This window comes from Helianthus annuus, chromosome 14, assembly GCF_002127325.2.
Source record: "Helianthus annuus cultivar XRQ/B chromosome 14, HanXRQr2.0-SUNRISE, whole genome shotgun sequence".
Lineage (NCBI taxonomy): Eukaryota > Viridiplantae > Streptophyta > Magnoliopsida > Asterales > Asteraceae > Helianthus > Helianthus annuus.
In genome coordinates, this window is record NC_035446.2 from 29,587,594 (window position 1) to 29,731,772 (window position 144,179).

The 144,179-nt window shown below is 39.4% G+C and overlaps 5 protein-coding genes, 5 long non-coding RNA genes, 1 other non-coding gene and 1 pseudogene across 17 annotated transcripts; 10 read left to right on the top strand and 2 right to left on the bottom strand.

The window, feature by feature from the left end:
- The first annotated feature begins 17,100 nt into the window (after positions 1–17,100).
- LOC110906566 (uncharacterized mitochondrial protein AtMg00810-like) lies at positions 17,101–18,012 on the top strand. The gene has a single exon (XM_022151677.1). It carries the CDS (start codon positions 17,101–17,103, stop codon positions 18,010–18,012), a length of 912 nt encoding a protein of 303 aa, XP_022007369.1.
- Positions 18,013–19,958: 1,946 nt separating this feature from the next.
- LOC110906565 lies at positions 19,959–28,355 on the top strand (annotated as a pseudogene).
- Positions 28,356–28,487: 132 nt separating this feature from the next.
- Positions 28,488–29,342, top strand: LOC110905377. Its single transcript, XR_002573064.2, has 2 exons — positions 28,488–29,027; positions 29,117–29,342. It is a non-coding gene; the product is annotated as an uncharacterized LOC110905377 (long non-coding RNA).
- A 1,008-nt stretch (positions 29,343–30,350) lies between these two features.
- Positions 30,351–31,398, top strand: LOC110905376. The gene is made up of 2 exons (XR_002573063.2): positions 30,351–30,552; positions 31,074–31,398. It is a non-coding gene; the product is annotated as an uncharacterized LOC110905376 (long non-coding RNA).
- Positions 31,399–35,641: 4,243 nt separating this feature from the next.
- Positions 35,642–36,495, top strand: LOC110905375. Its single transcript, XR_002573061.2, has 2 exons — positions 35,642–35,843; positions 36,365–36,495. It is a non-coding gene; the product is annotated as an uncharacterized LOC110905375 (long non-coding RNA).
- A 2,670-nt stretch (positions 36,496–39,165) lies between these two features.
- Positions 39,166–40,544, top strand: LOC110905374 (nuclear receptor corepressor 1-like). The gene is made up of 4 exons (XM_022151172.2): positions 39,166–39,217; positions 39,476–39,550; positions 39,657–40,022; positions 40,111–40,544. The coding sequence occupies exons 1-4, from the start codon at positions 39,166–39,168 to the stop codon at positions 40,542–40,544; spliced, it is 927 nt and encodes a 308-aa protein (XP_022006864.2).
- An 11,839-nt stretch (positions 40,545–52,383) lies between these two features.
- Positions 52,384–53,359, top strand: LOC110908234 (nuclear receptor corepressor 1-like). Its single transcript, XM_022153152.2, has 2 exons — positions 52,384–52,632; positions 52,721–53,359. Exons 1-2 carry the CDS (start codon positions 52,428–52,430, stop codon positions 53,152–53,154), a joined length of 639 nt encoding a protein of 212 aa, XP_022008844.1. The 5' UTR covers positions 52,384–52,427; the 3' UTR covers positions 53,155–53,359.
- A 3,335-nt stretch (positions 53,360–56,694) lies between these two features.
- Positions 56,695–58,144, bottom strand: LOC118486423. The gene is made up of 3 exons (XM_035982857.1): positions 58,124–58,144; positions 57,229–57,384; positions 56,695–57,131 (listed from the first exon to the last, which is right to left on the bottom strand). The coding sequence occupies exons 2-3, from the start codon at positions 57,244–57,246 to the stop codon at positions 56,769–56,771; spliced, it is 381 nt and encodes a 126-aa protein (XP_035838750.1). The 5' UTR covers positions 57,247–57,384; positions 58,124–58,144; the 3' UTR covers positions 56,695–56,768.
- Positions 58,145–73,193: 15,049 nt separating this feature from the next.
- On the top strand, positions 73,194–75,140 carry LOC110905391. Of its 7 annotated transcripts, XR_002573077.2 has the most exons (7): positions 73,194–73,402; positions 73,498–73,527; positions 73,798–73,950; positions 74,034–74,108; positions 74,193–74,633; positions 74,707–74,832; positions 75,054–75,140. It is a non-coding gene; the product is annotated as an uncharacterized LOC110905391 (long non-coding RNA). The 7 variants fall into 7 exon arrangements; XR_004879036.1 differs by lacking the exon at positions 73,498–73,527; XR_004879039.1 differs by lacking the exons at positions 73,194–73,402; positions 73,498–73,527 and adding an exon at positions 73,586–73,604.
- A 128-nt stretch (positions 75,141–75,268) lies between these two features.
- On the top strand, positions 75,269–75,911 carry LOC118486424. The gene is made up of 3 exons (XR_004879040.1): positions 75,269–75,475; positions 75,564–75,624; positions 75,792–75,911. It is a non-coding gene; the product is annotated as an uncharacterized LOC118486424 (long non-coding RNA).
- A 16,119-nt stretch (positions 75,912–92,030) lies between these two features.
- Positions 92,031–92,847, top strand: LOC110906585 (serine/threonine-protein phosphatase 7 long form homolog). Its single transcript, XM_022151695.1, has 2 exons — positions 92,031–92,587; positions 92,685–92,847. The coding sequence occupies exons 1-2, from the start codon at positions 92,031–92,033 to the stop codon at positions 92,845–92,847; spliced, it is 720 nt and encodes a 239-aa protein (XP_022007387.1).
- Positions 92,848–107,554: 14,707 nt separating this feature from the next.
- LOC118486881 lies at positions 107,555–107,661 on the bottom strand. The gene has a single exon (XR_004880048.1). It is a non-coding gene; the product is annotated as a small nucleolar RNA R71 (small nucleolar RNA).
- Between the last annotated feature and the right edge of the window lie 36,518 nt (positions 107,662–144,179).

Sequence of the window (144,179 nt, forward strand, 5' to 3'; positions counted from 1 at the left end):
GATCAAGAGAGGCACTCCATGACGTGCAACGATTTCTCTCATGTATATTTCCGCAAGTTTACTAGTATTGTCCTTCTCTTTGATTGGCAAGAAGTGCGCGGACTTTGTTAGGCGGTCAACTATCACCCAAATAGTATCATGACCCCTGGGCGTCTTGGGCAGTTTCGTTATAAAGTCCATTGAAATTTGTTCCCATTTCCACTTGGGAATTTCGGGTTGTTGCAGAAGTCCCGAAGGTTTCTGGTATTCAGCTTTCACCTTGGCACACGTCAAGCACTTGCTAACATAAACAACAACGTCGCCCTTCATCCTGGGCCACCAATAATAATCCTTAAGATCCTGGTACATCTTATCCGCACCGGGATGAATAAAGTACCGTGATTTGTGTGCCTCGTCAAAAATAACTTTTCTCAACCCACCAAACAGAGGAACCCAAATCCTTTTCATAAAACATAACGTTCCTTCATTGTTTGGTACTAATTGCTTCCCCATCCCACGGAGGTATTCTTCTTCAAAGTTTCTTTCCTTAAGAGCTTCCTTCTGCGCGGCACGAATGCGCAGGGAAAGATCTGTCTGGATGATCATCTCCAAAGCCCTAACCCTTATGGGTTTGATCCTTTCTTTACGACTTAGGGCATCGGCGACCACATTTGCCTTCCCTGGATGGTACTTTATCTCGCAGTCGTAATCGTTCAACAATTCGACCCAACGTCTTTGTCTCATGTTCAGCTCTTTCTGGTTGAATATGTGTTGTAAACTCTTGTGGTCTGTGAAGATTGTACACTTCGTACCATATAGGTAGTGTCTCCAGATCTTTAATGCAAATATTATTGCGCCTAGTTCCAAATCATGCGTGGTATAGTTCCTTTCATGTACTTTCAACTGGCGTGAGGCGTAAGCTATAACTTTCTGGCGTTGCATCAACACGCAACCCAATCCTTGACGTGAGGCGTCACAGTATACCACGAAATCATCTGTACCTTCCGGTAGTGCTAAGATTGGCGCATTGCAGAGCTTATCCTTCAACAACTGAAATGCTTCCTCCTGTTTGATTCCCCAGTCAAACTTCTTATCCTTTTGCGTGAGGAGTGTCAGTGATTGAGCGATTTTTGAAAAATCCTCAATGAACCTTCGATAGTAACCAGCCAAGCCTAAGAATTGTCGAATCTCGGTTGGCGTCTTTGGAGTTTCCCAATTTTTGATTGCTTCAATCTTGGTAGGGTCCACATGAATCCCATCCTCATTCACCACATGTCCAAGGAATTGGACTTCACGTAGCCAAAACTCGCACTTCGAGAATTTGGCATACAACTGTTCCTTTTCCAGCAACTCCAGAATAGCTCTTAAGTGATGTTCGTGTTCAGCCTTTGTCTTTGAATAAATCAAAATATCGTCGATGAATACAATCACGAACTTATCTAGATACGGCTTGCAGACTCGGTTCATTAGGTCCATAAAAACAGCAGGCGCGTTGGTTAGCCCAAACGGCATAACTAGGAACTCGTAATGTCCGTAACGAGTTCTGAAGGTTGTTTTCGGGATACTCTCCTCTTGTATCCTTAACTGATGGTATCCAGATCAAAGATCGATCTTTGAGTAAAAGCTTGAACCTTGCAGTTGGTCAAATAGATCATCGATCCTTGGCAAAGGGTATCTATTCTTGATCGTCAGCTTATTCAACTCCCGGTAGTCGATACACATACGAAAACTACCGTCCTTCTTCTTGACAAACAGGACCGGAGCTCCCCAAGGTGAGAAGCTTGCTCGGATAAAACCTTTGTCAAGTAACTCCTGGAGTTGTGTCGACAATTCTTGCATCTCTGAAGGTGCAAGTCTATAAGGTGCCTTAGCCACAGACGCAGCGCCTGGAACTAAGTCAATACGGAACTCCACTTGCCTCTGGGGCGGCAATCCTGGCAAGTCTTCTGGAAAGACTTCAGGATATTCCCTCACGACGGGGATGTCTTCGATTTTCGGCTCAGCAGCTTTCTTATCTACAATGTGTGCCAGGAAGGCAGCACATCCCTTTTGTAAACACCTTCGCGCTTTCAAGCAGCTGATAATCCTCAAAGGCGTATCATGCTTTTCTCCATGAACCACAATTGTTTCACCATCTTCGATTGGGATGCGAACGACCTTTTCGTGACAAACAATTTCTGCCTTGTTACTGGATAACCAATCCATTCCTACTACTACGTCGAAGCTTCCCAGCTGGATTGGTAGTAGATCCAAAGCAAACTCACGCTCTCCTAACTCGATTACACAACCTTTGACAACTTCATTTGCTACTACTAGCTTTCCATTTGCCAATTCAATTGAGTAGGGGATATGTAGTTTACTAGCGGCTAGACCAAGCATATTCTTTAATTCTAACGATACGAAGCTATAATCGGCACCAGTATCAAATAAAACGGATGCAAAGCGTTGGTTTATAGGGAACGTACCAGTAACAACATTGGGATCCTGGCGCGCTTCCCTCGCTTCGATATTGAAAACCCTTCCCTGTGCTTGGTTCAATTCCGGGCAGTTCCTCTTAAAATGCCCAATGTCACCACAGTTAAAACAACCCATTCTTTGACCATTTCCTGCTCCATTCCCAGCTTGATTGTTGTTTTGGTTACGATTCACATTACCAGCTTGATTCGCATTGCTGCTTCGATTCCCGTTTCCTCCATTGTTCCCCGGTGGGCGATTCCCAATACCACCACGATTATTGTTTCTATTTCCAAATCCTCCTTGGTCTCCCCGGCCAGTACTAGCCCAGTAAGAATCCTTCAAGTGGCCTAGTCTTCCACAAGCTTCACATACTTTTGGCCCGCATCGGCCAGAATGATGACGCTGGCAGGAGTTACACTTGGGATGAGTACCCATATATCCCTTTCCTCTCCTTCCAGTACCAGTCATAGCTTGAACCAGTGCGCTTGGTTCTCCTTTCCTGCCATCACTACTTGTGCCTTGTTTGAAATTCGAGAATTTTCTTTTGTTATCCCCGGACGACTCTACATGAGTCTCCTTCTTCTTTTGCTCAACATCAGAAAACTTGTTTAGGCGGATAGCCTCCTCAGTGAGAGCTACGCTTAGATCGATCGCCTCGGTGATTGTTGCCGGTTTTGAGGTGGTCACCATACTAATGATTTGAGGAGCTAAACCCCAAATGAAGCGCTCGATCCGCTTGAATTCTGGCGTGACCATATAAGGTACCACCTGTGATAGGTCGTGAAACCTCTGAACATAATCCGCAATTTTCGGACCTTCCATTTTCAAATGCCAAAACTCAGTTTCTAACCTCTGGATCTCAGCGCGAGAGCAATACTTTTTGCGCATGAGCTCTTTCAGCTCGTTCCACGTCAATGCGTAGGCTGCGGCTTCACCAAGTGTTTGGACTTGTAAATTCCACCATGACAGGGCTCCGTCCAAGAATAGCCCAGAGATGTAGGTAACCTGCTGATCTGGAGCGCATTTGCTCATGCGGAGAACTGATTCTGTCTTTTCTGCCCAACGAACAAAAGCAACAGCACCTCCGGTGCCATCAAAGTTTACAGGTTTGCAGTCTAAGAACTGCTTGTAGGTGCACCCTGCACATACGTTACAATATATGAATGGTATTAGCAAACTTGCTATAGATATCCAATGTATCATGGTATGCCTTAATAACTTAGTATTACCATGAGGCGGATTGTTGTTGCCGATATTGCCAGAATTACTTCCGCTAGCTCCTCCTTGAGAGGCGGCGTATTGCGCGATGGCGGCAACAATGATTTGTTGAAGTTCTGCCTCGTTGGCAGGCATGCGTGGATCACGTTTCGGTGGCATCTTCTAAAAGATGGTTTACGCGAGTCAGGTCATGGTAGGTAAAGTGTGCGTATAAAACGATAGTAATAACACATAACTTCTCATGTTAAAATAAACCAAACACATAACTTCTCATGTTAAAATAAACCAAACACATAACATCTCATGTTATAATAAACCAAACACATAACATCTCATGTTATAAACAATCAATCACACAACATCCCATGTTATAAATATATCAATAAATCAGCCATGCATGTAATGAGAATACTGCGATTAAGCTTTTATATAACCAAGACCACGATTACAATGTTTACAAGTTCCACAAATGTAACATACATCCAAAAGGGACCAAGGGTCACAATGCCCTTGTCCGAAACGTCTAAACATATACAAATACCAAACATCAAAAGTCATAATCGGCAGGTGGTCTTCAAAAAGCTATGTAGCCGACTTAATCACCGTCTTCTCATCAAAAGTGGTGGTACCTGCATCAAACCAAAAGAGCCCTCATGCTGCTGCTGGTGGAGGAGGAAAATGAAAATAGAACAAACTGCGCATGAGGAGCCAATCCTCCTCCATGGCGTGGTGAGAACGCGACAGACACTCTATCTGCTGCTCCAAGACCTGGACACGACGCGTCAGCGCGTCATGCTGTAGCATGAATGAAACGAGGACATCCTCCGTAGAAGGCCCGTCATAATGGGGATGGTATGGATCTGTCGGCGGCATGATGGATGATGATGTCCAGAAAAAAGGCTCGCTGGGTGGAGTAAAAGGTGGTGCAGTGAACGGTGGAACAGGGGGAACAGCAGTATGGTGAGGGATCTGCGGTGCAAACTGATCCCCTCCGGTCAGAAAAGGTGCATGGCCAAAAGGCTGATGAGAGGGGCCCTCTCCAGGACGCGGCGGAGGGATCTCATGGAGAAATGTGATGGGCAGATCCGTGCGATGCGCATCAGCAATGTGTGTGGGGAACAAGGGTGTATCAAAAGGAGCTAAAGCTGGTGCAACCGGTACTACAAAAGGTGGAACATCATCATCGGCCTCTATCCACCCATTCCGGGTGTCTACATACTGAGGGTCGACATGAGCCGCAAAGAGTGCATGGTCGGGCTCTAGAGGCACCGGGCCAGGAAAAGGAGCAACAACATCAGGCTCAGCGGGTATATCAGCATGAATAGGTGGTGGAACAGAGGAAGCTACCGACTCAAGAGAATCAGGAATCGACGAATCAGAATGGGCCTCCTCATCAGGAATCTCAACTAACGGAAAAGCGACATCGTCTGCAATCTGGGCCCCGCCCTCATGGTGGTCCTCAGGGGGACCCTCGAATAGATCGAGGTCGTCATCGGACTCAACATCGTGTGGCAATTCCTCTGCAGGAAATGCAGCGAGTGGAACAGGAGCAGGGATCTCCACAAGAGGTAGATCCCCGGCAGGAACACCATCAGCATGAGGTATGTCATCCCCAAAATCGGGTATAGCAAAAGGCTGGAATGCATCCTCGTCAGTGCTGTCTGTATCTGATGTATGAACCTCTGAATCAGTGTACATCGGGTCGTCAGAGTCTACTGCCACTGGGTCTGAAACCCCGCTCGATGAAGACATAGTGCCTGTAATACCACCACAGATATGCACATATATGAATCATATAATCAAGTAAACACATTAGTCACCAATAAGCAATCAAATAGTTCTCCTAGTCCCACTAGCCTCCCAGCCTCCCAGACTGCTCTCCCTAGTCCCACTAGCCAATTTTCCCAGCCTCCCAGACTGACTCCCTAGTCCCACTAGACAATTTTCCCAGCCTCCCAGACTGACTCCCTAGTCCCACTAGACAACTACCTCGGTCTCCCAGACCGAGCCTTGGCCTCCCAGACCGAGCCTCAGCCTCCCAGACTGAGCCTAACAATAATAAATAAAACGTGCTCAACGTTTGAAAAATATTTTGGATCTGGACTTAAGTGGTATGCAGTGTAAAAATGTTTTCGTGAGAGCCCTAGTGATCATAGTCTAGACTCGAGAAAGAATCCTAGTTCGCTATGATCAGGGCTCTGATACCAAGCTGTCACACCCTGGCTTTGCGGAAGCGTGGTTAATTTTGGTGTGACTTCTTAATACCATAGCTTAATCATAACAAAGCTATATGAAATAAAAACCATGCAAGATCATCCATAGGCTTAAGTTGTAAAACAAAATTAACAGAACATTGTCTTGGAAACTACAACATGGTAACATAAGACATTGTTGTGAAAGACATAAACACCATCATGAAATAAACACAGTTTAAGAACTGTGACTCGTCCAGGAAAAAGTCACATCCCTTAAACTTGGATGACCTCGGAACCCATATGCAGCGGGAAAACTTAACATACCGCGCCAGATCTTTAGTTCCCTGAAATACATGTAAGTTGGAAAAATCAACAATAATGTTGAGCGAGTTCATGTGTAAGTGAGTAAGTAAAACCTTTGTATGTATAAAAACCCTGGTATGTAGCAAATAAGGAAAAAGAGATCACCAATGGTTTGCAAGGCCATTGATATGTGTGAAGTGCAAGTAGGAAGACTCAACCCTAGCGGATTTTGCGTTGGGCACAAAGTCACCCCAAGGTCCGTTCTGTTGGGCCTGGGGTTGGGCTCGCTACACCCAGATAGATCTACCGCTTACGTCCCTCGGTCCTACAATGAGGATTAATGGACTCCAGTTCCCGCCTACCCACTCACATGATCAAAGTAGTAACCCTCCTTACGCTAACCATACAATGTAAAAAGTACTCATAATCATAGTAACATGTATTTCACCCCCGCAGTTTAGAAAACTGAAAACAGTTAAGAGAAAAGGGGGACATGAACTCACTGTAATGCGTCCTCGATAACAGCAACTCAAACTTGGTCTGCAGCACGACAACCTACAACGTGCTAATATCTATTAGACGAACGGCCGTGCCTTAACTTAGAGTTTTAACGTTCTTGGGGAAATAGTTAGACAACTATTTCGTGTTTATATTTCTTGGTAACCTTATAAATAGATTCCTTCCCAAGGATGGGGTATTCGTACATGTATTATGTATTTGGTGACTTAAAGTATTGACAAAATATATTTACAAGTCTCATATCCAACACTTTAAAGTTTTATGTCAAAACTCATGGCGAGGTTTAATTCCGAGAAATAAAGTTAAACATACTTGTTAGAAAAATAATTTTTCTAAGTCTTGGCATTTTTAGAAAAATTCGCCAGGATTTCCCCTAGAAACGGGAGTGTTCGTGCTAATACGCACATCTCTTTTCTTTTTGAAATCAACCCATGATCATCAACAATCAACCCTTACGTTTTAACACGCAAAATGCTACCCTTGTCGTTTCAGTTTCAATATGTGAAAAACTGGACTGTTTTCGGACGAGTAAATAAAATACTTAACTTATTCCAAAAATTCCTAAATTTTTGCGGAACGTCCTAATCGACCCACAAATTATTGTGTAAAAATATCAGGGTCTAGTTCATTATCAATAATTTATAGAAAATCGTTTACCGAACTGTGATCAGATTTGTTACATTCTGATCACAGTTTACGGAAAAATTCGTCAAAAATTCCTCGTAAGTCCGTTAGACAAAATTCTAGTTAGAGGGTGACAAGTACATCAGTGACTATCTATGGTATGAGTTTTAGGGGCTGGTTCAATTCAGGTTTTAAGTTGTGATCGAAAACGCACCGCCCAATTTACTGCAGTAAAAATCAGCCTTAGCTGCTGTCAAGAAAACAGACTTTTAAAATAGTAACCGACCTCAGAAAAATACAATTCCAGCGCCATTTTCTTCATTTTTCGAAAAGACACGATTTAGGCTCTAGAAATTTCGTTTTTCGATTTATTAAAGTCTGTTTACAGCCTGTTGAAGGCGGCTGAAAAAGTACATCAGCATGCTATTTTAAAGTTTAAATGTTATTAAATCGTGTTACAAGTGTCCGATTAATGGGTTTATCAAGAAACCAACTTTTAAACATCAAGTATGATTTAACCAACCCTCAAACCGACAAGGTTCCGCTTCCTAAATCAGACACAAGTAAACTTTTATGTAACTTTTATATTCTTTATTTTTGTTTAACATCTACTCGTCTCTTTGATCTTTAGTGATTTATCAACAAAACATCCTACTATAAATCATAACTTTGAACAAGATGAACCAAGTGTAAAGAAACTTACTACTAGCCTCTAGCTAGGGACGAAAACTAATGAAGAAATGTGAAGAAAAGATGGTGTAAACGGCTAGAACAATGCTCCTTTGAGAGTCCTTCAAGATGTAACCTCCATTGATCCTTCTATGCTTTGAATGAGACTAGATAATGAAGAAGATGGGAATGTTGGAAGGTGGTTGGTTTCGGTTATGTGTAACCGTGAGAAGAGAGAGAGAGGTAAGTGAAATGAGGGGTGAAAGATAGAGAATGGTGATTGTGATCTTGTCTTACTTATAGTGATCATTGCTTATATTTTGTTTACTTACACAAGCATAATCTAATCAAATAAGAAAACAAATCAAGTAGAAGATATGAGGTATGGAAGTGGAGTTTGTGTGGGTCCATGAAATCGGTTATATGGGGGGAATTTAGTGTAAGATTGTAACTAAAATGTAACATGAGTTATATTTCTAGTAAAATATTCATGTAAGATACTTTGATGATTTAAAACGGGTATTATGGCAAACGGGGATCATGACTAGCTAAAAATAATAAAGCAAAGTGTTTGACAAAAATTTAGTGTCTCGGGTAATGTCCGGTTATCCGGTTAGGTAACGTCCCGTTAAAGTGTGTAATTAGTCCAACAAGGATCCTTTATATAAATTCTTGCAACACAAATTATTTCCGGCACTTAGGAAAATACACGGGACCGTTCTGCAATGTTTTTGCACTTTATTAGTAATTTAAAATGCTGAGTTTTATATTAAAGCGCAAAATTTTGTACTTAAAGTATGTTTTAGGCACATCCGGTCACTATAAACTTCACCTAGTGACGCAGTTCTACAATCCTCACCTCCCTACACTCACTACTAGTGTAGTAATCTATTCCCGGCTCGTACTAGCCTTAGAGGCAATGTCTGCCTGATGCTGGTTATGTCAGCATGTTTGATGGATATCCCGTATAGTGTGCTCACTGTGCTTTTTGTGCATCAAGGTTGTCACTGGTGCTTGTGCATAAATAATAGAGTGACAGTATAAAATGTGATGCTTGAGCATGTATGTATCCGAAATCAGTAAGCAGTTTAATCACAGTTGTAAGCAAACACAGTAATTAAGCGGTAATTAAATATTAATTAATTTGTACGGATACCTGGTTTGGTAAGGGTTGTCACAATCGGCACCTTGAGAATTCAACCAACAAGATGGTAATTGGTTGAAAAACAGGTTTGAGCTGTATGTTTGTGATTGATACAAGTGGTTCAGATTTTGAATCAGATCAATCCTACAAATGGTTAATCAAGGTCATTAAATTGAACTTGAGTTAACTACATGGTTTGATCCCCATAACCTACAAATGGTTGGTAAACAAACTAATTTTTTTTTCGGAAAAACCATTTTGATTAAAATAAACTTAAGTGTTTTGAGATCATAATGGGGAAATAGTTTGTTGTAAGGGAGAGTTCTGATTGTTTACGCCAAGTGGATGGCGAATTGAAGCGATTCGATATCATGTTGTCAAACTTTGTACAGTTTGTTTCAATTTTTCCCAGAAAATCAAAATTGAAACATATTTTGATTTTAGGGGGAGTAAAATTTTAAAAAAATTAAAAAAATTTGAAAATGTCAAAAACATTGAAAAATTAAAAATGAGTTTTAGTGCGAATAGGGGAAATGATAGAACATCAGCTAGACTGGCACAGTACGCTAAAGATTTGTAATGTATAAATGCATTTAAGCAGTCTCGCTAAAGATGTGTCGGTAGGTTTTCACAGATTTAGTAGATCAGTTTGGGATATAAACATGAATTTCACTTACGTCTACGTGGGGAACACCTCCAGAATATATAGGTAACCCCTGAAATCCTGTTTGAAGGGTCCCGTATTCTGAGATACTAGGTCTTTATACTCAGTGGTATCTGGGGTATTATCTCGGGACTTCTGATGTATGGAAGTACTGACCTAGTCCCCGGATAATACTTTCTGCAAAAAGCTTTGAAATACAAGCTCGCCCTCAGCAATTTGATTAAATAATAAAATTGATAATCTTTGCTGTTGTAACAAAAGATCCTCTAAAGGGGACCCACCAAAAGTCGAAGCCGTCATCTCTCTGCGTATACGGAAGTATCGACCTGAGCTCTCACGGCCCACGCACATAACCCCTTAACAGATATCAGATGTGGTATACTCACCTGTAAGACTGAATACTGGGGTCTGGATACGGGAGTATATACTGAGGTGGGACACATGTAGATGTCAAAACACTAATTCTGTATCCCGAACAGATTGAACATTTTGTGAGAATTTAAGTGGATCAGAATATCGGCAATCTATGCGAATTGTTTAAAAGCTTAAAATGAATTAACAGCTTAACGGTACTAGTGTTTAGTCAATAGCTGATATGATCCTCTTGCACGAACTCGCAAAAATATGTTTGTTCATATTTCATTTCTGCATCTAATTTTTGCATTTATATTTTGAAAATCCGAAAAGATTTTCGACAACTGATGTTGGAGAGCTGATATTCAAGATCTTAAAGGCTAAACATGATGAATAAAGTTTTGGTTAAATTGGTTTGAAGTGTTTAACCAGATTTTGGAAAGTTGAATAGGTTTTAAATGAGAAAAATTCTTGAATATTCTTAAATGATTAGTTGATTCATTAAGTTGAATCACAATTGTGTTTGTTTTGTGATAGAGTGTTTGAGTTGTGCAGGTTTCTGATCCTGTTGCTACGGAAAGCCAGGAGATACTTCAGAACCTGAGAAGAAGTTTAAACTGATAAAGCCAGGAGTTGATTTCAATGGTGATAACGAATTCCAGACGGCGATCCCAGCATGATGATAGGGGGAGTCTGATGAAAGTTAGAGCCAGAGAAAGATCCGGATACATGATTCCAGGAAGGAGTTTCTGAAGAAAATATGATTCCAGGAAGAGTTCCTGAAGAAGACCAATCGAGAAGCCCAGAGACTGATCAAGACTGAAGAAGTACAAGACATGAAGTTGTCAAAGACTTGATGAACGACTCCATCAACATCTGAGGGGGAGTCTGTTGGTGCACTTCATCTGTTGATTTTGTCTTGAATCAAGTCTTAGTCTTAGAATGTTAGATTAGGGTTCATTGTACGAGAAAACAGGAGATTGTATGTGTATAGTGAGTTAGGTCCGCTTATATGGTCATTAGGAAGTAGGTCCGCTTATACGTACACATGTAGGTCCGCTTATATGGACATGTCCATATAAGCGAACCACCATGCCCTATATAAGGGACACATGAGCGGATCTAGACAGCAGCTGTAGGTGTGGTCTTGTATGGTACGGCGAAGCCCTGCCAAATCGTCTCCCGAGCTTGTAACCTGTTATAAAGTGCAATAAACAGAGATAAATTAGTGAAATCAAGCTAAACGAAGACCGAATCAATGAATTCCGCCTCTGATTCTGTCTAAGCACTCTTCTGATCGACTCGTCAGGTCGTCTAAAATCCTACAACACATCTCAAATACGGACTCGAGCTTTTCAAACCAATGGAGGAGTCCGACTGCTCCTTCAGTGCCACTGAACGTGCTAGGACGACAGTCCATGAAATTCTTGAAAGTGCAAACAGGTGGCTGAGCGTGTTGACCTATTGCGTATAAGAATAGGACAAGGTTAAACACAAGAGTTGGTTTAGGAGTGTAGGATCTAGAGATCCTAGTGTGAGTTACGACTGCAGGATATACCTCCTGCTTGTGCGGCTGCAAGTGCCATAGCAACTTGTTCATTAATGAGAGCCGTCAACTGGGCTTGAGTCATGTTAATACGTCCAGCCACGATCTTCATAGCAAAGGTAATCATAAGTGAGAGAGGTCCGCGAAAAAAATGCGATGACAGAAGAGAGTAAGCACACAAGTGTTCTCAAGCAATAGTGGTTATGTGTATCTAAGCATACCATGAGCAAAGTTCTATGTAATCTAGCAAGTAGGCAATACAACATATACCATATTACCTAGAATGTTGAGTCTTGCACGTGGAGCGAGGCGTCGTTGTGGATCGTTGAGCACTGTACAGGTTATAGTCTGGTTTTAATAAAAACATTTTCCCCTTATTAAAACCAAGTTCGCTATAACCAATGGCTCTGATACCAATCTGTCACACCCCCAAAATCCACACGCAGAGTATCACCGCATGGGGGCGTGACATGACCAGGATCAAGCCACCAATCATATTGAACATTGCAAGTATTAAATAAAACTCAACCCATCAATATAAAAGGTGGTCAAAACCAAACATAGTTAAAGTATAGCGGAAGCATAATTGTGAAAACCCAAACATGAGTATAAGTTCATAAAGTGTAAATGTTTGACATGGAACTCAACAGTCCATGTTCCCACAACGATCGCGCCTCCCGTGCAAGCTACATGAGTACCTATAGTCCTGCAAGGCATGTAACAGAGAGTCAACAACTAGTTGAGCGAGTTCACAGTAAGCAAGTTCCTAATAGTAAGTTCATTGCATCATCATGCGTCATTAACTAAGTCATTTGTATGTTCATTTAGTGGGGGCTTCCCATGTGCATATGTACTAGACTAGGGGCAACCATAAGTGTTCTTCTTAACCCAAGAACAGTAGTACGTACGGGGTTTACGTAGGTTTTACGTAAGTGTCCTTCTTAACTCGAGGACAGTGGTACGCGGGGGTTTACGTAGGTTTTACGTAAGTGCTCTTCACAACCCGAGGCAGTAGTGAGTATTAGTTTACGTAGGTTTTACGTAAGTGTCCTTCGCAACCTGAGGACAGTGATAAGTACAAGTATACGTAGGTTTTACGTTTGGGTCCTTCGTATCCGAGGACGATGGTAGATAGTATAGTAACAGTGTAAGTACAAGTAATTGTTCAATCCCATTCCTTCAAATCCCATTCCCTACCCGCCGGGAATCCCATGCCTTGGTAAGAGTGTGAACTCACCTTGGTTTGCTCGGCAGAACACGAAAAGGTTACTTGAGCCAAGAGGGGTAAACCACGTCCTAACATGGTTACCATACGAGTCAGGTTTAGGTTCAAGTAGTGCACATATGTTTACACACAAGCTAACAGATTACGAACACGTACTGATCATGGCAAACATGTATCATCTTAGCAAACATGGTTGATCAATACTAAACACATTAAACAGTATCATGCAAGTTTCCAAGTAAAACTCAATTGTGCGGTTCAGGTGCTTGGGCTGGTGATCTGGTTTAAGCCCAATAACCTTTTGCGATTCAGCATATGTAACCCAATTGGATGATCAGCCCAACCTGTTGTGCGTCCAGCACATCTTGTGCGACTCGTAACAGGTTGTGTGATCCAAAACATACCCGGCCCAGTTTACAATTAAGCCCAACAAAGTACACAGCCCAAACAAAATACATTCACTGGTCTTGTGCGGCCCGGATGAACTTGTGCGACCGACCAGTCCTTGTGCGAATGGGATTGGGCTTGGAGGCCCAACAACGTAACAGTTTTAAGTAGTTTGTGTGTGGCCCAAGCCTTGTGCGATCGGCACTGTCTTGTGCGATCCACAAGTCTTGTGCGATTATGCATATTCTAGTTGTACACTATGCTTAATGTGATTGTACCAAGTCTTGTGCGACTGGCCCTTGTGCGATCCAAAGACTTATGCATTTAATAACTTGTGCGATCAGAACTTGTCTGTTCTGATCTTGTGCGATTGGTTATAAAATTCCGAATTTCATGCATATTAGTTACCCAATTATCTAGCAAATCAATTCCAACAGTTTCCATTTTCTCATCAAATCGGTCAAACAATCAAACAGTTTCCAACTTGAATGTGGATCGATTAACTAAGGTTTCAACATCTAATCTTATGAACCCTAATCGAAATCAAAGCATGGACAATAATTTATCAAATCATATGAACATACAACCGATTACATTCATTCGATCCTAAATCATCATGCAAACAATCCGAAATCAGGACATGATAGCCGATTAACACCTATTCTGTTTTAGATTATTATCATACAATCCGATTTACAAGAACATCATCATTCACACAAACAATTCTAGTTATCACATAAAATCATGGCACCCATAGTATCATCTAACAAAAACAATAACAGTGAAACACTAACCGATTGAGAGAAGGATAGGATCAACGATTGATCCGAACAAGAAAAGATCTTCAAGAGATGAGGGGCGATTGCCGTCGGCTTCAAGAGGAGAGAAAGAGAGTAGGGTTTGTGTGTGTTGTGTGTTTTGTAACTAATGAGAAAACAAAACCCTATCTTAGGTGATAGTATACGCTTAAAAGGAGTGGGCCGAACCCTCCCTTGGGCTGCCCTTGGTTTCGGATACAAGAAATACGGCCCAAATGGGCTTGTGCGATTGAACGGGTGTTGTGCGGTCGGTTCGAATACATAATAACACATAACATAACATACATTCATTCAATTAATAAAGTTCACGTAATTACATAACGTTACACAAAGATAGGTTCAAAATACGAGTTGTCACACACAACCCCGCTCACCCCTACATCGTTTTTCCCAGCAGTTGGGCCGCCTCTCAATGGGCCGGCCTGCTGCAAAACCACCATACATCACCATCCTCGGCCCAACCGCCTTGTCCTTACCCCTCCAGGCCTAGTAACCCCAACTCACAAGGCATCCTTGGGCCCCGCCCTGATCAGGTTTACAACACGGGTTACACTCCCACAGACATTGAGCAGGCTCTCTACACGATGGCACTAAACCCCCCGGATCATGGGGTCATGGACACGGGCGCCACGGCACACTCGGCTAATGAACAAGGTATATATTCCCCGTCTACTTTTAATAAATGCACTAATAAACATATTATTGTTGGCAATGGCACGACTATCCCCGTAATGCACAAGGCAACCAAGTTTTACCGCCACCTTTTCCACCTTTAAAACTAAAAAATGTCTTATTTGCCCCTAATATTATCAAAAACCTAATCTCCGTCCGTCGCCTTACCACTGTGTTGAATTTAACCCGTTTGGTTTTCTTGTGAAGGATCTCAAAACTCGGGCTCCTATCCTACGATGCAATAGTACCGGCGATCTTTACCTGCTTACTCAACCTCTACCGCTCAACCACAATCAACCTTCTACCTTTGTTGCTGCTTCTCAAGATCGCTGGCACCAACGCTTGGGACATCCCGGCAATACTTTATTGCATTCGTTAAAACTTTCTTCTTTTATTAATTGTGGCAAACTGAATAAAAACCATTGTGAACCTTGCATTTTTGGGAAAAGTATTAAATCACCATTTTATGATTAACTAATTGTACCCATTTACCGTTTCATATTATTCACAGTGACCTTTGTACCTCCCCGGTCCTTAGCACTGCGGGCCATCGTTACTACATCCTATTTTTGGATGATTTCTCTAACTTCTTGTGGACCTTTCCCATCTCAAATAAATCACAAGTTTTTGACATATTTGCCAAATTTCACAACCATATACACACCCAGTTTGAACGCAAAATTAAACAATTTCAGTGTGATAGCGGTAAAGAATACGTGAACCAACAATTCTACAATTTTGTAATCACAATGGCATGCAATTTCTTTTTTCGTGTCCATATACCTCCTCTCAAAATGGCAAAGTCGAACGAAAGATTCGCACTATAAATAACATGATCCGTACCCTCTTGGCCCAAGCATCCCTCCCCCCAAATTTCTGGCACCATGTTCTTGAAACCGTCACCTATCTTTTAAATATTCTTCCTAGCAAAAATCACAACTTTCGATCCCCCACGTCCTTGCTATACCGCTGTACACCCGAGTATGATCACCTACGCGTACTTGGCTGTCTTTGCTACCCCCTCACGCCACCCACCACCATAAATCGTCTCACTTTTCGTTCTGAGCCTTGTGTTTTCCTCGGCTATCCTCCCAACCACCGCGGTTACAGGTGTCTCGATCTCTCCACACATCAAATAATTATTTCTTGCCATGTCCATTTCGAAGAGTCCATCTTCCCATACCAAATTCAATCCCCAACACCCCCACCTTCTTATGATTTCTTACATTCTAATATCCACCCACTGTTTTGGGACACCACTACCTCCCAAACTCCTCTCGGCCCTACACCCACATCTACCACCTCCTCACCTAGCCCACATACAAACATCTCCACTCCAGGTCCAACTCCCATAACTCACCCTCCCTCCGGCCCAAACACCCGATCAGCCCATCAGCCGTCCCATCAGCCCATCCCTCCTCGGCCCTCTTCCAGCCTAACCGACTCCTCAGCCCATCCCTCCTTCCCTTCTCCTTCGGCCCAACAGCCCAACCTAGATAACCCATCTACCTCCACCCCTCATCAGCCCGTATCCACACCACTCGACCACGGCCCAAACCAACCTAACCCCTCTTCACCTATTCCTTCCCAACCGTCCCAACCACCCCCACTTACGACTCGCACCATTCACACGAGATCTATGAGTGGCATCACTAAACCCAAACAAGTCTTTAATTTGCATACCTCTACCGTTGTCCTATAGCCAAAAACCCTCGGTTTGCCTTAGCCACTCCGGAGTGGTATACTGCCATGGTTAACGAATTTAGTGCACTTATTAAAAACAAGACCTGGGAACTTGTACCCAGACAACCCAATATGAACATGATTCGTAGTATGTGGCTCTTCAAGCATAAGTACAGGTCTGACGGTAGTTTGGAGCGGTATAAAGCAAGGTTGGTTTGTGATGGTCGAAACCAGCAAGCAGGTATCGATTATGGTGAGACTTTTAGCCCGGTGGTCAAACCGGCTACTATTCGACTGGTTCTCTCTCTTGCATTAGCCAGGTCCTTGCAGATCCATCAGCTAGATGTAACCAATGCATTTCTACATGGAACCTTGGAGGAAACTGTCTACATGTACCAACCCATGGGGTTTCATCATAAGGATTACTCGAATCATGTGTGTCGCCTAAAGAAATCCCTATACTGTCTCAAACAGGCACCTAGGGCTTGGTACCAGCGGTTCACTGACTTTGTCACTCTTCAGGGATTCCACCAACGTAAGTCCGACAACTCTCTGATGCACTGCGACATCAACTTATGTCTGCCCTATATATGTTGACGATATCATTCTCACTACTTCCTCGGATGCACTGCGACATCAGCTTATGTCTGCTCTATCTGGAGAATTTGCCATGAAGGATTTGGGGCCTCTGTCTTATTTTTTGGGTATTCAGGTTAAACGGGATGGCAACCACATATTTCTCTCTCAAGAGGCTTATGTTCGGGATATTATTCATCGTGCTTCTATGGACTCTTGTAAGCCAGTCGCCACTCCAGTTGACACACAGACAAAACTATCCGCAGACTCCGGTGCCTTACATGATGACCCTACTGCCTATCGGAGTTTAGCCGGGGCCCTACAGTATCTGACATTCACTCGGCCTGATATATCATACGCGGTTCAGCAAGTGTGCATGCACATGCATTCTCCTCGTGTTGCCCATTGGAACGCGTTAAAGCGCATCATTCGATACATCCAAGGGACTTCCGACTATGGTCTTCATCTCGGTCCGGCTCAAAACCTTTCTTTGGTAGCCTATACGGATGCGGATTGGGCTGGATGCCCGGACACTCGTCGGTCCACGTCAGGGTACTGTGTGTATTTGGGTGACAATCTAATCTCCTGGTCCTCTAAACGACAATCTACAATCTCTCGCTCAAGTGCTGAAGCCGAGTATCGGGGTGTCGCCAATGTTGTTGCAGATATTTGCTGGCTTCGGAATCTTCTCCTCGAATTGCATCAACCGTTGTCTCGTGCGACTCTTGTTTACTGTGACAATGTGAGTGCTATCTATCTCTCAGGTAATCTAGTCCAGCATCAGCGAACTAAGCATATAGAGCTGGATATACACTTTGTTCGCGAACAGGATCAACGCGGTCACATTAGAGTCCTTCATGTGCCCTCTCGCCATCAGATCACTGATATATTCACCAAAGGCCTCCCTCGTGTCCTATTTGATGATTTCAGATCCAGTCTAAGAATTCGGCCTCCCAACGCTTCGACTGCGGGGGTGTAATAGAATATGTATATATTAGGAAACGATTGTATATTGTTATTGTGAATATTGCTCCTAGTTTAGGCGATTCGGTTAATGTACTATTTATATGGTATTGATAATAATGAGATGGCAAGGAATTTTACATCCTATCAGCTTTGAACATGAATCGGTTACTTAGATGCTTTAACTTAGCTTCTGGATTAGCTATAAATTATGGAAAATCTGTTATTTTTGGAGTCGGCGTTTCTCCAGCAGAAGTCAAAGATTTTGCTTGGGATATAGGGTGTAAAGATGGGGCCTTACCATGCTCATACCTTGGATTAATTTTGGGTGCTAATATGAATCGAATATCTCAGTGGAAACCGGTTAATTTGGAAAAAGACCTTACTTTCGGAAGGAGGGAGACTAACGTTACTGAAAGCCGTGTTGGAATCCATTCCAGCGTACTATTTTTCTCTCTTTAAAGCCCCGGCTAAAGTTATTGAGATCCTTGAAACGAAAAGACGAGCATTTTATTGGGGTAGCACAAAAAATAAACATAAGACATGCTGGGTAAAAGGACTGAAATCACGCGTCCGGTTAAAGCGGGTGGTCTTGGCTTGACGCCGTTACGGGACGCTAATGTGGCGCTATTAACCAAGTGGTGGTGGCGTTATAAAACTGAAACATAAGCTTTGTGGAGGCAAGTTGTGACAGCGATACACCAGTCGAAGAGAGGATGTTCTTTTTTGTCGTTGGCGTCATCATGTTCAGGTACATGGAAGGCAATTGTTAATGTGGATAGTTGCTTAAAAAAAGGATAATATTATGCTGGGGAATTTGTTTGGAGGTGTGGTAGGGAAAGGAAATAATATTCGTCTGCGGATTGATCCTTGGGCTTCTCAAAAGCCCTTGAGATTAATATGTCCAGACTTGTTTGTATTAGAAAAAGAAAAAGCAGTGAGAGTAGAGGATTGTTATGAAATGGTGAATCAACATGCAACCTGGAAATGGAGGTGGAAGAGGTTAAATTTCAACCAGAAGGAAAAGGACGAGCTGGTGATTCTTAAAAGCATTTTGGAGAAGGTGAAAATTGTGAATAAAGCGGATAGTTGGAAATGGATGGGGGATGATACGGGCAATTATACGGTGGCTTCGATGAAGAAAGTTATGTTTGATGCTAAACAGGGAACGACGTCGTTCACGTGGAAATGGAACAATTGGGTGCCGAAGAAAATAAACACGTTTATGTGGAAAGCGGAAAAGGATAAAATACCCACGTTGATGGCTTTGAATAAAAGAAATATGAATGTAGGATCGGTTACATGTCGAATCTGTGGGGAGGCGGAGGAGAATAGTGACCACTTATTTTCATCATGCTTCTTAGCCATGGTGATTTGGTAATTCGTTAGTGAGTGGTGCAACATTCCGAGCATTTATATATTTTCGGTTCGGGATCTTTTAACTCTTCATAGCCATTTGAAGATAGATAAAAAGAGAAGAAAGGGCATTCAAGCAATAGTTCTCATTGCTGCCTGGTGTATTTGGCGGGCGCGGAATGAGTATGTTTTCAAGAATAAGATAGTAAACATTACAAGAATCAAAGAAGACATCAAGGCGTTGGGGTATCTTTGGATTAAAAATCGCTCATCGAACAAGCATTTAGAGTGGAAGGAGTGGTGTAATGTAGCTATGTAATGTTTTTGTTCGTTTGTTGTTTTGCTCTAGCTCCTTGCTAGCTGCTTGTTTTTGTAATGAAAGTTGCCGTTCAAAAAAAAAAAAAAAAAAAACTTCTAATAAGCAAAAAAAGAAACATTTGGATTAATCTAGCAAAATCGTAAAAACTCCTCAAATTAAGTGCAAGAATTTGTAAATAAATTAGAGGAATATTCCAAAAAAGGGATCACATGGCGATTCGATTCTCTTTTGGCCTTTGATAACTGATATTGGCCATCAAGATCGAGGTCACCTACCATTACATTTTTACAAAGCCGCTCTATAAAGAAAACACTTTAAGAAAAAAGCCAATATCACTTCACTTCACTTCACTTGTGCCCATAAATAAATACCCACCAAGATCATCAATCCCTTTGCATTTGATCCAACTTGTATGCAGCAGAAAGGAAGATCACTCAACAGCAGATCAAGATCATTCTCTAGAACTCGCCTTGCAGTAGAAGGCTCATAATAATCTCTCCCAAATGGCTGCTGTTGTGAATGGTAGTTACTAAATGATTCCGATAAGTCTGTCTGTTACACAAATTGGTTTTTAAAATGATGAATAACTTATAGGCAGCAGCAGGTGAAGAACGTGAGATTCAGAAGAGTTACTGGATGGAACACTCTGTGGAACTCACCCTTGAAGCCATGATGCTTGATTCTATGGCATCTCATCTTGACAAACAAGATAGGCCTGAGGTATTATTACAGTCAATTATGCATTTTGATTGATTCGTTCATTAAATCCTTTTGTTGCTACTGTTTCTGTGTCGTTTGGTTTCTGTTTGTTATCAATTATGATCTTGGTGTCTCTGATTGCCTATTATACACAGAGTGGAAGCAAGTAAATAATAAAGAGAGAATACTCAAAGAAAAGTTACAAATTTCTGACTGAATGCTTAAACGATTACAAGAGGTGCCCTTATGATTTTCAAAGTTACAAACTGAAATTTGAATACTTAAATTAAACAAAGAAATAACTGCGTAAACTAATTCAATCAATGATTCACGTGTTTTTCTGTCGCCTGCTTGTGGGCCCCGTATGTTCAATCGTAGCCCAAGTTACGCCCGTTTAAAGTTTGTGCCTTTATCAAGATAGTCCAAATAGGAATCTGCCCAGCTCTTGGACCCGCTCCTCATCAGTACACCTCTTCCTTTGTGACATCTCTAGTATGGAGGCATATAGACCTGGTGAACGGGCTTATACGCCTGGTATACAGATGTATAGACCTGGTATAAGGCCGTTTAGCCCTGGTCTACATGCGTATACGACTTATATACGGGTGTATGCCGTCACATTTGCTGCCTTATACGTGCATATGCTATCAAATCACATCAATAAGGGGTTTTGTTTAGCTGCTCCCTTATATATTTATTTTAAAGAATCTTGGAGGTACTTGTAGATCATTTAATTATATATTTGATGTTCTGTTTTTTATTAGTTTATTTTTCAATGATTTTGGTTCTGTTGGTAGTGTGTCAACTTTCTTTCTTTTTTCTTTTTTTTTTTTTTTTGTTATTAACTTATTTTTCAATGATTTGGTTATGCTGGTAGTGGATTATTTTTAGTGTGTTATGTTAACTGATTGGTTCATTAGATTAGATCCTTTTGATATTACTAATTTACTATTTATGTGGGGTTTTGTTATTAACGAGTTGACGCTGACCCGTGCGTTGTGACGGGACGTTGATCATGAGTATCTTTAGATTCACTATATGAGATGCGAATACTCAAGTTTATGCAAAATATTCTTTCATTCTGCCTAACCTCCAAACTACAATACCATACTAATGCATTTTATTTCAAAACATTCTTTTTATTTTAACCTGCTCCAGAAATTGTTAACCGTGCACTTTGGCACACTTGCCGGTCAAACTCAATACCTTTAATCTTACTAATATGTAAACAGGCTCCTAGATGAGTTAGATTGTATTGCAATATTAAAAGTAGAATGTTTTTGCATCAACAATAAACTTTCTCTTTTGACCAGATTATTAGTAATAACTTTCACCCACATAACTCTATGTTAGAAAAAAAATGATAATAAACCTGGACAAACAAATAACGTGCATAAGTTAAGAAAATTTAAAACAGGCACATTTACCCACTTCATTGTATGGTTTGAGTATTGCTTACAAATGAACTTTAGTTATAGAATTGACTTCAACTAAAGTCGCAGTGGCGGACCCAGGATTTTATTTCAATGGGGTCCATTTTCGGGTCAGTCCTCGTTCGGGTCGAGTTAAAGTGAGTTTTGAACTAGATTTAAAAAAAAAACAAGAAAAATGAGCTAATCAAGGATTGAACCCATGAACTCTTGGTGGAAAAGAGGGAGATTTACCACTACACCAGCTTTCTTTTTATTTCTATGGTGTCCACCTAATTGTATTTATGGGGTCCATATACAATTTAATATACCGAATCTACTATTTTTTTTAAAAGATTGGGGTCCGGGGACCCCGATGGCACCAATGTGGGTCCGCCCCTGTAAAGCCGTGATTTTAGTGGCTTGATTCTATTAGCTTAGAAATGACTCGACTTGTGTACGTCAAGTAGACACTTGTTAATGGCAATCCAACCGTGTTGTAAATGAGTAAATCCAACCAAATTGTAAATTGCATGCATCCGTAACATCACATATTAATATCTTTCTCAAAACCATACATATTCTTGATGTGTGTGAGAGAGAGAAATTTTTATTATTATAAAATAATGTTTTAGTTGCAATATATTTTACATAAGTTTACACCTTAGGGTGGGCGGGGCACCCACCGAAACCCATGCGGGGACCCCGGTTGCCGCTTAGGGGATGGCACCGCCAACATATCGGTGAGGTAGAGAGAGGGAGGAAACCGATGGGGAGCTACCGAAGAGAGGGGGAGGAGAGAGGGATGAGGGGACCAATCAAATGTTTTCTTTTTTTTAAAAAAATAAAATAAAATAAACCAATTCACCTAAGAGGGGAGTGCCGCCATCAATTTAGGGTGTTAGGGGAGTTTAAGAGGGGAGTTGACAAGGCCGGCCCTGGGGGTGGGCAGGGAGGACCACCGGCCAGGGCCCGATATTTCGAGGGGCACGTTTTTTTATGAAAAAAACACGATATGTATATGTAAAATATTTTTTTAATAGGGTACACCGATACAAACACCAACATAGGACCTCTTACAAAACTATTCTTATGGTTTAGATTAGTTATTAACCCCTTTGACATTAGGTTTATACCTTTAGTGAGTCCAATACCCGATTTCGTTAAGACCTAAGGGCACATTTTTTCGAGCTCGAACAGGGTATACGAATTCTCAGGGCCGGCCCTGGGAGTTGACGTGGCACACGAGGATTGGTTGGGCGTAAGAGAGGGGACTCACCTCTTAGGTGAGCACCCCTTACACCCTTATTAAGAAAATTATACATTATTAAGCAACATAATAAGCATTTAAATTATCTCGTCATATATTATTCCTAAACATAAGTTACGTATCCGACAATTGCGGCGGTTATTTCCAACTACACCGTATTATCCCGGCCATATAATCGGAAAATTAACGCTCCACTCGGCACAACCCAACAACAAAAACACATCCTTTTATCCTCTCCACCGGTACGTGGTGGATTAAAAATTTCAATCGTATTCTTCTAACATATACATCACTTTCATTCTGATTTAAATAATTCGTTTCAGTTATAAACTGAATCATAATAGTATTCTTTTATTGCATTTTACTATCTGTTTGTTTTTCTTTTCTTTCTTTTTTGTGGTTGCCAGGAAGTTGTGCAGAGCCTAGAGTGAAATAATGGTCAATGATAAGTATCAAGTGAATCAAAAGTTGTAAATGGCGAAATACTCGTCACTCTATGTATACGTATATATATTTATATTATATAGTCATAAACTTTCCTTTCCAAATTTCCAGTTGATCGTGATGCCGACTACCATTTCCTAAATTAACACCGTAAATTGTGAAATTTCGAATCCCTTTCTATCGATTTCTAAAAGTTTGTCTCTACCCTCTCATTCAACCCTTCTTTTTATCCCAGGTTTATTATTTTTTTTTTCAAACCATGAAGTTATGAAGTGAAATCATACAATTGATAAAACCATCACCAGCCATCTCTTTTTGTTTAAACGGTGACACTTGAAGATGAGTGCCTAATCCGGTACCGAAAACGTTAACGTTGGTGTTCTGCGGCAAATTGCATTGCGGTCGAAGGATGTTGACTGGAGATTTTTGGTGTGGTAGACTGGTAGGGGTTATTATAGGCAAACGACGGGGAGGAGTCGCGTTAGTTTGTTTATTGCATGTAAAGTCACGGCGATTACGGCGGTTATCTGGTCGGAGAACACGGCAAAATCAGTAACCGCCAAGTTTGAGAATAAGAACCATGTTGGTAATTGATGTCTCTTTGTTTTGGCATTCGTTTAAATTATTCATGAGAGTCGTAATGTTTGATGATGCCCCTTTGTTTTAATTATTGATGTCTCTTTGTTTTGATTATTCAGAATCAGAACCGTCATACTGGTTAGTGATGTCTCTTTGTTACTTTTTATACATTATAGGATAAATATATTTGTATTAAACGGTGCTTTGGAGAGACGTGATGGTTTCGGCAGGGGTGGTGACCGAAGTTACATTTTGTAGTGTTATATATAATTTATTGTTCAATAATTTGGCTATGTTTGTAGTCGATATTATCTATGCTAGTGTATCAATTTTTTGTGTATGATTGGGCTTTTTCTGACATTTAAGTGATAATGACAGTTTGTTTGCATATTTGTTCTAATCTGTTCTTACAGAAAATGAGTTTTATTATTTTTTATTATCATTTTGCCACCAATAATGTAGGATTGAAGGATATGAGTTGCATTCTTCTTTCAAATGAAAAATTAGCGTGTATGTATGCATTACTTGAAGTTGTAGTGATCATATGAATAGATGTTTATGTGTATGGGGAATTCTAATCATTTAAGGAATTAATATATAAAATGACCGAATCGGTCTCTAAACAGTAAACACAAATCCAAAGACTTCGGTCTTTTAATACGTATGTCTTATGGCTACTCTTTGGTTAGGTACTGTCACTACTTCCACCCTATGAAGGGAAAAATGTCCTTGAATTAGGATCTGGTATTGGTCGTTTTACCGGTGAACTAGCCAAAAAGGCGGGAAAAGTAACAGCCATTGATTTCATTCAAAGTGTGGTCAAAAAGATGTGCATTATTCACCATGGAAGTTATATTTATTCTGTGGTTTATATTGTTATATTTTTCATTTTAGATTTATTATTCTTGCAGAATGAGAGCATCAATGGGCACCATGAAAATGTTGAATTTAAATGTGCGGATGTTATCTCACCGGACCTAAACTTTCCAGCTGAATCAATGGATTTAATTTTCTCAAACTGGTTATTGATGTATCTTTCTGATAAAGAGGCGAGTCCTTTTTTTTTTTTTTTTTTTTTTTTGAGTTTTGAATCTTTTTCTTTAATATCTTCTATATATAGTTTAAATTTCTGTTGATGTTTAGTGAAGTTCTTGTGTCCATATAAGCTTAGGTTAGTTTATACATGGCTATAAAGCTTAGTGGTTTGACTTTGTAGTAGCTATGTACATGTATTTATGTATAAAAGTTGTTGACTTTGGTCTCGGGTTAGGGGTGGCAATTTCTGACACGACATGAAACTAATCAGGCTTTGGGTTGTCACGTCTATCCCTTTTTCTAAACGGGTCATTTTGGGTTGACCCTTTTACCTACATTTACAACCCGCTCAACCCATTTAGCACGTTTACAACTTGAATACAACCTGTTTGACTCATTTATGTAAATGGGTTAAACGGGTTGTGTTCAGGTTAACTATTTTTTATGTTTGTACAGGTTAGGGTTCATGTACACGAATAAATATCAATTAAACTCAACCCCTAAATCGGGTCATGACACAATTTAAAAAATTTCATGCAGTGTGTATGTTTTTTTTTACGAAAGGGCTACGTTGTCTTTACTTATCGCATTTCTTCAACTGAATGGTTAAATATTGTTTTCTTTTTTATTTTATTTTTGTTACAGGTTGAATATATTGCTGAAAGACTTTTGAAATGGGTGAAGGTGGGAGGATATATTTTTTTCTGAGAGTCGTGCTTTCATCAATCTGGAGACCGAAAGCACAACCCAACACACTACCACGAACCTAGATTCTACACCAAGGTGGATACATACTGACCATTTGACCTAAAACTATGAAAATTTGGGTATTTGACTTCACATATACTAATGAAATGTTTGATTATTTGTCAAAAGTATCTAAATAATGTTTGATAGGGTAAATAAGAAAACTTGTTAGCTCAAATTAATGCTTTGAAATTGTTTGTAGTGCTAATATATGGTTAGATTAATTTGGAAACATTAAAAAAATGGTCCAATATCATGCTAATGAAATCATATATGTAAATGATGGTTTTCTTCGTGGGTATGGTTGTTTAGGTGTTTAAGGAATGTCACACGTCGGATGCATCTGGTAATACCTATGAACTTTCTCTAATCGGGTCGAAATGCATTGGAGCTTATGTACGCAACAAGAAAAATCAAAATCAGGTAAATCACCTTTTCCCCGTTTCGTTAAAAAAATTGTAAGACATAAAAGAGATGTATGCATTTACATCACCTTTCAAGAGACCTTTTCATTTTGGCCTGTTTGACAATAAAAATAAATAAAACTGATCAATTATTAAGTAAACGGGTCGAAATTGCCACCTTGCAGATCTGCTGGATATGGCAGAAGGCGGTGAATACTGAGAACGATAGGGACTTCCAGCAATTCTTCGATAATGTCCAGTATAAAAACACCGGCATTTTTCGCTACGAACGCATTTTTGGACCCGGGTTTGTGAGCACAGGAGGAATAGGTATATCAAATTTATTTGTCAACTTTTTTTGTTAGTTTATTTGTAAGTATTGTGTGTATTGATTCTTTTACTTTTATGCTTTAGATGCTTAGGGATGCAGGCTTTGGAGAGGTGATAGCAGAGGATAGGACAGAACAGGTTCTTTCATAAAACCTCATTGGTCACTGTTTTCAAAAGATTAAATCATTATTAACATAATATACCAATCATATATGCCAGGCTAATTATTAATAAAATGTAATGAGTTTTTTTTTCTGGACATGTTTCAACCTGTAAAAAATCACCCATTTTGACCCGTTACCCAACTTGTCTGACCCGTCTATTTTTTCAGTTCAAAGAAGTCCTTAGGCGGGAACTGGAAAGGGCCGAAAAGGAAAATGAAGAATTCATCCATGACTTTACTGAAGTGAGTGCATTTACCATTGCTTTTAGTATACTAGTAAATTTACACGCAATCATTCTTTAACAGTGGGACTATTTTAACGTGTTTCTATTGAACATGATATCTGTAGGAGGACTACAACGATATAGTTGGAGGTTGGAAGGCGAAGCTGGTGAGGACTGGCTCCGGAGAGCAAAGATGGGGCTTGTTTTTTGCAAAAAAGAAGTGATTGCGTTAGAATGGTATTTTATATATTTTTATGTCATGGACACCCGTATTCATAATAAAAGACTGGTGCTGAGGTTCAGATATCTTGTGGGTTGTAGAACTATGTAAAAATGTTATTTGGATTTAACTTGAATATGATTATTATAGGTAGATAATTGGATGTGATATAGTTTGAAGTTATAATAATAGATAATCAGGGTGTAGCAAACAAGTAGTCAAATCATATGATGATCGGATAGATAAGAAATATATATATATATATATATATATATATATATATATATAGGTTTAGGTTCATTTGTGAACACTTCCTAATTGATGAACAAAACGAACAAATCCTGGCCATAGATCTTCTTAACTAATACACAAGGGTAGGATCGTCTTTTAACATTTATAGTTTTATATATAATTATCTATTTAATTATTTTCTGGCAGTTATCAGATCATAACCACCCACACTTCAATATGGCGATCAAATTCAAATTGAATCCATCAACAAAAAAAAAATTGTGTCCATACTCCATATCTTCCAGTTCGTTCTTCAGATCATCAACCATCATTCACTTGGTTCTTCTAATCATCAACAAGCAATTGAGCAGCGAATTTGTTCCACTAAAAATTTACTAATTATGACACAAACGAACGATCAACATGTTGTTTCTGCGAATTTGTTAATTCATCAGAACTCTGAACGAACAGGACAACAACAGCAAGGTATAATATTAAAACAATCGTGTATACAAGTTTGTATCTAGTGTCGCGCGTAAATCTGATTATTTATCCCAGCAATCTAAGCATAGCTTTTGGATTAACATGATTTCGAATACACACCTGTGTTATGTTTTGTTTAGCTTTTATGATTATTAAGATGTATAATTTGTGACAGATACAAACCGTCAGCCTGATGTTGCAACCAATTTGTTAATTCCTCAGAGCACTGAACGAGCACCAGGTCCAAATATTAGAGATGACCATCGACCCATTTCTTTAGTGAATGAGTCGATCGATTCCAGTTGTAACGAAGATAACAAGTCAAATGGTAAAAATAGAGCTTAAATGAAAATGGGTCAAATGGGTTGAATAGATTGAACGACATCAATCTCCAAACGAACAGGTTCGTGAGCTTCAATCTCATAGCATCATGGATGACGAACACGCTTCAGGTATTTTACAACTACATCTTTTTGCACACAATTGAATTTGGTGAAAAAAAAAAACCAATGCATTTGTAACACTTAAAAATATGTACATATCAATTGCGTCCAGGTCCAAATATTAGAGATGACCATCGACCCATTTCTTTAGTGAATGAGTCGATCGATTCCAGTTGTAACAAAGATAACAAGCAAAATGGTAAAAATAGAGCTTAAACGAAAACGGGTCAAATGGGTTGAATAGATTGAACGACATCAAACTAAAACTTTTAATGCATAAAACCTCCTAAATCTTTTGTTCACAAATAACTGGATTATTACTGAAATGATATAAATTTTGTAATAATATTTTACAGTTGACACGCTAAGTGTTTAGAAAAACTGGTCTAAGAGTTTCTTTTTAACCTGACCCGTTTCAAGTGATCCAGAAAATGCCCACCTTGACCTGTCACCCAACTCACCCATTTCGCCACATCTACCAAATATGACGGGTTGATACGTTAAATAACCAAGCTTACCATATTGTGCTTGTTGATCTGCCAGACAGGAACAGGGTTCATCAAAGTAGATAACACAAATGGCTTCAACTTAGTCCCGGAATCTGAATTTGAACATCATGCTTCTTGCAAGGGGAACCCCGCTACCAACGAGTGGACCCCAGCACCTACTGACACGGTAAACTTCATAGAACTTGGTTAGTCAACGAACTTTAATAATTTAAATCTAAACATCTAAAGAAGATTTTATTGAACTTTCTATTGCAGGCATCTTTTGTGTCCACTAAACCTCCTAGAAGTGATAACTGAAATGGATTCATTGCTGCAAATGTCATGAAATAGCATCCACAATACTAGTGATTGCATTTTCAGTATTAAAGCTACTGTGTACGTCTGTTCCGAGGAATTGTGTGTAACTGAAACTAAGATGTGTTTGCGCTAATGAATAATACATTTGACGATGCTATTCAATTTGCTTGCTGCTTAATTTAAATCTTTTTTATGATTAATTGGATTATAGAATCCGTTAACGGGATTATTTTATTTGAAACCTTATTATAAAGACCTCAAAATATTACAATCGGCTATTGTTAAGCTACAACAAACAAAGCTGTATGCATAGTAAATAGACCTAGACAGGCCAAAACAGTTAATCATATGTTAGCTTGACTAGCTTCACATATTCAAAACACCCTTTACTGGAGTTGAAGATTTCAATTAGATTTAGGTTCGGGTAGTAACCAATACGTAACCGAAATCGAGTGTAAAATGGGTCGGAACCGACCCTTTTATGTTGGGTATTATTTCGGGTAATAATCTACAAGATGTTCGGTTATCGGGTCAGTTCGATTCGTTACCCCGGTCGGGGTGGGATATTGATAAAGCGCTCATCACTACAAAAAGCTTTTTTAAAACTAACTGAGACCCAATTGAAATTATATGAATAAAAATTTGCAATTCGATACTCCATGACAATTGACAAACCATATATATTTTCGTCGATTATTAGTTCAGTAGGTTATTATTTTCTACCGTAACTCATGTGTATTTGGTTTTTCTATTACTATCAGTAATTAGAATATTTTGGGTTGCACATGTGTACGAATTAATCAGTCTTTGAACAAGCTGTACTATCTTGTAATTTCAAGAATGCACATCTGCGCGACCATACAACCAACAACTATATACACAGAAAACGAACATTAAGGCGACGGTAAACGTTATCCCATACATGATAGGTCCACATATGTAACACCCCAAATCTCATATGTTATATTATAATAATATGTTCGTGATGTTTAAGTAATAGAAAACGGTAAGTATGGGTTAGTACCGTAAGAAAATAACGGTAAGTTTAAAATATAGTTATGTAACTAAGTTAACCAAAAGGGGAGTGACCAAGTTAGTATGGGAAATAACAAAATGAACACACTTTAAAGACAAAGGGCTGAATGTGTAAATGTGGAATGAAGTTTAATAAAAAAAAGGTCAGTGCTTGGTTCTGGGTTATGTACGATCGAGAGAAGGAGGGAGCTAGGAAGAACCAAACCCTAACAACATAGAATCCATCAAATTGAAAGGGAAATTGAAGGCTAATCGAATGCATGAACTAGGAATGTCGATCACTTAAGTATCTCCAACATCAAGGTCGAGGAAAGGAGGGGAATCAAACCAAGCAAAGGCAATAGGAGCGCACGACTCCGGTAAGTTCATATGAACTTCGCTCATGTAGAATGTAGATTTTGTGTTAGTTCTCTTGTAAATAATTGTTCGATGTTTTATGTGGAAATTTATAGTAAAATGTCTTAATGCGATTTGTTAGTAGAAAAAGGGAAAAGTCTATTGACGACCCGTATAAATGGGTCTAAAGTATGAGAATGAGGTGTTCATGGTGATGTAACTACGAGTCAAGTAAGATGAATATGTTATGAAGTTGAGACAACTAGCGATGACTTTTTATAAGTCGAACTAGTGAAGCAAGGAAAATTGAAAAGTAAGAATAGATATGATCCGTGAGAACGGGTCGGACAAAATAAAATGATTTATGATGATGGAAACTAAGATGGTGCTATATCCATTAAACGGAGTTGTCATATGAGAAATTTGAATGAAAAGATGTAAAAATATAATGACCCCGTAACGGGTCAAATAATGAAGAAAAGCAAATTGTATTAGTAATATGTTTTTAACCAAACTAACTTGTAAGTTTGTGTTATGGATGTAGGTGAATCTCACTCTTGATAATGGCGAGCTTGGATCGAACACACCACATCGCCCTTTATGCGCTTCCGGTTTAGTCGTCTTTGTAAATGGGTCAAAACACTTTCATAATGTAAATGTTAAGTTTATGTCTAAGATGTTTCGTAAGTAAATTAGGATTTTTAAATCTTATTTTTGGTAGTTCGGACAAAACACTTTTGATGGAATCTTGTATGGTTACAACTTATATGTCTTTTGAAACGTGTCATAGAATTTAGTTTGAATGGTGATTGCTAAAAGCAGGGAATTGTATATAGTACGAACGGGTCATGCCCAATTTTTGTTAAAAATTAGTATGTGGTTACTATTATTTTTGAATGTGAAAAAGTGGGCGTTACAAGTTGGTATCAGAGCCGTGGTTTGAGGGATTCGGGCACGGGATAGGGTGCTCGGACTCAAACCGAAAGCTCAAGATATGGTGTGTGTTCGCTCCAAGACGCGGTTAAGGTACGAATTTAGTATTATGATTTCTAAGTTTCATTTTATCGGAAATGGTTAAGGGAAGGGATGTGGAGTTTTGCTATGGGTAATGCCTGGAAATGGTAATTCTGGAAGCCCCGGGAAAGTTCGGGTGTTATGGTACTCGGGAACGGGTCGAAATGGGTAAAAATATATATATATTCAGCAGCGTTTTGGGCAGTCGGCAACCCGTCGCCGACGCCCATTCTGCCCGTCGCCGACGCCCCCTTAAATGAACCAGAAGGTCCGACGCCCATACCCACTGCCTACGCGTTTTGTAACCGACGCCACTTTTGGCTTTGCGTCGCCGACGCCAGGGAGGGCCGTCACCGACGCCACTCCCTGGGTTCGTTTTTCTGATTTTTCTTGGTTGACTTGTGTGATGTATCCCGGACTTCCGAATGCCGTAAAACGCATCTAAAGATCGTAATAAACTTCTAGGGAGTAGTGTATGATAGAAAAAAAGGGTCGTCGAATTAGTTGATGTATGATTATAAATTGATGGGAAAAGTATAGTACATGGATGTAAGAATGAACTTTAAGAAAGTATGCATATCTTAGCAATTAATCACGTTGATGATGATGATAATGATATTGCCAATGATAATGGTAAAGATGATACCCTATAACGAAAGGTATGTGGTGTGGTCACGAAGTGACCGTTAACACCAAGAATGATGAATGGTATACGGTGTGGTCACGAAGTGACCGCTAACACCGAGAATGATGAATGGTATGCGGTGTGGGCACGGAATAGCCGTTAACATCAAGGATGATGAAAGGAATGCGTTATGGTCACTAAGAGGCTAATAACACCCGGAATTATGAAATAAAAGAATGATAACCATAATTAAAAGGACAAAGGTCAATGAGACGTAAGCATGATGGCATGAAGTAACATATAATGAAAGTGAAAAGTGTATGAAATTAACGAATGCGTGATAAGTAAGAGAATGAAAGTCATTGAAATAAGTTAGGCATAGTAACATATTTCCTAAACTATGTTGTAGAATATTTCTTAAGGCAAATCCAATAGTTTCGTTAAGTTTCCGAAAATGCAACCTATGATAATTAGGATCCTCTAAATGTCAACCGGGTCATGTCGAAATGTTTCGAACTAAGAACGTATATGATTGGAAGGTTGTGAATGAAGTTCTAGTTGAGTTTATCAACCCTATGATGAGAGGTATGTGGTGTGGTTATAAAGGACCGTTGACACCTAGCATGAAAGAAAAGAAAGGAAAGTATAAAAATTTAAAATGCTAGAATGAAGTGAACATGACCAAAGAATAAATTTTAATAATGATCTCGAATGATATAGTAGATGGCTGATGAAAACGAAGAAATTGTTAACAAAATATGTTCCGAGTAGCGGATAGTGCGAGGAAGTAAGTAAGAAGGATGAGTGATTCTATTCACTTATGAACGAAAGGCATGGCTGATATAGCCTATCGTGACTGATGTTGATGATGATGTACAAGTGAAATGAAAGTTACTGAAATATGAGTATGAATGCATGAATGTAACTTGAGATGACATGGAAAGTATATGAAGTAATGAATGTAGAAAATGCTTAACGTAAATGACGGACGAAAGAGAGTAAACTCAAATGATGTTGGTCTTAAGTAGGAGAATGCTAGTGTAGACGGAACGAATCGTGTGTGGATATGTAGATATAACTAGGTGACCATGTAGATGTATATGTCATGTAGTATGAGTATGAAATGCATACAATGTTATTAATATGGTCTACCGTTTTAAGATGGATTTATGTACATAATTCGAAAGTACATGGATAGGGCAGTTGACTTTTAAAGTCAACAATGTGTGATCATCATGCATTGACTCTTAGACACATATGTTGAAATAGAAAGTTAATGTGCTATGTATTAGATGATTGATGTGTTGTGAATGATGATCATTAGGTTATGTAGATTTGGAATGAAGCGGTTATTAGTATATGTTTTATATATGTTGCAATTGACTAACTAAAGTCAAGTAATGTATGAATGAAAAAGAAAAATGATTTTTTTTGTGTGTATGCCGACATATGCTAACCGTGTAATGAGTGTAATGATATGTAAGGATGGAAATCTTGACGATTTACTCAAGCATGGATGGCTAACGAGTCAAGAGGTAACAACGAGGAAAAAAAATGAATGAATGAACATGGACGCTAAAGGTAAATGATTCTGATTCACTTCTTAGTATGTATATAGAATTTTCATGTTTATGAATGTGGAGAAATCATGTAAGGTTGTGTAATGAATGAGGGTATTAAGATAAGTATTGACCTTGTTAGACGAAGGTAGAATTCTAAGACGAAGGTAAGTTATTGAAATAAAACGGGTCGAATAAATGCGCAAAGGTAATGTAACGATAATGGAATTCGTAAAGAATAAAGACCCGGGTTAAGGATCTTTAGTCACTTATGTAGGGAAATGTTTTATAGACAATTAGAAACAAATTTCAAGTGAAACGGATGCAAAACGAACGAGTTATGAGAGTTTTGGTATTAAAATGGAAAGCTGATATGGGCACCACCGTAGCTTACGGTGGAGATCAAGTACAAAATGTAAAGTTATGCATTCCTGCATTTTTCTTTGATTTCGGACCTCGTGAACCCATCCCAAGCCCCGATAAGCATCTATAATGTACTTCAGCCCTACCAAATGGCTTAATAAGTTATGGGTGAGTATGGAACTCATTTTTTTTTAAGATTCGAAACGTACCTGAAAGTTACAAAAAAAAAAAAAAAAAAAAACGTTTATGAAGCGTGAGTAAGAATGGGGTGTTTAAGTGAGTATGCGGGGAAATGAATTAAGTATGTGGGCCAGTATGTATAGTTTTAATTACATTTCAATAGCTGAAACTTGTAAGTAATCATGAGTAGGAGTGAGTATGTACATAAGTCTGTACATACGTGTCTTATATGGAGATTATAATTAGGATGCATTAGCAAATCTTTTGGAACGACTTAAGTGTATGTGAGAGCTTGTTAGGTAATTGCCTTAGCATTACAATTGCTAGAAGGAATGACGTATGTACGACGGCTATGGAATGTGATGACAAGTATAGTTGCGTATGACACTTCGAGTGTAATATGAGATACACAAATGTAAATATTGATTACTCGATTATATTGATAGCGTGATTAAAGCCTTATGTTGGCCCTTGTAATCAAGGGGTAGTCGGTAGAGAAGTTAGAGCAAGTTGGTATACACCCGGCAAGTATAAATGAATGCATTAAATTGCGGTTAACCATGTAGATATGATAAATCATCAATGAAAGAAATATTGGTCTCGGGTAGAGATCACACGTAGGTGTCGCAAGAAAAGTATGAAAAGAACTATCAAGCAATTGACATGAAAGAAATTTTGCTTGATATTGGCCCTAGAAGTATGGGGAGTATTTAGAAGCTGAATAGTTAGAAACTATTGAATGATGTTTGATTTGTGATTTTAAATGAATGAATAGGATTGAACAAGTATGAATATTATGATAATTATTTCCCCTGAGTAGATGTTAGAGGTATGCGGGAATGAATAATCTGACAGATAAGTTTTGAGAAATCAGCTTGAACAGTTGAACGATAATCATGAAATAATGTAATAGGATAGCTTTGATTCATATAAGATTGAATTACCAAATGTATTAGACAAGTTTAGAGTAGTAATGACCGATTCATCACGAGGGATGATCGAAAGAAAGCATGTTATCGAGGTTCGAGGTATGTAATTGCGAAGGGATACAGATAAATTCGTCAGAATGTATGTATCCAGGTTTCGGGGACGAAACCTTCTTTAAGGGGGGTAGACTTGTAACACCCCAAATCTCATATGTTATATTATAATAATATGTTCGTGATGTTTAAGTAATAGAAAACGGTAAGTATGGGTTAGTACCGTAAGAAAATAACGGTAAGTTTAAAATATAGTTATGTAACTAAGTTAACCAAAAGGGGAGTGACCAAGTTAGTATGGGAAATAACAAAATGAACACACTTTAAAGACAAAGGGCTGAATGTGTAAATGTGGAATGAAGTTTAATAAAAAAAAGGTCAGTGCTTGGTTCTGGGTTATGTACGATCGAGAGAAGGAGGGAGCTAGGAAGAACCAAACCCTAACAACATAGAATCCATCAAATTGAAAGGGAAATTGAAGGCTAATCGAATGCATGAACTAGGAATGTCGATCACTTAAGTATCTCCAACATCAAGGTCGAGGAAAGGAGGGGAATCAAACCAAGCAAAGGCAATAGGAGCGCACGACTCCGGTAAGTTCATATGAACTTCGCTCATGTAGAATGTAGATTTTGTGTTAGTTCTCTTGTAAATAATTGTTCGATGTTTTATGTGGAAATTTATAGTAAAATGTCTTAATGCGATTTGTTAGTAGAAAAAGGGAAAAGTCTATTGACGACCCGTATAAATGGGTCTAAAGTATGAGAATGAGGTGTTCATGGTGATGTAACTACGAGTCAAGTAAGATGAATATGTTATGAAGTTGAGACAACTAGCGATGACTTTTTATAAGTCGAACTAGTGAAGCAAGGAAAATTGAAAAGTAAGAATAGATATGATCCGTGAGAACGGGTCGGACAAAATAAAATGATTTATGATGATGGAAACTAAGATGGTGCTATATCCATTAAACGGAGTTGTCATATGAGAAATTTGAATGAAAAGATGTAAAAATATAATGACCCCGTAACGGGTCAAATAATGAAGAAAAGCAAATTGTATTAGTAATATGTTTTTAACCAAACTAACTTGTAAGTTTGTGTTATGGATGTAGGTGAATCTCACTCTTGATAATGGCGAGCTTGGATCGAACACACCACATCGCCCTTTATGCGCTTCCGGTTTAGTCGTCTTTGTAAATGGGTCAAAACACTTTCATAATGTAAATGTTAAGTTTATGTCTAAGATGTTTCGTAAGTAAATTAGGATTTTTAAATCTTATTTTTGGTAGTTCGGACAAAACACTTTTGATGGAATCTTGTATGGTTACAACTTATATGTCTTTTGAAACGTGTCATAGAATTTAGTTTGAATGGTGATTGCTAAAAGCAGGGAATTGTATATAGTACGAACGGGTCATGCCCAATTTTTGTTAAAAATTAGTATGTGGTTACTATTATTTTTGAATGTGAAAAAGTGGGCGTTACAACATAACATGATTAACACCAAGCGAAACTAAGCATAGTAACGAGTCTATTGAGCAAAACGAGCGAAACAAAAGCAAAGTTATTGTTTTAACACCAGCATAAAAATTAAGCCACCAGTTTACATGATTTTGAACAACCTTAAGTTGAAATCCATTTTTTCACACCAATTAAATCGATAGATCGTATAGTTCATGTAAACCAAATTCAAAATATGTGTACTTCGTCACCAACACTTATCCTATGTACCCAACAGTCTCCACAACATGTATGCACATGTGTATTCATAGCACTTACACATGTGTATTACTATAGTAGTTAAGCTAACAGGTTAAACCATTTCAAAGAACATCAGCTCAAAATGTCCCAGCGATCTTCAATGATTCCCATCATGTGTCGCATCGCGTATATTCCGTAGTCTTCATACTTTCCTATCGTTGCCCAACCAATCTCCAAACGAACAGGTTCGCGAGCTTCAATCTCATAGCATCATGGATGACGAACACGCTTCAGGTATTTTACAATTACATCTTTCTGCACACAATTGAACTTGGTGAAAAAAAAAACAATGCATTTACAACATTTAAAAATATGTACATATCAATTTTCCCAAATTTTATACACATGTGTATTTCGTCGCTTACACATGTGTATAGTAACTGTTAAATTAACATATATCACAATGAAATCTCAATACAGAACATTTGTATTATTTATACACATGTGTATTTCATCACTTACACATGTGTATTATTTAAAAAGCTCAGAACAAAACATTTTTTTTAATACACAAAGAAATCGGTTGAGCAAAAAAAACAAACTACAAGTTTTTAAAATACTGGCAGAAATACACAAAAGATCAGGATGATACACTATGTAATCAGTACAAATACACATATACTTCTTTCTTCATACACAACAAAGTAAATCCAAATTTTAAACAGAACGGATTTCGCAATACCGATGTACACACATGAAGAGGGTATACGTATACATTCGATCAGGATTTAAAAATCGACAAAAATACACAACATATCAGAATGTTACATGATGTAGTTTGAACAAATACGCATCTAATCGGTTCATTATACACAGTAAACTAAGCCCTAGCTTAATAGTTGAACGATTTCGAGACATAAGGGCAGAACCATACAATACATTCGCCCAGCAACTACAATCGGATTACAATCTATATAAATAAGAATAATACACTACCAAATCGGAAAGAATACTCTACCAAACGACTTATTAGACATACCAAAATAAACCCTAGATTTTGAAGAAAGGGGATTCGTGTGTATAAACAAGTAGTATACACAACGATTTCAAGAATAATACACTATTCAACGATACCTTGATATAATGCTTGCAGAAATCGCCATTGAAAGATTGAAGAAATCGCTGTTGAAACAGGGAGATAGAAGAAGATGCAGTGTATTCATCTTCTGGGTAAACTGATTATTAGAACGTGGGTTTCAATGGATTTTGAGAACAATTAATTACGATTGTGCCCTTATGCAGTTATTGTAAATCAGTTTTTTGTTTTTATTAATTAAAAAATCATTTAAATCCTAAAATCAAGATCTCCTCATCCAATGGCTAGGATCTGTTCATTTTTGTTCACAAAATTAACATTGTTCACTCTTGATCCCTACCCTATATATATATATATATATATATATATATATATATATATAAAATGTAACTATCTATAGAAAACCCACTTTTATTTAGAAAACTTGGGAAACTCTAACCTCCCGAATTTTTTTTTTAAAAAAAATATACACATGTTATATACATGTTTTTAAGGGTTTTGGGCAAAAAAAATCAAAAAAACGCCGAGTAGATATTTTTAAAAAAACTAAACAAGTTTTGGTGTAACACGTGTTACAAATATGTCAGATGAATGTAACACGTGTTACACCAAAACTTGTTTATTTTTTTTTAAAAATATCTACTCGGCGTTTTTTTTGATTTTTTTTGCCCAAAACCCTTAAAAACATGTATATAACATGTATAAATTTTTTCAAAAAAAAAAAAACATCGGGAGCTTTGAGTTTCCCGGGTTTTCTAAATTAAAGTGGGTTTTCTATACATCCTTCCCTATATATATATATATATATATATATAGGGAGAAGATCATGCGAGAACCACCTCTTATTGCGAGAACCGCGAGAACCAATGTGAACACATGGCAAATTTGTAATTAAGTGACATTTAATCAAAAAAACACGCTCTCCTCTTATTTCAGCCCTTGCTCTCCTCTTATTTCATCACCTGTTCACCATCGTCATTCAAAATCTAGGGTTTCGCTGGAGATTTTGCTTAATCGGCGACGGAGAACTACGGCGGTGAGTTTCATGGCGGCGATCTTACAGGGGATTCGATTGGGATACTGATTACGGCGTTGGGATACTGATTTCGGCTACACATGGCTTCGCCTGATTCATCTCGTGTTGGAGTTGAACCTACGGCATCTGAAGGTTTTAGTTTTCGAATCCAATTCAGATGTTTATGCTATGATTTCAATTTATGATTTGCCCTTGATTCGAATCTCGTTTTGAAAGATTATTGGGTTGTTCTGGAATCGAAACAAGTTGCAATGACAGGACGATGGCTGCTGTAAGTAATTCAATTTTACATATAGCATACTCTAGCATAAAGACACAATTGCAGGGATGGTAGTCAGGTCTCAACAGGCAGTATTTGTACAGTTTTGGTTGGTAGTGCTGTATATTTAGGTAGAGATGGTAAGTTATATGATTCGATATTGGCCACAAACAAAGTTATAGCAAGTAGATCATCCGATGAGCTTAGTAAGTTATTACCAAAAACAAATTCGTGTACTAATATAGTGAGATCTATGTCTACCGATGATTCACTGATTAAGTACAGTTTCGGTTGGTAGTGCTGTATATTTAGGTAGAGATGGTAAGTTATATGATTCTATATTGGCCACAAACAAAGTTATAGCAAGTAGATCATCCGATGAGCTTAGTAAGTTATTACCAAAAACAAATTTGTGTACTAATTTAGTGAGATCTACGTCTACTGATGATTCACTGATTAAGAAAAGAATCTCTATGAGGAAGCGTTTCTTAAAGTTCAAAGAACGGGCCATCACTCTTAAGTTTAAAGCATTTCAGTATTCCTGGAAGGAATCTCTCCGCTTGCTCTCCGTAAGATCCGGTGCAAAGTCGCAGAAGAAGTTTGAATCGATCTCTCGCTTGGGATATATCGATTCTCAAAAGCACCGTATATCTAACCATTCTCGTTCATCTACTCCTGGTAAGAAATGATTGATATACGGATATACCAATTTCAGGTTATTATAATATTAAGTTTTGCAAGTTCTAAAATTTTACTTTATATGTAGGTGGATGTTTGCGTCTGGTTCCAACGAAAGAGGTAGTTGAGTATGTGAACAAGATGCTTTTAGATTCACGTGTCAAGACCTACAGGAACATACAGAAGATGCCGACGTTTATATTAGACAAGAGGGAACGAATGGGCTCTAGGTTTATTTCGGATAATGGATTAGTGGAGGACCCTATTGATGTTGAAAAGCAAAGGGCCGTTGTTAATCTATGGACCGAAGAAGATAGACAAATGTTATTAGATAATTATGCTTTGTTTGGCAAAAACTTCAAAAAGATTGCATCTTTTTTTCAACACAAAACAGTTGCTGAATGTGTTGAGTTCTATTACAAGAATCACAAGTCTGAGAGTTTCCAAAAAAATAAAGAAGAATTCAAAATTTTGCGAAAGGGAAGTCGTGTGATGTTAATACTAACAGTACGTATTTGGTGACTCATGGGAAAAGACCAAATCGGGAAACGGGGGCCACTTCTCTCGACATGCTCGGTGCTGCTTCAGCAATGGTTGCTAATGTGAATGAACGGTCGAATGATTTTACTATCTATTGTAACGAGCAGGAAACCGTTGCAGCCGATGTGTTGGCTGGGATTTGCGGGTCGATATCATCAGAAGATTTGGGTTATTGCATTACCAGTTGTGACAACTCGAAATCTAGAACCTTTCGTTGTAACTTGCTTGTACGTTATGTGACTAGTTAAAATGATAACGTGAACCTTTTTATGTGATAAGTGCTTTGTTACGTGTGTATTGTATATATTTGTGTACGTGCTATATGTGAACCGAGAACCCGACACGAAACAACAAAGAACCCGACTCGAGACCAAGAGGTCTCGAGTGACTAGTAATCGGTTTTGGAATTGGGCCGAGAACCTTTGGCCGGTTGGGCCTTTAGGCCGTGAACCCCCACTCGAAACCCACTAAGGGTGCACACATTTGGAACTTGACTATATATACCATACCTTAGTTAGTTTTTGCCATTTGTTGAACATTAGAACACACACACACTTCTATCTTCTCTCCCACTAGAACTCTAGCACACAAACACATCTCCAAGACTCTCGGATCCACTCGGTTGACACAAGAAACTCTCGGATTTGGACTTTGGATCGGCACACACACACACATCACCAACCGGTTAGTATTTTTATGGTTAATTTTGTTGTGCTTTGTGATGTATGATAAAATGCATGAAATGATGTTTATTATTAGTATTTCTTGATGATCATTGTTGAATGCTTAGTGATAGTATGTTCATGTTATGCTTGTGCTTAAATAGATGTATGAAAGAGATGATGTTTTATGGGTGTTAAAAAGTTTAGTGTTGGAATGTGTTCATGTGTTAAATAGAGTTTAAACTACTAGATTTGATGATTCATGAAATCGGTTTACATATGTCATGAAATCGGCTAAGGAATATGTTTGTCATGTTAGGATGCATGCTAGTAAATTGTATCTTGATGGTTGGGGTTGATATAAGTGTTGAAAATGCTATGAACTTGATGAATATATGCTTTGAATGTATGAAGAACACTATGAATGATAGTTGAAGATTGAAAACCCTTGTGATTTTGATCCATCTTTGACTAATAGCCTGATTAGGAAATATGTTAGTGGAATTCTATTGGTTATTTCCGGATTTGGGCCTGATTATATTGTACCACTAATCTGACTACACCTGCATCAACACGTGAACATGAAAACGACAGCTTACCGACTCGCAATCACCCGTTGCGACTCGCAACCACAGCGTGATGACTCGAGACCACGCGGTTGCGACTCGCAACCATATCAGGACAAGCCGAAACCACAGGTTACGAGTCCCGTTGCGACTCGAGACCTCAGCATGATGAACCGAAACCATGGTTGCGACACCGGTTGCGACTCGCAACCATCCATGATCAACATACAGCATGACTCGAGACCATGCTTGCGAGTCCGGTTGCGACTCGAGACCACACTTTGGGCCTTAGTTAATGAGCCAGACTGATGGGCTTCTGTGTTAACTGCTTTTACGTGTTAGGGCCTAAGTAGTTGGGCTGAACTTGTGAACCGTATGTGCTACTGTTGACTGTTAACTGTTACTGCTAAACGTGCTTGCCAAACGTGTTGAACATTTGTGCACTACTTGGTTCGAATCTGATTATACGTGATATCCGTGTTAGGACGTTATTGACTACTTGCGACTTGATTGACTTTCTGTGACTAACCGCCGAGCAAACCAAGGTGAGTTCACACCCTTTACAAAGCATGGGATTCCCTGGGTTGGGAACGGGGTTAAGGAACGTGGTTCCTCGTCTACCTTGGGTAGGACGTCAGTGGTTCAGGAATGTGATTCCTCGTCCGGATGGACGGATAAACGTACTAGACTAAAACTCTATCACGAAGTCCCTCCTTTTTGTATCGACTAATCGCCGGGCCAATGGCGAGCGGGTCATTAGTTAGATAGCGCTATTTAGGTCTGACAAGCCTCACACCGTGCCGCAGAGGACGGGCGTGAACTAATGGATCTGGGGCACGTCAATGATGATAGACATTGATGTTTTCAGGGCACATAAACATGACTACAGTCAGCAATCGATACGGTAGCGAGTCTAGTATACACATGGGGTAGCCCCCACGGCTGGAGAGCCAGATGATGTACATGGGGTAGCCCCCACGGCCGAAATGCCTGATAACTACATGGGGTAGCCCCCACGGCCGGAGTGCCGGAGTAACTGGGAATGAACTGGTCACGTCTTTTTAAAATATGGGGTAACCCCCACGGCAGGATGCCAGATAAAGTAAACTGTTTTCGGAACAACTAAAACGAACGCCCACCCGTGAACTCACTCAACTAGTTGTTGACTCGTTACTACATGCTTTGCAGGACCATAGGTACTTAGCTGGAGCGTGCATGGAGGAGGATCGTTGTGGGACAGGGATTGCTACAAGACCATGATAAACTTGAAACTTTTGGAACTTATGTTATAACTTTAAACTTATGCTTCCGCTTGCAACTTAAACTTATTTGTTTTGAAACACTAATCGTGATGGTTAAACTTTTATAACTACTTATTTGCTTGTTCAGTATGATTGGTGGCTGGATCCTGGTCAGTCACGCCTCCAAGCGGTAGTACTCCGCAGGTGAAATTTTGGGGGTGTGACAGATTGGTATCAGAGCCATTGGTTATAGTGAACTTGGTTTTAATAAAGGAGAAACGTTTTTGTTAAAACCAGACTATAACCGGAACAGTGCTCAACGGTCCACAACGACACTTCGCTCCTCATGCAAGGCTCGATGTTCTAGGTAATATGAAGTATGTATATTGCCTACTTGTTAGTTGCGTAGTACATTGTTCATGGTATGCTTGATTAGTATAACTACTGTTGATTGGAACACGTGCGTGCTTACTCTGTCTTACTATCGTACTTTCGCGAACCTCTCTCACACGTATTACTCTTGTTATGAAGAACCATGTCTGGACGCGTTAACATGACACAAGCCCAGTTGACGGCTTTGATCAACGAACGAGTTGCCGCAGCGCTCGCAGCTGCACACGCAGGAGGTATATCCTGCAGTCCGAAATTGTCCTAGGATCATTTGGATCCTACTCTCGTGAACCAACCTTTGTGTTAAACTCTGTCTTTTCTTTCACCTACCTTAGGTCAGTATGCTCAGGCACCGGTGTGCACTTTTAAGACCTTTATGGACTGTCGACCCACGACTTTTAGCGGCACTGAAGGAGCAGTAGGTCTCCTACACTGGTTTGAGAAACTGGAGTCTGTGTTCGAAATGTGTGAATGCCCTGAGGCGCGCAGGGTAAAGTATGCTACTGGTACTCTCGAGGGTTTGGCTCTCACGTGGTGGAATGCTCAAGTGCAGATGTTAGGGTTGGTTGCTGCCAACGCCACCCCATGGGAAAACTTCAAGGAAATGATCAGGGAGGAATACTGCAGTCGTGACGACATTCACAAACTGGAAGATGAGTTCTATAATCTTAAGATGTCGGGATCAGAAATTGAGGCATACACTAAGAGATCGCATGAGCTTGCCTTGTTGTGTCCTACTATGGTGGATCCCCCGTATAAGCGAATTGAACTCTATCTCAAGGGCTTGGTGCCAGAGATCCAAAGTCATGTGACTTCAGCGAGGTTGACTACTATCCAGCAGGTCGTACAGTTGGCTCACCGTCTCACTGACCAAGCGGTGGAGCAGAACAAGTTACCGAAGCGTATAGGTGCTGCAACTACTTCTGGTGCTTCTAGTGGGGATAAACGGAAATGGGATGGAACTTCAAGCAGGGGTTCAACTTCAGTGCAAACTCAGTCTCAGCAAAGAAAGACGGACGATCACAAGAGCCCCAGTCAGCAGTCGTCTGGTGGTCAAAGTCATGGTGGATACAAGGGGAATCACCCCAAGTGCAATCGTTGCAGCTTACATCACAGTGGGCCATGCACCAGGGGCAACTGTCATCGATGCAACAAGCCTGGCCATGTTGCAAAGGATTGCAGGAGCGCATATCCTGCCAATCAGAATCGTCAGCAACCTCAGCAGAACCAGCGACAGCAGCAGGGTAACAACAAAGGGTGCTTTCAGTGTGGAGCTGAAGGCCACTTCAAGAAGGATTGTCCCCAACTGAATCAGAACAACAACAACAATCAGGGGAATGGTAACAATGGGAACAACAACAACAATGGTGCTAGGGGACGAGTGTTCGTGATTGGTCAAGGTGAAGCAAGGAATGATCCCAACGTGGTGACGGGTAAGTTCCTTCTCGACGACTTTTATGTTACAGTCTTATTTGATTCGGGTGCCGATACTAGCTATGTGTCACTAGAAGTTAGTAAGATGCTTAAGCGTATTCCTACACCCCTGAGCGACAAGCACACCGTAGAGCTAGCTAATGGTAAGAGCTTGGAAGCCTCACACGTAGTCAAGGGTTGTCAGCTTATTCTCGCTAACCAGACCTTCTCTATTGATCTTATACCTATTGTCTTGGGTAGTTTCGACGTTGTCATTGGGATGGATTGGTTATCCCAACACCGAGCAGAGATTCTTTGTAACGAGAAGATCGTTCGTATTCCTGGTTTAGGTGGTGAACCTCTCATGATTCGTGGCGACAAGAGAAGTGCTGTTGAGAACATTATCTCTCTTCTTAAGGCCCAGAAATGCTTACGAAAGGGCCACACTGCGATTTTGGCTTTAGTTACTGACACCACAGAACAGGAGAAGAAGCTAGAAGATTATCCAGTTGTACGCGACTATCCTGAGGTATTCCCTGAGGAATTACCTGGTCTTCCGCCCCATCGCCAAGTCGAGTTTCAGATTGATCTAGCTCCTGGAGCCGCGCCTGTAGCCCGTGCACCTTATCGTTTAGCGCCATCAGAATTGGAAGAACTCTCCACGCAACTACAAGAACTCTTAGATAAAGGTTTTATTCGTCCTAGCTCATCGCCTTGGGGAGCTCCAGTGTTATTTGTGAAGAAGAAGGATGGTACCTTCAGAATGTGTATCGACTATCGCGAACTCAACAAGGTGACTGTGAAGAATCGTTATCCTCTACCGCGTATTGACGACTTGTTCGACCAGTTGCAGGGGTCGAGCTACTATTCAAAGATCGATCTGAGATCGGGATATCACCAGCTGAGAGTTCGGGAAGAGGATGTCTCTAAGACGGCTTTTAGGACTCGATATGGGCACTATGAGTTTCTGGTCATGCCGTTTGGGCTGACGAACGCACCGGCAGTTTTTATGGATTTGATGAATCGGGTGTGCAAACCGTACCTGGACAAGTTTGTTATAGTCTTCATCGACGACATCCTGATCTATTCTAAGAGCAAAGAGGAACACGAACAACATCTACGACTTATTCTGGAACTCCTTCGGAAGGAACAGCTTTACGCAAAATTCTCGAAATGCGACTTCTGGCTTCGTGAAGTCCATTTCCTAGGGCATGTGGTGAACAAGGATGGGATTCACGTTGATCCATCCAAAGTGGAATCTATTAAGAACTGGCCTGCGCCTCGTACACCAAAGGAGATTCGCCAATTCTTGGGATTGGCAGGTTACTACCGGAGATTCATTAAGGATTTTTCTAAAATCGCGCAGCCTCTCACCTTGCTAACACAAAAAGGCGTTGTTTATAGTTGGGGAAATGCACAAGAGCTAGCTTTTCAGCATCTAAAGGATAGACTCTGTAGTGCACCTATCCTTTCACTGCCAGAGGGCACAGAAGATTTTGTGGTTTACTGTGATGCATCAATTCAAGGTCTTGGTTGTGTATTGATGCAACGAGATAAAGTCATAGCTTACGCCTCGCGACAACTTAAAGTTCATGAGAAGAACTACACGACACATGATTTAGAGCTGGGAGCTGTTGTTTTCGCACTCAAGTTATGGCGGCATTACCTGTACGGAACCAAGTGCGCCATCTACACCGACCACAGAAGTTTAGAACACATATTCAAGCAGAAGGAACTGAATATGCGGCAGCGACGATGGGTCGAACTGCTGAATGATTACGAGTGCTCTATCAGGTATCACCCGGGCAAGGCCAATGTAGTGGCGGACGCCCTCAGTCGAAAGGACACTACGCCTAAGCGTGTAAGAGCTTTACAACTCACGATCCATTCTAGTCTACCTTCGCAAATACGAGCTGCTCAGATAGAAGCACTGAAACCAGAAAACAGTAGAGCTGAAGCTCTACGCGGGTCAAGGCAACGTTTAGAGCAGAAGGAAGATGGTGCTTATTATGTAACAGGGCGCATCTGGGTCCCGCACTATGGCGATTTACGAGAACTTGTGATGGATGAAGCGCACAAATCTCGCTACTCGGTACACCCTGGTTCGGACAAGATGTACCACGATATCAAAACTACGTATTGGTGGCCTAGCATGAAGGCCCACATAGCAACTTACGTCAGCAAGTGTTTGACTTGTGCGCGAGTCAAGACGGAATATCAGAAACCTTCAGGCCTACTTCAGCAACCAGAGATACCACAATGGAAATGGGAGCAAATTTCCATGGATTTCGTTACTGGCCTACCTAGATCACAGCGCGGAAACGATACTATCTGGGTGATCGTGGATCGACTCACAAAATCCGCACACTTTTTGGCAATCAAGGAAACAGATAAATTCTCCACTCTGGCGGAAATATACCTCAAGGAAGTTGTTTCGAGGCACGGGGTGCCCATCTCTATCATCTCTGATCGAGATGCACGTTTTACTTCGGAACTGTGGCAGGCAATGCACAAGTCTTTTGGCTCACGTCTTGATATGAGCACAGCGTATCACCCACAGACGGACGGGCAGTCCGAGCGCACTATCCAGACATTAGAAGACATGCTTCGCGCTTGTGTAATCGACTTTGGCAACAGCTGGGAAAGGCATCTGCCACTCGTAGAATTCTCGTACAATAACAGCTACCACACTAGCATTAAAGCTGCTCCGTTTGAGGCATTGTACGGACGTAAATGCCGGTCACCTCTTTGTTGGGCAGAGGTGGGGGATAGTCAAATCACTGGTCCAGAACATGTGGTAGACACTACTGAGCGGATTGCTCAAATACGACAACGCATGGCGGCCGCTTGTGACCGTCAGAAGGCATACGCCGATAAGGGCAGGAAACCACTTGAGCTCCAGGTTGGGGAGCGGGTTTTACTCAAAGTTTCACCCTGGAAGGGTGTGGTTCGTTTTGGTAAACGCGGCAAACTCAACCCACGGTACGTTGGACCTTTCGAAATTCTTGAGAAAATAGGCAAGGTGGCCTACAGACTGAAATTACCAGCAGAACTCGGGGCAGTTCACAACGTTTTCCATGTGTCAAATCTGAAGAAGTGTCTGTCAGATGAGACGCACGTAGTTCCTCTGAAGGAACTCACGATCGACGAACAGTTGAAATTCGTCGAAGAACCTGTCGAGATCACGGACCGGGATGTTAAGGTCCTCAAGAGCACTAGAATACCTCTTGTTCGAGTTCGTTGGAACTCACGTCGCGGCCCAGAGTTTACCTGGGAGCGCGAAGATCGGATGAAACAAAAGTATCCCCAACTGTTTAAGAACAGTACAAACGCTACTGAGGTTGAAGCTACGGAATTTCGGGACGAAATTCCAGATCAACGGGGGGTGGATGTGACACCCCAGGAAAACCGGGAAAACCATGCAACTTGACTAGCTTCCTCAGTGAGTGCCGTCAAATTTCGGGACGAAATTTCTTTCAACTTGGGGATGATGTGACAACTCGAAATCTAGAACCTTTCGTTGTAACTTGCTTGTACGTTATGTGACTAGTTAAAATGATAACGTGAACCTTTTTATGTGATAAGTGCTTTGTTACGTGTGTATTGTATATATTTGTGTACGTGCTATATGTGAACCGAGAACCCGACACGAAACAACAAAGAACCCGACTCGAGACCAAGAGGTCTCGAGTGACTAGTAATCGGTTTTGGAATTGGGCCGAGAACCTTTGGCCGGTTGGGCCTTTAGGCCGTGAACCCCCACTCGAAACCCACTAAGGGTGCACACATTTGGAACTTGACTATATATACCATACCTTAGTTAGTTTTTGCCATTTGTTGAACATTAGAACACACACACACTTCTATCTTCTCTCCCACTAGAACTCTAGCACACAAACACATCTCCAAGACTCTCGGATCCACTCGGTTGACACAAGAAACTCTCGGATTTGGACTTTGGATCGGCACACACACACACATCACCAACCGGTTAGTATTTTTATGGTTAATTTTGTTGTGCTTTGTGATGTATGATAAAATGCATGAAATGATGTTTATTATTAGTATTTCTTGATGATCATTGTTGAATGCTTAGTGATAGTATGTTCATGTTATGCTTGTGCTTAAATAGATGTATGAAAGAGATGATGTTTTATGGGTGTTAAAAAGTTTAGTGTTGGAATGTGTTCATGTGTTAAATAGAGTTTAAACTACTAGATTTGATGATTCATGAAATCGGTTTACATATGTCATGAAATCGGCTAAGGAATATGTTTGTCATGTTAGGATGCATGCTAGTAAATTGTATCTTGATGGTTGGGGTTGATATAAGTGTTGAAAATGCTATGAACTTGATGAATATATGCTTTGAATGTATGAAGAACACTATGAATGATAGTTGAAGATTGAAAACCCTTGTGATTTTGATCCATCTTTGACTAATAGCCTGATTAGGAAATATGTTAGTGGAATTCTATTGGTTATTTCCGGATTTGGGCCTGATTATATTGTACCACTAATCTGACTACACCTGCATCAACACGTGAACATGAAAACGACAGCTTACCGACTCGCAATCACCCGTTGCGACTCGCAACCACAGCGTGATGACTCGAGACCACGCGGTTGCGACTCGCAACCATATCAGGACAAGCCGAAACCACAGGTTACGAGTCCCGTTGCGACTCGAGACCTCAGCATGATGAACCGAAACCATGGTTGCGACACCGGTTGCGACTCGCAACCATCCATGATCAACATACAGCATGACTCGAGACCATGCTTGCGAGTCCGGTTGCGACTCGAGACCACACTTTGGGCCTTAGTTAATGAGCCAGACTGATGGGCTTCTGTGTTAACTGCTTTTACGTGTTAGGGCCTAAGTAGTTGGGCTGAACTTGTGAACCGTATGTGCTACTGTTGACTGTTAACTGTTACTGCTAAACGTGCTTGCCAAACGTGTTGAACATTTGTGCACTACTTGGTTCGAATCTGATTATACGTGATATCCGTGTTAGGACGTTATTGACTACTTGCGACTTGATTGACTTTCTGTGACTAACCGCCGAGCAAACCAAGGTGAGTTCACACCCTTTACAAAGCATGGGATTCCCTGGGTTGGGAACGGGGTTAAGGAACGTGGTTCCTCGTCTACCTTGGGTAGGACGTCAGTGGTTCAGGAATGTGATTCCTCGTCCGGATGGACGGATAAACGTACTAGACTAAAACTCTATCACGAAGTCCCTCCTTTTTGTATCGACTAATCGCCGGGCCAATGGCGAGCGGGTCATTAGTTAGATAGCGCTATTTAGGTCTGACAAGCCTCACACCGTGCCGCAGAGGACGGGCGTGAACTAATGGATCTGGGGCACGTCAATGATGATAGACATTGATGTTTTCAGGGCACATAAACATGACTACAGTCAGCAATCGATACGGTAGCGAGTCTAGTATACACATGGGGTAGCCCCCACGGCTGGAGAGCCAGATGATGTACATGGGGTAGCCCCCACGGCCGAAATGCCTGATAACTACATGGGGTAGCCCCCACGGCCGGAGTGCCGGAGTAACTGGGAATGAACTGGTCACGTCTTTTTAAAATATGGGGTAACCCCCACGGCAGGATGCCAGATAAAGTAAACTGTTTTCGGAACAACTAAAACGAACGCCCACCCGTGAACTCACTCAACTAGTTGTTGACTCGTTACTACATGCTTTGCAGGACCATAGGTACTTAGCTGGAGCGTGCATGGAGGAGGATCGTTGTGGGACAGGGATTGCTACAAGACCATGATAAACTTGAAACTTTTGGAACTTATGTTATAACTTTAAACTTATGCTTCCGCTTGCAACTTAAACTTATTTGTTTTGAAACACTAATCGTGATGGTTAAACTTTTATAACTACTTATTTGCTTGTTCAGTATGATTGGTGGCTGGTTCCTGGTCAGTCACGCCTCCAAGCGGTAGTACTCCGCAGGTGAAATTTTGGGGGTGTGACACCAGTTCAGTTGACCACCCGAAATTGGGTCGTTCTTCGCTAAACAATGTTGATGAGGAGACTCGTTCGGATGACAGTTGTGGGGAAGATACGAATGTTGGAGTTGAACCTACGGCATCATCCTAATTTGTTATCAATTATGTATTACATGTATTTATTTGTGATTTTATTATTACCCACTTAACATAATGTAATTTTATTACTACCCATTTAACTTACAATATTAATATTAATGCCTAACTTACAATATGCACATGTGCATACATATCGACCAGTTGTATCTAACAGTTGAATCATCTTGTTTATTGATATACCATTGTTTATTATTATACATGTTACTAATATTAATATAAAACCGTTTGTTATGCCTTATATATAACTATACCCATTTGTAATACATTACATACTACACTGTACGTTATACAACTTTATGCACGTGTTACACCAAAACTTGTTTATTTTTTTTAAAAATATCTACTCGGCGTTTTTTTGATTTTTTTTGCCCAAAACCCTTAAAAACATGTATATAACATGTATAAATTTTTTCAAAAAAAAAACATCGGGAGCTTTGAGTTTCCCGGGTTTTCTAAATTAAAGTGGGTTTTCTATACATCCTTCCCTATATATATATATATATATAGGGAGAAGATCATGCGAGAACCACCTCTTATTGCGAGAACCGCGAGAACCAATGTGAACACATGGCAAATTTGTAATTAAGTGACATTTAATCAAAAAAACACGCTCTCCTCTTATTTCAGCCCCTGCTCTCCTCTTATTTCATCACCTGTTCACCATCGTCATTCAAAATCTAGGGTTTCGCTGGAGATTTTGCTTAATCGGCGACGAAGAACTACGGCGGTGAGTTTCATGGCGGCGATCTTACAGGGGATTCGATTGGGATACTGATTACGGCGTTGGGATACTGATTTCGGCTACACATGGCTTCGCCTGATTCATCTCGTGTTGGAGTTGAACCTACGGCATCTGAAGGTTTTAGTTTTCGAATCCAATTCAGATGTTTATGCTATGATTTCAATTTATGATTTGCCCTTGATTCGAATCTCGTTTTGAAAGATTATTTGGTTGTTCGGGAATCGAAACAAGTTGCAATGACAGGACGATGGCTGCTGTAAGTAATTCAATTTTACATATAGCATACTCTAGCATAAAGACACAATTGCAGGGATGGTAGTCAGGTCTCAACAGGCAGTATTTGTACAGTTTTGGTTGGTAGTGCTGTATATTTAGGTAGAGATGGTAAGTTATATGATTCGATATTGGCCACAAACAAAGTTATAGCAAGTAGATCATCCGATGAGCTTAGTAAGTTATTACCAAAAACAAATTCGTGTACTAATATAGTGAGATCTATGTCTACCGATGATTCACTGATTAAGTACAGTTTCGGTTGGTAGTGCTGTATATTTAGGTAGAGATGGTAAGTTATATGATTCTATATTGGCCACAAACAAAGTTATAGCAAGTAGATCATCCGATGAGCTTAGTAAGTTATTACCAAAAACAAATTTGTGTACTAATTTAGTGAGATCTACGTCTACCGATGATTCACTGATTAAGAAAAGAATCTCTATGAGGAAGCGTTTCTTAAAGTTCAAAGAACGGGCCATCACTCTTAAGTTTAAAGCATTTCAGTATTCCTGGAAGGAATCTCTCCGCTTGCTCTCCGTAAGATCCGGTGCAAAGTCGCAGAAGAAGTTTGAATCGATCTCTCGCTTGGGATATATCGATTCTCAAAAGCACCGTATATCTAACCATTCTCGTTCATCTACTCCTGGTAAGAAATGATTGATATACGGATATACCAATTTCAGGTTATTATAATATTAAGTTTTGCAAGTTCTAAAATTTTACTTTATATGTAGGTGGATGTTTGCGTCTGGTTCCAACGAAAGAGGTAGTTGAGTATGTGAACAAGATGCTTTTAGATTCACGTGTCAAGACCTACAGGAACATACAGAAGATGCCGACGTTTATATTAGACAAGAGGGAACGAATGGGCTCTAGGTTTATTTCGGATAATGGATTAGTGGAGGACCCTATTGATGTTGAAAAGCAAAGGGCCGTTGTTAATCTATGGACCGAAGAAGATAGACAAATGTTATTAGATAATTATGCTTTGTTTGGCAAAAACTTCAAAAAGATTGCATCTTTTTTTCAACACAAAACAGTTGCTGAATGTGTTGAGTTCTATTACAAGAATCACAAGTCTGAGAGTTTCCAAAAAAACAAAGAAGAATTCAAAATTTTGCGAAAGGGAAGTCGTGTGATGTTAATACTAACAGTACGTATTTGGTGACTCATGGGAAAAGACCAAATCGGGAAACGGGGGCCACTTCTCTCGACATGCTCGGTGCTGCTTCAGCAATGGTTGCTAATGTGAATGAACGGTCGAATGATTTTACTATCTATTGTAACGAGCAGGAAACCGTTGCAGCCGATGTGTTGGCTGGGATTTGCGGGTCGATATCATCAGAAGATTTGGGTTATTGCATTACCAGTTCAGTTGACCACCCGAAATTGGGTCGTTCTTCGCTAAACAATGTTGATGAGGAGACTCGTTCGGATGACAGTTGTGGGGAAGATACGAATGTTGGAGTTGAACCTACGGCATCATCCTAATTTGTTATCAATTATGTATTACATGTATTTATTTGTGATTTTATTATTACCCACTTAACATAATGTAATTTTATTACTACCCATTTAACTTACAATATTAATATTAATGCCTAACTTACAATATGCACATGTGCATACATATCGACCAGTTGTATCTAACAGTTGAATCATCTTGTTTATTGATATACCATTGTTTATTATTATACATGTTACTAATATTAATATAAAACCGTTTGTTATGCCTTATATATAACTATACCCATTTGTAATACATTACATACTACACTGTACGTTATACAACTTTATGCACGTGTTACACCAAAACTTGTTTATTTTTTTTTAAAATATCTACTCGGCGTTTTTTTGATTTTTTTTTGCCCAAAACCCTTAAAAACATGTATATAACATGTATAAATTTTTTCAAAAAAAAAAACATCGGGAGCTTTGAGTTTCCCGGGTTTTCTAAATTAAAGTGGGTTTTCTATACATCCTTCCCTATATATATATATATATATATATATATATATATAGGGAGAAGATCATGCGAGAACCACCTCTTATTGCGACAACCGCGAGAACCAATGTGAACACATGGCAAATTTGTAATTAAGTGACATTTAATCAAAAAAACACGCTCTCCTCTTATTTCAGCCCCTGCTCTCCTCTTATTTCATCACCTGTTCACCATCGTCATTCAAAATCTAGGGTTTCGCTGGAGATTTTGCTTAATCGGCGACGAAGAACTACGGCGGTGAGTTTCATGGCGGCGATCTTACAGGGGATTCGATTGGGATACTGATTACGGCGTTGGGATACTGATTTCGGCTACACATGGCTTCGCCTGATTCATCTCGTGTTGGAGTTGAACCTACGGCATCTGAAGGTTTTAGTTTTCGAATCCAATTCAGATGTTTATGCTATGATTTCAATTTATGATTTGCCCTTGATTCGAATCTCGTTTTGAAAGATTATTGGGTTGTTCTGGAATCGAAACAAGTTGCAATGACAGGACGATGGCTGCTGTAAGTAATTCAATTTTACATATAGCATACTCTAGCATAAAGACACAATTGCAGGGATGGTAGTCAGGTCTCAACAGGCAGTATTTGTACAGTTTTGGTTGGTAGTGCTGTATATTTAGGTAGAGATGGTAAGTTATATGATTCGATATTGGCCACAAACAAAGTTATAGCAAGTAGATCATCCGATGAGCTTAGTAAGTTATTACCAAAAACAAATTCGTGTACTAATATAGTGAGATCTATGTCTACCGATGATTCACTGATTAAGTACAGTTTCGGTTGGTAGTGCTGTATATTTAGGTAGAGATGGTAAGTTATATGATTCTATATTGGCCACAAACAAAGTTATAGCAAGTAGATCATCCGATGAGCTTAGTAAGTTATTACCAAAAACAAATTTGTGTACTAATTTAGTGAGATCTACGTCTACCGATGATTCACTGATTAAGAAAAGAATCTCTATGAGGAAGCGTTTCTTAAAGTTCAAAGAACGGGCCATCACTCTTAAGTTTAAAGCATTTCAGTATTCCTGGAAGGAATCTCTCCGCTTGCTCTCCGTAAGATCCGGTGCAAAGTCGCAGAAGAAGTTTGAATCGATCTCTCGCTTGGGATATATCGATTCTCAAAAGCACCGTATATCTAACCATTCTCGTTCATCTACTCCTGGTAAGAAATGATTGATATACGGATATACCAATTTCAGGTTATTATAATATTAAGTTTTGCAAGTTCTAAAATTTTACTTTATATGTAGGTGGATGTTTGCGTCTGGTTCCAACGAAAGAGGTAGTTGAGTATGTGAACAAGATGCTTTTAGATTCACGTGTCAAGACCTACAGGAACATACAGAAGATGCCGACGTTTATATTAGACAAGAGGGAACGAATGGGCTCTAGGTTTATTTCGGATAATGGATTAGTGGAGGACCCTATTGATGTTGAAAAGCAAAGGGCCGTTGGTAATCTATGGACCGAAGAAGATAGACAAATGTTATTAGATAATTATGCTTTGTTTGGCAAAAACTTCAAAAAGATTGCATCTTTTTTTCAACACAAAACAGTTGCTGAATGTGTTGAGTTCTATTACAAGAATCACAAGTCTGAGAGTTTCCAAAAAAACAAAGAAGAATTCAAAATTTTGCGAAAGGGAAGTCGTGTGATGTTAATACTAACAGTACGTATTTGGTGACTCATGGGAAAAGGCCAAATCGGGAAACGGGGGCCACTTCTCTCGACATGCTCGGTGCTGCTTCAGCAATGGTTGCTAATGTGAATGAACGGTCGAATGATTTTACTATCTATTGTAACGAGCAGGAAACCGTTGCAGCCGATGTGTTGGCTGGGATTTGCGGGTCGATATCATCAGAAGATTTGGGTTATTGCATTACCAGTTCAGTTGACCACCCGAAATTGGGTCGTTCTTCGCTAAACAATGTTGATGAGGAGACTCGTTCGGATGACAGTTGTGGGGAAGATACGAATGTTGGAGTTGAACCTACGGCATCATCCTAATTTGTTATCAATTATGTATTACATGTATTTATTTGTGATTTTATTATTACCCACTTAACATAATGTAATTTTATTACTACCCATTTAACTTACAATATTAATATTAATGCCTAACTTACAATATGCACATGTGCATACATATCGACCAGTTGTATCTAACAGTTGAATCATCTTGTTTATTGATATACCATTGTTTATTATTATACATGTTACTAATATTAATATAAAACCGTTTGTTATGCCTTATATATAACTACACCCATTTGTAATACATTACATACTACACTGTACGTTATATAACTTTATGCACATGTGCATACCCATCATTTAATTTATTAACCAACATAATATAACATATTTTAACAATCGTGCACATCTATAACACATTATATATTACTGACACACATTTAATCATTACTAACATTTATTACCAACCATCTTGTTAGTTTAACCATTTTAATGCACATGTGCATAAACGACAACAACCAATACGAACTCCAAACATCGATTACTATATCAGCTAAAATACCAACTAATTACGATATCAACTACTATACCAGCTGTTGTCAACCAGATGTATTAGTGTCATAATAGACCACTTCCAACCACATTTAACCAAAACTATAAACGACATCATAACAAAGTACCATCTGACGTGTTAAAACAAACAAAACAAAACAAAAAGTACTAGTTTCATTAACATAAATCACCAACAAAACAGAAATACTATATGTTCCTAAAGTTAATAACCTGTTGTGTTAACTCATACCCTCAAACTTATCCTCATTCTTCCATTTATCAAGCATATTCCAACATTTTTCTTGTTTCATCGCCTCTTTGTCTATCGTTTTCCGCATTTTTTCATCTCTCAAACCACGTGTTTTCTCTTTTGCAAGTTCCATAACAGTTTCCTTGTACATGTTTGCCTCTGATAATAACAGTTTTGTTGATATCTTCATCCTCAAGTTTTTCAGCTGCATGTCTTGAATATCTTTCCGCGTACTAAAACCGCTTTCAAACTTGACATCGCTCCATTTGTACATCTCCATGTGTCGCATAGCGAACACACCGCAATCGTTGAAATTATCACTCGTTTCCCATTCCAATTTTTTATGTTTAACCTATTTCCAAACACATTAATACATGTATGAAATGTTTGTACACACTAATGCACATGTGCATTTTGAATATTGATTAAAAATTCTAAATAACACATACCATCAACAACATTGTCATCTTTATCACCAACTTTAGATGTTGATAACCTTCTGTTCTTTACCATGTGCACCTCACCAACACCTTTGTTTGGTGTTTCCACCTGTTTCCGTTTATTATTCCTCACCTTCATGTCCTTTTTTACAACTTTTTTCACATCTGCATTCATAAACTCAATATGTTTATACAAATTATATTAATACAAAACAACATTAATGTAATGATGCACATGTGCATGAAATAACTTTTAATTAATGAACATCCAAAATATTAATTATAAATAATCAAATATTCTAACGTTTTTGTTTACCATGCATATACTTTTCCGTTGTGATTGCGTCTTACAATGATGACCCTTCGTCTCTCGACTTTAATACCAATATAACTTTTTCCATTTTCTTTTCCAACTTTCTTTCCATTGCAATTCTGCAATGAACATGTGCATATACGTTAAATACCTTAATAATCTAGTATGACAAATTATGCGCATGCGCATAGTCACATGTTTTGTCAGATTATGCACATGTGCATATATGTATATATCACACCACACTATCTTGTTACCACATTCTAACATAAAATAATCAAATATTCTAACCTTTTTGTTTACCATGCATAAACTTTTCTGTTGTGAATGCGTCTTACAATGATGACCCTTCGTCCCTCGAATTTAATACAAATATAACTTTTTTCATTTTCTTTTCCAACTTTCTTTCCATTGCAATTCTGCAATGAACATGTGCATATACGTTAAATACATTAATAATCTAGTATGACAAATTATGCGCATGCGCATAGTAACATGTTTTGTCAGTTTATGCACATGTGCATATATGTATATATCACACCACAATATCTTGTTACCACATTCTAACATGAAATAATCAAATATTCTAACCTTTTTGTTTACCATGCATATACTTTTCCGTTATGCATATACTTTTCCGTTGTGACTGCGTCTTACAATGATGACCCTTCGTCCCTCGACTTTAATACAAATATAACTTTTTTTCATTTTCTTTTCCAACTTTCTTTCCATTGCAATTCTGCAATGAACATGTGCATATACGTTAAATACCTTAATAATCTAGTATGACAAATTATGCGCATGCGCATAGTAACATGTTTTGTCAGTTTATGCACATGTGCATATATGTATATATCACACCACAATATCTTGTTACCACATTCTAACATAAAATACATTTGTGCATAACTATTCACATGTTACTACAAAATATGCACACGTGCATATTAAATTAATATCACAATCTTTGCACATGTTCATAACTATATATCACACAAACTTACCTTAATAACATATTCTGTTAAACATCTGATGTAAACATATGCACATGTGCATGACAATATTTCTCATAATACACACCAAAGTTTGAATTAACAAATTATATGTAATATAAAGAAGTACGAACGAATTGTGTAAACTTGCAAATTGTCACGCGAACTATGCACATGTGCATATTGAACTATTATGAATATATGCGCATGTGCATAACTATATATCACACAAACTTACCTTAATAACATATTCTATTAAACCTAGTTAACTCTATGATGTAAACATATGCACATGTGCATATATTACCAACTGCATCGTCGACTAATAACCAACCTTTTTTTGGCTTTTCACTTAACACTTTTGTATTCACCTTCCTTATCATCTGGCAGTTTTGTTGCCTCTTTGTCATTCGATCTTAACAAACGTTTTATTTTTTCTTCGCTTTTTCCATTTTTTTTGCCTACAATAATAATTGAAACATAATATAATCAAACATGCAATTTCAATTAGTATGTGCATTAAACAACTTTTTTCATCACTGTAAACGATATGCAATTGTGCATCAATATGCACATGTGCATCACATATCATTGTCATTATGCACTTGTGCATCAATATACACATCTGCATCACATATTCTTATAGTGATGCTTAAAATCAATCCATATGTAATGTTCAATGTTATGTGCTCAAATTCAATATGCACATATGCATCAATTTAAACAACAACATCAACAAAATCTAATTACACAAAATCATATACACGTATATTATACAAAGCTGCTCATGTTTGCTATGCACATGTGAATCACATGAAACAATAACACCATCATATCCTAATTACACAAAATCACAATAACACCGTCATATCCTAATTACACAAAACCACGTATATTACACAAAACTGCTCAAGTTCACTATGCACATGTGCATTACCTAAAACAACAACACCAGCATATTCTAATTACACAAAATCATATACACTTATCCTAAACAAATCTGCTCAAATTCACTATGCACATGAATGATATTATTAACTTTATTTGGTTCACATATACATACTAGGTCTGCTATGGCACTGTATAAGTCTGTGCGATAACATAACAAGCACAGGTAACAGATCAACGACTTGAATCATATTCATATAAATCATTGATAGAAATCAAAATTACTGATAAAAACAGACACCTAAAGAATAATATATAAATCTACTGGTAATAATCAAAGCCTTACCAAGTGTTAGATGGCGTGATTGGCGACTAATTGAGATTTGGCAGAGATAAACGATCAGGGATTGATAAACGGACGCGATTTTTGATTTCTAGGTCATGTCGATCAATGGTAATCGATGATTTTGTAATCGATTGCTTAATGTAATAACAATCTGTAACTGATGATGAATGATTTTGTTCAATTTGTGCTCTGAATTTTGCCCTAATTTGTACGATGATACGGTGATGGTGATAATGGAAATCGAATTGCAGCAGATATTTAGACACCGTGTTATTAAGATTCACTATTTAATTACAATAATACCCCATGTTCACATTGGTTCTCGCGGTTCTCGCAATAAGGTGGTTCTCGCATGAACCTTACCCTATATATATATATATATATATATATATATATATATATATATATATATATATATATATATAGGAGTTGGCCAGAAAGTCCAAATTTCCTAAAAAGTGTAAAAAGTCATAAAACACCATAATGTCAACCATAAAACACACCAAAAACCCACAAATAATATGATGAAGATTACTAAAACATCATGTATGTGGGTTTTGTGTTGTGTTTTAGATGTTAAGGCTCTGATTGTGGAATGACAAATATTATTGTGTTTTATGTTGTTTAGCATTGTGTGTTTTATATTCATAGTTCTACGATGGTGTGTTTGAAGTTTTTATGGACTATTAGAGTTTGAATATGGTGTTTTAGTAATATTCATTCTGTTATTTGTGAGTTTTGGTGTGTTTTATGCCTGAAATTATTGTGTTTTATGACTTTTTACACTTATTAGGAAAAACACACTTTCCGTAGGATCCCCACTCTATATATATATATATATATATATATATAGAAAGTATAATGTACTTCACGCCTTAACGTACATTAACGTACTTCACGAAATATATAACATGCGTAATTATTTTTTTGACCAAAATAACGTGCGTGATTTTGGATCCAATGCGTGATTATGTGGTCCCATGCGTGGTTCCATGCGTGATTATACCCCTGATCCAACGGTTACCATTGTCTCCTACGTGAAGTATGATAAGCCGTGAAGTATGTTAACCTTTCTCTCTCTCTCTCTCTCTCTGTGTGTCACACCCCGACCACGTGTAACAACAAAACGTGGCGGAAACGTCGGGGAGTGTTGTAACAGAATCATTGTTTCATAACACATGGAAATTTAAATATTGTTTTATTGATTAAATGAACTCGTTGTTCTATTACAATCACATAAGTACAACTATGATCTTCCAAGTTTTAAAGTTGCTAAGGCACGAGTCCATCCTAAATGTAGCATGCATCAACAATCATCTCAAGACAGCACCTGAAACATGTGTAAAAATAGGTACGTCAGCATAAAAATGCCTGTGAGATACATAGGTTTTGTGAAAACGGAGTTCATGACTTATGTTTGAGAAAATGTTTAGTCATGAACTTTGTAAATTTGCTTTGTCTTGTAAATCATTTGAAAAACGATAGGATCAGATGATATGTATAAATAAGAGAATAATGTATGGTTAACTGAATAACCATGTAAAATGAGTTTGTATAAGTTAAGTTGTTTGAAAAACAATGTTTTAATAAAACGTTTATGGTATATATAAAATATACCTTGGTTTTAAGAAAGTTGAATAAGTAATATATTAAAATATATTTCAGTTCCAATATTGTTAACCCAAGTGTACTAAATAACGCCACGGTATGTAATGCAATGAAAACACTTATATATAAGAAGTACCAGCGGCGTATCTACCATGTTTTCATCACATTACACTCGTTCCGTTATCTAAACACTAACCAAAACTAAATCGTTTGATAGATAGAATATTAAATATACTTTAGTTGTTCAAAATAATAGTTTTCAGTAGTATATTACAAGTATACCTTGGATTTATAAATAACACATTAAACCATGTTTTAGTTTTGTAACTAACATATCAGTATAAGCTTTGGATGTGATAAATAACATATTAAACTATGTTTTAGTTATGTAAGTAACATATCACAATATGCTTTGGATGATTACAAAATATATGTTGGTTCTGTACAATACCACACATGAGAGTATATCAAAATATACTTTAAAGGTGCGATTTAAGAATTCATTCAGACCTGGTGCATCAAACTACACCTTTGAGACTATAAGGATACCACAAAGGAAATCCCTATTTGGATGGAGAAACAAATTGGTTTCAGACATTCCATGACAACAGGAATGGGGTGTCTAGTCCTATAGCGCTATATCATACTACCAATCGGTCTGGTGAACAAAATAAGTACTATTCCAACAATTACTTTTGTAATCTTTGAGAAATCAGTGTTTAAACCATAGATAGTCATTTAGTTTGTCAAAAGATAATTACAAACATGTATAATCAATTATACTTTGAAATCATGAAAATAACAGATAGGTACACATGCTTCACCCCAAAACAGTTCAGAAACAGTAAAAGAGGGGAACTATGTACTCACCTGAGATTGCTTTGGATTCCTTGTATAATAACCGGATAATGCTAAAGATCACGGAATATCAACGGCACCTAATAGGTAGCTTATGTTAATATACCGGACCAAATCGGAAGGATCGGACAGTACGCGGGTTCGTAAACCAAACGAGTATGGAGACTCGTGTAATATGGCTTAGCAAAGCCTACATACTAAAATGAAACCTAATCTAAGTGCTTACGGTCCATCACGACCCGTTTAGGTAGCTTATGCTACCCTAACGCGTCGTTCGCGTAGAACGCGTTCGGAACGCCTAACATTGCGACCACACGGTATAACCTCGGAAGGTTATAGCTATGGTCACCTAATGTGTTTGGTCGGGTCCTAATGACCGACCAAATGGGTCGGGTTCGAAAGTATAAGCGATGGTTTAAATCGCTTACCTTACGACCCTATATAAGCACTAAACTAAAAGTGACGAGCTAAGCATGTTAGAACATGCTTAACTAAGTTTAGAAACAGGTTTGGCATCAAAACAAACGGCTTTGATGCCCACGAGTAGTTTGGTTACAAAATACGCAAGAATGCGCATTTTGGCCGAAACTACGACTCGTCACTGAGCCTAGTTAACGTGGTGATCAGTAGGTATAGTCACTACGGACTATAACCATCGTGATCACGCTCACGTTATGAAGTTCCATGAACTTCGCATCGACCATAAGCTGGTCAATGCAGAAAGTCAACAAAACGCTGACTTTCGGACTCGAAAAGCGAATAAAAGAGCGAAAGAAGACTTACGGAGGGTCCCCGAGTGCTAATCAAGACCAAATAGCTCAGGTATGAAACAATGGTTTCAACTTAGAGCTTTAAGATCTGATTTTGTGATTTTTACACAAAAGGGGGGGCGTATTTATAGGAAAAGTGGAACCGTTAGGATCGTTTTATCGAATATCGTGCCTTGATCTCGTGCGTACATGTGTCCAGTGGATAAGTTCAGTGAACTTGACCCTTGGCTCTTCATTGGGTGAAAAGGCATCGCCCCTTGATCGAACGAAAGGCCAGATTCTGCATTAAATGCAAAATCTTTCTGTCAGACATGTTCACGCGGCCCGCCTAAGGATTTGGCAAATCCTTACGCGCCCCGCCTAAGGTTCCCAGACCAGAATTTTCAATTTTGGTCCCTGCACTTCAGAAACACGTATTTTGGCCCATTTTTGGCACGTTTAAGCCCCGTTAACCTCATTTCAAGGCTCTAAGATGAAGTTAAAGTGTAGGGGACTTGAAATATGCTCAAAAATATTCCGGATGTCGGTTCGTTTGGCCGTACGATCGCGATGTTCGCTTAATTACGACGGAATGCGCATAAGCGCGAAAGATGATCCAAATGACGCGACGAATGGATTTTTCTCATGCCAAACACTAAGGCATAATATTATAATGCTTACATAAATTTTTGGATGTCCGGATGTATTCAGAACGTAGGTTATGCGCGAAAGTGCAAACTTGTGCACTTTTTGACACTTTTAGCCCCTGAATGATCCAAAAGTTTGTTTTAGCATACCAAACCCCTCAAAGCCTATTTCTAAGCTATGTAAAGGATATATATGGTATGTTTAACTTATGGACATGTTCCGGAATGTTCGTTACAGTTCAAATTGGCATACTTTTGCAGTTTGTCAAGTTTAGTCCCTGTAAGCGAATTAACTTGTTTTTGCCATACCAAAGCCTTCAAAACTTATTTCTAAGTTATGTAAAGGTTATTTAAGGTATGTTAAGTGTATGATGGTCTCCCGGAGTATTTGTCGCATTAAACTGAGTACGTTTATGCACCAGTTTGCGTATAATTCTCCAGAAAGCGTTGTAGAGTATGAAATTGAACAAGAATTGATATGTGCAAAGCATACACATATTTATACAAATCCCAAGTATGAAATACAATATTTCCTTGGTTTGGCATTTGTTTGATGGTTGAAGTGACACAGGTGTCACAGTCTCCCCTACTTTAGGAAATTTCGTCCCGAAATTTAATTCTAGAGGAAACTCGTGAGGACAGCTGTGAAGGTTTCGCCTTATAATAGATCCATTGAACCCTTAGGTAAAACCCTGGGCCATGTTAGGATTCTTAGCGAATTTGTTAACCCTCAGAGTGAATTCCTTGAAATAGTAAAACATGAAATTTTGAACTACTGATTGACGAACGTTTCTTATGAAGGCTTATTATAGGAAAACTTGGTGTGTGATTGAGATCAGAATTGGGGGAGTGTGAGAATAAATGACATTGGTCGAGGTCCGAGACTTCTCCCGTATCATTATTCTTGTCACTAGGTCTTAACACATGATGAAACTTCCTGTGGTTCCTGTGCACTGAATTCCATAATTATGTAGGCCTCCGTAATTACGTAATTCCTTGCACAGTCCGCACAGTCCATTTCATAATCCGTAGGAAAAATTACTTGAATAAATATGAAGCGATTTGACTAGACCACCAAAGGATCCTTTTAATTCGATCAACGAACGATCTTTTTAACTAGATCAACACATGATCTTCTTAACTAGACCGTCGTACGATCTTTTTAAATAGACCGCTTAAGGGATCTTTTTTATATCATCACATGATATTTCTAATCAGATTTTCAAAATCAATCTGTTTAAGCAGACCTTTCAAGAGGTCCAATTATAGAATAATACTTTATAACCCGAGGGACTTAACTATACTGTTGAAATCCATTAAGGGTTTAAGATAGTATCTTTGGATATCCCATTATGAATCTCTCGTATGAAGATATGAAAGATTCTATGAGGATTTGGATGGATCACATACAACCACAAAACATGTAAGAAAATACATAAGCACAAATTTAGTTAACTTGATTCTTTATTTTGTTATTCTTAGGTATGGATATTAAGGCACACTAGGAATCCAACCTATGGATTTCATTTGGCACTTTAACGATTTATGAAGATCTATCTATAAAGATAGAGGGATTCTCAATAAGTGTTTGACTTTGTTTCTTAAAAGAAACGAGAGTTTAAGGTTCTTGGGGAGATCACAAGTGATCATAATATGACAGAACCATACGAGTAGTTTGTCTTTGGGTTGACATCATAAAGTTGCATCAAGCATTCACACAAACGCATAAATTTTGCAGAAATAAAAACAACAAATCTTTATTTATGTAACAACGGAATTGTCTTGAAGTGTCAAAAGATAGCAACTAAGGTAATACAAAACACTAATTGTTCACTGCTGCATCATTGTTCATGTTTGCCTCATTGATGTTGAACACTCGTCCACGCGCTGGAGGTATGTTAACAAGCCTTGGGCAATTGTTCCTGTAGTGGGTAAGGTCACCACAGTTATAACATGACCCTGGAGGGAACCGTGCTTGAACACCAGCAGGGTTTGCAGCAGCTTGATTTGCATAACGACAAACATTGATCAAATGTCCCAACCGCCCACAGTGGGTACATTTGTGACACTGCTCTTGCTCTAGATGATGACGGTTGCATTTGTTGCACAACGGTGCAGTACCAACATAGTTTTGTCTTTTACGAGGTTGTGTTGGCTGGTTTGGTGCAACTTGTTTGTCTTGAGCAGTTACAGCGTAGCTTTGAGAGGCTTTGCGCTTTTTCTTCTTGGGCACCTCAGCACTTTCTTCCTTTGTTTCCACATGAGCAGTCTTGTCAGATGGTCTTAAGTCGCCCTTCCGAAACAGCTTGTGCTTCCTGATTTGGGATTCAGTCAGAGTGGCAGCCAATTCAATGGCTTGTCTGACAGTAGTAGGGTTGCTGCCAGTAACGATGTCCTGAACTACGTCAGGAAGCCCATCAATGTATTTCTCAATCGCCTTATCCAGAGGCGTAACCATAGTAGGGCATAACAAGCTCAATTCCTCATAGCGATCAGTATAAGCTCGATGTTCCCCACTGTCTTGCTTTAAATCATCAAATTCCCTTTCTAGAGCCCTAAGCTCATGACGAGGACAGAACTCCTTCATCATAAGAGCCCTAAGCTCGGCCCAAGTCTGTGCTAATGCAACCTCTGCACCGCGGTCTCTCATAACCCCGTTCCACCACGTAAGAGCCCTCTTCTGAAACACACTCGAAGAAAACTCGACCTTGCGATTTTCAGGACACTGAACGTGACGGAAAGTATTCTCAATGCTCTCGAACCATTGAAGAAGACCAGTTGCTCCCTCAGAACCATTGAACTTGAGCGGTTTAGCTGAGTTAAAAATCTTGAAATTGCATGGAGCATTGTTGTTGTTGATGGCTTGAGTTATTTGAGCATAAAGAATTGGGAAGGCAGCAGCCATTTGTTGCGCGATGATTTCCGCCAGTTCGGCATTCGCCATCTGATTGTCGCGTCGAGGAGGCATTCTAAAAGAGGAAACATGAGAGGAAACGAGTGAGAGAATTAGACGAAAAGAATGAGATGAAACAAATCTGATGAAAGCAAGGATAGTGGCCGTCTGTCTGTTACTACAAAGCAACAAACGACCTGGTGATTAATCAAAGCAAATAGGTCAAAAATAATGTATCGCGAAGACATGCTCGCCTATAAGTGGACACTCACCCCAAGAGTTCCCAGGTAAGAGTGACTGGTCCGATTATGTGGATTTGTACGAACACTCTAGCCTTAGACAGAAAACTCAGGGTACAGGCACCCACCCTTCCAGTTTGCATGTGTTTACAATATTTAGACCAACTTTGACGAGAGTTTTGAAAATTCAAAGGGGTTCAAAACCTTATAACAGAGGGTTCAAAACCTAGTAATCAATCATCCTAGAACAGATGATTAGTTTTCAAAGCGGTTTTGAAATTTATGTTCTTGTTGCGGTCGTCGCCTAAGGATAGGTGACGGTGTTGTTTTATGACTAAACGCAAGTAAACTCGCGTTAGGGTCCTAGGAAGGTTATAGACTAGGTCAAAGCATTACTAATAACCTAATTCCCTATAACCATGAGCTCTGATACCAACTTTTCTGTCACACCCCGACCACGTGTAACAACAAAACGTGGCGGAAACGTCGGGGAGTGTTGTAACAGAATCATTGTTTCATAACACATGGAAATTTAAATATTGTTTTATTGATTAAATGAACTCGTTGTTCTATTACAATCACATAAGTACAACTATGATCTTCCAAGTTTTAAAGTTGCTAAGGCACGAGTCCATCCTAAATGTAGCATGCATCAACAATCATCTCAAGACAGCACCTGAAACATGTGTAAAAATAGGTACGTCAGCATAAAAATGCCTGTGAGATACATAGGTTTTGTGAAAACGGAGTTCATGACTTATGTTTGAGAAAATGTTTAGTCATGAACTTTGTAAATTTGCTTTGTCTTGTAAATCATTTGAAAAACGATAGGATCAGATGATATGTATAAATAAGAGAATAATGTATGGTTAACTGAATAACCATGTAAAATGAGTTTGTATAAGTTAAGTTGTTTGAAAAACAATGTTTTAATAAAACGTTTATGGTATATATAAAATATACCTTGGTTTTAAGAAAGTTGAATAAGTAATATATTAAAATATATTTCAGTTCCAATATTGTTAACCCAAGTGTACTAAATAACGCCACGGTATGTAATGCAATGAAAACACTTATATATAAGAAGTACCAGCGGCGTATCTACCATGTTTTCATCACATTACACTCGTTCCGTTATCTAAACACTAACCAAAACTAAATCGTTTGATAGATAGTATATTAAATATACTTTAGTTGTTCAAAATAATAGTTTTCAGTAGTATATTACAAGTATACCTTGGATTTATAAATAACACATTAAACCATGTTTTAGTTTTGTAACTAACATATCAGTATATGCTTTGGATGTGATAAATAACATATTAAACTATGTTTTAGTTATGTAAGTAACATATCACAATATGCTTTGGATGATTACAAAATATATGTTGGTTCTGTACAATACCACACATGAGAGTATATCAAACTATACTTTTTGGGAGTATATCAAAATATACTTTAAAGGTGCGATTTAAGAATTCATTCAGACCTGGTGCATCAAACTACACCTTTGAGACTATAAGGATACCACAAAGGAAATCCCTATTTGGATGGAGAAACAAATTGGTTTCAGACATTCCATGACAACAGGAATGGGGTGTCTAGTCCTATAGCGCTATATCATACTACCAATCGGTCTGGTGAACAAAATAAGTACTATTCCAACAATTACTTTTGTAATCTTTGAGAAATCAGTGTTTAAACCATAGATAGTCATTTAGTTTGTCAAAAGATAATTACTAACATGTATAATCAATTATACTTTGAAATCATGAAAATAACAGATAGGTACACATGCTTCACCCCAAAACAGTTCAGAAACAGTAAAAGAGGGGAACTATGTACTCACCTGAGATTGCTTTGGATTCCTTGTATAATAACCGGATAATGCTAAAGATCACGGAATATCAACGGCACCTAATAGGTAGCTTATGTTAATATACCGGACCAAATCGGAAGGATCGGACAGTACGCGGGTTCGTAAACCAAACGAGTATGGAGACTCGTGTAATATGGCTTAGCAAAGCCTACATACTAAAATGAAACCTAATCTAAGTGCTTACGGTCCATCACGACCCGTTTAGGTAGCTTATGCTACCCTAACGCGTCGTTCGCGTAGAACGCGTTCGGAACGCCTAACATTGCGACCACACGGTATAACCTCGGAAGGTTATAGCTATGGCCACCTAATGTGTTTGGTCGGATCCTAATGACCGACCAAATGGGTCGGGTTCGAAAGTATAAGCGATGGTTTAAATCGCTTACCTTACGACCCTATATAAGCACTAAACTAAAAGTGACGAGCTAAGCATGTTAGAACATGCTTAACTAAGTTTAGAAACAGGTTTGGCATCAAAACAAACGGCTTTGATGCCCACGAGTAGTTTGGTTACAAAATACGCAAGAATGCGCATTTTGGCCGAAACTACGACTCGTCACTGAGCCTAGTTAACGTGGTGATCAGTAGGTATACTCACTACGGACTATAACCATCGTGATCACGCTCACGTTATGAAGTTCCATGAACTTCGCATCGACCATAAGCTGGTCAATGCAGAAAGTCAACAAAACGCTGACTTTCGGACTCGAAAAGCGAATAAAAGAGCGAAAGAAGACTTACGGAGGGTCCCCGAGTGCTAATCAAGACCAAATAGCTCAGGTATGAAACAATGGTTTCAACTTAGAGCTTTAAGATCTGATTTTGTGATTTTTACACAAAAGGGGGGGGGGGTATTTATAGGAAAAGTGGAACCGTTAGGATCGTTTTATCGAATATCGTGCCTTGATCTCGTGCGTACATGTGTCCAGTGGATAAGTTCAGTGAACTTGACCCTTGGCTCTTCATTGGGTGAAAAGGCATCGCCCCTTGATCGAACGAAAGGCCAGATTCTGCATTAAATGCAAAATCTTTCTGTCAGACATGTTCACGCAGCCCGCCTAAGGATTTGGCAAATCCTTACGCGCCCCGCCTAAGGTTCCCAGACCAGAATTTTCAATTTTGGTCCCTGCACTTCAGAAACACGTATTTTGGCCCATTTTTGGCACGTTTAAGCCCCGTTAACCTCATTTCAAGGCTCTAAGATGAAGTTAAAGTGTAGGGGACTTGAAATATGCTCAAAAATATTCCGTATGTCGGTTCGTTTGGCCGTACGATCGCGATGTTCGCTTAATTACGACGGAATGCGCATAAGCGCGAAAGATGATCCAAATGACGCGACGAATGGATTTTTCTCATGCCAAACACTAAGGCATAATATTATAATGCTTACATAAATTTTTGGATGTCCGGATGTATTCAGAACGTAGGTTATGCGCGAAAGTGCAAACTTGTGCACTTTTTGACACTTTTAGCCCCTGAATGATCCAAAAGTTTGTTTTAGCATACCAAACCCCTCAAAGCCTATTTCTAAGCTATGTAAAGGATATATATGGTATGTTTAACTTATGGACATGTTCCGGAATGTTCGTTACAGTTCAAATTGGCATACTTTCGCAGTTTGTCAAGTTTAGTCCCTGTAAGCGAATTAACTTGTTTTTGCCATACCAAAGCCTTCAAAACTTATTTCTAAGTTATGTAAAGGTTATTTAAGGTATGTTAAGTGTATGATGGTCTCCCGGAGTATTTGTCGCATTAAACTGAGTACGTTTATGCACCAGTTTGCGTATAATTCTCCAGAAAGCGTTGTAGAGTATGAAATTGAACAAGAATTGATATGTGCAAAGCATACACATATTTATACAAATCCCAAGTATGAAATACAATATTTCCTTGGTTTGACATTTGTTTGATGGTTGAAGTGACACAGGTGTCACACTCTGTATATATATATATATATATATATATATATAGGGAGAGGATCATGAGAAAACTAGATATAAATGAGAAAACTAGAAAACTAACTAAAATCCACTAAAAAGGAGAGGGAGGGAGACTTTTAATGAAGGAGGGGGGACTTTTAATGAAGGAGGGGTTAAATTGGAACAAAAAATATATAAATTTTCAAACATTTCCCATTTCTCCATACGTTATCATTTTAAAACAAAAATGGCACCATAAGATCACAAATTTTCTTATCTTTCATTCAAGTATATTCGAGCATATTTTTTATGACATAAAAAAAGATTTATGGTGTCGTCTTGTTTTCTCCACTATTATTATAGTAGTGCACATGTGCAATGTAACATGTACTACAATTGCATTACATGCTTAAAATTAGCTTTTTGAGTCTAGTTTAGCTTTTAGGGTTAGTTTTTTTGGAGGTTTAGGATTAGGATTAGGTTTTTGGGTGTGGGGGGAGGGGGGGTTTAGGTTTTTTTTGGGGGTGGGGGGGGGGGGTTTAGGTTTTTTTTTGGGGGGGGGGGTGGGGGGTTTAGGTTTTTTTCGGGTTTATGTTTAGGGTTTAGTTTTAGGTTTTTGGGGGGTGGGGGGGGGGTTTAGGTTTTTGGGGGGTGAGGGTGGGGGGTGGGGGGTTAGGCTTTTGGTGGGAGGGTGAATTTAGGTTTTGGGGGGGTGGGGGTGGGGGGGGGTTTAGGTTTTTGGGGGGTGTCGGTGGGTGGTGGGTTAAGTGGTTTAGGCTTTCCGTATTAGTGCACATGTGCAGTACAACAAAATTTTTTTTTTTTTTTTTTGAAAATTTTTTTCCATACATATAAAGTAGCGATTTTTTATTAAAAAATTGTAAAAAAAAAAAAAAATTTTTGGTATTTTTTTTGGTTTTTTAGTTAGTTTTTTGGTTTTCTCATTTAAACTAGTTTTCTCATGATCCATCCCCTATATATATATATATATATATATATATATATATATATATATATATATATATATATATATATATATATATATATGTATGTACGTATATAGGGTAAGGTTCATGCGAGAACCACCTTTATTGCGAGAACCGATGTGAACACAACCTAAAATAGCTAAAAAATCTAAAAAAAAACCTTAACACCCCCCCCCCCCCCAAAGCTAAATGCTAAAAACTAAAGCCCCAAAAAACCTAACCCCCGCCCCCTCCCCCCCACCCACCCCAAGCTAAAATGCTAAAAACTAAACCCTTAAAAAACCTAAAAAAAAATCTATAAAAAATCTATAAATTTTTTTTTAATATTTTTTATGTTAAAATCACTACTTTTAGTAGCTAAATTTTTTTAAAAAAAAAAATTAAAATATTTTTTTTTGCTACTAAAAGTAGCGATTTTTTTATAAAAAATATTAAAAAAAAAAATTTTTTGTGTGTTTTTAGCTATTTTTAGGTATTTTTGGTTGTGTTCACATTGGTTCTCGCGGTTCTCGCAATAAAGGGTGGTTCCTAACGGATCTTTGTCCTATATATATATATATATATATATATATATATATATATATATATATATATAGGGGAAGGTTCATTGGGAAACACTAAAAAAGTGGGTAACAATGGAGAACCGACTCAAACGAACTCCGATTGGACTCATTTCAGCAGCGTTGGAACCGGCTCGTCGAACCCTAACTAGGATCTCTTAACCCTAAACCCTAAATCCTAACTCCTAAACTCTAAACCCTAAAGCTAAAAAATAAGGCTAAAACCTAAGCTAAATCGTAAAATCTAAACTATAAACCCTAAAAGCTAAACCTTAAAGGCTAAAGCTAAACTCTAAACCCTAAAGCTAAACCCTAAACCCTAAAGCTAAACACTACAGCTAAACCCTAAAGCTAAACCCTAAAAGCTAAACCCTAAAAGCCAAACCCTAATATATTTAGGGTTTAGGGGTTTTGATTTAGGGTTTAGGGTTAAGAGATCCTAGTTAGGGTTCGACGAGCCGGTTCCAACGCCGCTGGAATGAGTACCTCACACTCTATATATATATATATATATATATATATATATATATATATATATATATATATATATATATAGAGAGAGAGAGAGAGAGAGAGAGAAAGTATAATGTACTTCACGGCTTAACATACGTTAACGTACGCGACAAGAACACAACGTGTGTGAATAATATATAACGTGCGTGATTTGTATGATAAGGGCTCCCATGCGTGATTTTTGGCTCCCATGCGTGATTATCACAAAACCAACGGATCCATGCGTTATTAACTGTTCCATGCGTGATTATAGCCCCGATCTGATGGTTACGAGTGTCGCGTACGTGAAGTATGATAAGGGCTTTTGTATGTTAACCGCTCCCTATATATATATATATATATATATATATATATATATATATATATATATATATATATATATATATATATATATCTATACTACTTTATAAAGCATATAGGAAGGATAGAATGGTCATTTGCCACTTTACAAGTCTTTGAAGCCCATTGTACAAACCTATTAAGCACAAAGTGTTGAAAAACCCATTCAACACACGCGGAGCTTGAACCGGATATTCTTGACCCGTATTTTATATTCCGGATCCAATATAATGTTCGTATCTCTCTCCAAACCCTATTCATTTCATTCGGCCGCTCTTGCATTCTTCAAACCCTAATCTTCTTCATCTTCAACCCCCCAAAAGCACAAACCTGGTGAAAACCAAACCCCGCAAGACCAAAATTCAAACACTCATCTTCTTTCGTTCACCTTATCACTCTCTCTCGCAAACAGGAAAGAGGACTCAAACCGTATACACAAATCTCAGAAAACCAGGTACTTTTCTTTTGTTGGTTCTCCTTTTCTTCCCTGTTTATCTTCCAGTTCTTGCTTTCGTCAGCTCAAGGTCATTTTTTGACATTACTTTGCAGATCTGAGTCTTTTACATTCAAATCTTATGGGTTTGCGTTCAGATCTGACTGCTTCTACAGTTTCACGTTTCATCTGACTGCTTCTACAATCTGCTTTGTGGTAGCAGGTTTATCTGGATGTGGATGTGGATCTGGATCTGGATCTGCATCTGAATCGATTTAATTTAGGGTTTATCTGGATCTGGATCTGAGTCTTTTTAGGGCTTTGCTGAATCTTCTATTATGTGTTTTAGTATTTGTTTATTTACGAAACATAAATTATTGCAGGCTTTTTATTGATATTGTTGTTGATTATTTCAGTTGGTGAAGACAGAGAGTGTGGCTCTTCTTTTTTGTATGGAGCCTTGCGATAATCTGGATTTCTTGAAAGACATGGAATGGGATCTGGGGTATTGGTGTCCACTTATTGATAATATATGTTTCTTGCAGTAGCTTTGTAAGCTTTAAGATATTGTAAGTCTCATTTTTACTGATTTTTAAGCTAAAAATGTGTAATATATGGATAACACTGATGACTAAATATGTTTGATCTGCAGAGGTATATCTTACAATCAGATCACCGGTGAATCCCATACAATATTGGGTCTCTCCAAGATCATTTGCTGAATGAGGTTATTTTTTGAATTAGACACTGTCGTTTTGCTTTCATATAAAAATATCAGTGCTTCGTTATAACTAAATCATTTTGTATTCAGGTGGTGACCCTTATTTCTAATCTGACTGAAGAGAAAAATTATGCTTGTAGAGTTGGAAGGATATATTCGTCCTCGATGTACAACCTTGACTATTTTTATTGAATGCCAAGGTTTATGTGGTTGAAGGTGATGTCTCTATATATGTGTTCAATATTCAACTTTTATGTATGATCCCAACTGTTGCAGATGGCATAGCTCGCAAAAGCTTGCACCGAATGAGGATATGTGACAAAGGACAAGCAAGATAGAATAGCATAACAAAATGTTCCAGTTGAAGGTCACCGGGGAAAAGTCGTTGAATTTAATGCTGAGGTTCAATTGGAGAAGACTTAACGCTGAGGCATGCTTCCACGCGATGCCGCGATTCCCATCCCACAACCAATGCCTATTACAGCGTTGGCTTCCGCTCTTGCTAACGCGTCACTAGATCAAAAGAGGACGGTATATATCTCCGCTACAAGTTTCACTTTACTATTTTGACGTTTATTTTAATTAAAATTTTTAAATGTTTCAGATAGCTGGGTAAGAATCTATATCCGTTGGACCAGCTAAGGTGCTTTTGGAGATGGACCAAACGGAGGTGTTGCATTTGCTGGAATCACCAGATGCATTGAAGGTGAAAGTTACTGGCATGACTTTGGTAAGTACTCGGTCACCCATGTGACTTATTTCTCATGTTAAAAGTATCATGTTTTTGATTGTGTGGAAGTTTTATATTTGATTTTGAAAACTTGAATTGATTACTATGCTTGCAATTTGCTGTTTTGACTCAATTATATGGCACTTGAGGATGTAGTTCAATATTTGTGTTTGTTTAGGTTTGGTTTTGCTGATGCTGATGCCTCAATCCCTTTAATTCAGCTTCTAGGGTTTTGTATACGATGAGTCGATGATATTCATCTTCTACATAGCTATTATTGGTTCACTTGGAGCCTGAAGCGAAAAAAAGTAAGTTGATCTGGGTTATTTTTTGATCTACGGGTTCTAACAATGTATAATACAAACATTAAGTTTTACTATTGAGTGAACATTAACTGTTTTGATAATAATTTGGTGATTGATTGATGTTTCTCAGATGGTTCCAAGAGGACGTATGTACCATGGACCAGCTAGGAACAAGGCTGATGCAAATATGGCGGCGGGTGGCGGCAGCGGAATGCTTCCCGTACCTTACGAGATGGCTGGTGTTGGCGGCATGCTTCCACACGATGCCGCGGCTCCCATCCACAACAAATGCCTGTTACAGCGTTGGCTTCCGCTCTTGCTAACGACCATACTGGATGGTAGGGGTGTTGTTTTCTCTACTCTCTCTATTTATAATTATTTCAAAGGAATGTTATTAGTTACATTAGTTTTCTCGGATTAATGCAGGATTATGTTGTAACTCAATGGTATCATGCTCTTGAACTCTGTGGCTCCTTTTTTCTCTAAAGTATGTGACAGTCTCTTCTCATTTACTTATATATGGGTTGAGTTGGGCTATGTTTTTGTCTCAGATGAGGCAAATATTGAAATTTTCCACCAAAGCATTTTAATGCATACAGTTTCCTAAATCACTTTATTGTAGTATACCCCTGATATTGTTATTTGGAGCATTAGGATACATATGCGGAAATGCTTTTGAGGAAACCATAATTTTTCGAAAAGAATGTGGTGCATGAGCTGGATCGCATGATTGATTTGCTTGGCACTCCTTCTTTTAAATCCATTACAAGGGTTGGTTAACAACCTTTTTTGGTCTCAGGTCAAAACGGTTCATATTTGTACATGTCCGTTGGGTTGGGTAACATGTCCAGCTGGTCTCAGGTCAACATTATTCATTTTTTTACATGTTAAGTTGACTCAAAAATATTCTGCAACATTTTTTAACAAAAAAAGTTTATAATTACTAAATTTAGTAATTTTTAATGGTTTGAATCTATACTATCTAAACTATCAGATTCCTAGACAAAACCACTCCCTATCCCATTTCAATTTTCAAATGTCCCAGTACCATTTCAATATTCAAACCCAACTCTTCCTCCTCCCCCCTCCCCCTCTGTCTCTGTCAAATTCGTTATGCAGAGGATTTTGGCTGGATCAAGAGTTTTCAGCCGATAATAGCAGCTAAAAGTTAATTTTACATGTTCAAAATTGAAACGCATCTCTTTTCTGTTGGTTGATTCTTTTTTTACTAATGTCGGTAACTTCTCGAATCTCGCATCACTTTTCTATCTCTGCTTCGTTTATTGTTTTATGTTCTTGGATTATTATGGTTTCATAAATCTTATATTTTAGGAGCTTTTGATTATACAAGGAAGAAGTTGAATAATTTCTATTATTGTTTTTCACCAGCAGGCAGGTCAACCAGCTACAATGGCGGTTGGTGCGGTTAAGGTGTATAGCGGTAATTTATCTTCAAACTTCAATAATTTCAAGCTTTTATGCAGACGATTCTTATTATTGGTAATTATAGTGTAATGGTTATCTTGTGGCAGCGAGATCCGTTGACCGAGACTTTCGAAGCTGTTATTGGTCATATTGCTGTCTTGGATGGTACAATAGACGCAGATCAACCTGAAAATGAGGTTATTTCGGTCATTTCAACTAGAAATCTTATGCATTTAAGTTCTTATGGAAACAATTGGTCATCAACATAATCGTATATAAATAGGACAATGGGTTGATCTTGATTCGCTTATCAAAGGACTGCAGAGCTATGGTGGCTAATCTTGTTGACACTTACCTTGTTGAGGTGGCGTCTGATGTTAACTTAAAGCTGGAAAAGTTTCAGTCTTTGGCTGCTACTGTTCCTGATTATGCAAGACCAAGTGATGACGGGATTTATCACGCCGTTGATATGTACCTCAAAGTAAGACGTAGCTCAGAACTAAAGGTGGAAATATGGACGGGTAGGGTAACAAGTCAAAATCGGGTAATTTCTGGGACATGTCATGTTAGGTTGACCGTTGACCCGCCACTTTGTGTCCAAAGTTTTTGACTTTTTTATGAGTATAGTGTTAAATATAATTAAAAATAATATAATTTTTCTAATAAAGCAATTTGAGAGGTTTGTTTGTGTGACAACTTGAATTTCCAAGATTCTTATTTCGCATTTATTGCATGTTTAGTGATTGTTTAATTGTTTGTTTGCACAACTGGTTTGCTATGAAACTGTATACGTTTTGTTTTGATACAATATAGTGTTTTGTGGTTGTGCATGGTTATGTGTTACTTGTGAAAGATTTGACAAATAATGGAATGTGGTGTTGAAACTGTAATAAATAATACCTAAGGGTGCTTAGGGTTGATAGTGAAACTTTAACAACTCATAACCCTAATCCTCTTCCCTAATCATTCACTAATCATTGGCAAAGAATCAAAACACGTACTTTCACCTCCTCTAATCCTCTCTACTACCATCTTCTCATTATTCTTGGTTTCACAAGTCTTTTGCATCAAGTTTGATCTTTCAATCCATTTGGAATCAATCAAGGTAATTGTTTAATCATTGTTGGATGTTAGTAAGTGATTGTTTGATTGTTATTAATCCTTGATTCTTGTGATTATTGTAAACCCTAGTTCTCCTCATGCTAGTTCTGTAGTTGTTGATTTGTTTCTGTCTATTGTGATAATGTTGTTGATTAGTTGTACAATCATTGCTTGATGATCGAGATTCATGTTATGTTAGAAGTGTATGAAATTAGGGTTTTGAAGCGATGAACGTAACTGATGAATGAAGGAAGCGAAACTGTTGAATGTACGTGTGTAACTGTTTCAATCGCAATTTTGATTTGTCTGAGTTTTGATAAGATATGTTAGTCAATGTAATAGTCTGAGTTTGTTAAAGAATTGAGGTCCGAAATTCTTTAATGGATGCTTCTGTCCGAGTTTCTTTATATATATATGTGGCAAGTGATCTGAGTTTTTGGAACAAGCAAGCATGGCCCGAGTTTTAGGATTAAACTCATGACCGACCCTTAATTATGTTAAGGTCGGAGTTTTTATCCATAGAGATGTAGGTCCGAGGTATAGGATCATGAAGAATGTCCGAGTTTAATGTGCTTGCCCTTGTCCGACTTTGTGATAATGATCCCTTGGTCCGAGTTTATCAAATCCCTATGGTCCGACTTTGGTTATCACATTGGTCCGAAGTTCATATGTTTACAAGGAGTCCGAGTATGGAAAGCCCATTAGGTCCGAGTTTCATGCCTTGTGGTCCGAGATTCTTCAATGAATGCCTTTGGTCCGAGTTTTGGCTCCACTTTCCTTGGTCCGACCTTGTTCCTATATAAGGGGGTCCGAACTTTGGGCCTTGGGCCTCTGGTCCGATTTTTAAACAGGGGAAACCCCCCCCCCCACCCTTATGTCCGAGTTTTATAAAGGACAAGGCCTTGTCCGATGATGTGTGTTGATTACTTGGAAACAATGAGTTGTATGCTAACTAATGTTGCGATTTGTATGATCAAAATGAAATCACAGACTCTGTAAACCTGTTAAGTTTATTAACGCTTTAGGTATGTTATGTATGATAACTATGTTAACCTATTAACTGAGTAGTTAACTTCAGGTATGCAACTCTGTTAAACAAGTGAACCCCGGTTAAGTTGGTAAGCTAATAACCTAATTGTTTGTGAACCTTATTAGATAATTAACACTATCAGATATATTCCAGTATGTATGTTGATTTCCGTTAAAACTGTGAAAGATACTGATGTGAAGCGTGAATTGTATGAATGGGTTAACTGTTACGTGGTACATGATTGATACATGATATTGGCTATCAAGCACTATGTGACCTTAGATTGCATGCGGGTTGTTACGAACATGAACTGATTGAATATACGTGCATACGATAGGTCGAGATTGACTAACTGTGAGCGTGTGTATTCTTTAGCATACCGAGCAAACCAAGGTGAGTTCACACAGCCAAGGCATGGGGTTCCCAGGGTGGGAATGGGTTTTGGATTATTTATTCGTACTTACTCAGATGATAGAATTTAATGATATGGTCCTCAGGGTGAGGATGGTAAATGATAAGATACGGCTAGACTAGTATACCTTCTTGAACTGATCTTCGCACACACGCCAAGGGTTGGCTGCGATATTATGACTGATCTTCGCACACATGCCTTAGGGAGGCTGCGAACTATACATACTAAACTTCGCACACATGCCAGGGTGGCCAGCGATACAAATATACATAGTCTAGAATACTTGAGAACTTTCCCTAATCTTCGCATACATGCCTAGAGGGCTGCGATACGAACTAATACGATACATGATTAGATGAACGAACGCAATGCTTGCTATACCATTTCTATTACTGAACTTACTTTCTGTGAACTCGCTCAACTAGTTGTTGACTCTCTGCTGCATGCCTTGCAGGACCTTAGCTACATTATGGAGCTTGCACAGGGAGGAGCAGGTCGTTGTGGGCAAAGGATCGTGATTGTTATTTGAACACTTATGATATTTCACACATTAATACTTATGTTTGGGTTTACTTAAATGCTTCCGCTATACTTAACTATGTTGGTTTGATAAACACCTTTCGTATTGATGGATAACTATTACTATTTATTTATATGTTCAATATGATTGGTGGCTTGATCCTGGTCATGTCACGCTCCCAAGCGGTGGTACTCCGCAGGTGGATTTTGGGGGTGTGACAGTTTGAGCTTTTAACATGTTTACTTTTCGGTTAATACTTTTTATGTTACCCTTTTGAACCATTAGAAGATAAAATGTAACCCGGCATTGATAAGTAAAAGGTGGCTTTTACTAAAAAATATAAAACTGAAATGTTCGTATACATAGTATTTGCTAAAATGAAAGAGATTTATCATCTTTTCCTCAAAAGGATACAGAGATTTCCATACTATTTTCTCATTTGTTTCTTATATGGCTTTACTGATACTTGGTGCATGAGATATGAATATATTATCTTAATATCATAAACAAATAAAAATTATCGTAAACAAGTACTTGCAAATAGGGAATCATTCTTTTATGCCTTAAAATTTAATGAGTCATTGTTTAATTAGGAATCGAACCATTAGGATAAAGCTTAGGAACCGCGCTATAACTGTCGGGTCTGGTTGAGCCCGAACCAGTTTTCAAAAAATTGATTTCAGTTTTTTTTGGAGTTTCGATCCTAAAACCGGTTTTTTTGTACATGTGTAGATACATTTAGCTTCTCACTTTAGATTTGTTATTTGTAAGTTTTTAATCTGATCTTTCCTTTGCTCTAATTTGTTGAGTAAGGGAGTTACAGTTGGTTTTGATATATGTTGCTTTGTAGAACTGAAGCAGACCATAAAGACCATGTCTTCATCAATTGTGGGTTCGCTAAGGAGATTTGGGCTAGGTTGTCTTGGTGGAGCAACTACGATTTGTACCTGGCTAACTCTTTACAGGAAGTAGTGGATGTAACACCCCCAAAATTCCACCTGCGGAAACCCCGCGAGACGTGTTACGCATCAGAGTTTGAGCCACCAATCACGTTGAACCAATGATAGATATTAAGTAAGTCATGACATTAACTACTATTATAAAATATCAACATGTTATCAATTCTCAAAAGTTATGTAGCGGAAGCATGTATTAATTCGTTTAGTAATAGTTTCATGATAACATTCAAAATTAATGTAACGTTTATAAATCACCCAAGAGTCTCGATCCATGACCACTCCAGCACTCCCAGATAGCAAGTCCATGTTCCAAACGTTAACGACCTACAAGCATGCAAACAAGTGTGTCAGACTACGCTGGTGAGTTCAAAGTGTTGCTTGCGTGTTGTGTTACCAGTTATATGTTAATGCGATTCAATGATACGTTACGATGTTGCTCAAGTTAGTTACCCTAGGGACTATGCCCTTACGTAACCGAGGAGTGTGCCTCTTAGCAACCCACTATGTTGTCCAGTTAGTTACCCTAGGGGAACCGCCCTTACGTAACCGAGGAGTGTGCCTCTAAACAACCATAGTGAAACCCAGATAATTAGTACCTAATAGCGCTATCAACTAATCACCCCCATTGCCCTCCAGGCAATAACCAAAACCGATTAAGTTATTTACCCAATGTTTCCCTTCCAAATGTTTACCAGTTGTCCCAAACCACCGGGACGCATGCTTGAGAAAAGTGCAGTGAACTCACCTTGGTTTGCTCGGTATGCTAACTACGTGTTCACGAATAGTCAATCGCGTCCTATAATATGCGTGTACATTAAATCAGTCGTATGTCGTTTATATCATGAAGTGTTCAAGCAATCATCGACATGTTGCACATAACAGTTAATTCATATGCATCGGATAATACATCATACGACGGAGTAATTCGGAACCTTTAGGGTTACCGCACACACAATGAGCTTATATATACGGTTAACACAATCCAGATATATACCACATACCACATACTACATACCACATACAGAACCATGCAACCTATCACAAGGGGCTACAACATTTAATGGTGAAGTTCGGAACATGCTATATTTGTTATAAAACTCGCACTTAATATATCATTAAAGTCGGACCTATATTTTCATAACAAAAACTCGGACTAATGCATCTCCTATGCAACTCGGATACAAGCACATACATATAATCAAAACTGTCAATGCACATGCACTAAGTGCCAAAAAAAATGGCGCCTAAGTCCCTAGTTATTTGACTGATTAATATTACTAGACAAAAATAGTGAGCTAACTCCCTAACCGATGACATGTAATTGACGGTTCTTTAACGCTATTGGGCCAAAGCCCACATCCAATAGCCTTCCACTTGCCGCCCAAGACTCACATGCCATCCTTCTAGCCGCCCACAACACCCAATCACACTAACCCACACTTATTTTATAACAAATACTAATAAGTATAGCCAATATGATACTGATCGGTTCTTTATTGTTAGAGGGCCAACCCCTCAGCCAATGGATTTTAGTTAGCCACCCCATGACACCCAATCCAACACAATCTCACAATTGATAACTACCTAAAGTCATGTGCAAGAGCCGTATGATGGCCGGCACCTATCTCCTACCGCCATCCCCCATTGGACCCCAATATCACCTCCTAAATAATCCAAAGCCACATACGCTGTTATCGGTTACATCATTACCAAAGGAATCAATTAATCAATTTATTTACATGCCACATCCAAACTAGCAATCATTGCAAGACCAAAGTTATAAATAAATCAGCAGTTCCCATTATAACACAATTCATCAATGGTCGACAAGTGTGATTATTTTTATGCCCTGCCAGTAAGCTATTGGACCGATTAAAAGCATGCTCTATATCGTTTATTTACTGCCGCACATGCAAGCCTTACTTCTAAATTAAATCATGTGCAAAAGCCAGAGATCAATCAACATAGAAAACATCATCCATTATCTTATGTATGTATTAATAACAAAAGACAAAGAAACACTAACCACCAGTGATCAAAACAAGAGAGATTTGCTTCGAATAAGAGGAGTGGCCGTCGGTTTCAAAGCGAATTCAGAGAGGAGATGCGATTAGGGTTTTGAGACTTCTCGTAACCGATTCCCTAGTCTAATATATAATTACGCATAAGGATTTGGGCCTATGCTGGGCTTTGGCAAAACACCTATGGGCCAGTGAATCAGATTCGGCGAGACTAGAATTGGCGAAACACACTTGTGTTTCGCCGAGTTACTATTGGCGAATCATATTTGTGTTTCGCCGAGTTACTTTACGCGATTTAGTCTAAGTGTTTTGTAATAATCTAATATTATATTTACAACATCACGTAATCAGATATATACACACCATGACAAATACGTTTAATTAAAACATAACTCGTATAATTGCAAGTCTAACAAGTCAACAACCAACAGTCAAGTCAACGCGTAACAATGCGAAAGTGAAAGTCAGAAACTCGGGTTGTCACATTATCCCCAACTTAAAGAAATTTCGTCCCGAAATTTAGCACGTAGTTACTGAGGAGTGAAGTGAGGAAATTAGGATTATTGCGGATTTTTCTCGGGTGTCACATCCTCCCCATGTTACAGAAATTTCGTCCTCGAAATTTAGGCTATATTATACTCTAGGCTCCAATTATGAGTTTGTCGATAGTTCACTAAACACGTAGTTAAATACGGTTTCACGAAAGTTCACTAAGTAATATATAAGTCATATAGCATATAAAGTCAGATAACATATAAATTCACATAAGTTATTTTTCTTTATTTGTTCAGGAATAGTGTTCTAATTGTTCATCAACGTTCGAGTACAACCCATGTGTAATTCCGTAATTCCCCGAATTACCGTTATGTGAGTGTTATGCATGAATGAGTGTCTGAGGTAATAGAGTTTGTGTTAATTGTGTTAAACTAAAAATGTCTTGCTCCTAAGTAGAAACACACGTTGAGTTAATAGGAGCTTGATAATAAAGAATGTTGTGACAAGTTATGCTAAGCTCAAGAGATGCTCACAAAAGTTGAAATACGAGTGTGTCATACATCTGTATGGCATTGCCTGATGCATTTAACATGTGCGACCGGGGGGGGGGGTTGTTGCACTAAATATAACTTGGGTGAGCTATACGCCTTCGAATTTGGGGACTTGCCAAAAGGCAGTGTTTAGTCATCATGGATGTTGTATATTAAGTAGCCAACACTTCACGAAGCAAGTGTATCTAATGTATATCTAGAGTTTACCAGAATTGAGGCAAATGTCGTACATCATAAACGAAGGGTCGACGAGATAAACCGAACTGGAAATGTGTTAAGGTAGTTTGTTACAGGCTAAAATGCTCAACCCTCAAATCACGTGTGTTGGGTGCACTACCAAGATTTTCTCGAAGCAAAATATGTGAATGTGATAAAGTGAGTGTAAGAGATATATGTTTATATATGGTATCGCTACCGGCGATCAGAACTGGTGCAGTCACCCCTATCGAAGATCAAAGGTGATGCCATCGTATGTAAGAATTCGAGAAAGAAAATATAATTTCTTGGAACAGGTGATTCAAGCAATTCAATCAATCGATTGAATGAAAACTCAAGTTAGGCATTAATCCCTATTTCAGACTGGTATCATCTTGATTCGTTCGTTCAGAGGGAAAAGAGATTTTCAGTTGATATTGATCGTGATATACGATAGGTGCGTTCAATAATATCAACCATCCATCATATCAAACATAAAGTATAGTAGTTAAAATAGTTCATAAAACCCGATACGATTGATGTTCAAACCAAACTTTGTCTGAGTAGCGAAGACATAATAATGAAAACCCAAAATAAGTTATAAGTTCAAATATCGTTCGTCGCGTCCCCTTGTCCTAACACGAAAGCTCAACCTCTTGCCTCGTGGCCATTGTTGTTGTTCCCAGCATTGTCGTTATTCTGGCGGTTGTTGTTGTTGGCGTTCTGGTTTAACTGAGGGCAATCCCGTTTAAAGTGACCCTCATCACCACACTGATAGCACCCCTTCCTGAAACCCTGGTTCTGCTGGGGTGGTTGCCCCTGTTGTCCTTGGTTTTGTTGGTTCTGTTGCTGCTGGTGTTTGGGTTGTGAGGCCCTACAATCCCTGGCCTCATGGCCTGCCTTACCACACTTGTTACACGTCCGACCACACGGCCCCCAATGATGGTAGCCACACCTGTTGCATCGTGGCTTCCTCCCTGCATACAAACCCTGGCTGTGGTCGCTTCCCTGGCCTGGATTGACAGAAGACGACTGGCTGATGTTGCGGCTGCTGTTGTCTGGCCTTTTCTGAGTCTGACCAGCACTGGATGCTTTATCGTAATCACTCCACTTCCGCTTGTTGCCATTAGCGGACGCAGTGGCAGTGGGTGTAGCAGCTTTAGTGGCCGAGATACGCGGGGGTAACGAATCGCTTTCCACCTCTTGATCCACAATCTTGTGAGTCAGACGAACGATCTGTGTCAAATCATTGAGATGGGCTGCAGTGACCAAGCTCTTCACATGCGGAGGCAACCCTTTGATAAATAACTCAATCCTCCGGGACATAGGCCGAGACAAGTTCGGGCACATGTCGGCCAGTTCATACGATCGCTTCACATACGCTTCGACTTCAGATCCAACCATCTTCAAGTTGTAGTATTCATTTTCCAACTTCTGGACCTCGTCCCGAGGACAGTACTCCTCCCTGATTAGTTCTTTAAAATCTTCCCAAGTTGTGGCATTCGCTGCCTCGATGCCCAACAACTGTACCTGGGCGTTCCACCACGTTAGGGCACCATCAGCCAAGGTACCCGCAGCATATTTCACCCTGTCCCCAGCGGGACAGTTACAGATAGCGAACACAGACTCTGCTTTCTCGAACCATCTTAGAAGTCCCACAGCCCCTTCAGTCCCGGTGAAGGTCTGTGGCTTGCAGTCCATAAACATTTTGAATGTGCACACAGGCTGATTAGGTTGTGGTTGCGCTTGCTGACCTAAATAACGGGAGGAAACACATTATAGGAATGAAAAGACATGTACATGGTTTAAGAGTTAAGAGGACTTGGTACATTCCGTACCAGCTTGATAGGCTGCTAAAGCCTCAGCTACGCGAGTATTGATTAGGTCAGTCAACTCAGCCTGAGTCATGGTGATGTTACCACGTCCGTGTCCTCGTCCACTCATGTTTCTATAGTTGGAAATAAACCGATTTAGGAATCGAAACGAGATAGGAGTCAAGTATCATACTGATATTTACGTACTACCAAGTTCACACATAGTAAGGCAGAACCCTTCTCACGCTCGATAAGCCTCACTGGGACTTGCATGCACCTCGCGTTATTATTAAGTGTGCACCCATAATAATAAGGCAATTTGCATGCTTATCTCAGTGCCTCTTAGCTTGCGCTCGAAGTTTCCCCACATTCAAATAACAAGCGAAAGGTTTTATAGGATCAAGAATCACAATAGTCGAAGGGAAGTGTCACACTAGCAGTTCACATAACAGGGGTTGGTAATGTAAGGGCTCATGCTGTTGTGCCAAGTGTGCATTCACATGTAATGTTATACATAAGTGTACACTAGAGATACTATGCAATAGTAAATGAGAAACGAACCTTGCAGTCTGGAGCTGAGTGTCATGGTCGGTTTCGGTACTGTTCGGTTATAGTCTGGTTTTATAAAAAAAACGTTTTAAAAACCAAGTTCACTATAACCAGTGGCTCTGATACCAACTGTAACACCCCCAAAATTCCACCTGCGGAAACCCCGCGAGACGTGTTACGCATCAGAGTTTGAGCCACCAATCACGTTGAACCAATGATAGATATTAAGTAAGTCATGACATTAACTACTATTATAAAATATCAACATGTTATCAATTCTCAAAAGTTGTGTAGCGGAAGCATGTATTAATTCGTTTAGTAATAGTTTCATGATAACATTCAAAATTAATGTAACGTTTATAAATCACCCAAAAGTCTCGATCCATGACCACTCCAGCACTCCCAGATAGCAAGTCCATGTTCCAAACGTTAACGACCTACAAGCATGCAAACAAGTGTGTCAGACTACGCTGGTGAGTTCAAAGTGTTGCTTGCGTGTTGTGTTACCAGTTATATGTTAATGCGATTCAATGATACGTTACGATGTTGCTCAAGTTAGTTACCCTAGGGACTATGCCCTTACGTAACCGAGGAGTGTGCCTCTTAGCAACCCACTATGTTGTCCAGTTAGTTACCCTAGGGGAACCGCCCTTACGTAACCGAGGAGTGTGCCTCTAAACAACCATAGTGAAACCCAGATAATTAGTACCTAATAGCGCTATCAACTAATCACCCCCATTGCCCTCCAGGCAATAACCAAAACCGATTAAGTTATTTACCCAATGTTTCCCTTCCAAATGTTTACCAGTTGTCCCAAACCACCGGGACGCATGCTTGAGAAAAGTGCAGTGAACTCACCTTGGTTTGCTCGGTATGCTAACTACGTGTTCACGAATAGTCAATCGCGTCCTATAATATGCGTGTACATTAAATCAGTCGTATGTCGTTTATATCATGAAGTGTTCAAGCAATCATCGACATGTTGCACATAACAGTTAATTCATATGCATCGGATAATACATCATACGACGGAGTAATTCGGAACCTTTAGGGTTACCGCACACACAATGAGCTTATATATACGGTTAACACAATCCAGATATATACCACATACCACATACTACATACCACATACAGAACCATGCAACCTATCACAAGGGGCTACAACATTTAATGGTGAAGTTCGGAACATGCTATATTTGTTATAAAACTCGCACTTAATATATCATTAAAGTCGGACCCATATTTTCATAACAAAAACTCGGACTAATGCATCTCCTATGCAACTCGGATACAAGCACATACATATAATCAAAACTGTCAATGCACATGCACTAAGTGCCAAAAAAAATGGCGCCTAAGTCCCTAGTTATTTGACTGATTAATATTACTAGACAAAAATAGTGAGCTAACTCCCTAACCGATGACATGTAATTGACGGTTCTTTAACGCTATTGGGCCAAAGCCCACATCCAATAGCCTTCCACTTGCCGCCCAAGACTCACATGCCATCCTTCTAGCCGCCCACAACACCCAATCACACTAACCCACACTTATTTTATAACAAATACTAATAAGTATAGCCAATATGATACTGATCGGTTCTTTATTGTTAGAGGGCCAACCCCTCAGCCAATGGATTTTAGTTAGCCACCCCATGACACCCAATCCAACACAATCTCACAATTGATAACTACCTAAAGTCATGTGCAAGAGCCGTATGATGGCCGGCACCTATCTCCTACCGCCATCCCCCATTGGACCCCAATATCACCTCCTAAATAATCCAAAGCCACATACGCTGTTATCGGTTACATCATTACCAAAGGAATCAATTAATCAATTTATTTACATGCCACATCCAAACTAGCAATCATTGCAAGACCAAAGTTATAAATAAATCAGCAGTTCCCATTATAACACAATTCATCAATGGTCGACAAGTGTGATTATTTTTATGCCCTGCCAGTAAGCTATTGGACCGATTAAAAGCATGCTCTATATCGTTTATTTACTGCCGCACATGCAAGCCTTACTTCTAAATTAAATCATGTGCAAAAGCCAGAGATCAATCAACATAGAAAACATCATCCATTATCTTATGTATGTATTAATAACAAAAGACAAAGAAACACTAACCACCAGTGATCAAAACAAGAGAGATTTGCTTCGAATAAGAGGAGTGGCCGTCGGTTTCAAAGCGAATTCAGAGAGGAGATGCGATTAGGGTTTTGAGACTTCTCGTAACCGATTCCCTAGTCTAATATATAATTACGCATAAAGATTTGGGCCTATGCTGGGCTTTGGCAAAACACCTATGGGCCAGTGAATCAGATTCGGCGAGACTAGAATTGGCGAAACACACTTGTGTTTCGCCGAGTTACTATTGGCGAATCATATTTGTGTTTCGCCGAGTTACTTTACGCGATTTAGTCTAAGTGTTTTGTAATAATCTAATATTATATTTACAACATCACGTAATCAGATATATACACACCATGACAAATACGTTTAATTAAAACATAACTCGTATAATTGCAAGTCTAACAAGTCAACAACCAACAGTCAAGTCAACGCGTAACAATGCGAAAGTGAAAGTCAGAAACTCGGGTTGTCACAGTGGATCTGTTGGTGGGGTTGGATGGGATTAAAGCCATACTCTTTTTTCGTGTTGGGGTTATGTACACAGCCTTTTGGTACATACGAAAGGCTCGCAGCAACATGCTTTTCAACATTGTAAATTGTCACCACTGCATTAACGGTCTGGTCTGATTTTATATGGTCGGTTTTGGTATAAAATCGAAAATTAAAGCAGTTGCTACGTTTTGAAGATTTTGAAACCGGCAAGCCAAAAGTTAAAGAAAGAAAGTGACCGCGAAACAAAACTAAAGACCAATTTGGGCAGTTTTACGATTTAAAACCTAACTGTGACACCCCTACAATATATCACGATACGACCGATAAACTAACGGTAAACGAGTATCCTATTGTAAATCGCTTCCGCCGCCGCATCGCGCGGGTAGAAAGCTAGTGTATATATATATATATATATATATATATATATATATATATATATATATAATTGCGCTAAAATAAGAACCACCTCGAGTTGTAAGAACCGTGAGAACTTTTTGATCCGGGGCAAGGTGGACCAAATTTTTTTTCATAAACGTAGATGCGTGTATTAGAAACACATTTGTAAAAAAAAATTCAAAAAAAAAAAGTCGTGTGTGTAGTTTTGAGCACCACAAGTTTGTGTTTACGGGTAACGTAAATTTTCCGGTAAGATTTACGGTACCCGTAAACACAAACTTGTGGTGCTCAAAACTACACACACGACATTTTTTTTGAATTTTATTTACAAATGTGTTTATAATATACGCATCTACGTTTATGAAAAAAATTTGGTCCACCTCGCCCCGTACGGTGTAGTTCTCACGGTTCTTAGAACTCGAGGTGGTTCTCATTTTAGCGGTCCCCTATATATATATATTAAGAATTTTCCATTTCAATTTAGCAACAATAAACTTATCAAGTTACATCAAAACAGAAGGTAGACGGGCAACAAGTTGCACCGCCACCCCTTTCTGAATTGCAAACCCTAACTTTTGACATAAAAAGAACAATTTTGTGAGAAAGAAAGAGATTGCTTTTGGAGTCCTTTGATCCCGGAGTTTTTTTTTGCAGAAATAGGGGGTTTGAGCCCCCAAAGATTACCTTTAGGTGCCAACCAAGAAAACAAGCATTCTTAGGTACCTTGCCAATTCATTCAGCGAGGTTCTGCCAAAAGCTTCACTTTTCTGTCAAGTTCTAAACTTCGTTGTTTTATTCAGCAGAGTTTTAGAAAGCTCGTTGTTTTTAAGGACCATCTTCATAACCTTGCTGTTTTGAAAAACCAAGTACATAAACTTCGCTGTTTTTAATAGCAAACTACAAGAACTTCGCTGATTTTAACCACCTGGTTCAATAACTTCGTTGTTTTTAACAGCAATCATGATGAAGAGACTATGGTTAAATAAATGCACTGCAAAACTCAATTACATTTGAAGAGACTATTCTCTGCAAAACACTATTTCCCTATTTCAAATTGTCATTTTGGCAAAAACGGCCCAGGCTGGCCTTTTCCGTGTCCGTTTCCTCACCGGTGCGGCGCCCGTTACCGTCACCGTTTGTCTCTATGTTTTAAGGAGGGGTCAATGTGTACCTGGACCATGCGCGTCTTCTCGCCGAAGGGGTTTTCCCCTCATTTCGAGGGGCCCGAAAATCCATAAAAGTCATTTTTTACATTTTGGCAAAAAAGGCCCAGGCTGGCCTTTTCTGTGTCCGTTTCCTCACCGGTGCGGAGCCCGTTACCGTCACTGTTTGTCTCTATGTTTTAAGGAGGGGTCAATGTGTACCTGGACCACGGGCTTCTTCTCGCCGAAGGGCTTTTCCCCTCATTTCAAGGGGCCCGGAAATCCATAAAAGTCATTTTTTACATTTTGCCAAAAAAGGCCCAAGCTGGCCTTTTCCGTGTCCGTTTCCTCACCAGTGCGGCCCCCGTTACCGTCACGGTTTGTCTCTATGTTTTAGAGTTTTTTACGGATATGCTGCTGATTTGAAAATATTAATCACAAATAATGCCACATGCAGATTTATTTCACAAATAATGCCCTCGCCATTGCAAATGGCGAATTCTTAAAGGCCCTAGACTTGTGTAAGTGAATAATCAGAATGATCAGAACGTGTAAGAGTCCAGTGATTCGGTGCAGGTACCGTTCCTGTTATTAATTACGAAATTCTTCATAATTGCCGATAGTAATGGCGATTTCTGCAAATTTACTGCATTAAAGCCATTTGAATTGGCGAATGCTGCACAGTTTCCATTCGAATTGGCGAATTCTGCCATTTTACTGCATAAAAGCCATTTGTATTGGCGAAAAGTTGAAGAATCCTGCAACAATTCTGCACAATTTCCATCCGAAATGGCGACTACTGCACATTTCCAGTTCAATTGGAGAAAAGTTTAATTTTTCTACATATTTACTACACATTTCTGCTATTTTACTGTTTAAAAGCCACTTCAATTGGCGAAAAGTTGAAGAATCCCGCAATTCTGCACAATTGTCATTTGAATTGGCGAAAAGTGAACCTTTTTCTACACAATTTCCATTTTAAATGGCGAAAAGTTTAACTTTTCTGCACAATTCTGCACAATTGCCATTTGAATTGGTGAAAAGTAGCTAATTAGCCAATATTATTGGCGAAAAGTTAACAAAACTTGAAAAGTACTGCACCAATATCCATTATCCATTATGAATGGCGAAAAGAGCAAATTTGCTGGAAAGTACCGGAAAAGGAGTTCAAAAATATTGATAGGAATTGATTATTGTAATGTTGCCAATAAAAACTCCGAATTTTTTCATCAGTCTCATTCTAGGGGACCATTATACAAGTTCTCACTTTCCCACCACATTTTCTAAGTGTTAGAAAGTATCGTAATTATTTTTTTTTATCAATTCTCCATTTGTAATGGCGATTCGTTATAGTGGTGGTCCTCTAAACAGGGAGCTGTTGTTTCTTAGTGGTACAGGAGACCACAGAGCCGATTACATTTTTTTGGATCCTACGGCATTGGCAGACGATGGGTTATTACGAGTTAGAAGAGGAAACGAGAAGCTATGGAATTTTATTCGGCGGGAAAAACCCTTTCCACCCAAAGTAGCAGAATATATAACTTTGGCTGGTTTTGCTGGAGTTATCATGGTTGACAACCGAAGGATTGATAACGGGTTTATCCGCGTTAGTAGAAAGATGGCGGCCTGAAACGTACACATTTCATATGCCATTCGAAGAGGTAACGATAACACTACAAGATGTGGAAGTCTTATGGGGTTTAAAAGTTGACGGCCATGAGGTTTGTGGCACTGATGAGAGTTATACAAAATCTGAGATTCAGGAAAAATTTTATAGTTTAACTGGAATTTTTTTGGAGGATAAAGCTATTTTAAATAACAAAAAAATTAACATGCCATATGTTTTAACTGCTTTAAAGTCAATAGTTTTTTTCGAAAATCCAACTGATCACGAATGTCTTCAACGCACCAGGACAATTATTTATCTTCTAATTGGTTCTCATTTATTCCCTAGTTCTGGGTCTCAGTGGGTCGATATTAGATATATAGGCTTCTTAGAAGATTTGTCCATATGTGGGGCGTACAGTTTGGGAGGTGCGGTTTTGGCCTATTTGTATAATCAACTAACCCGGGCCACAAGTATTAGAACCCATGAGATTAGTGGTGTGGTGTTTCTGTTACAATTATGGGCCTGTGAAAGATTGCCTTGCACAAAACCCAAGTTGGACAGAATCATAAACTGGAATAGACCGTATGGTGCTAGGTAATCGCATTTAAACAATGTAATATTATTTGTCTAATTAGTTATCATTTTTACTAGTTTATTTTTAAACTTACAAGTTTTCATATATATGTTATAGGTGGCAAGAGTTTAAATTGAGTCATACGGATACAACATCACACGTGTTGAAGGCATACCGGTCTCAATTTAATTCCTTATCAGAGACCAACTTCATTTGGACCCCGTATGACGTGATTCTTTCAAGATTACCAGAAATGTGTCGAAGTGGTGAAGGCTGCTAGAGGAGCGAGACCTACCTTATTTGTTGGAATGTTGGGGAACTACATGCTCCAAGTCGGGTGTTGAGGCAGTTTTGCATGTTTCAACCGATCCCTGATAATAGTCTTATGACGCAGGACACTTATCAGGCTCTTCACATTCCTGGACGTGTCGAGGGAAAAATCGTAACTGGCGCGATGAACACCATCTGTACATTGAGTCGTGGTTGTCTCATCATCAAAGCGTGGTTGCCCAACCAGCATCTGATTCCATCATTGCCAGTGAGAAATATATGCGGTGGTATTCTTCGCATGGTCTTTCATTTATTGGTAACCCAAGGAACGAAGTGCCAGAAGGACAAGGTTTTCCCAATGATGGTGGGAGGGTGCAAATGTTGGTAGGTCAACATATATTAAAATATAAAGTAATTTATAATATATTTTACAAATATTTATTTACCCATGTGCCGGGGGAGTTTGCGAGCCAAGTTTTCTAGAGCAGTGGAGAACACCCCCATATGGGTTACTGGCCGACGTTTGAGACGAATGCCAAAGCTGAGGAACTTCCCCCCGTTACCCGACAAGTGCATAGGAATCGACCTCCAATGCGTCGTTTTCCAATTGTTTTTATAACAAATACAGGAGCCGAACAAATTCATACCCCGTCTCATAATCAAATGGGCAGAGGGTCTGTTGGCTCGTTTGATGGGTTAATGACGAATAATGATCTAATGGAATTCGCTCAGACACAACCTTTCTCTGAGCTTATAAACTATTCGAATCCAAATTTTGAGGTGGGGGGTTCGTCAACACACGTCAACCAAGCCAGTCAACCCCAGTTTTTGTCTCCTAAATTTGATATCCCATTTTACAACGAGGATCCGTTCACTAGCCCCGGGTTATAGATTCCACCGGTACAAAGAACACAACAATTAGGGTTGGAGACTGAATTCACGAGAAGGAGAAACATAGAGATTGACCTAAATGTTGAGGCGGACACCGATGATGTCAATGTATTCCCGCTTCATAGAACAACACGTACTAACGTCGGTAGGGGGCCTCCTTGTGGCACATAGTTTGAGATTTTATGTTGTATATCTTGAATTATGTTGTATGACAAAATTTATATTGTAAGACAAATTTTAAATTCTTTTTAATTATGTTGTATGACAAAAATTTTTATTCTTTTTAGTTACCACTACCTTGTCCACATATCTTAATTCATCTATAAATACCTCCCCCTATTCCACAACGCCCTTACCCTTTTCCACAACTCTTTACTCATATAATGGATAACAATATGGACACATCTTTTTGTTCTCAACCAGCTCCAAAGTCTGCAAGAATGACAGACCCGATTTGGAGGCGTGTAAGGCGGCCGTCCACGGCAGACATGCGTGGGTCGAGCTCGAAGAAAACCCCTGAAAATCCACCAGAAAATCAGCTAGGAAATCCACCTGAAAACCCCAGCAGAGAAAGATTTTCGTAGTTGACTTCGAAGAATCAGAAAACTGGTCCAAGGATGTAGAGTTTTATACCAACGGGGATGCCCCATTTTGCCATACTCGTTTTATTACAAAAAAACTAGATAGGGACTTTTGGGGTGCCCTACTAGGTTGCCAGTCCAACCGTTCGCTATCATCAATAGTAAATATATATTGTTTAATCTTAAATTTAAAGTTTTCTTACGGAAAACTATAACTAACTTTCTGAGTCTATTTCTTGTACCGCACGTTGAAGCATGGACAACGAGAATTATGCGTATTAGACAGTCAATGCTTTTAAAAAATCCAGCCGCAAAACTACGTTGGACAGTGTTACCGCCTAGTTTCTATGATGATATTATAGACGAGAAGTGTATATCTGCCATGGAGATGGCCGGAGGAAAACAACCATATCCTCCATTTTGGGAGGTTGACTCTATTTATCTCCCGTTATGGATTGGGCAAACAGACTGGCTACTTGTCCGTATTGATTTGCCAACCATGGTAATTACTCAATACTGGACTGATAAGAGATGGAGGAATGAAAAGCGTCGTCAAGTGGCTCACTATATGGAGATGTTAACCTTTTTTTTCAGATGGTTTATTGAAAAAATTTATTTCTGGTCAAACTCCAACAACCCAACAAGGTATGATGTTTCTATTGGGTTAGTTGAAGTAGATATGCCCCAAGACAAAGGTGACACTGCAAATGCCGGGGTTCTTGTCTGTTACATGATGGAGAAGTTGGTTAGAAACAAATCGTTGCTGATTGAAAACGACGTCGAAGAGGCTTGTATCAATTACCGACGCCACATGGCGGACGAACTATATAAATGGCGTTGTGTTTAAGCCGTTTATGTTATTTGATGTTTACACTGTTTACGTTTAAGTACAAAGTTGGTTGTTTAAGCTGTTTAACGTCGTGGTTTAATTTATGGCTAATATTGTAAGGTTTTTTTATGTATTATTAGCATTTTTATTGTTACTATTATTATTATTATTGTTTTCATTATTTTTATATTTATTATTATTATTATTATCATCATTATTATTATTATTATTATTATTATTATTATTATTATTATTATTATTAGTTTATTTGCAAGTATTGTGTGTATTGATTCTTTTACTTTTATACTTTAGATGCTTAGACCGAACGGTATGGGGCTCGTCACCCGGCCATCCCCCCGTTTCGCTCCGTCGCACACCGCCCCCAAGGGGCTCGTCGCGTCGCTGTCGTCTCCTCCAAGACGCCGGAGACGAGCCAAAAGTTTGAAAATTGGTGGGCCCCCTTTAGTTCTTCTCTATCTCTCTCTCTCTCTCTCTCTCTCTCCTTGAATATATATTATTTTTTTAATTAAAGTGGGTAGTCCCCCCACACCCTTGGGTAGTCCCCAAGGAGATGATCCTCCTCCTGTCGTGATGTGGCGCCTACGTGGCAGGTAGTCTCTTTGGGGACTATCCAAACCATACCCCATGGTCTTAGGGATGCAGGCTTTGGAGAGGTGATAGCAGAGATAGGACATAACAGGTTCTTTCAAAAGGGTGTTGTTAAATTCACCCATAAGTCCACCTTTTTTTTAGTTTTTCTCACAAGTCAACATCTTTATTTCAAGTTTCCATAAACTACTTTTTACAAAACAAGCTTTTAACCAATATTACAAGTTTCCATAAACACATTTATGGTTAAACAACTCTTTTAAATTTTGAAGATGTTGATTTATAACACCCAATCTGCCTCCTTCCCTTCGATCCAAGTAATCTCAATTTTTTTTTGTTAGCTTCAGTCTTTGTTAAACAACTCCGGCCACCAACACCCACCGCACACCTCCGGCCACCACCACCCACAACACACCTCCGGCCACCACCATCCACCGCACACCTCCGGTCAATGGAAGAAGATGATTTTATGAAGAGAACACCTCAATTTTTCACTAATCAGGTACAAAAAAACTCAATGGAACAACTTTTTTACAACTAGATTCTTAAAAAACAAGCTTTTTTTTCAACCAGATCTACAAAAAAAAAACAAGTTTTTTACCGGAACCGTCTTAGTTCGCCGGAGTTTCTATTGATATGGATGTTGGCTGGTTTTCTCCGGTGAAGTCGCCGATAACCGGCGGATGATGTGACAACCCTCACTAAACCAGGTATCCGTACGATTTAATTAATTATTAATTACTGCCTAATTACTGTGCTTAACTGAAATTGCTGATGAACTGCTACTTGATTTTTAGTACTTGTATATTCCTGCATCATACTTTGATTTCCGTCACTACATTATTTACACGTTGAACCTTAGTGACAAACATGATGCACAAAAGCACAATAGCATTTGAACGGATAACCTATTGAACATGCTGATAAAGCCAGCATCAGGCAGACACTGCCTCTAAGGGCCTGTATGAGCCAGAAATATTTTACTACGCCCATAGTGAGTGTAGGGATATAAGGGTTGTAGAATTGCGTCTCTAGAAATAAGATATAATGACTGGATGTGCCTAAAACGTACTCTAAGCACGAAACACAGCACTTTTATTAACATACTAGCTTCTGGCTAACTAATAAAGTGCCAAAACATGAGGAAAATATTCCTGACACTTTGCAGAATGAGTTGTGTCACTAAAAATATTATTTACGACACTTAAAAGCTTACTTAAGCACTTTAACGGATTACTATCCAACCGAACAACCGGACTATACCCGGAACATAAAAATATTGACAATAATATTATTGGTCTTTTTCTGAGCCAGTTAGGGTCCCTGAATACCCTAACACCCGCGTTAAAGCACAACATGTGACTAACTAAGTTAACCCCTAATCTAACTTGGTTTAACGTAACTAAACTCCAACTATCTACTTGAAATCGAACCAAGACCCCCCCCCCCCATGTAATCGGCCTAACTAGAGGGGACAACAAGAGTACAAGACTTGATTAAAATATTGTTGTGCATAATATCTAGGGAACATTGAATCCATTGGACTAAACCTTCCCTAATTGTCTATAAGTACCTACACTTAACACAAGAGTTCATTCACACAAGATCACAACACCAAAACTCTCTCTCTCTCTTGCCTCCATAGCTACGGCCGAACACCCCCCTTGGCACCCATCCATTTTCGGCTCTTGATCCATTCATTCCAAGGTTACACAAGTCTTTCAGGTCACGCATAAGGAGTCTTGGAGCTAACGGAAGGCGAAGGACCTCATTATCTTGCTTTTATCCACCTCTCGTTCGCATAGATTCTTCCCTAGCCTCGAGCTAGAGGTATAATGCTTAAAACACTCTCTCGAACTAATCTAAGGTGGTTAATAAGATTTGTAACGGTTAAAACTCGGAAACTTGCATTTTGAAGCTTTAAAGTCTACTAAAAACATGAATCTTGTTGGTTAAAAGCATAATAGTGGTGTAAAAGTTGTAGTACTTGAAAGTTGTGATTATTTAGGCCCGATCTACGTTGTGGTAGCTCGGATCACCATTTAACCCAGTTTGGTTAAGATCCTAGATCTTGACATAAGCTTGTTTCAGACGGTACAAGGGTTAAAAGGTGAAACTCTACCACACGAGAAACATGAACTTGTGTAAAAGTATTTTTACTTGTGAAATAGTGTTTAAAACTAGCGGATCTACGTATCTGCAAGTGGTATTTTCAAAGGACCAAGTGTCGAGAAAATCATGTTTTCTAAAAGTCGGATGACACACTAACAAGTATGATTTTTACAAACCACAAGTGTATAAACACTTGTGAAACGAAAGGTTTCGACAAAATAACAATCTTTGTAAAAGATGACGAGAAGTTGTAAAGATGGATTTATTCTAAAAACGAGGTTTTTACGAGATTAAACTATTTTATACAAAGATCCACAAAATATAACGGGATCTACACTATAGTTTTCGGAAAAATTACAAGTTCATGTACTTATGCGATTTACATACTTGTCGACTAGTTTGATGTGTCGGAAATTGTTTGATTGAATCAGGAAGTTGTTGAAATGATTTTTGTAAAAGAAAATGATACGCTTGAAAGCGTGGCCACCTCCAGTTACAGGGGAAACTCTGGCGAAATTTTTCTAAAAACCTAACACTTAGAATTATTTACAAGTGTTAGAATTATTTTTGAAATATTTTCAAAATATATTTCGCCATGACTTTATTTACAAAGATTCGGAGGTGGGATTTTCACAAAATTAAACGTGGTAAATATATATTTAGTAATATAATTTTTCACAACACTGTTTATGATTATTTTGTGAAAATACACAAATATTATTTTTAGAGTAAAAATAATATTTACAAACGTTGACGAATCCCAAAATAATACGAACGCTTTCACGATAAACATATAAGTTACAACGGTAATTATTATTACCACAAGATTACTAAAACGTAACTTACACATTATACAGAAATGATTATGAACGTATATTTTATCAAGGTATTATTTTTGGGGAAAAATTATGTGAAATGAAAATATAATATTTTTGAGAAAAATATTTATATTTGGAATTAGAAATGAGAATATATTAAGTGAGACTTAATATTATAAATTGAACGCACATGTATTAAATCCCCATCCTTGGGAAGGAGATTAACTACCAAGTACATGCAAAATATAAACACGAAATAGTTGTCTAACTATTTCCCAAAAACCTAAACTATAAAGCTAAGGCACGGACATCCGTCTAATAGAATTAGTACATGTAGGTCGTCGCACAGCTGACATTCGGAGTACTTGGTAGAGACGCACTGACTGTGAGTTCATGTCCCCCTTTTCTCTTAACTGTTTTCAGTTTTCTAAACTGCGGGGGTGAAATACATGTTACAATGTTTATGATTACTTTATACATGGTATGGTTAGCGTAAGGAGGGTTACTTTTTAGATCATGTGAATGGGTAGGCGGAAACTTGAGGTCATTAATCCTCAGGGTAGGACCGAGGGGCAGGAGCGATAGATCTATTTGGGTGTAGCGAGCCCAGTCCCAGGCCCAGCATAATGGACCTTGGGATGACTTTGTACCCGACGCATAAATCTGCTAGGTTTGAGCCTTCCTACTTGCACTTCACACATATCAATGGCCTTGCAAACCATTGGTGATCTCTTTTTCCTTATTTGCTACATACCAGGATTTTTGATAAATACAAAGGTTTACTTACTCACCTACACATGAACTCGCTCAACATTATCGTTGATTTTTCAACTTACATGTATTTCAGGGAATTAAAAGATCTGGCACGGTATGGCACGTTTTCCCGCTGCACTAGTTTCCAAGATCATCCGGGGTTTAGGGAATGTGACTCTTTCCTGGACAAGTCACAGTCCTTAAACTGTGTTTATGATATGTTTGAGTTTGTATTGTCTGTTGAACAAGATTATGGTTGTTAGGGTGTTTTCCGTTAAAACAATGTTATGGTATTTGGTTTTTAAAACTTAATGGATGATTCTTGCATATTTTTAAATTCATATAGCTTTGTTATGATTAAGCTATGGTATTAAGAAGTCACACCAAATTAACCACGCTTCCGCAAAGCCAGGGTGTGACAGCTTGGTATCAGAGCTCTGATCATAGCGAACTAGGATTCCTTCTCGAGTCTAGACTATGATCACTAGGGCTCTCACGAAAACATTTTTACTGCATACCACTTAAGTCCAGATCCAAAACCTTTTTATAAACAAATGTTGAGCGCATTTTATTTATTATTTTTAGGCTCAGTATGGGAGGCTGAGGCTCGGTCTGGGAGGCCGAGGCTCGATCTAATAGATCGAGGTAGTTGTCTAGTGGGACTAGGGAGTCAGTCTGGGTGGCTGGGAGAATTGGCTAGTGGGACTAGGGAGTCAGTCTGGGAGGCTGGGAGAATTGGCTAGTGGGACTAGGAAGACTAGTCTGGGAGGCTGGGAGGCTAGTGGGACTAGGAGAATTATGTGATATCTTACTTGGTAACTTATGTGATTATTTGATTGTATGACTGATTATTTGTGCATACTTGTGTCTATGTTACAGACTCATGGACTCAGCCGGTACTGGTGACTTGGACACCACTGGACCCAGACCTATCGTATCTGATGACCTCCCATCTTCGGAGCATGAGGTGTATACATCTGATTTTACCAGTACGGACGATGACGATTTCCAGCCCTTCGCACTACCCGAGGGTGCTGATGAGCCTGCAGATGGCCCTCCTGCTGAGTACCTACCTCTAGTAGTGATTCCGGCTCCTATACCTTTAGCCGTCTATCCCGCATATGACTTACTTCTTGACGCCGAGGCTGACGGCGATATCGATCTGTTTGAGGATGAGCTATCGAGGATGAGATCCCGGACGCAGCCCTACTTCCTGCTGGCGATCTTCTAATGATCGCTGATGCTCCTGCCGAGGACTCACCCGCACATTCAACGGTCCCAGACTCCTTTGAGTCTGTGGCATCCGCACCTTCTCACGAGGTGAGCGCACAGCACTTTGCACACGACTCGGATCCTGACCAGGCATCCTCTGCCGCACCTATTCCTAGCTTCGCATTTGACCATGATGACATAGAGGATTCGGATCCCATCTTTCCTCCGGGATTCGACCCGGATCATGATATTGAGTTTATCCCGATGGACCAGCCCATGGAGGATCCCGCTGATCCAATTGATCCTATTGATCCCGAGTTCGATTTCGAGATGGCTTTTGATGACCATGAGCCTGCCTTGGCTCCTGAGCAGGCAGCTGCTCTAGATCCTATGCCCGAGCATGACCCCGTACATGCTGGCATCCCAGTTGAGCCTGTTCTAGCTGACCCGCCTGTCGATGATCATCTGGAGGATGATCATGTTGTTGCTGTCGATCCTGTTGTTCCTCCACCTTTTGTTGCTGATATACCAGTTGACCATCTTGTTGATCACGTTGCACCGGTTCACCCTGTTGTTGCTCCCCCATTTGATCCCGTTCCACTTGAGCCTGAGCACGCACTGTTTGCAGACCACATGGATCCACCGGATGAGCATGCACAGCACGGTTGGATACCTGCTGATGAGGATGTTCCACCTTTGCCCCCTCAGATCCCCGTTACACGACATATTGACTTCTCCTTTCAGGTTCCTCAGTTTGTACCTCCAGCGAGGCCTGGAGAGGGTTCTTCAGCCCATCCTTTCGGGCACGTACCGATGTCTAGCCCCTTCATGCCCCAGATGTCATCTGTTCTACCCTCTACTTCACCGTTTCATGTGGCACCGTTTGGCCCCACCAGTGAGCCTTTGCTTTGGTCGACGCCACCAGTCATGCCACCTACTGATCCTTACCATCCATTTCATGTGGGACACACTATAGAGGATGTCTTGATGTCCTTCGTTTATCAGCACGAGTCACACACGCAGCGTCTCCAGGAGCTTGAGAGAGCTCAGCTGCCACCATGTTCATGCCATGGTCAGATACACTCTCCTCTTCAGCCATGTCGATCATTACCCCCAGATTATGCTGCTCGTCTCTTTACACTGGAGCAGCAGGTTGCTTCTGTTATCCGTACTCAGCGAGCTATGGAGGAGGACTGGCTCCAGTTACATCGCTTGCTTTACACTTACTTTCCCCCTCCTCCACCGCCATCTATATAGAGCTCATCAGTACTGCTTGTGTAGACGTTGGTGAGAGGACCGCGATTGCTTTTGGTTGCACAGCATTTTGGAGACTACATGATGATACTGACTTTTGACACATACTTGATGTATTTGATGTATTTGACACTGATATGATATAGCTTTTGGACAGGGGTGATCTAGCCCCTAGTTGATTGATGATTGTATGACACCATGATGTACTGATACACTTACGTTGTGGTCTCGATATATATGGCAATCGCAGTATTCTCATCATATTTGATTCGCTTGATTGCTTATTTATATTTTTATGACATGGGATGTTGTGCGTACAATATTTATGACATGGGATGTTGTGTGTATAATATTTGTGACATGGGATGTTGTGTGATTAGTATTTGTGAAGTATTGATAACATGAGATGTTATGTGCTACTACTATTACTATATACGTACGCTTCACTATGGCCTGACCGACGTAAACACATCTTTAGAAGATGCCGCCAAGACGTCAACAACAGCAAATGCCTACGACCCAGGCCGAACTACAGCAAGTCATTGCTGCTGCTATTGCTCAATATGCTGCCTCTCAAGGAGGAATGAGTGGAAGCAACTCTGGCAACACTGGCAACAACAACAATCCACCTCATGGTAACCCTAAGTCATTAAGACATACCATGACCTAAATGGATTCCCTTAGCAAGAATGCTAATGCCAATCATATGTTATAATGTATGTGCAGGGTGCACCTACAAACAGTTCTTGGACTGCAAGCCCGTAAACTTTGATGGCACAGGAGGTGCTGTCGCCTTTGTCCGCTGGGCTGAGAAAACCGAATCCGTTCTTCGCATGAGCAAATGCGCATTGGATCAGCAAGTCACTTATATCTCTGGGCTATTTTTGGATGGAGCCCTATCCTGGTGGAACTTGCAAGTACAGACCCTTGGCGAAGCAGCTGCTTACGCGCTGACATGGACCAAATTGAAGGAACTCATGCGCAAAAAGTACTGTTCTCGCGCCGAAATCCAGAGATTGGAGACCGAGTTCTGGCATCTAAAAATGGAAGGTCCTAAGATAGCTGAGTATGTTCAAAGGTTCCACGACTTGTCGCATGTGGTACCCTACATGGTTACACCTGAGTTCAAGAGAATTGAACGTTTCATATGGGGATTAGCTCCCCAAATCATCAGCATGGTGACCTCCTCCAAATCTGCGACTATCACTGAAGCCATTGATTTGAGCGTGGCTCTCACCGAGGAGGCGATTCGTTTGAACAAGTTTGATGAAGTTGAGCCAAAGAAGAAGGAGACTCATGTGGAATCATCTGGAGGAAACAAGCAGAAATTTTCAAACTTCAAGTAGGGCACCGGGGTGGTGGTTAAGAAAGGGGAATCAAATGCGCCAGCACAGGATACAGCTGGTGGTAGGAGGAAAGGTAAGGGATATATGGGTACACATCCCAAGTGCAACTCATGCCAACGACATCACTCTGGTCGTTGCGGGCTAAAAGTATGTGAAGCTTGTGGAAAGACTGGCCATTCGAAGGATTCTTGTTGGGGTAGTGCTGGCCGGGGAGGCCAAGGAGGATTTGGGAATAGAAATAACCGTGGTGGTACTGGGAACCGCCCACAAGGAAATAATGGAGGTGATGGGAATCGGGTCAATCATGCAAACCAAGCGGGCGCCATGAATCGTAATCAGAGAAACAACCAAGCGGGAAACAACGGTGGAAACGGGCAGAGGCCCGGATGTTTCAACTGCGGTGATATTGGGCATTACAAGAGGAATTGCCCGGAGTTGAACCAAGCCCGCGGAAGGGTTTTCAACATAGAAGCAAGGGAAGCGCGCCAGGATCCAAATGTTGTCACTGGTACGTTCCCTGTAAACCAACGCTATGCATCCGTTTTATTTGATACTGGCGCCGATTATAGCTTCGTGTCGTTAGAATTTAAGAACATGCTTGGTTTAGCCGCTAGTAAGTTAGATACTCCGTACTCGATCGAATTGGCGAATGGGAAGTTAGTAGAAGCTAATGAGGTGATTCGAGGTTGCGTAATCGAGTTGGGAGAACGCGAGTTCGCTCTAGATCTACTACCAGTCCAGTTGGGAAGCTTCGACGTGGTAGTAGGGATGGATTGGTTATCGAGTAACAAGGCCGAGATAGTTTGTCATGAGAAGGTCGTTCGTATCCCGACCGATGATGGTGAGACCATTGTTGTTCACGGAGAGAAGCGTGAGACGCCGTTGAGGATTATTAGCTGCCTGAAGGCAAGAAAGTGTTTGCAGAAGGGATGTGCTGCCTTTCTGGCACACATTATAGATAAGAAGGCTGCTGAGCCAAAGATCGAAGACATCCCTGTCGTGAGGGAATACCCAGAAATCTTCCCAGAAGATTTGCCTGGCTTGCCGCCTCAAAGACAAGTGGAGTTTCGCATTGACTTAGTTCCAGGCGCCGCGCCTGTGGCTAAGGCACCCTACAGACTTGCTCCGTCTGAGATGCAAGAACTGTCGACACAATTTCAAGAGTTGTTAGACAAGGGATTCATCCGACCGAGCTTCTCGCCTTGGGGAGCTCCAGTTTTGTTTGTCAAGAAGAAGGACGGTAGTTTGCGTATGTGCATTGACTACAGAGAGTTGAACAAGCTGACGATCAAGAATAGGTATCCCCTGCCAAGAATCAATGATCTGTTTGACCACCTACAAGGTTCAAGCTTTTATTCAAAGATCGATCTTCGATCTGGATACCATCAGTTAAGGATACAGGAGGAGAGTATCCCGAAGACAGCCTTCAGAACCCGATATGGACACTACGAGTTCCTCGTTATGCCGTTTGGGTTGACAAACGCACCTGCAGTGTTCATGGATTTGATGAATCGAGTTTGTAAGCCGTACTTGGATAAGTTCGTGATTGTATTCATCGATGATATTTTGATTTATTCAAGGACGAAGGCTGAACACGAGCAGCACTTAAGAGCTATTCTGGAGCTGCTAAAGAAGGAACAGTTGTTCGCCAAGTTCTCTAAGTGCGAGTTTTGGCTACGAGAAGTGCAATTCCTTGGGCACGTGGTAAACGGAGACGGAATCCACGTGGATCCCACCAAGATCGAGGCGATCAAGGATTGGGAAACACCAAAGACGCCAACCAAGATTCGGCAATTCTTGGGTTTGGCTGGCTATTACCGGAGGTTCATCGAGAACTTTTCGAAGATCGCTCAACCATTGACGCTCCTTGATGTGTGTAAAATGCAACATATAAATCACATCAATTAAGGCATAAAACTAACCCTTTTTAAGTACTAATGTTGGAAAAAGAGTGTTTTTGTCTTTCTTTTGTATTTTCAGGATGAAATGAGCTCAAAATCACAAAAGAAGCAAAAAGACAACTAATTCTAGCATAAATACAAGAAAAGGAATGAAAGTAGACTGCCTGGACCCTCAACGGCACCCCCCAAGGCAAAGAAGAGAAAACAGAAGACTGAACACGCCCCGTGTCCAGCGAACACGGGGCCGTGCCCAAGAAGCAGCAGAAAAGACAAACTAGTAGAAGCTTCCATTGCCCACCACGGGGGCGTGGTGAAAGTACAGCAGGCGCATTAATTGTAATTGTGAATTACAATTAATGAAGAGAGAGAGTGTCAGACGGGCACGGGGGCGTGTCCAGCGGACACGGGGCCGTGCCCAGCCTTCTGTTCAGCCTATAAATAGGGGTGCTTGGCTTCATTCCATCTCATCCCTTGGCACACCACCTCTCTCACACTTCATCCACCATCCACCACCACCATAACACCATCATCCACCACCATCATCCATTGTCCATCATAGAGTGTGTGAGTCGTCTCGGGATCCAAGATTTATCGTAAGAGTTCTTGACAATCAAGGCCATGTTTGCCTAAGTCTCTTACATCACTTGGTGAAGACAAGTGTTTAGTATAATACTTTTTATTTTTAATCTTTTGCACTTTTTATTTGGTTTTGTATTAATGACTTTAATAACTAGTTACTTATGTTGAAGGTGATCTTTCCTTATCGTTTGTCCGTGGTGTCTTGGCATTATTTTACTGTCTATATAAAATAAAAAATTTTCACCATTCATATCTCCACGGTCTATATGGAGGTATGTTGGCTACCTGGTCGGGGGTTAAGGGAATGGTTTGGTAAGGGTCTTGCCCTTGTTCAGCGTTTAGAGGTCCTGCTTGGGACCTAGGTCAAATTTAGTAGGATCTCCTTCAATACCCATAGGTATTGGATGGCGGGGATCCAAACTCTTTGACCCCCTCATAAGTTAACTACTATTAATACAATAATCCGACCCTGTAGGATTGTATCCTTGCTGACTCAAACTACTGGGTTGAGGGTAACGTCGCCTTCAAAAGAGGGGCCTACTACAATAACTAAGATAATCTCTTAAACAAGTGCAAAAGTGCGAAAATAATCAAAGGTTATACTAACACACGTGTCGGATCCAAGTGATTCATCTTGTCTATCTGTTTTTATTTTATTTTATTTTTCAGCATTTAGTTAGTTTTTATTTTTCTTAGTTTAAAACATTTTTCTCACTTTTTGATTTGATTAGACGTTGAGGATAAACCGGTATTAAAAGCTCTTGTGTCCTTGGACGACCTCGGTATCTTACCAACACTATACTACGTCCACGATGGGTGCACTTGCCCATATGTGTGTTTAGTGTTAGTAAATATCGTGTTTTATAAATTTAAAACTTGGCTAAAAGTGTAAAAAGGGGCTTAAATATACATCTAAAATATAACACACTTCACGCACATCAAGTTTTTGGCGCCGTTGCCGGGGACACAAGGATTTTAAAAAAGTTAGGAATCAACGGCCTAATCATATTTTTATTTTTTTTTTAATTTTTAGGATTTTTCGTAGATTTTCAGCTTCTGCAGAGCTCAGCACGGGGCCGTGCCTGGTCGGACACGGGCCGTGCTCAGCATCGTTACTGGCAGTTTTTGTTTTCCAAGTTACAGAAGGCTGACCACGGGGTCGTGCCGGTGCAACACGGGGCCGTGTCCAACTTCCAGTAACTGGGATCTGGAAAACAATCACTGAAATTCCGACCACGGGTCGTGTTCGCTCAACACGGGGCCGTGGTGAACCTTCTGACCAACATTCTTTTCTGTTTTTATTGCAGGACTTGGAATCCGACGCCAACCTCACGTAGTGTATGAGCTCCAGTTCCAATAAAGACATAAAAGAACCACTAGAAGAACCCGAACGCTTTCTCAGAAAAAGGTTAAAAGCCAAAAACCAAGAGAAGGTTTCGGGTGATCCACCTCCAATGGCGGACCAACGTACCCTTATGGATTATCTACGACCCACCGTGGGTAATCTAGGCGCCGCTATCAATGCTCCGAATGTCGAAGCCAATAACTTCGAACTTCGGCCACATTTGATACAAATGCTCCAAAACTCCGCAACCTTCCACGGGCTTGCGGACGAGGATCCCCATCTACATATAACTAATTTCTTGGAAATATGTGATACCTTTCAGATCGATGGAGCATCAAACGACGCCATCCGCCTCCGTATGTTTCCCTTCTCACTAAAAGACCGAGCGAAAGCTTGGCTCAACGCCCTCCCAGCTGGATCGGTAAACACCTGGGATGAACTAGCCCAAAAATTTCTATATAAGTATTTCTCTCCTGCTAAAACTGCTAAGCTAATGGCTGAAATTAATTCATATTCACAAGAGGACGGGGAATCCTTATATGAAACTTGGGAAAGGTTCAAGGAGCTATTACGCAAGTGTCCCCATCACGGCCTCGCAATATGGCAACAAGTATCCACTTTCTATAATGGATTGTTGCCACACACTAGGCAGACACTTGATTCTAGCTCCGGGGGACTTTTAGGTAACCGGCGCCCACACGAAATATATAATCAGATTGAGGAAATTGCTCAAACCAATTTTCAATGGCATACCCCCCGGGGAAATAAGTCTATCGCCCCGGGCGCCCATAAGGTCGACGAAAGCACTTCTTTACAAGCCCAAATCGAGGCCCTTTCTTCAAAAATAAAAAAATTAGAAATGACAAAAACAGTCTCGGTTATGGCTTGTGAAGGATGTGGTGGGTCACATGAAAATTGGGGTTGCATGAAAGAAACGGACGATCAACAAGAAATGGTAAACTACATTGATAATAGACCTAGGCCGTCGGGTCCCCCAACGGGAACTTACAACCAAGGATGGCGAAACCACCCAAACCTTGGTTGGAGGGAACCCGGCAATAGTAGTAACCAACAAACCCAACGAACAAACTTTCAGCAACCAAGAAATGAGTCACAAAATTTTACTCAACAACAAGGTGGACGAGAAAGGCTCGAAGATACTGTATCTCGCCTCGTCTCTGACACTGATAAGAAAAACTCGGAAAGATTTCTACAATTAGAATCTAATTTTAGGAATCAACAAGCTAGCATTCAAAACATAGAAAAACAATTAAATCAAATAGCTCAAAATTTTTCCGAGAGACCGCAAGGCGCATTACCTAGCAATACCGAAACAAACCCAAAGGCGCAAGTTCACCTCATCACACTACGAAACCGCACCGTAGGGCCTGCAGAAGTGCCACCGCCAACGGAAGAAACAGTGCCGACACCTCTGCAGGAGAAGAACTCTCCTCCATCACCAGAGCCGACCAAGGCTCCTCGAGTTCCGTACCCCGGTAGGTTAATTCGTCAAAAGACAAATGAGCAATTCGCAAAATTCGAAAGTCTGTTAAAACAATTGCACGTCAATATTCCTTTTATCGAAGTCCTAACCCAAATGCCCAAATACTCTAAATACATGAGGGACTTCCTTACGCATAAGAAGAAAATTGAAAATTTGCAATTAGTCAATTTAGGCGAAGAATGCTCTGCCCTCGTGCTCAATAAACTTCCCCAAAAGAAAATCGATCCCGGAAGCTTCACGATTCCGTGCTCAATAGGGGAATCGCCCGTTCGCAATGCCTTAGCCGACCTAGGGGCTAGCATTAACCTCATGCCCTCATCAATGTTCAAAAGACTCGGCTTGGGAACCACGAGCCCTACAAAAATGAGCATACAACTCGCTGATCGATCCGTCAAATTCCCACAAGGTGTCATCGAGAATGTCTTGGTAAAGGTAAGCAGATTCGTTTATCCAGCTGACTTTGTCATACTCGATATGGAGGAAGACACCGAGGTCCCCCTTATACTAGGGAGACCCTTCCTTGCCACAGCCCAAGCAGTGGTAGATATGAATGACGGGACGCTCACCTTGAGGTATGGGGATGATGAAGTGAAATTCGGAGTTGGGAAGAGAATAGAGGACGACGACCCGGTCAATTACATGAAGGTTATTGATTCGAGCTTGGATGCTGCTCTCCGACGGTGTAACATGGGACGCCAGGCATCCCACTCAGAAAATATATAACCTCGAATCGGGTCTAGCCAAGGACCCTTATAAACGTGGCGCACCACGGAGGCATTCCGCGGAACTATCCTTAGTTTAGTTTAATCTTTTAGTTTTATTTTGCAGAATAAAACACACTCATGGTGGTAATGGATGAAAAGGGGAACGAGAAAAATGGACCCATGCACGAAGAACAGAGCAACCCGACATAAATCTCCATCACAGAAGGCTCAACACGGGCCGTGCCCTACCAACACGACCCCGTGCTGAGCCACCTGCAGAAAAACACCCAGTTCAGGTAACTGGACACGGGCCGTATTCAGCGGACACGCCCGCGTGTCCAGGCTTCTGTTTTAATTCTTTAATTTTTGTTACTGGCACCTGACCACGGGGCCGTGCCCGGTCACCACGGGGCCGTGTCCAGGATGCCAGTAACATAAATCTTTGCTTTTTAACCTACTTTTACACATTCTAATCAACCAAAAACCTTATTTTTGGACACATTGAGGACAATGTGTAATTTAAGTGTGGGGGGATGCTAAAACCTTGAATTTTTCAAATCCTAATTACAAGCCTTACACAAAACTCTATTGGAACCGCTAAACACCCCAAATTTTTTCAAAAACTTTTTCATTTTTTTTATCATTTACTTGTCTTAAGTTTAATTTGGGAATAACAAGTTCTAAAAAGGTTATATTTTTACAAATTTACAACCGATAGCGTCGTGATAACAAAGAACCAACATAAGAAAATTACGAAACGGCATAACAAGTCTAGTTAAAAATTCGATTATATATACTCGATCACATTAAAAACCCATTCCCACAAAAGTGAGTTTTGAGCCTTTATTGAGCATAAAAATATACATATTTAGACTAAATGCTCATTTTTCGTTTCTTGTGTGAATAGCCGCTTGGTTCTTACAACTATAGAACTTGCCACGACGATACATTCCCGGTCCTTACCAACTTAAACCCAAGTAAGTAAGTGATGGAGGCATTAGGACTAACCATATTTTTCTTTCTAAACCATTATTTTTCATTTTTTTACCACCTACCCAAAATCCCCCTAGATAGCCCCTTTGAGCCTAAACCTTTCATTTCATTACCCTAAAACTCTTTTTACCCACAAAAAAAAAAAAAACCCTTTTTATTTTTCACCCTTTATTTTAGTAACAAGCTCGGTTTTTCGTAAACTCGCCTTTTTATGTGATGAAAAAAAAAACAATGATGAAGTCAAAAACAAACAAAAGCTATATAAAAGCTTGTTTGGAGAAATACTTCAAAATAAAAAAGTCACTAAAAACAAGGTATGCCACGGAAACCGACGCTTTTTACGATTTTCGCCCTTTTTTCTAACTAACCCAACCGACCACCTTTAACCCAAGCCTAACCCTTCACCCCAAAAGTCCTCTTGATATTTACAAAGGTAAAAAGTTAAAAAGGAGGAGGATTGATTGCTTGGCAAGCCTATGGAAGGCGTAAGTTCCATGCCGCTCACGAGTGATTCACTAAAAAAAATCCACACCTTCGGCCGAGTGTTGAGTGATCTCCCGCGAGGTATGTGAACTTGTATATAAATGGAATTTTAATAAGGCATGCTATGCCCAAATAAGTAATTTATCTTATGAAACGTTCAAAATAAATCATAACGAATAGGATTGTAAATAAATAAAAATAAAACCTACAAGGACCTTGGATTCCCGACACTCTAGGACAAGCTAAAAACTTTCTCTTCTACCTATTCCATTTGGGAGTGTAAGCCACATTTAAAGAGTTTTGCTTGAGGACAAGCAAAAGTTCAAGTGTGGGGGTATTTGATGTGTGTAAAATGCAACATATAAATCACATCAATTAAGGCATAAAACTAACCCTTTTTAAGTACTAATGTTGGAAAAAGAGTGTTTTTCTCTTTCTTTTGTATTTTCAGGATGAAATGAGCTCAAAATCACAAAAGAAGCAAAAAAGACAACTAATTCTAGCATAAATACAAGAAAAGGAATGAAAGTAGACTGCCCGGACCCTCAACGGCACCCCCCAAGGCAAAGAAGAGAAAACAGAAGACTGAACACGCCCCGTGTCCAGCGAACACGGGGCCGTGCCCAAGAAGCAGCAGAAAAGACAAACTAGTAGAAGCTTCCATTGCCCACCACGGGGCCGTGTCCAGTGGGCACGGGGGCGTGGTGAAAGTACAGCAGGCGCATTAATTGTAATTGCGAATTACAATTAATGAAGAGAGAGAGTGTCAGACGGGCACGGGGGCGTGTCCAGCGGACACGGGGCCGTGCCCAGCCTTCTGTTCAGCCTATAAATAGGGGTGCTTGGCTTCATTCCATCTCATCCCTTGGCACACCACCTCTCTCACACTTCATCCACCATCCACCACCACCATAACACCATCATCCACCACCATCATCCATTGTCCATCATAGAGTGTGTGAGTTGTCTCGGGATCCAAGATTGATCGTAAGAGTTCTTGACAATCAAGGCCATGTTTGCCTAAGTCTCTTACATCACTTGGTGAAGACAAGTGTTTAGTATAATACTTTTTATTTTTAATCTTTTGCACTTTTTATTTGGTTTTGTATTAATGACTTTAATAACTAGTTACTTATGTTGAAGGTGATCTTTCCTTATCGTTTGTCCGTGGTGTCTAGGCATTATTTTACTGTCTATATAAAATAAAAGATTTTCACCATTTATATCTCCACGGTCTATATGGAGGTATGTTGGCTACCTGGTCGGGGGTTAAGGGAACGGTTTGGTAAGGGTCTTGCCCTTGTTCAGCGTTTAGAGGTCCTGCTTGGGACCTGGGTCAAATTTAGTAGGATCTCCTTCAATACCCATAGGTATTGGATGGCGGGGATCCAAACTCTTTGACCCCCTCATAAGTTAACTACTATTAATACAATAATCCGACCCTTTAGGATTGTATCCTTGCTGACTCAAACTACTGGGTTGAGGGTAACGTCGCCTTCAAAAGAGGGGCCTACTACAATAACTAAGATAATCTCTTAAACAAGTGCAAAAGTGCGAAAATAATCAAAGGTTATACTAACACACGTGTCGGATCCAAGTGATTCATCTTGTCTATCTGTTTTTATTTTATTTTATTTTTCAGCATTTAGTTAGTTTTTATTTTTCTTAGTTTAAAACATTTTTCTCAATTTTTGATTTGATTAGACGTTGAGGATAAACCGGTATTAAAAGCTCTTGTGTCCTTGGACGACCTCGGTATCTTACCAACACTATACTACGTCCACGATGGGTGCACTTGCCCATATGTGTGTTTAGTGTTAGTAAATATCGTGTTTTATAAATTTAAAACTTGGCTAAAAGTGTAAAAAGGGGCTTAAATATACATCTAAAATATAACACACTTCACGCACATCACTCCTCACTCAGAAGGACAAGAAGTTTGATTGGGGAATCAAACAGGAGGAAGCATTTCAGATATTGAAAGATAAGCTTTGCAACGCGCCAATCTTAGCCCTACCGGAAGGTACAGATGATTTTGTGGTATACTGCGACGCATCGCGTCAAGGATTGGGTTGTGTGTTGATGCAACGCCAAAAGGTTATTGCCTACGCGTCACGCCAACTGAAGGTACATGAAAAGAACTATACCACACACGATGTGGAACTCGGCGCAGTAGTTTTTGCTTTAAAGATCTGGAGACACTACCTTTATGGTACAAAGTGCACAATCTTCACAGATCACAAGAGCCTCCAACACATATTCAACCAGAAGGAGTTGAATATGAGGCAAAGACGATGGGTAGAACTGTTGAATGACTACGACTGCGAGATTAAGTATCATCCAGGGAAGGCGAATGTGGTCGCCGATGCCCTAAGTCGAAAGGAGAGAATCAAGCCCATAAGGGTTAGGGCTTTGGAAATGGTTATTCGAACCGATTTTTCCTCTACGCATTCGTGCCGCGCAGAGAGAAGCTCTCAAGGAGAGAAACCTTGAAGAAGAGTATCTTCGTGGGATGGAGAAGTTATTGGTACCAAACAAGGAAGGAACGTTGTGTTTTGAGAAGAGGATTTGGGTTCCTTTGTTTGGAGGTTTAAGGAAGGTTATTTTCGATGAAGCTCACAAGTCGCGGTACTCTATCCATCCTGGAGGGGATAAGATGTACCAGGATCTTAAAGATTACTATTGGTGGCCTAGGATGAAAGGCGATGTTGCTATTTATGTGAGCAGATGTTTAACATGCGCCAAGGTTAAGGCGGAATACCAGAAGCCTTCGGGACTTCTGCAGCAACCAGAGATTCCCAAGTGGAAATGGGAACAAATCTCTATGGATTTTATTACGAAGTTGCCAAGAACGCCAAGAGGCCATGACACTATTTGGGTAATAGTGGACCGCTTAACGAAGTCAGCACACTTCCTACCTATCCGAGAGAAGGATAATACGAGCAAACTGGCCGAAATTTACATGAGAGAGATTGTTACACGCCATGGAGTACCTCTCTCAATCATCTCCGATAGAGACGGAAGGTTCGTATTGAGGATATGGCAATCCTTCCAGGAAGCTTTTGGCTCAAAGTTGAATCTGAGCACTGCTTTTCACCCGCAGACCGACGGTCAAAGCGAGCGGACGATTCAGACGTTGGAAGACATGCTGAGAGCATGTGTGATGGATTTGGGTGGTAGCTGGGATAAACATTTGCCTCTGGTGGAGTTTTCATACAACAACAGCTACCACACCAGTATTGGTGCCGCGCCATTCGAAGCTTTATATGGGCGCAAGTGCAGATCACCGCTCTGTTGGTCTGACGCAGGTGATAGACAGTTGGTTGGTCCTGACATGGTTCAGGAAACCACAGATAAGATCGCACAGATACGAGATCGCATCAGTGCGGCTCGTGACCGGCAGAAAGCCTACGCAGATCGAAGCAGGAAACCTCTAGAGTTCGAGGTTGGTGATATGGTTTTGTTGAAGGTATCACCCTGGAAGGGTGTGGCACGCTTTGGGAAGCGTGGGAAGTTGAATCCAAGGTATATTGGACCGTTCAAGATCTTGGAAAGAATCGGGTTAGTAGCATACAAGTTGGATTTACCTGCTGAACTAAATGGTGTTCACGATACATTCCATGTATCCAATCTAAAGAAGAGTCCAACACAAGTTACCGTTGCCATTCCCACCGACGAAATTCATGTTGACGACACGCTCCATTTCGTTGAAGAACCTGTTGAGGTCACGGATTGGAAAGTAAACAAGACCCGCCGGAGCAGTGTCAAGCTCGTCAAAGTTCGTTGGAATGCTAGACACGGTCCTGAATTCACCTGGGAGCGTGAGGACCGAATGAAAGAGAAATACCCCCACTTATTTCCTAAGAACCCTGCTTCTACAAGCAGAACTTAAAATTTCGGGACGAAATTTTTCTAACGGGGGGAGAATGTGACAACCCTCACTAAACCAGGTATCCGTACGATTTAATTAATTATTAATTACTGCCTAATTACTGTGCTTAACTGAAATTGCTGATGAACTGCTACTTGATTTCTAGTACTTGTATATTCCTGCATCATACTTTGATTTCCGTCACTACATTATTTACACGTTGAACCTTAGTGACAAACATGATGCACAAAAGCACAGTAGCATTTGAACGGATAACCTATTGAACATGCTGATAAAGCTAGCATCAGGCAGACACTGCCTCTAAGGGCCTGTATGAGCCAGAAATATTTTACTACGCCCATAGTGAGTGTAGGGATACAAGGGTTGTAGAATTGCGTCTCTAGAAATAAGATATAATGACTGGATGTGCCTAAAACGTACTCTAAGCACGAAACACAGCACTTTTATTAACATACTAGCTTCTGGCTAACTAATAAAGTGCCAAAACATGAGGAAAATATTCCTGACACTTTGCAGAATGAGTTGTGTCACTAAAAATATTATTTATGACACTTAAAAGCTTACTTAAGCACTTTAACGGATTACTATCCAACCGAACAACTGGACTATACCCGGAACATAAAAATATTGACAATAATATTATTGGTCTTTTTCTGAGCCAGTTAGGGTCCCTGAATACCCTAACACCCGCGTTAAAGCACAACATGTGACTAACTAAGTTAACCCCTAATCTAACTTGGTTTAACGTAACTAAACTCCAACTATCTACTTGAAATCGAACCAAGACCCCCCCCCCCATGTAATCGGCCTAACCAGAGGGGACAACAAGAGTACAAGACTTGATTAAAATATTGTTGTGCATAATATCTAGGGAACATTGAATCCATTGGACTAAACCTTCCCTAATTGTCTATAAGTACCTACACTTAACACAAGAGTTCATTCACACAAGATCACAACACCAAAACTCTCTCTCTCTTGCCTCCATAGCTACGACCGAACACCCCCCTTGGCACCCACCCATTTTCGGCTCTTGATCCATTCATTCCAAGGTTACACAAGTCTTTCGGGTCACGCATAAGGAGTCTTGGAGCTAACGGAAGGCGAAGGACCTCGTTATCTTGCTTTTATCCACCTCTCGTTCGCATAGATTCTTCCCTAGCCTCGAGCTAGAGGTATAACGCTTAAAACACTCTCTCGAACTAATCTAAGGTGGTTAATAAGATTTGTAACGGTTAAAACTCGGAAACTTGCATTTTGAAGCTTTAAAGTCTACTAAAAACATGAATCTTGTTGGTTAAAAGCATAATAGTGGTGTAAAAGTTGTAGTACTTGAAAGTTGTGATTATTTAGGCCCGATCTACGTTGTGGTAGCTCGGATCACCATTTAACCCGGTTTGGTTAAGATCCTAGATCTTGACATAAGCTTGTTTCAGACGGTACAAGGGTTAAAAGGTGAAACTCTACCACACGAGAAACATGAACTTGTGTAAAAGTATTTTTACTTGTGAAATAGTGTTTAAAACTAGTGGATCTACGTATCTGCAAGTGGTATTTTCAAAGGACCAAGTGTCGAGAAAATCATGTTTTCTAAAAGTCGGATGACACACTAACAAGTATGATTTTTACAAACCACAAGTGTATAAACACTTGTGAAACGAAAGGTTTCGACAAAATAACAATCTTTGTAAAAGATGACGAGAAGTTGTAAAGATGGATTTATTCTAGAAACGAGGTTTTTACGAGATTAAACTATTTTATACAAAGATCCACAAAATATAACGGGATCTACACTATAGTTTTCGGAAAAATTACAAGTTCATGTACTTATGCGATTTACATACTTGTCGACTAGTTTGATGTGTCGGAAATTGTTTGATTGAATCAGGAAGTTGTTGAAATGATTTTTGTAAAAGAAAATGATACGCTTGAAAGCGTGGCCACCTCCAGTGGGGAAACTCTGGCGAAATTTTTCTAAAAGCCTAACACTTAGAATTATTTACAAGTGTTAGAATTATTTTTGAAATATTTTCAAAATATATTTCGCCATGACTTTATTTACAAAGATTCGGAGGTGGGATTTTCACAAAATTAAACGTGGTAAATATATATTTAGTAATATAATTTTTCACAACACTGTTTATGATTATTTTGTGAAAATACACAAATATTATTTTTAGAGTAAAAATAATATTTACAAACGTTGACGAATCCCAAAATAATACGAACGCTTTCACGATAAACATATAAGTTACAACGGTAATTATTATTACCACACGATTACTAAAACGTAACTTACACATTATACAGAAATGATTATGAACGTATATTTTATCAACGTATTATTTTTGGGGAAAAATTATGTGAAATGAAAATATAATATTTTTGAGAAAAATATTTATATTTGGAATTAGAAATGAGAATATATTAAGTAGTACTACCAAGTACATGCAAAATATAAACACGAAATAGTTGTCTAACTATTTCCCAAAAACCTAAACTATAAAGCTAAGGCACGGCCATCCGTCTAATAGAATTAGTACATGTAGGTCGTCGCACAGCTGACATTCGGAGTACTTGGTAGAGACGCACTGACTGTGAGTTCATGTCCCCCTTTTCTCTTAACTGTTTTCAGTTTTCTAAACTGCGGGGGTGAAATACATGTTACAATGTTTATGATTACTTTATACATGGTATGGTTAGCGTAAGGAGGGTTACTTTTTAGATCATGTGAATGGGTAGGCGGAAACTTGAGGTCATTAATCCTCAGGGTAGGACCGAGGGGCAGGAGCGATAGATCTATTTGGGTGTCGCGAGCCCAGTCCTAGGCCCAGCATAACGGACCTTGGGATGACTTTGTACCCGACGCATAAATCTGCTAGGTTTGAGCCTTCCTACTTGCACTTCACACATATCAATGGCCTTGCAAACCATTGGTGATCTCTTTTTCCTTATTTGCTACATACCAGGATTTTTGATAAATACAAAGGTTTACTTACTCACCTACACATGAACTCGCTCAACATTATCGTTGATTTTTCAACTTACATGTATTTCAGGGAATTAAAAGATCTGGCACGGTATGGCACGTTTTCCCGCTGCACTAGTTTCCAAGATCATCCGGGGTTTAGGGAATGTGACTCTTTCCTGGACAAGTCACAGTCCTTAAACTGTGTTTATGATATGTTTGAGTTTGTATTGTCTGTTGAACAAGATTATGGTTGTTAGGGTGTTTTCCGTTAAAACAATGTTATGGTATTTGGTTTTTAAAACTTAATGGATGATTCTTGCATATTTTTAAATTTATATAGCTTTGTTATGATTAAGCTATGGTATTAAGAAGTCACACCAAATTAACCACGCTTCCGCAAAGCCAGGGTGTGACAGATGATGACTGGTTTCTCCGGTGAAGTCGTCGGAAAATTGTAACAACTCGGTAATGATGACTGGTTTCTCCGGTGAAGTCTCCGGAGTTTCTATTGATATGCCCTTCAAGCTTCAAGAATGTGTTTGTGTATGTAAGAGATAGGGGAGGTAGAGAGAGAAACAATCTGTGAAGGAAAAACAAAAGTGGGAAAGTGTGTGTATATAAATTGGTGAAGGTTACCATATGTTGATTTTTTATTTTGAGTTCTTTTTATATTTCAAAACAGACAAAAACTTTGATATTTTTGTCTTATTTTGGTGGCATTGTTAACATAAAATTATATAATAATGGAACAACCTTTTAATTTATAAAATTATATATAATTTTTTTATTGATTTATTTATATATTGGTTGTGTTATTTTCAAATTTCATTTATAGGTATTCGGGTCTTGTGAAGAATTGATAAATTGGGTACAAAAGTTGGCATACTCAATCGGTGTATTCGTCAACAAAAGAAGGTCGAATAAAAGATCTTGTGGTTTCGTGTATAGGGTTGTGCTCCAATGTGATCGTGGCGGCGAATATAAAGTTAAGGATTCAAGTAAAGTTACCGGCACCATAAAAACTAATTGTCCTTTCGAATTAGAAGGAACATATTCAGATGACTATGATTGTTGGACCTTAAAGGTGACATGTGATCAACATAATCATCAACCTGTAATATTTATGGAGGGTCATCCATATGCAAAGCGGCTTTCCGAAGATGAATTTAACTTGGTTGCAGAATTGACAAGGATGAATGTGGCGCCACGTGATATTCTAGCAATAATTAAAGAGAGGAATTTAAGTAACGTGTCTACACTTAGGACTATTTACAACGCACGCAACAAAATTCGCATGGTCGATCAAGTAGGCAAATCTCCAATGCAGGTTCTATTATCCCTTTTGCATTCTAATGGTTATGTTTATGAAATTATTACAACCGGGTTAAACGAATTAGAAAATTTATTCTTCATTCATCCGACATCATTTGATAGTTGGCGTGCATTTCCACATGTGTTAATTATAGATGTCACGTACAAAACAAACCACTATAATATGCCTTTTCTTGAGGTTGTTGGTGTAACTTCAACCAGCAAAACATTTTCCATAGCTTTCGCCTTTATGCATAATGAGAAGACAGTTAACTATACATGGGTCTTAAACTGTCTAAAGTTGACACTAGACCAATGCATGCTCCCAAGTGTTATAGTTACAGACAGGGAGATGGCGCTAATGAATGTATGAAAAGAAGTTTTTCGGGATGCTGCTCATTTGCTTCGTAGGTGGCACATTGAGCAGAACCTCTTTAGAAGATGTAGGCAATCTTTTAGGTCAGTAAAGGCTTGGGAAGAATTTCTTTTGTTATGGAAGTCACTAGAAAATTCTACAACGTTGGAATCTTACACAGAAAATTACACGCAGCTTGAGACATTGTTGAGCAAACATCCACGTATGTCTTCCATAATCAAACAAAAGGAAAGGTTTGTTTCTGTCTGGATTGATCAACATCTCAACTTTGGAAATAACACAATCAATAGAGTAGAGAGTCAGCATGCAAAGCTTAAAAAATATTTGGACGGTTCGAATTCTAGTTTGGATAGATTTCTACGTTATATTGACCGAATCGTGACGTCTCAACAAATAACAATTAAAGAAAGCTTGGAAAGTAGTAGAATTGTCCGCATTCATCAACATAACCTACGATGTTTCACACTATTGCGTGGTTTTGTTTCAAATGAGGCTCTCAAAATAATTCTTGAAGATCGTGAATGATAGAAGGATCGCCTGGTGCACTGTGATTGTCGACTTTGCACTAGTCATGGTTTACCATGTGCTTGCGAAATTTCAAAGTATATAACATCATGTAAGTATATTCATGTACATCAAATAAGACTCTTCATGTTAAAGTTTCAATAAAACAATATGTATTTGTATTTGCATGCAGATCAATATGTTTCCTTGGATTCGATTGATATTTTTTGGAAGAAGCTAGATATTTCACCATCGGTATCTTTTCAAAATGACGATGTTAGCTGTGATGATGAACTACTACTTTTTAAAGAATACTTTAAGAAGCAGTCTAAAGATGGACAAAAAAGTTGGTTAAGAAAACTGAAGGATATCCTTTTTCCAGGCAAAACCGACATTCAAGAACCTCAAGTTCAAAAAAAAAAAAAAAACTCGTGGACGACCAAGCTTGAAGAAATCACAACAACAAAGTGCCAAAAAGGAGCCGGAACCTCAAGCTAAAAAAAAAAACTCATGGACGACCAAGCTTGAAGAAATCGCAACAAGATAAGCCGGCCAGACATAGTTCATTCGAATTTGACTTGAACATTGAACCAGTGATAGATTGGAACGAGGTCCTAGATAAGCCGGCCAGACATAGTTCATACATGATAGACTTGAATGAAGTGCCACTGATGAATCACTTGAATATAATGGGTGATATTCCAAAAGTATTTCATCCATACATAACAAATATACGAAATGTTAAACCCGATGGAAATTGTGGATTTCGAGCACTAGCTGTTTGCCTCGGACTTAATGTGCATGAATACTATGAGTACATTCGACAGCAAATGAGAGAAGAGTTACAAAATCGATATCATATCTTCGCATGCATTTTTTTTCAGGGATGTAAATTCATTATATCATGACTTGTGTTTCTTTGGGTCGCCTTGTCCAAGAGAACACTGGATGAAAATGCCTGAAGCAGGTGTTCTGATTGCCCATAAGTTTGGTGTAATCATCCATTCTTTAAGCATGTCAGGCAGTTTCACTATTTTCCCGTTTTGGAGTGGTCCAGAAGAGATTCAACATCACAGAGCTCTTACAATTGCCCTAGTAAATGACGAGAACCATTATGTCATGGTGGAATTACAAGGAGGGTACCCAATGCCTACAATCACGCCTTATTGGAATTTTCACAGAATTAGCATGTTTGTGGCTGGATGAGAGACCATGTATAGGTGGCGTCTAGAATTATATACCCAACTTGATCGTTGTGAAAGTGGTTTTGTCGATCTAGGGGATTAAATGTTTTAATGTTTGCACGTTTACTGTTTTATTAGAGACTTATTATTTATTTATAATTAACTTTTTCACTTTCGTATTTATAATAAAGTGTCTTGATTATTTATTTATTAATATTGATATTAATACTAATAATAGTATAACAAAATATAAAAAAGTAACAAAAGTATCATAAAATAAAATAAGATAAAAAAATATAATCATTACTTTTGACTTTATCATAAAACATAATTATTACTTTTTACTTTATAATAAAATAATATAATAAAGTAGGTAATCATTACAAAATCATTACATAATTTGACTTTTGGGTATATTAATCCTTGTGATGGGTATATTTATCACACCCCTTTCATAAAACCTCATTGGTCACTGTTTTCAAAAGATTAAATCACTATTAACATAATATACCATTCATATATGCCAGGCTAATTATTAATAGAATGTAATGAGTTTTCTTCTGGACACGTTTCAACTTGTTAAAAATTACCCGTTTTAACCCGTTACCCAACTTGTATGACCCGTCTATTTTTTCAGTTCAAAGAAGTCCTTAGGCGGGAACTGGAAAGGGTCGAAAAGGAAAAGGAAGAATTCATCCATGACTTTACTGAAGTGAGTGCATTTACCATTGCTTTTATACTAGTAAATTTACACGTAATCATTCTTTAACAGCAGGACTATTTTAACGTGTTTCTATTGAACATGATATTTGTAGGAGGACTACAACGATATAGTTGGCGGTTGGAAGGCGAAGCTGGTGAGGACTGGCTCCGGAGAGCAGAGATGGGGCTTGTTTTTTGCAAAAAAAGAAGTGATTGCGTTAGAATGGTATTTTATATATTTTTTGTCATGGACACCCGTATTCATAATAAAAGACTGGTGCTGAGTTTCAGATATCTTGTGGGTTGTAGAACTGTGATGTGTTGTTGTTGATCTTTAATGGATTATGTGTGTTCTAAATGTTACTGAAAGTTTGGTTTTAAATTCAATACAAAGTTATCCCCCCCCCCAGTGGATTACTCAAATTTCTAATGGAAAAATGTTATTTGGATTTAACTTGAATATGATTATTATAGTTAGATAATTGGATGTGATATAGTTTGAAGTTATAATAATAGATAATCTGGGTGTAGCAAACAACTAGTCAAATCATATGATGATCGGATAGATAGGTGTATATATATATATATATATATATATATATATATATATATATATATATATAGGATAAGGTTCATGCGAGAACCACCTTTATTGCGAGAACCGCGAGAACCAATGTGAACACAACCTAAAATAGCTAAAAAAAACCTAAAAAAACCCTAAAAAAAACCTAAAAAAACCCAACCCCCATCCCCCCCCCCCCCCAAGCTAAATGCTAAAAACTAACCCCCCCCCCACACACACACACACCCTAAGCTAAAATGCTAAAAACTACACCCCCAAAAAAATCTAAAAAATAAAAAAAAATTAATATTTTTTATGTTAAAATCGCTACTTTTAGTAGCTAAATTTTTTTTTAAGTTAAAAAAAAATTTTTTGGCTACTAAAAGTAGCGATTTTTTTTTATAAAAAATATTAAAAAATAATTTTTTTTGTGTGTTTTTTTAGCTATTTTTAGGTATTTTTGGTTGTGTTCACATTGTTTCTCGCGGTTCTCGCAATAAAGGGTGGTTCCTAACGCATCTTTGTCCTATATATATATATATAGTGGGGAAAACTAAAAAAGGGGGGGGGGAGGTTCATTGGGGAACACTAAAAAAGTGGGGAACAACGGAGAACCGACTCAAACGAACTCCGATTGGACTCATTCCAGCGGCGTTGGAACCGGCTCGTCGAACCCTAACTAAGATCTCTTAACCCTAAACCCTAAATCCTAACTCCTAAACTCTAAACCCTAAAGCTAAAAAATAAGGCTAAAACCTAAGCTAAATCGTAAAATTAAACTATAAACCCTAAAAGCTAAACCCTAAAGGCTAAACCTAAAGCTAAACCTAAAGCTAAACCCTAAAGCTAAACTCTAAACCCTAAACCCTAAACCCTAAAGCTAAACACTAAAGCTAAACTGTGACAACTCGAGTTTCCAAGATTTCATTTTCGCATTTATTGCACGATTAACTGTTTGTTTAGTACTTACCTGCACAATTTGTTTGCATTGTAACTGTATACGTTGTGACTCGATAAAGTGTATTGTGAATATTGCAAGGTTATGTGTTATTTTATGAAAGATTTGACAAATACATGAACTTGGTGGTGAAACTGTAAATTATATTGAGATGGGTGTACTTATGTAAAAGATGATACTTAGGGGTGAGTAGAGTAGTTAGTGAAATTCCAATCACTCTTAACCCTAACCTCCTCCCTAATCATTCACTAATCATCTCACAAACCATCATACGTATCTTCAAGACTTCTCTACAACCCTCTCTTGCAATCATCTTCTTCATCATTGGCACAAGCTCTCAATCATCACTCTTGTTGGTGCAGTCATCTGTCGTCTTCGTCTTATGTCGAGTCTGGGTTGCGTTGCGGATCTGATCAAGCATGATGTCATCATGTTCAAAGATGACATCATAATTGTGACATCATCATAATATGATAATCATCAAAGCAACAGTAAACGACAAAGTAGAATTTGATTTGATTATGGCGTGTGAATGAAAGGTCCAATGAGATGTTTTAGTTTGAAGGTCCAATGAGAAGATTTGGTTTGAAGGTCCAATGAAAGGGTTCGCTTGTAATCAAATAGAGGGTTCGCTTGTAATCAAATTGAGAGGTTCGCTTGAATGAATATAGATAGTTTCAAGCGAATCTATGTGTAGTATAAATAGGAGAATTGTCATTTCATTTGTAACAGATTTTCTGAAGTGATACCGAGGTGCTGCCGGTATTTCCTTTGACTGTAAACACTGTAACATCAATATACAAGAGGATTAAAGTGATAAACAAGCTGTTCCATCGTCGGTTTCTTATTTTCCGCATCTGAAACTGATAAAATCTCTTCCAAATGACTCGTTTAGGTCACAATCCGATCCTACAAGTGGTATCAGAGCCCAGGAGGAAGAGATTTCGCAAAAACAGCTCGTTTTTCATCACTTTTTCTGATTTCTACACCATTCTTTTCAAAATTAAAAATTTTTCACGGATAAAATCAGCTCAAATTCACACATCTTGTGCTTAATCATGTATTAACTAATCCTGGAAAGTTTCACCTTTAAAATCGACTTATTTCTGATTCAAATTAGTGCTTCGCTTGAATTTGGTTCGTTCTTTGCTGACATCATACTAGCTTTCGCTTGAAAAGTTCACTAGTTCCGCTTCAATGACACCAAATTTTCTTAGGTTCGCTTATATTACAAGTGAGAAGTTTCGCTTGTAGATTCATTAACGTTCCGCTTATTCGGTCAAATAGTGTTTCGCTTGAGTTTACATCGTAAGTCTCGCTTGAAACTGACACACCGCTTGAAAACGTGATGACCGCTTGAAAAATAGCTTTGTGTTTTGTGTATATCATTAAACGAGGTTGTCAGTCAGTGTGAAAAAGAAATCATGTGAATGTCAGGTTGATTCGGTGGATCAGTTTTTGCATGTTCTTTGTCTGAACATGTATATTGCTGTTCAATAGTTTGTGAAGTATTGATTTATGTGACACATTAAACAAAGATTGTCAGCATTTGGGTTCAACTTCCAATACAGCTCATGTGATTGTGTTTATTGTTCAAAGCTCTCGGCCCAAGATCCATGAAGTGTTTGTCAGATATTTGCTAGAGTTCGGTCCAATAAAAAAAAGAGGTTCTAGTGGGTTTTTGAGGTCCAATCAGTTTCTAGTGGATATTAAAATTGTTTGTTGATTGTTTCAAGCAGCCATGTGATATTAACCGGCCTAATACGAAGTGAATATTGTTTTAGGAATATGACGGTTTAGTACAATTTGAGGCCCAATCAATGAGATTTTAACAATTAAAAAATTGTCAGTATAGTGGGTTTAATAGGTTCATTCACATTGAAGAGTTAAAATTCTGTCAGCCCACTACATGTATCGGCCCAATCAGAATATTATTTGAGTTTAAAAGGTCAAATAGATTTTGTGTTTCATCATGATTTGTCGGCTATAAGCGACCCAATCACATTAAAAATTGTTGTCGGCCCAAATTTGGATATAGATTGAACAAGTAGTGCGCTCCAATCATCAATTAGTTGGTATTATTATTGACCACGGGGGTAGCCCAAGGATAAACAAAATGATTAATATGCAAAGAGCTTAAAAGGTTGAAAGGTTCATCGGATGAAAAGCTGTAAAATGAGGAAATCGAGAAACAGTAATCAGTCATGTCTAGAGACTCGTCCCACCAACTCATGCTCACCAACTCACAAAGTCAGAGCAGGTCTGCACAGGCACACTCTATTAACCAGGGGTCCAAAGCCTTCAACCCCAAAAGGGGAAACCCTCCATTGCAAACAGGTTTCACTAGTCTTGTTTATGCCACTTCAGGAGATGTCTTCCCCTATAAGAAGACAGCTCATGTTCACTTCCAAGACATTCCCGAAAGCGCAGAGATTCCTTAATCTCTAGTCATTCAAAGAGTTCTTTGTCACTTCCAAACAACTCTTCATCACTTTCATTCTATTTGCTTTCTTTTCTGGATTCGAGCTGGCCTCGGAGAAGGAACCTCAAAGCAAATATCGAGTACATACTAGTGAACCTCCTTCCACGTTTTGCAAACGTGGAGGGACCCCGCGACCTGCGTTAGGCAAAACTGAACCCTTCAGCCTTTTTGCCTAACCAGCTTAGCTACCATCCTTGGTCCCGTGTTTGTTGCATCAACAAGTTGGCGCCCACCGTGGGGCTACGCCGCTGTTTCTCCTCAAAAGAGACCTGGTAAGTGTAGCTCCTTTCACTCAAAACCACCATGTCAGAAAGTGGATCTCCGGGAGAGGTAAACCAGATCCCTAACGCCTCTACCCCGGGAAGTGGTCAAGCTCACACAACAATAACAACGCCTTTTTCAACTCCGGGGAGTACACCCGAGTTCCTTACCTTCAACACACCAACCCCATCCAGATCTGGAGCTCCGTCTCCCAACGTTGGTGTGTCAGACACTCCGGCACGTGTTGAACTTACCCCCGAGGGGGTCGCTAATAACTTCCTTGAGCTAAGATCACTTCTTAACCAACATGTGAACAGAGAAAGGGAAAAAGGGGTAAGGATTCGTCTAGATTACGACGAACCTGAGCCAACGTTGTCTCCTGGGCCACCTCTGCCACCCTTTGTTACAAGAGGTGAGGCTGGTCCCAGCAACCCTTCAAACCCTCACCCTTATCTATCCACTGTGACAAACCCCACTGTTCATCCTATTCTCTCTTCCCAACCAACTGCCAGTGGTACTCCTCTGGGACACGAGTTAACACTCGACCAACTCCTACAGTCCCCGGTGACCAGTTGTCCCACTTCTCTAACTACCACATGGGAGCAAGCCCTATCCGTGCTCCCCTTAGCACGAAGTGCTGTTGCTAGTACCCCTCTCGGGGTAAGTTGCTCAGTTGGTCCGGGTAGCCTTCAAGGTTTCAATTTCATACCCAACATGATGTCTCAGATGATGGCCAACTTCCCCTGACAACACTTCATCAATCAAGTGCTTGCCACCCAGGGAAACCATGGCAATAATAACAACGTAGGTACGAGACCTGAAGAAGACTTGGCTAAACCTTACAAGCCAAGTAACCTTTCATGCTTTTCAAGACAGATAGCTGATTACGATTTTCAGTCTAAAATCAAAATGCCAGCTCACATCAGAACGTATGATGGGACTGAAGATCCCGAAGATCATCTTCAGATCTTCACTGGTGCTGCTCGAATAGAAAAATGGACAAATGCTGAATGCTGCCTAATGTTCATGCAGACTCTTATTGGGTCCGCTAGAATCTGGTTCAACGACCTCCCTGCTCAAAGCATTCGAAGCTTCGACGATCTCAGCAGAGGTTTTCTGGCAAACTTCTCCCAACAAAGGAGGTACGTTAAAGACGCAACAGTAATCTTCCAGATAAAACAACGCGATGATGAAAGCCTACGGGCATTCATTGAACGATACAAGAAAGAAGGGCTAACCTATGTGGGGGCTGATGAGAAAATGAGAGTGGCCGGTTTTATGAACGCCATAACCTCTAAGTATCTCACACGAGATTTCAACAAATCTCTGCCCAAAACCTTGGAAGAAGCCCTTGAAAGAGCCGAGGCTCACATTCGGGGAGAGGAAGCTGTGGATATCAAAGAACAAAGAAAAAGGGGTCCTGGCTGGCGAAGCAGTAGCCCAGCCAGAAAGAGAGGAAACTTTAACTCTTACGACAGACGCTCAAAGGGTTCAGACCCTCGAAGGGTTGAAGGGCGAAACCCTTCAAGCAGAGATAAAGGCATGAGTTTCACTCCCCTCACCAAAACCCCTCAAGAAATCCTGGCAACGGAAGAAGTCAAGCAAAACTTTAGACCTCCCAGACCTCTTCCCAAGAGTCGAAAAAATGAGAACTCCACTCAGTTCTGTGAATTCCATGAAGAAAAGGGACATCACACCAATGACTGCTTCCAACTGAAAAAGAGAATTGAAGAGGCTGTCAAGTCAGGAGAACTCGCCCATTTGGTAAAAGGGGTTCGAGACAAGATGGCTGAAGGCAAAGGGAAGGAAGTAAACATGGTGTATTCTGATGAAAAGGTTCCTTACAAGAAGCGACGGTTGGAAGATTGGGAGCTTCAGTGTGTCTGCTTCCCCCCAACAAGGAAGGACCCCCTTCCTGGTCCCCTTGTGGTTGAAGCCACCGTAGGCACCTTACAAACGTGTAAAACATACATAGACACGGGAGCAGCCACTGAAATTATGTTTGAGAAATTTTTCAACCAATTAAGTGATGAGGAACGTTCAAGGCTTCAACATTCCGGGACCTCCATAAAAGGTATCGCCGATGTAACCCTGAAGCCTTTGGGGCAAATAACCCTTGATGTCTGTATTAAGGAGGGATCAAAGGAAAGAACCCGATCACTAACCTTCGTGGTTATCAACATCCCTTCCAACTATGACGTAATCATAGGGAGGCTCGGACAATGTGCATTCTACATGGCAGTGTCTGTTGGCCATGGCACTGTCAAATTTCCCACTGAAAGAGGAATTGCAACCCTTCAACCCTCTCAGGAAGCTTATCTAATCGAAGGGGAAAGTTCGAATGGTGAGAAAGACAAGCAAGGGTTAGTCATCAACCCTAAATACCCCGAGCAACGAATAAGGGTCAACCCCAACCTTTCTCAAGAGACCCTCTCATACCTTGAAAAGCTGCTGAAACATCACAGCGATGTATTCGCCTGGTCTCCCGAAGATATGACTGGGATCCCTCGAAACATTGCTGAACACGAGTTAAGGATACCACCCAATGTAAAGCCGGTGGTTCAAAAGAAAAGAAGCTTGGCACCCGAGAGAAGCCTGGCAGCTTGCCAAGAGGTTGAAAAGCTTGTATCAGCTGGCATTCTCCGAGAGGTCAAGTACCAATCATGGATTGCAAATCCTGTTATGGTCAGAAAACCCGACAACTCTTGGAGAATGTGTATAGATTTTAAAGATCTTAACAAGGCTTGTCCCAAGGATTGCTACCCGCTCCCAGAAATTGATCTCAAGGTTGATTCTCTCACAGGGTATCCGTTTAAATGTTTCCTCGATGCATACAAAGGTTACCACCAAATCCTCATGAAGAAGGAGGATGAAGAAAAGACAGCTTTCCACACAGACAAGGGCATTTTTTGTTACCAAAAGATGCCTTTTGGCCTCAAGAATGCGGGTGCCACCTACCAACGACTCGTCGATAAGGCCTTTGAAAACCAAATTGGTAGAAACATGGAGACATATGTCGATGACCTGGTGATCAAAAGCAAAACGGAATACCAAATGCTTGACGATATCCAAGAAACCTTCAAAAACCTTAGAAAAATCAACATGAAGCTTAACCCGGAAAAATGCTCGTTTGGATTTGATGAAGGAAAATTCCTGGGCCACATCGTTGGAAAGCAAAGTATCAAAGCCAACCCTAACAAGGTAAAAGCTGTCCTTGAAGCTAAACCACCAAGAACCAAGAAGGAGGTTGAAAGCTTGAACGGGAAGCTTGCAGCCTTGAAGCGTTTTACCTCAAAACTGGCCGAAAGATCTCTACCATTCTACAAAACGCTCAAGAACTGCTCAGATAAAAAAGATTTCAGATGGACCGATGAAGCTGAAGAAGCTTTCAATCAAATGAAACAGCATTTAGCTTCCCTACCTGATATCGCAGCACCAGAAACCGGGGAGCTCATATCGGTGTACCTTTCAGTTGCCGACGAAGCCATCAGTGCAGTTCTCACTATTGAAAGAGACAAGGCTCAGGTACCCGTTTATTTTTTCAGCAAAACTCTAAAACTAGCTGAAACCAAATATCCTCCCCTTGAAAAACTCGCTCTTGCCCTGGTCCAAACAGCCAGAAGGCTTAGAAGATACTTCCAAGCACATCCTATACAAGTGGTCACTGACCAACCTGTCAAGAATGTGCTTGAAAAACCTGAGAACTCAGGAAGGTTGGCAAAATGGGCAGTGGAACTAGGTGAACATAACATCACCTACGTCCCACGAAAAGCCATCAAAGCTCAGGTCCTGGCTGATTTCCTAGTCGAAGTCCCAAGCCAAACAATTGAAGAAGTAAACACCACAACCGCTGAACCCTCCAACCCTGAAGCCTGGAAACTATTCACTGACGGGGCTTCAAGCGTTGAAGGGTCAGGAGCTGGTTTAGTCCTAATCAACCCTGAAGGGCTAGAATTCACGTATGCTCTCCGTTTTAATTTTCAGACCACCAACAACGAGGCTGAATACGAAGCACTGATCGCCGGTCTACGGCTGGCCAAAGAAATGAAAGTCAAAAAGCTTGAAGTGTTCACCGATTCACTACTAGTATCAAGCCAAGTTAATGACAGCTATGTCGCCAAGGAGCCCAACATGAGAAAATACAAAGAAAAATCTAAGGAGTTAATGAACACCTTCCAGGCATGCAACATCAAACAGATTCCAAGATCCCAAAACAAAAAGGCCGATGCCTTGAGGAAATTGGCATCTCTCACATTCGCCCACCTCACGAAAAAGGTGTTGGTTGAAGTGTTGAAGGCCCGGTCGATTGATGAATTGGAAGTACAAGATGTGGTCACCGAGGAAGATCCAAATTGGATGACTCCTATCAAAAAATTCCTTCAAAACAATGAACTGCCTAATGATCAAACGGAAGCTGAAAGGGTAAAGATCAAAGCAAGACAATATGTGTTGCAAGGAGAAACTCTCTATAAAAAAGGTTACCTTGCACCATTGCTAAGGTGTGTAGGCCCTGAACAAAGCAAGTATTTGGTTAAGGAAGTGCATGAAGGAATATGCGGAGCTCATTTTGGAGCTAGGTCGGTGGTTGCAAAGCTCATGAACCTGGGATATTTCTGGCCTTCAATGCATCGTGACACCGTCGAGCAATTGAAGAAATGTGATGCCTGTCAAATCCACTCCCCAATACCAAAAAGTCCCAAACATGACTTGGTCCCCATAACCTCAGCATGGCCATTCCATAAATGGGGAATGGACATTGTTGGACCATTCCCTCCAAGCAAAGGGGGAGTAAAATTCCTGTTGGTAGCAATTGACTACTTCAGCAAATGGCCAGAGGTTAAACCCCTTGCCAAGATCACAGGAAAGCAAATCATAGACTTTGTTTGGGAGAATATCATATGCCGCTATGGGCTGCCAGGGGTAATTGTCACCGATAATGGGAAACAATTCGCCGAGAAACCCTTCAGCCTTTGGTGCAAGGAGTACAGGATCAACCAAATCTTCAGCTCAGTGGCTTACCCGCTGTCAAACGGTCAGGTTGAAAGGACCAACAGAAGCATAGTGGAAGGCATCAAAACAAGATTGGGGAGGTATGAAAGTAATTGGCTGGAAGAATTGCCTAGCGTTCTATGGGCAATCAGAACAACAGAAAAAGCAAGTCACAGAAAGACACCTTACAGCTTGGTATTTGGATCCGAAGCCGTAATCCCCGCTGAAATAGGAGTTGTAACCCAACGAATTGTCAACATGGATCCCGAGGTAAACACACAAGAGACCATGTTGAACTTACAACTCCTAGAGGAGGCCCGGGATCAAGCAGCAATACAAGAAGCCAAATACAAGCAAAGGATGGAAAGCTACTACAACAAGAAGGTCAAGAACGAACGATTCAGGCCAGGGGATCTAGTCCTCAGAAACAACGAAGCAAGCAAAAAAGAAAATCAAGGGAAACTAGGCCCGAAATGGGAAGGTCCATACACCATCCTCGAAGCACACAAAGGAGGGTCCTACAAGCTGGGAGATCTAGAAGGCAAAAGGCTCCCAAGGCACTGGAACGGAAAAACCTTGAGAAAGTTCTATGTTTAGAAAGTTTGGTTTGTATCAAAACAAAAACCTTTTGTAAAAGCAGATATTGCTTGAATGAATGAAGTCATTTTATCAAACTTGTCTTTCTATCCTAATATCAGGTTGAGAACCTAGCAAAAAACTCCATGGCAAGGGCCATGTAAGGGGATGAGCTCCCAGGCCATATCGCTCAATAGGTTCAAGGGTTGAATGGACCTATATAAGGGGTGAGTTCCTAGATCAATACAACTCCATGAGATTTGTTAAGAAAAAACAAGAATGTCTCATAGACAGGTTTGAACAGCCTACACCAATCGTTCCTTAAGTCTAAAAAATGTACTCAATAAATAGACTTACGAAATCAAACAAATTACAACGAAATAAAGAAAAGGATAGATACTACGTCTTGATGATAAACACTAAGGCAAAGTGACTGCAGCACTGAACCCTTTAAAGTGTAAAAAACATAAAGACAAAGTAAACAAAGACAAGACAAGAAAATAAAAATAAGGGACAAAGATAAACGAACTTATCAACTAAACATACAAACCAAACCAAAAGCTACCCAAATTTCAAGCCAACAGAAAACAAGCTTGAAAGGTTAAAGGCTTCAACCCATTAACAACTACACAAAAAGCCTGAAGGGTTAAAACCTCACAAGGCAAACCAAGCAAACGGGGCAAACAAAAATAACACCAACAACAACCATCATATCATAGTTAGGAAGGCCATAAAAGACCTTCAGAAGATAGTCAAAGCAAGCCCTAGTGACTTGCAAATAAAACTAGTGTTCAATGGCCATACAGGCCTAACCAACCACAGGAACCTTAAGGGTTCCCAAAAACCTAACATTGTTTAAAACATTACAGACATTAAAGTGTTTGCTAAGAAAGCTACGAATAAATATCAGTTAACAGAAGGCTTGGAACCTTCCTTATTAGACTTCTTGGCTTTCTTAGTCTTCTTCATCTTAGCACCTTCTTCACCACCAACCGCAGAGGTCTCTAAACCAGCATCCTTTGAAGCCTCAGGCAAACTCGAGAGGGTATCATCACTATCCCCAGAGTAGGACCTCTTCCTTGACAAGGAACCCAAAACCTCAGCACAAACTTTCTCATTCAACCCCTCAGGCTTCAATTCCTGTAAAACAGACAAAGGCTTACCAAAGCAAGATGATACCTCATGAATAAAGGGGTAAGTTAGCCTTTCCATCTGCTCAACAGAAGCCTTGAAGATATCAGAAGCCTCGGGGCGAAACATGGGTGACTTCTCCAAGGGTTGTCCAGACTCATGAAGTTTGTAGCCAGCAGTGAGGCCTTGATGCTTCCCCAAGTTCAAAAGCTTGGTGTAAACATCACCAAGGGCAGAGTTAAATTCCTTGGAATGCAAAAGATAAGTCACAACCTGCTGGAAACCATGCTCAATCAACCATTGATTGTCCGCAGTCACTTGACCAAATGAAGCTTTCAACCCTTCCTTTTCTTCACGAAAAGCCTGCTGCTGGACAGCTAAGGCCTCTCGATCAGCCTTCAACTTCAGCAAGTTAGCTTCAAAGCTCTTCCTCAGGTCACCCATCTCAATATCATGCATCTTTTTCAAACCATCAACCTCCTTCTTCCACGCTGCTTCCTTCTCTGCAAACCCAGCTATTTCCTTCTTCATTGATGCTAGGGAGGATTTCATCTTATCCTTCTTCTTAGAGAAATCCTCATACTCCCGCATCCTTTGGCGAAACCGAGTAATCCCTTGGGGAAGCATGGCAGCAAGGTTACAGGTGGTTAAAACCATGCGAGATAACATAAAGTCATCGTCCATCTCAGCAATGGTTTCACGAACAGAGGGAGGAGCAAGATGACTAAGAGCATCCTCACAAACGGCAGCATCCTTGAAGGTATCATCATTCTTCACTTGCCAAGCAGGCACATAAACACCTTCAGGGTCCAACCCTTCAGCGTCCCTGCTTGAAGATTCTTGAACAGGAACAACCTTCTTACCTCGAACCTTCTTGCCATGAACAACCAACTCCTTGTCCTGTTCAACACCCGCTTCAACCTGATCCTCCGAAACTTCAATATCATCAGTCAAATCCACTGGCTCAGTGGAAGTGGATTGAGGACCAGCTTTCAGCAAACGACGAGAAGATCGGCGACTTGAAGACTTGGGGGCAGTAGACTTGGTAAAACCCTTAACGTTGGCAACACTAACATAACCCATGCCCTCAAACCTTTGCTCGGAAGTCCTAACCACAACATTCTCACCCGGAACAGACGGGGCATCCTCAAACACAACGTCGGACGTGTCGTCACTCTTGATGAAGTCCAAAGCAGACATAACTGGTAAAAACAAAACAAAAGAAAATAAGGCATAAGCAAAGTAAAATAAGAAAAGGCATAAGGGAAAAAATGCATACCAACGCCATTTCTCATTAACACCGGATCCCGATCGGCTTTTCCCCAAGTATTACTAACCCCTAAAAGCACTAACAAATGTTCGGGAAAGGGACGAACCCTCGAAGGGCACCCCCGAATGGCTGAAAGAAAAGCATCGTTCAACTCTGACTCAGAAGGCTCCGGATCATTGAGAACAGCATCCGGACGCCTCCACACCATTTTGAAAGGAATGATAGAGTCAGAAACCCAGAAAAACCGATCCTTCCAGGACCCAAGCGTTGTAACCATGGATGAAATAAGACAAGTATCAACCTTTGATGTCTCAAAGGTGAACCAATCACCATTTTTGGCTAAACGAAAAAATCTTCGAAAAAGCAACAAAGAGGGATCATACCCAAGAGCACGACACAACATTTCGAAGTGCAAAACCCTAGCCATCCCCTTCGGATGAACTTGCCCAAAAGAAACACGATAATACTCAAGCAAGTTCAAAACGAAAAACGAAAAAGGGTAACGAAGATTAGACCACTGAAAGTGACGACAATACAAAGCAATCGAACCAGGATTTGGTTTGTCAACAGAGACATCGCAAGCAGGGGCAGTTGGATTAAATTTCTTATCAATACCATATTCAAGACAAAACAGGTCTACTTCCTCTTGTGTCATTCGAGAGAATGACCTCGCTAAATCCTTAAGGGCACCCATGATTGAACAAAGTAAAAACGAAAATGGAGAAGAGAAACTAACCTGAGGAAGGAAACTGTGAATGATTGTAAGTAAAATGAAGAAATTTTACAACTTTAAAATAAATATGAGAGTAAAGTAGGGGTAATAAAGGTAAATAAATGGTTCCTGCAAAACCGCCGCCTGACACATGTCAATCAAATCAACTGTCAAATCGTTTCAAATTCAAAATTCAAAAAAGTAACTGCCTCAAACCTTTCAAGCCTCCAAGCAACGAACCCTTGAAGCCTTTAAAAGACATGCATAAAAGTCAGAAGTCTTTGAGCATACTACCCCAAAAACCTCTGACTTGGGGGGCTGACGACGGGGGTAGCCCAAGGATAAACAAAATGATTAATATGCAAAGAGCTTAAAAGGTTGAAAGGTTCATCGGATGAAAAGCTGTAAAATGAGGAAATCGAGAAACAGTAATCAGTCATGTCTAGAGACTCGTCCCACCAACTCATGCTCACCAACTCACAAAGTCAGAGCAGGTCTGCACAGGCACACTCTATTAACCAGGGGTCCAAAGCCTTCAACCCCAAAAGGGGAAACCCTCCATTGCAAACAGGTTTCACTAGTCTTGTTTATGCCACTTCAGGAGATGTCTTCCCCTATAAGAAGACAGCTCATGTTCACTTCCAAGACATTCCCGAAAGCGCAGAGATTCCTTAATCTCTAGTCATTCAAAGAGTTCTTTGTCACTTCCAAACAACTCTTCATCACTTTCATTCTATTTGCTTTCTTTTCTGGATTCGAGCTGGCCTCGGAGAAGGAACCTCAAAGCAAATATCGAGTACATACTAGTGAACCTCCTTCCACGTTTTGCAAACGTGGAGGGACCCCGCGACCTGCGTTAGGCAAAACTGAACCCTTCAGCCTTTTTGCCTAACCAGCTTAGCTACCATCCTTGGTCCCGTGTTTGTTGCATCAACAATTATTGTCAGCCACTTTTGAAATTACATGAAAACTAAGGCTAAATTGCACTTTTCGTCCTTTATGTTTTAGAGTTTCTGCAGGCGCTGTCCTTTAAGTTTAAAAATTACACTCTATGTCCTTTATGTTTGCAACCTATAACGGGCGGTGTCCTTTCTCATAAACTCAGTTAATTTTTTTTTGTTAAAACCCCTCTTTGTAAAACTCTATAACAACAAGGACCATATGTGTCAAGGGACATGTTGTGTAAAACCCCTCTTTGTAAAACTTTGTAAAACTTTAATAAATCAAGGGACCTGTTGTGTAAATTCCGAAAATTTTGAATATGTATCTTGTTCGCCAAGACTGTGCACGTAAATCTCGCCGGATCCTTTCGATCCGTAAAATCTCTGAATCAATCTCGTAATTGTGTTTCTCTTTTGGTAAATCATGAATCTGGACATTATTACAAACCATTTGCACTCAAAAGCTCCAACCGAATCTTCTATTATCGGACCGAATTGTCGTTGATTTGGAAACTATATCAAACCGAATCCCTTAGCGAACTTGTGTTTTCGGGAATTCTTCTTGCCAAAGTTCTTTATTTCGCCGATAACATACGCAACCAGTAAGTTCTTTGGTTCATTCTGTTCAGTTTTATCAATAGACCAACCGATAATTACATGATTCGTGGTCTGTTAAGGCCGAAATCGGATGAAGGGCTTGATTGTTCATATTGATAAACCAGACCTGATGATGTGATGATGAAGAATCGATGGGGTTTGTTGAACATAAACAGGGACCAATGGTTGAATCAAATGGAACTGAGACCGGATGATGTGATGATGAACATAAACACTAATTTCAACCCAAACCAAGAAGAAGCAACCCTTTTAATTTTGAGTATTGCACATATGGTCCCTGTTGTTATAGAGTTTTACAAAGAGGGGTTTTAACAAAAAAAATTAACTGGGTTTATGAGAAAGGACACCGCCCGTTATAGGTTGCAAACATAAAGGACATAGAGTGTAATTTTTAAACTTAAAGGACAGCGCCTGCAGAAACTCTGAAACATAAAGGACGAAAAGTGCAATTTAGCCAATTAGTATGTGTTCTAATATTTGCGGCCCTATCACATGTTTTTTATACAAAGCATTTAACAGTTCACTTGATTAACATTGAAGATATCAACATAGTGGGTATAATGGTCCAATCAGTGTTTTGAATTGTGTTGATATCTCATAATATCAAGTTTGCATGTTTGGTTGAAGCCCAGTATAGTGCATCGGCCCAAGTTGATATTTGTGATGAGTTAAGAGATTTGTGAGGACATATATGCATGTGAATAAGACCAAAAGACCAAGTGACAGCCCAATCTTGGTGTTTGGTGTCAAGCACTTCATACAAAAGTTCAAGTTCACGAGAGTTTCGGTTTTCAGGTCTATTTCACCGGCCCATGTGACTTGGATTTGTGTCAGATACATAAAGTCAAGTTCGTTCCAGTTGAGTCAATTTCTATCGGCCCATTCACTCAGTTTGCACGATTTGGAATTCAGTCAGTCTGCGAGTCTTCGACACGAGTCCTAGATCGATTCAATCGTCACACACATTTCACATATTCAGTCCATTTAAACTGATCATTTTATTTTTTTTGTTTTGTTGTCAGGTATTTCCCGAAGTATCATCTGATTTTTGAAACATGGAAGAGAAATTTTACAATGCTCTTGCTACACCGGTTGATACAGTTTCAGCTGCGTTATTGAAGAAATCATTTGATATGTTTGTGGCTTTTGAAGATGAAACAACAAAGCAGACAATTGATAGATATTGTCATCTGGTATTGGAAATGGGTAGATTGGACATTAAAAAAGAGGATGATGAGTGGGTCGATAAGCTAGCTGAGGCTTTACCCCAACAGAAGTGGGGAATTTATCTGTTGATTGTAAAACACATGAGGAAGTCTCAAGATATGAATCTGGCACAGTTTATTCAGAAAATTGAAGAGCATGAGTTGGATATCCAGAAAAAAGCAGAAGTTGAAGAAAGTTCAACAAAGGAAGCTGAAGGACAGAAAGCTGAAAAAGAATCTGATGAACCAGTGACTGAGAAAGAAGTTGAAAAAATAGTGGAGGTCGAGAAACTTGTTGAAGTTGAAAAGAATGTCGAAGTTGAAAAGATAGTTGAAAAGGTGGTTGAAGTCACTAAGCCTTGTGAGATATGTTCAGAATCTTGCAAAGTTTGTGAAGAAAAAGATAGAAAGATTGTTGAGCTAGAGAAAATGAAAGAAGATTTACTATCTGATGTGAAGTATGTTAAAGAGTCCTATGATGTTCTAAACAGGACAGTTGATGGTCTGAAAAGGACTAATGCAGAAATCGAAAAAGCAAATGACAAAATGAGTGCAACTTTGATGACAAAGCAGAGTGTTATAAATGATTACATTGAAGATTGTGCTAATTTGAAGAAGGAGTTGGAACTTGAGAGAATCGAGAGTGAAAGGATCAACCGATTACTTTTGAGTTATACTACTTGTGATTATCTGATTGATCGTGTTTATCCTACTGTTGCAGGTCTTGAAGCGTTCAAGAAGAAAGAAAAAGAAGAGGATACTGGTAAGAAACCAAGTGTCAAGTATAACAGATGTCCGCCTCCTATCTTTGAGAGTTATTCCCCCAGGAAACCAAATGAAGAACAAGTAGACAAGGCTCTAAATATCAAATTAAAGTCTGAAATCACTGATGAATTACCAGACAATATTGATGTCACATTCACAGCGTCTGACACTGATCATGAGTCTGAGTTAGTTAAGAGAGTTGTCGATCAGGTGTTGGATATGGATGAAGAGTCAAAGTTGGAGTCTAAGTCAGATAGTTCGAGTTCGTCTAAGAAAAGTCCGAGTTCGCCGGTTAACAGAGTTTACAATAAAGAATTCCTGTTATCAAAATCTAATTTGAATGACGAATCAATCAAAGTAGCATATACATTGAATGATTCAGACAAATTATATTCTGATGAGGAATTTCCAATAAGAAGTGTCAAAACTGAAATGATCAAACAGGTTTTCAAATTAACAGAAATTAATATTTCTGAAATAAAAGATGTAAATCTTACTGAAAAACCTAAAAAGTACACTTCAAGAGTTCAACAGAGATTGAACAAGAAAAAGGGTTATGATTATGGTTCAGGTTATCGAAAGAAACCAAACCATAATGGTAATCTCAAAAAGAAAGGTCTTGGTTTCAATTCTTCAGAAAATTATAAAAATCAGAAAACTTATAAACCAAAAACAAAATTTGCTTCAGGAGGAAGTTCAGAGGATGAACAGAAGAAACCGTTCTGGAAACAATCGAATCAAGAGTTTCTTGCTGAAGTGAAGAAGAATGTGAGAAAATTTGCTCAAAGAGTTGACAGAAGAACTTGTTTCAAATGCCAAGAAGTTAGACACATAGCGTGGAATTGTCCCAAGACCAACTACCAAAAACAGGGAGTTTCTTCTAATTCTGTTTTGAGAAAGAAGTGTGTTGATAGTAAAGAACAATGTGTAAAAATTGTTAAAAAGTTTGAAAATTCTACTTCTGAGGAAGGAGAAAGTTCAAAAAGGTTTTACAAAAGAAGAGGTGATTTAAGTAAACAAAAATGGGTTGTTAAATCTGAAGGTAATTCTGACAATGAATCTGATTCCATAAAATCAGAGGAGTCACTGGTTGATAAAAAGATTGTGAATTCCGTTTCAGTGGTGAACGATGAGAATTTTCCGTCACTGTCAAAGGAAAATTTGATGAAGAAAGTTGGAAAGACTGAGATTTCAAATCAATTCTTCGCTGAAAAAGGAGAATTTGATGTTGAAAAGGCTTTCAACGGGAAAGTCAAACATATTTTTGGGAAGATGGTTGATAAGAAGGTAAAGGGTGCTAAAGAGTTTTATAAATCAAAATGTTGGTGGGACAGATGTGTTCCAAAGTCACCCAAGGCTGGTGAGGCTTGGGTGGACATTATGTTTGAGTAAAACGAAGGACTATGCCGGAGATCCCAAGTTGGTAATCGTGGATCAGGAATCGGCATCTTTCATGTTTAATTAGGATAATTTGGAAGTGTTTGAAATTGTTAAAACTTTACAGGTTAAAGGACTATGCCGGAGCTTCCAGGCAGGTATGCGAGGAGCAGGTATCGGCATCTTTCTTGAGGAATTCACTACGGTAATGTCAATCATGCAAACGGTAAAAAGGTTTGTTTGTGTTTGTTTACAAGTGGTTAGAAGAATTGATTGTGCATAACTTGTGCATATGGTAAATCAAGGACATTAATTTGTACTTGCATTTTCCTACAAGTGATTGAGAGACAAGATGATGAACCACATCCCCGAACTTAGTATTGATATACCTACAAGTGGTAAAATCAACCAAACTTATTTTCTGGAAAAATCATTTTGATTAAAACAAACTTAAGTGTTTTGAAATCTAAATGAGAAAATAGTTTGTTGATAGGGGGAGTTCTGATTGTTTTATGCCAAGTGAATGGCGAATTGAGGCGATTTGATATCGGTTGTCATGTTTCTGTACAGTTTGTTTTCAATTTTCGTTAATGTGTTTGCATTTTAGGGGGGTAGAAAATTTCAGAAAATCCAAAAACATTAGAAAATTTGAAAAAGACAAAAACATGATAAAATTCAAAAATGAGTTTTGTTGAAAAAAGAGGAAATGATAGTACATCAGTGGACTGTCACAACATGCTAAAGAATTGGAAAGATTAAATGTGATAAACAATCTCACTGCGGATATGCCAGTAGGTTTTTGTACATTTAGTAAATTGTGACGAGATAAAAACTAAATTTCAAACTTGCTTGTTCTGTGGGTTAACACAAACTTGGATATATAGGTAACCCCTGAAATCTTGTTTGAAAGGTCCCTTATTCTGAGATACTAGGTCTTTATGCTCAGTGATATCTGGGGTATTATCCCGGGACTTCTGCTGTATGGAAGTACTGACCTAGTCCCCGGATAATACTTTCTGCAAATGCTTGAAAAAGCGTCGCCCTCAGCAAATCGATGAAACAATAAAATTGATAGTCATTGCTGTTGTAAAAAAGATCCTCTAAAGGGGACCCACCAAAAGTCGAGTCGTCATCTCTCTGCTAAACGGAAGTTCTGACCTGAGCTCTCACGGTTTCGCACCTAACCCGTTACAGATATCAGCTGTGGTATACTCACCTGTAAGACTGAATATTGGGATCTGGATACGGGAGTATATTCAAGTAATGGGACACACGGATAAGTTTAAGTGCTTAAAACATTAATATTGTATCTCGGATCAGTTGAACTTTGTGTGGAAATTTAAGTGGACAAATATACTGACAATCTAGGTGAATTGTTTAAAACTTAAAATGAAATGAAGCTTAACGGTGTTGGTGATTAGTCTCAAAAACTGATATGATCCTCTTACACGAACTCACAAAAATAATGTTTGTAGATATTTCTTTACTGCATTTTACTTCTCTTATGTAAAAAATCCAAAAAGATTTTGTGTGTGTTTTAGCATAAATTTTTGAAAAATACAAAAAGATTTTCGACAACTGGTGTTGGAGAGCTAATTTTCAAAATTCTGAGTGTTAAACATGATGAACAGATGGTTTGGGAGAGTGTGTTGTTTTGAAAATAAAAATGATATATCTTCAAGTGATTCTTCAAAGATTAACACTGTAAAATCATTCTTTGAATGTATAATGTCTGCGAGTGATTCATTAGATGATGAGATTATTTTTACAAGTTATCATCAGAAAATTTATTGTGAGGTAGAGGATGTGCAGGTTTCTAAGTGATAGAGAACCAGGTTCCGATACCTGAAGACTTGGTGATTTCAACATGCCAGACTGCGATCCCAGCATATCGAAAGGGGGAGTCTGAAGACATCCAAGTAGAGATTGTTCGTGGGGAGTCTGTAGATGATGATGAAAAGAGAAGATAAAGTTTGAGGAGGCTTACACTGTGAGATATTTCATAGAGTGTTCAGACTGATAAAGACTGAAGATATTGAAGACTCGACACTTAAGACTCGTCAACATCTGAGGGGGAGTCTGTTGGTGCAGTCATCTGTCGTCTTCGTCTTATGTCGAGTCTGGGTTACGTTGCGGATCTGATCAAGCATGATGTCATCATGTTCAAAGATGACATCATAATTGTGACATCATCATAATATGATAATCATCAAAGCAACAGTAAACGACAAAGTAGAATTTGATTTGATTATGGCTTGTGAATGAAAGGTCCAATGAGAAGTTTTAGTTTAAAGGTCCAATGAGAAGATTTGGTTTGAAGGTCCAATGAAAGGGTTCACTTGTAATCAAATAGAGGGTTCGCTTGTAATCAAATTGAGAGGTTCGCTTGAATGAACATAGATAGTTTCAAGCGAATCTATGTGTAGTATAAATAGGAGAATTGTCATTTCATTTGTAACAGATTTTCTGAAGTGATACCGAGGTGCTGCCGTTATTTCCTTTGACTGTAAACACTGTAAAATCAATATACAAGAGGATTAAAGTGATAAACAAGCTGTTCCATCGTTGGTTTCTTATTTTCCGCATCTGAAACTGATAAAATCTCTTCCAAACGACTCGTTTAGGTCACAATCCGATCCTACGACTCTTGATTCCTCTCCTTATCTAGAATCAATCCAAGGTAATTGTTTAATGGTTGTTTGTTGTTATTAATCCTTGATTATGTGGTTCATGTAAACCCTAGTTCTTCACATAATAGTTCTGTGTTATTGATTGAATTCTGATTATTGTGAAATGATTTTGAAAAGTGTGTAATCATTTGCCTGATGTTAAGATACAAGATATGTTAGAAATATTGATTGATAATTGGATTACTGCAATGCATATGAATGAATTAGGGTTTCCTGATCGTATGAACGTAAGAACGTAACTGTTCCAATGAACTTGAATATTCGTATGACTGATTGTTGATCTGAGTTTTATGTAATGTTCACTTGTCCGACGTTTACATAAGATATAATGTCCGAATTTTATAAAGGACACCAGAGGTCCGAACTTTGTTGAATCACATGATGTCCGAACTTTGGAATATAACAAATGGTCCGAATTATTGTGATGTTTACTTGTCCGAAGTTTATAAGGACACATGGTCCGAATTTCTTGAATTACATGAATAGTCTGAATTTTAAAAGAGTGGGGGATGTGTGTCTGAGTTTTAAAAGGACAAGAAGTCCGAATTTCATATGGTGCATAAGGGTCCGACTTTTTGTATAATAAAGGGGTTCGATCTTTTATTTGTGAAGCAAGGGTCCGAATTGTTAGACTAGTCCGACTTTTGTATGATATTTGTGGTCCGACCTTTGAGTCACATACTTATATATGTCCGAATTTCTTTAGATGATGGAGCATGGTCCGATTTTTAAAGGGGTGAAGTGGTCCGAGTTTCATAGGGGTTATGTGGTCCGATTTTTATGTGATATGTGATATGCTTGTCCGATTTTTATGTGAAATGCACATATGTCCGAGAATTTTTGAGAATGTTATATATATCCGAGTTTGTTAAGATGATACTAGTCCGACCTTTATGTTGCTTGTTTGATCTGAGTTTTGTGATGCCGTAAGATCTGAGTTTCATGAATAATCTGTTGTCTAAGTTTTAGATTGAAAACATGATCCGAACTTTAGAAATGTTACATGTTACTGTATGTGATTATATGATATTGTATATTACTGGATGATACTGCATGTATGAACAATCTTTCTCATATCATTCTGTACACAATTATCACACAGAACACAATTGCTTGGATATCAAAGACTTGTAAACCCTAATTGAATACAAACACTTACATCGAGTTATGTGCAATGTACCATAGGACATGAGTAACGGACCTAATCATTAATTAACACTAGAAGCAATAACATACCGAGCAAACCAAGGTGAGTTCACACTCTTACCAAGGCATGGGATTCCCGGGTTATGGGAATGGGATTGGAGGAATAGATTTGTACTTACACTGTTACTAGACTATCTACCATCGTCCTCGGATGCGCAGGACACATATGTAAAACCTACGTATACTTCCTCAGGTTGCGAAGGACACTCACGTAAAACCTACGTGAACTTATACTCACTACTGCCTCAGTTGTGTCAGGCACTTACGTAAAACCTACGTAAACCCCCGCGTACCCCTGTCCTCGGTTGTGAAGGACACTTACGTAAAACCTACGTAAACTTTGTACGTACTACTGTTCTCGGTAAGAAGAACACTTATGGTTACGAATAGTCTAGTGTATATGCATTTATGGGAAGCCCCCACCAGTAGAACATACTATCGGCCCAGTAGAGCCACACGTTACGAAAGGAATTTACTATAACAAACTTACTTACTGTGAACTCGCTCAACTAGTTGTTGACTCTCTGTTACATGCCTTGCAGGTCGTTAGGTATACATGGAGCTTGCATGGGGAGGCGCGGTCGTTGTGGACAAGGATCGTGATGCTTTGATTAAACACTATGACTTTACATACTTTATTTATGTTGGGCTTTTACTCAATTGCTTCCGCTAAACTTTGTTATTACACTTATGTTGGAACACCTTTCATATGGATTGGGTTGGTTTAAATACAATTACTTTTACT

Bases quoted from the DNA above. Each gene is read 5' to 3' on its own strand.
- LOC110905374 (XM_022151172.2), top strand. From the start codon at position 39,166: ATGGCTTCGCCTGATTCATCTCGTGTTGGAGTTGAACCTACGGCATCT. The intron at 39,551-39,656 runs GTAAGTTATTAC...CTGTATATTTAG, and splicing joins TAGATCATCCGATGAGCTTA to GTAGAGATGGTAAGTTATAT. The intron at 40,023-40,110 runs GTAAGAAATGAT...CTTTATATGTAG, and splicing joins TTCTCGTTCATCTACTCCTG to GTGGATGTTTGCGTCTGGTT.
- LOC110906585 (XM_022151695.1), top strand. From the start codon at position 92,031: ATGCCATTCGAAGAGGTAACGATAACACTACAAGATGTGGAAGTCTTA. The intron at 92,588-92,684 runs GTAATCGCATTT...TATATGTTATAG, and splicing joins AATAGACCGTATGGTGCTAG to GTGGCAAGAGTTTAAATTGA.
- LOC110908234 (XM_022153152.2), top strand. From the start codon at position 52,428: ATGAGGAAGCGTTTCTTAAAGTTCAAAGAACGGGCCATCACTCTTAAG. The intron at 52,633-52,720 runs GTAAGAAATGAT...CTTTATATGTAG, and splicing joins TTCTCGTTCATCTACTCCTG to GTGGATGTTTGCGTCTGGTT.
- LOC110906566 (XM_022151677.1), top strand. From the start codon at position 17,101: ATGTCTGCTCTATCTGGAGAATTTGCCATGAAGGATTTGGGGCCTCTG.